Source organism: Podarcis gaigeae (genome assembly GCF_964106915.1).
Source record: "Podarcis gaigeae genome assembly, chromosome: 11".
NCBI classification, from domain to species: Eukaryota; Metazoa; Chordata; class Lepidosauria; order Squamata; family Lacertidae; genus Podarcis; species Podarcis gaigeae.
Window position 1 is genome coordinate 4,223,769 of NC_139687.1, and position 116,302 is coordinate 4,340,070.

Sequence of the window (116,302 nt, forward strand, 5' to 3'; positions counted from 1 at the left end):
CTTGGAGGATTTTAAGCAGAGGTTGGGTGGCCATCTGTCATGGATGAGATTCTCTAGATGACCCTTGGGTCCCTTCCAACTCTAAGATTCTATGGCTCTAAGTGTGCAGGTGAGTCCTGTGCTGTGTGTTTCTCGCTTCCCTTCCCCGCAATAACGTATTTCTGCTTCTGATCTTAATCTTGTTTTGCTCTCTCCACCCCGCACTATGTGCACCCTAATTTCGGGAAAGGCAGGCTGGGGCTCCCAAGTGGAATGTGCCATATCAGCCCTACAGGGCAGTGGTGTTGCTTGGGTTCACATCGACACACACGAGCCAAAAATGGGGCTGGAAAGGGTGGAGCAGAATGGGGAAATCCCCACTTACATGTGTAATGGCATGGAGCCCAGTGTTAAGCGGGGAGCCACAGAAAGAATGTGGTTGGTCAAGGAAGCCGTGAAAACCACTGCCTTACGTTAAGGATGTACTGTATGTACTGTATGAAGATACAATTTCCTTCTGTCTGTCCTCAACTTCCAAACATTCAACTTTATTGGCTGTGAGCATTTACCAATACTATTAAATTTGATACAGCCTGGATTAGAATTTGACCATCTGTGAGAACCATTTTATCTTTTTTGTCCAAAAAGCAAGATGCAAGTCAGTTTCTTTTCCCTTTACATTTCAAAATTTCCATTCTGGAAAAATACATGAACAAACCACACCCTTTGCAGCAAAAGGGAAGAACTCCAGGCAGCAGGCCTAATTTCACCCAGCATGGGTACGAGGGAATTTTCCCCAAGACACACACACCTGCCTCACACCCAACATCACACGTCTCTGGGACAGGCAGACTCAACTGCCAATGTACAATGGGGAGCCCTAAATTGTCCCCGATTGGGCACTGGCAATGGAGGCTTGCCTACTGGGGCTGGCTGCGCTACTGAGTTCCTCATCAGCTTATTTGCTGCATGACCCCAGGGGGGGGATGCATTCCCCAGGGGATGGGGTCTACAGAATGCTCCTCTAAAAACACTACCCAGAAGGCAGGAAATTGGTTGTTGCGAACCACTAACTTCAATGTACTGCATGTCTCCATGCTACACTTTATTGAATAGACTGCTATAGATTACCCTTGAGGGCAAATGCTCTTAGATTAAATCTGATAGATTTCCATCAGCTTCTTGAAGCTGTATTTCTACTGCACTTGAGCTAGTAGTCATCACTGTAAGTGGTGGTTGCAGTTTCAAGAAAAACGAATTAGTGATCACACAATACAAATCTATCACCCTATTAAGTCTACCACCAAAGAAAAAATGTATTCTGCTCTTACTTTTTAAAGGGGTTCTCTAGAAAACCATTGTGTCACATTCTAGTTTAGTTCTCTTTTAACTGCACAATTATGCATGCATGGACATACCTTGGTGGTTTTCTGTGTAAACCAATCCATTTTTATTGTGTAGAACAGATGTCCTCCAACGCAGAAAGGAAGATTTGAACCTTTGAGCTGTTACAAATATCTTCAGGATATGTTGCTCTTTATAGAGGATAAAGCATTGCACTATAAGGTAATCATTGGAATAAAGGTATTTATTCCAATATTGTATTTTTTTTAAAAAGCATTTAAGGAGAACAGTAAGCCAAAAGTACTTCAAGAGATGCAAATGTAAAGAAACGAAGATACTGGAGTACAAAAGTATGGCCAAAAATGTTGTAATTTTAACTAGCAAGGTCATATGGGGAGGTTTATACAACATTCGTTCATCAAAAACTTTAAATCCCCAAGCCATAGACAATACATGCATTTGAAGGACATTAAGAACAAGTGCAATTTATAAAACACTGCTAAGTTAAAAGTATGAGTCCCACCTGTTAAATCTACAGGTCCTGTAAGGCCAGCTTCCAAGATGGTGGTATAAAGACACCATTAACAAATCACATCATATCCTTTGGAGAATTTCTGAGGCAGCTGTATCTTTAAGCTGTCTGGCATTTTAAATCTTTCATTGTCTATTTAACTTGTATTCCTTTCCCCATTTTGCAGAACTAAGTTCAAACCAGGGGTGTTGTCTGTAGCATTGTAAAAACTGCCATCAAATGTTAAAATGATTTGCGCTTATAGCAATAATTATAGTAACAAAATGCATAATTAGAAAGACTTTTGAAAACCATCAGTCGAGGTTGAAGGAAGTCTTAGGCTGTGATAGCCCAAAATTTTGAAATGATGTTTAAAAGGATGTTACGCTGGAAAATACGTATAAAAACTAATAAAAAATTATTTATAAAATGAGTGACCAATTAGCATTAAGCAATTAACACAAGAAATTAATGGGACCACTCATACTTAAGTGGCCACTAAATGATCCAAATGTAGCAATAATTCCCTTTCAGGATAAAGAAAAACTGTAATTTCTGGATATAATGCAGCCTGATATGGCAATTCCTCACAGTCATGGGAAACCCAATGTATACATGAATTTTCTTGCCTCTCTTGGGTCACTTCAACAAATATTTTAATTGAGTCCCAGTCAGAAAGGAAACAAAATAATAAAACCCAGGTGCACACCAGAAGACACAGAGCTCTGGCTGAGGGCCAACTTGATTTGAATAAAAGTGTGTAATTTCTGAATTAGCATAAGGCTATGCAAAGAATGGAAGATACACATTTAATGCCTACTATGATGTGAGAGGTATAGGTGTATGTTGGGAGGGCTATTACTTACAATACTAGGTTATCTGAGTGTCTAAAATACAGCAGTCAGGCATATGCAACATGTTTCATAATTTGATGGTGGCACTGTGATGGAATCCCAAAGACATGAACTGGCTATATGATTAGGGTTCTTTTCTAGCTAAGGCTGGTCTTTGGTAGGCCTGTTAACATATCAAGAAAAACTGCCCTTGTTCTGGGCGCAGTACTCGGTCTAAGATTTCAGATTAAAACTGCAAAGTGGAAGGAAAGGAGGACCTTTTTCTGCCCCCCCCCCCCACTTCCAGCTACTCTCTGAAGATTGGAGAAAAGACCAGACCATGTGAAAATTGAACATGTTTTAGCTTCAGTTCATTCATTTTCAGCTTAGTATTCTAGTTATAAAAAAACTGTGCCTAGACATTCCATTGTTGTGCCCATAACCTAGGTTTAAGGTGCGATTTAGCTCCTTGCTTTCATATCTCTGTTTCTAACACTGCACACCATTAGTTAAGGAAAAATACTGTTGTAGTTGGCATGAAAAGCTATATATATATATATATTAAAAAATGTCAAGAAGAGCAACACATCATTATAATTTATTTGGGTACATTTTATTTTTTTTCATGTGTGTTAACATTTGATTTTCTATCATTTCAGGCTTTTGTGAGAAATGCAAAACCAATGGGAAAAGTCAATCATTAAGTCAAAAGTAATTTGCATCTTACAACCAAAGGCTGGGAGAGCCTAGAAGTCACTTAATATGCAACCCTTTCCCTCCCCATGTGATTTTTGTTTGCAAATCATGCAGTCAGTTCCAACTTGATATTCCCACATTTTGTTTTTTAAAAAAATGTCTGTTCCACTTTCAAACTTGGGGTTGGGGGAAAAACTATACTAATGTGATGGCATAACTAAAAACAAACAAACAATTCCTATAATCTTGGCAATCAAAGTAGTTTTGAAGAATAAAAAATGAAATGACCTTGTTCATGTATTTATCCTTCGTATATCTGGAGCGCGCCAGCCATCTTGTGAGAAAAGCAAGTTTTACATGTTGGTGTTTTTAAGCTACCCATGAACATCTCATATATTAATAAGTTTTATGTGCTAGGACACAATTCTGTTTCTTCTGCACAAGCCCCATTGAGTTGAATGGGAGCTGCACTTGCTCAGCTCCTATGATCTCTAAAAGGGATTGTGCACAACTTTATAGCTAGCAGACAGTATTCCTAATGAGCTCAAGGACACACACTTCCAAGCAGCTTCCTTTTGGTCCATTTATGATATGCCATGTTACAATGTTTTGGCAAATGTACACATCTTTTTCCTTTTGTTAGCTTTCTTCCAGCTCCCTGCTAAGAGGCACTAATGTCTGGGCTCAAAACCTGTAAGGCATAGCAGAAAACAACCAACAGTTTATGAAAGTAAAATACATCTGAGCAGTATAACTTACACGTGGGAAGAGCAGTGTCATTTCAAAAGGAAAAATAGTGGCTGTGAGGAACTGGCACATGACAATGTTGTAATGGCAATTTAAGGGAAGCTTGCCTCAGCACACCAAAGTCCTCTTCTTTCAACCAACAAGATGATCCAATGCTCTAAGCATTTGCCACAAGTCTTAACTTTTCCTAGAAGATGCTAGTGGAACATCTTTGTAATACAATGAGGAGACATAAGTAAACTTTGATTCCTTGTTATACAAGTTTTAAAACTCCCCCCACTAGATCCATAATAATAATAATAATAAAATACTGTCACCCCAAATAATATTTTAGACTCCTCCATTCTTTCCTTTCTGTAGCTTATTTATAGAAAAATGTATCAAATTAAATTGGAGTGGTGAATTTATTCCCTGTTAAAGAGAAGGAATGTTGTCATGCATTCTCGCATTTAGTGGGAAGAAAAATCTAGGACTGAGCAGAAGCCACCAAAATGAATGCACCACAACCCCCAGTGAAGACCACAAGTGCCTGGTCAACTACATAAAGATCTGGCAGATCCAACATCTGCTATAGATTTGTCACATAGCAAGTCACTACTTCAAGGTGGCTTCAGATAAGCACAGCTAGCCCAATGTGTGTCACTTCTGCATCTGGCGGACACAGCTTGTTCATCTTCTCCAAAAGGAATCTTGCGCAGCAAAGTTTCACAGTCTGACTGAGCTTTTTTGTCTAATTCAATGCTATTTGGAGATTCAGTTCCCACAAACATCCCACTTTATTTAAATATTTTGAGGAGACCACAGTACAAACTGAAAATAAAATGCTATTATAAATGATAAATAAGTGTGGGAACATACTTTAGCTTGATAGAAATGAATGGCAGTTGCATAAGCAACAGTTCCTGCTGTATTATATCCGTTGTTTTATATAAAAATTAGGACAGATTTCATAATGTTGTTAGTAAAGACTTAAGTATCATTTCCTTCCCATTCCACCCCATTTTAGTGTCTTTTCACATTCTATGCTATCATTTATAGTTCTGCAACATAGAATACTTTTTAGAGCTGTATCAGTGGTAATTTTGCTATATATTTAAAGAAAGGCACAACCTTTCAAATGTTACTCAGTTGGGTCTGACAAACTAAATTCTGGAATACGGCATATTTAGGGAAGTAGTAATGTATGCACAATAATTTTATTTGCATAATGAATTGAGGTGGCTGTTAAACCATCTCATAAGGGCCCCCATCACATACAACCATTTCTGTATCTCAACTTCTCATCATATGTACACAATGATATAGGCACACATGTGCTCACCACACATGGGAGTATATTAGTAGTATATATATGTTTGTCCCTACACTGAAGAGATGTTCATGTAGGAAGACTGGCATGTGTGAAGCAGCACAAGAGTGGAACCAAACAGTCCTCCCTGCTCACTTTGTTGCATTTGGAGATCTATGAGATCCACACTTGTGAATGGGTTCAATATACACCAAGTTGTCTCATCGCCACACACACAAAAGACAAGGCCAAGAAATTAGCAAGTTTGCCAGTCACACGTTTCTGAACAGTCAGAAGTGTGTTGAACTCACACAAAATTGGTACCATACAGATCTCAACTATATGGTGACTGTAGAGCATAACCTGGTGGTTAAAAGAAGAAAGTTTGCAAAGTCAGGAAGGTAAACTAACCTTCTTTTCATTTACCAGAATCAATGCAGCCCAGCAGCACATTTTCTTCTAAGAAAGCTACCTCAAGAGTGAAACCTTCTAAAAACTTGTATAGAAACATCAATGACTTTGTGTGTGCATGTGTGTGTTTTCAGTCCACTTCTATTCAGGCTGTGCAATTGATTTGACACAGCGCGATGCTAGTACCGCTCTGCACTATAATAATTATTTTTGTAAATAAAAATAAAAAACCCTAGTCAGAAATAAACTGACAAAAAATTACATTCTTCTCTCTTAAAAAAGTAAATAAAATAACATTATTTAAAATGTGAATTATCTATAAGACATACATTACAATTACATAGATACATATCAATACAGCACATTCAATCTGCCAAAAATTAATGATTACAAAGCCAATATGGATGCTGCCATATATATATATGTTTGTTTTTGTGTGTGTGTGTGTGTGTACAATGATTATAGCATTCATAATTGCACTATACCTACAACCATTTTTAAATTACAAGATGTTTCATTATGAGGGAACAAAAGCAGCTCAACTTTTCATTAATTTTAATGGAAAAAGTTAAGTGTGAACAGCATCTCATTAGAAATCATTGAGAAGTATCCACCAAGCACGGGTGCACTCATGCTCATCGTAAATGGGAATCTTGCACCAGCGCCACTGAAAATAATGCTTGGTAGATTGCAGCCATAGTTAAACTTTGGTACTAACTAATACACCAGTCTCACTGCCCCTCTGCCACAAATGCTGCTGCTGAGCTACAGTTTCTACTAAAGGGCTGCAACACGGCATTTTAGGAAAAAGTTAGTCAATTTCTCATATGCTCTTTCTAAACTTCATACACAATTTTGCAATCTGACAGTAATCTTATTTACACAAAGCCTAAAAAATATCTTTCAATCCATGATGTGAAAGAGATATCCATCAAGGCATACACAGTCTTATCTCTCCACCCTTTATATTGTTAAAAATAGGTATACTTACAATCCCATACATGTCCACTCAGAATAAATTGCTCTCAATGGGAAATGCGGATAGGACTGCAGCCTTCACCTTCCAATATGCCCCCCCCCCCCAGTCATTTCACATATAATAACAATTCTAAGGCCAGGTCCTATTTAGAAATCCGCAAATAAACCAATTAAGCAACCACATCAAGGATGCTGTACTTCCAATTTTGTGTTTTTCAGTTAAGAAGAAGAAGAACAACGAAATACTGTGGAATGCTATGTCACCTAGACAAGAGTAAAACTGACTTTGAATTAGCAGACCATATGTATGTAGCACCAAATAACATTTTCACTCACACTGCAGTGGTTTTTGGCATTGACAAAGGAATGCTTCCCAATGCAAACAGGGAACAGAGAAGCTGAGCTCTAGCTGCTTAAACATTTGGCTGTCATCTGGAACAGACAGATCCCCAATCAGTTAACTTGACCTTTAAAATCAGTAACTTACACTTCCATTTTTTAAAAAGCCAGATCTGGCAATGTCAAACTTGGTAGACAGTAAGAATAGGCTTGAAATGGTGAGAGAAATCGAGAAGGTCTGATTAATTAAAACAAAAACTTCCAGGCTACTGTAGTGTCCATGACATCCGTTTGGCATCTGTGATTAGGACGCAATAAAAAAAAGGGGGGGGGAAATAAATTTTGTTATGGCACATGAAAATTAAAAAAGCTATCCTATTTCCTTATTTGCTTTTGTGTCTTAGTTGTTTGTTATTGTGTTCTGCGCAGTTTGCCAGCTTTCCATGAGAAAATTAAGGTAAATTCTGTAACACTGCTACAATTCATGTTGCCACTGAACAACACTCCCGGGCCTTCAGTGCAAAGACAGTACCAAGAAGCAGATGTATTTGACATCTCTGCCAGAAATTAAATGAAAAACAAAAGAAAGTTAAGCACATCAATACTTTTGATCCTTCCAAAAACTAGTTGCTGAAAAATCAGAACAACTGATGGCTTAAATTCTAGAGACAGATTTTTGCTGACCATATCACTATAGAGGAAATGAAAGAATGAAACTTGGGTAAAAGGCCACTGTACCTCTTAAGACAAGAGGGGAGAGACACCAACTTGATTTTGTTTCAGAAACAAACAAACAAAAACCATCCAAGTCCCTATCCTTTGTGAGTGCACGATTGAGAATTTAACACACATCGAGTCACAAGGTTTTGACTAAAAAAATGAGGAAATGTGCTGTGAATGTAGTTCAGCATCTTTTGTTTTTCCTCTGCAAAGTTTAAATAAAATCATAATATTTACTATAAACCCTGTGAACATTCACAGAGTCCAGGCCAGTAATAAATTAGTATTATGCAGATCGTTTTCACAGATAATACAGTCCCTCTTGAATATCTTCCATTGCCCAAAAGGGGAATAAGGGGTGGTAGAGACTTTAGAGGCACAGTTAGACCAAGTTGTACTCCTTCAGGTTCAACTGTAGGATAGTGTCTTTGACAGCAGCAAAGACAAAGCGGATATTCTCCGTGTCTGTGGCACATGTGAAGTGGGAGTAGATAATTTTTTCGCTCTCCGGATTCAGGTCAACAAACATCTTCAGGATGAACTCCCTTGCCGCTTGTGCATCCCGCTGAGGTCCTGTTATAATAAAAACAACACCAACAGATGTTCAAATTAGAAAGTGATAAATGTTGGAAATGTAAATAGACAGTAGGAACATTCCACCGTATGTGGTGGTCTTATAGTGTTATTTAAGACTATTGGGAATTAATCCATAAAGAATTGAAAAAAATGTTTAAAAGATCCTTTCTTAAAAACCCAGAAGCTTATCTTCTAGGTATAATAATGACAGAAATCCCCCCCCAAAAAAAAACCAAGTGAGTCTACTGGTGCATGCGACCATGGCTGCACAAATTTTATTTGCACAAAAGTGGAGAACAGATGCGTTTCCAAAAAAAGAGGAGTGGCATCATAAACTGTTGGAATATGCAGAACTAGTGGGTATGACTAACAGAATAAGAAACACAGATTTTAAAAAAGAGGATTGGATGTTATATATAGAATACTTGAAAAGGTATTATAATAAGACAATCAACCTAGCAGAATGATGTAATTCAGCAGCATAAGTTATTACATGAGATAAAGAGAAGGAAAGAGAAAAATTTAGAAGAACAAGATGAAAGGATAGGTTGGGAATAGAGAGGAAAGCGTGGAAGGAGTGGAAGGGAAGTATATGAAAAGAAGTTTACTTGTCTTAGGAAGCCAGGTTCTCTCTTACCATCATACTCTGGGAAATAGTCAACTAGATGCGAGTACATTATTTTCTCTTCTAGAAGATCTTTCTTATTTAAGAACAGAATGACTGAAGAGTTCTGAAACCAGGGATATGTGATAATTGTCCTAAACAATGCTTTGCTTTCCTCCATTCGATTCTGAGAGGGAAAATACAGAATTAAATGAGAGAATAACACAATTCATACATACATGTTAACTATAATAAATGTTCCAAGGGCATAATCTGTAAATTAAACATATTGTATTAGGTAACATTCTCAAAAAAATGTAGCTCTGATTACATTACTGGACTCAATGAAGTGAAAGAGCCTTTTTGGTGGTAGCACAGTATCTGTGGAAAAACCTCCCCTATTGAAGTGCATCTTGCCTAAATTTTTTGTCAGGCTTTCAAAGGGTTAAGATTACGATGCTTTTTAAAAATGCATGTGTGTGTGTGTGTGTGAGAGAGAGAGAGAGAGAGAGAGAGAGAGAGAGATTTGTTGTAAATTGGACTTTGACAGTTTTTGGTGAAGAGCTGTATAGAAATATCTTAATAAATCAAGTTACAGATAGGTAGCCGTGTTGGTCTGCCATAGTCAAAACAAAACAAAATTCCTTCCAGTAGCACCTTATAGACCAACTAAGTTAGTTCTTGGTATGAGCTTTCGTGTGCATGCACACTTCTTCAGATACACTGAAACAGAAGTTGCCAGATCCTTCTATATAGTGAGAAGGTGGGGAGGGGTATTACTCAGAAGGGTGGTGGGAATGGGTGATTGGCAGATAGCTGTGATGAGCCTGTTGACGACTCTTAACGACTGCAATAGGTCTTACAGGAAAAAGCAAGGGGTGAGAAGGTGAAAAATGGCTTTGTCATGTATAATGAGATAAGAATCCAATGTCTTTGTTCAGACCAGGTCTCTCCATGGTTTTATGTTTGCAATTACCAAGCACAAGGGTCACACTGATCGAGAAATACTTAAAGTATAAATTTTGTATAAGTTATAAAAATATAAATAAAACATGTTCTATTTACAAACAAAACTTTTACCTAAATAGCTACCTTTTTATCAGTAGGAACGTTGGGGGGGGGGGGACACTGGAAGGAAACAAGGTCGGAAGAGGGCCATGGTTGGAAAAAGGTTGAGAAACACTGGTGAGATTATTTGTAGAAAGAAAGAAAAAAAGAAAACTCACAAATAGCTTCTGGGTGCCTTGAAAGAAAAGAAAGCACAACCGTATCTGTTGCATCCTAAAGTTTCAATAGGAAAGTGCAACTAGCACTCAGCACTGAAGCCATGAGACTATGAGAATTATTTGTCCCCTTGGATAATTTCTGAATGCATTTTCTTTTTTCTTTAACTGATGAGAGACTGATAAATCTTTTGATACGACACTAAACTGAATGGAGGTTAATCCAGATATTTATACTATAATCCAGAGGATTATAGCACCATCTAGTGTTCAATTAGCATAAATTAAACGCCACCCTTATTTTTAGCCAACTCACTCCTTGCTTTTTCTTGTAAGGAAGTCGTTAGGTCAACAGGTTTACCACACCTATCACACATTCCCACCACCCTTCTGAGTAATACCCCTCCCCACCCTCTCACTATATATAAGGGTCTGGTGACTTCTGTTTCAGTGTATCTAAAGAAGTGTGCATGCACACTAAAGCTCATACCAAGAACTAACTTAGTTGGTCTTTAAGGTGCTACTGGAAGGAATTTTGTTATTTTTTTTATTTGTTTTGTTTTGTTTCAGCCACCCTTATTTGTAATCCACTAGGTGGATACCTGCTAATCTGGTATCTGTTGCATACCAAAACTTCACTCAATACTGAAAGAAGAATTTGGGTTGGTTTACATTTACACATCAACATTTCCATACTACTGTTTTAACTTTAGCCTGTCACATTCATCACAACATAATGGTGTAAGCAAACTCATTTAAACCCAAAGTACACTACTTGTTAGCTATAGTATTTCGTTACAACTAATATCTGTCATGTGTGTATGTATCCTATATTATCCTAAAGGATAAACTGAATCCTTGAGGAAATAAAAAGAATTAAACTACTTTGTACAGTAGGCATTCACATGAATTCAGTTATTCAAACAGGTAAATTGCTCCTTGTACCTTGCATAAATATGTGAAATCTGAAATTTATGAATGAAAATGGCAAATTTTATTTGCGCGCGCGCGCACACACACAATTCTGCCCCCACAAACATGCAAACCACACAATAGTAGCATACACTTCTCAATACACTCCAATATTTCAGTTATCTTGCCTTTTCTAATCAGGATAATTTTGGATTTGAATAAGCTGTAAATCACTCAGTGAAAAATGTCTGAATCCTTTAATGAACTGAACACACCTGGTATTCTGTCCCCTAAGAATCATTCAATTGTTCACAGTATGCCAAACATAAGCCAGAAAAAACTTGTACTTTTCATTCTTTGAAATTAAGCATTTTCACTGTACATCTATATTGAACAAAAGTATAATAATAATAATAATAATAATAATAATAATAATAATTTTTTATTTATACCCCGCCCTCCCCAGCCAAGGCCGGGCTCAGAGCAGCTTACAAGCAATAATAAAGACAAGATGAATGATTACAACTTAAAAACAAAAATAAAATACAACATTAAAATAATGGAACATTAAAATATTAAAATGTAGCCTCATCGCAGGAGGAGAAGGAAAAGAAAGGAAAAAAGAGAGGGAGGGAATCAAATTGGCTCCAAGCCAAAGGCCAGGCGGAACAACTCTGTCTTACAGGCCCTGCAGAAAGAAATCAGATCCTGCAGGGCCCTGGTCTCATGAGGCAGAGCGTTCCACCAGGCCGGAGCCAGAGTTGAAAAGGCCCTGGCTCTGGTTGAAGTCAATCTAACTTCCTTAGGGCCTGGGACCACTAGGGTGTTGTTATTTATGGACCTTGAGGCTCTCCGTGGGGCATACCAGGAGAGGCGGTCCCGTAGGTACGAGGGTCCTAGGCCGTGAAGGGCTTTAAAGGTCAAAAGCAGCACCTTAAATCTGACCCTGTACTCCACCGGGAGCCAGTGCAGCTTGAAAAGCACTGGGTGAATATGCTCCCATGGCAGAGACCCCGTGAGGAGCCTCGCTGCAGCATTCTGTACCCGCTGGAGTTTCTGGGACAACTTCAAGGGCAGCCCCACATAGAGCGAATTACAGTAGTCAAGCCTGGAGATGACCGTCGCATGGATCACTGTGGCCAGGTCGGGGCGGGAAAGGTAAGGGACCAACTGCTTGATGCGGCGAAGGTGGAAAAATGTCGCCTTGGCTGTTGCTGTAACTTGCGCCTCCATGGAAAGGGAGGCGTCAAGGATTACACCCAAACTCTTAACGGAAGGCAATGGCACTAATTGGGCCCCCGCAAGAGAAGGGAGTTGGTCCCTCACCCCCATGCCATCCTGACCTAGCCATAGGACCTCTGTCTTCGAAGGATTTAGTTTCAATCGGCTCCCACGAAACCATCCAGCCACAGCTTCCAAGCATCTGGTCAGTGTGCTTGGGGCCGAGTCAGTGTGGCCAGCCACCAGCAGATACAGCTGAGTGTCATCAGCATATTGGTGACAGCCCAGCCCAAAGCTCCGGATAATCTGGGCAAGGGGGCGCATAAAGATGTTAAAAAGCATCGGGGAGAGAATTGCGCCCTGCGGCACTCCACACACCAAGGAGTGGCGCGACGACATTTCCCTCCCTAGTGCCACCCTCTGTCCCTGACCGGAGATAAAAGAGCACAACCAGTTACGGGCTATGCCCTGTATCCCCACGTCTGCAAGGCGGTGGTCCAGAAGATCATGATCGACCATGTCAAAGGCTGCTGACAAATCTAAAAGGATCAGCAGTCCTGACCCGCCTCAATCCAGTTGTCTACGGAGATCATCTGTTAGGGCAACCAGAGCCGTCTCCGTCCCAAAACCAGGACGGAAACCGGACTGAAATGCATCTAATGCCGATGTTTCCTCCAGAAACCTACCAAGCTGTTCAGCAACCGCTCTCTCAATTACCTTACCCAGGTATGGAAGATTTGAAACTGGGCGGTAGTTGGATAGGTCTAAGGGATCTAATGAAGTTTTTTTTAAGAGTGGACACACCACTGCTTCCTTCAATTCCCCTGGGAATGTCCCCGTGTCAAGGGGGATGCAATGGAAGCTGCAAAGTAAGATTTCTTAGCAGCTTTCATAGCCATCTCATAGGCTTTCATAAGCGTCCTATAAGATGTTCTTGAGGCTCCGTCACGAGTCCGTCGCCATACTCGCTCTAGCCGTCTGAGATCCCGCTTCATTTTCCGGAGCTCCTCAGTAAACCAAGGGGCCCGGTTTCGACGGGGTCGCAGAGGGCGCTTAGGCGCAATCTCATCAATGGCTGCCAAGAGCCGGTTATTCCAGTCCTCAACAAGGTCATCTAATGAGTCGCCAGGAGGAGCAGGGTTCCGCAAGGCTTGTCGGAATCTATCAGGATCCATCAGTTTTCGCGGACGAGCCCAAATAGGTTCGCCACCCGAGCCGGGGAGGAGCGGGAAGTCTATCTTGGCTTTCAGAGCGTAGTGATCAGACCATGGCACTTCCACAGCAGGGAGCATGATCACATGTATGCCAGCCCCAAAGATCAGATCCAGCGTGTGGCCTGCTTGATGAGTGGGGCCCAAAACAACCTGGGAGAGCCCTAGTGTTGCCATGGAAGTCACTAGGTCCAGAGCCTGTGAGGAGGGAGCGGCATCGGCATGGACGTTGAAGTCTCCCAAAACCAGTAAGTTTGGGAACTCCAAGACCCAGCCCACCACCACCTCCAGCAGGTCTGACAGGGTGGCTGCAGGTGTGCTGGGTGGTCGGTACACCAGCCAGACAGCCAAGCTCTCCTTGGTGCCCCACACGAGACCAACACATTCAATGCCGGAGATCGCCGGTGATGGCAGAGCTCTGAAAGAGCAATCCTCCCGGAATAACAAGGTGTGTAATCCTTGCTCTCCCTACCCTCATCCCTTGGGATGGGGCGTAAATTGGAAGGGGTTCGAGGATCACTGCATCTCGAAACCCTTCGCCGATAGAGATATCTAGCCCCACCGCCATTCCTCCCTAGCCCTTCAATTGTGGAAATCGCAGATCCCATACTAGCCTCCCCAATAGATGGGTAACATCCCCTCAATAACAAGTCATCCTTGGGCCAGGACTCATGGGTCAAAGTGGTATGGGAAAGAGGTGGAGGTCTGATAGGGTAAGTATCCCTAGAAGATAAAACCCAACCAACCGCACCCCAAGCGGGGGGAACAGTCCCATGGTGTTTCATTAACTGTCAATCCCCCTCTCCCTCCTGGGTTAATTGGAGGATTGTTGGTTCTATCTGTGGCTGTGGAAGTATTAATGAGGTATGTGTTATAAAATGTGGATCACTGGCCAACAAAGAGCCAGATTCGAATTCGGAAGATCTGTCCATCCTGTCTCGCCAGGAGTACAGTAGAGAAGGCTGATCATTCTGGTAAGTTTTTGGAACATTAGGCAAAGGTCCAGATGTAGATTTGTAGATTTGTAAAGTATGTCCCATTAAGATTTGTGGACCTTACAACTAAGGTAATAGAGAACTGAATATTTCAGCAAGAGTCACAGAGGAAATAAAAATTTGATGTGCATTATCAGGTTATGGGCAACAAGCAACCCAAAGTACTAACACAGTCTTGTGTTAGCCAGAAGGTCTTCCTTTATTAACAACTTTGAGATCCAAAGGACCAGGTGCACAGCCTGGGGCTCATTTTAGACTCACAGCTGTCCATGGAGGCACAGGTTAATTCTGTGTCCAGTGAAGCTGTCTACCAGCTCCACAAGGTACACCAGCTGAAGCCCTACCTGCTTGCAAACTGTCTCACCAGAGTAGAGTGGTGCATGCTCTGGTTATCTCCCACTTAAGATTACTTCAATGGGCTCTGTGTGGGGCTACCTTTCAAGGTGACTCGGAAACTACAACTAATCCCGAATGCAGCAACTAGACTGGTGACTGGGAACAGCCACTGGGACCATATAACACTGGTCCTAAAGGATCAATATTGGCTCCCGGTACGTTTCCGAGCAGAATTCAAAGTGTTGGTACTGACCTTTAAAGCCCTAAACGACCAGGCCCTGAAGGAGCGTCTCCACCCTCATCATTCAGCCTGGACACTGAGGTCTAGTTCCAAGGGCCTTTTGACAGGTTCTCTCAATGTGAAAAGTGAAGTTACAGCTAATCAGGCAGATGGCCTTCTTGGTAGGAAGGCTGGGTGATACCAGCTTTGCAACATCGTGGTATATCAGCAGCCAAACATCACGTTCTGGTGATATACTGTGATATTGAAAAAACAAGCTGCATTGGCCTCAGCCCGCAAGGTGCCAGGTGAAACTGCCTCAGCTCTCACCGCGAGAGCCGAGGCGGTTTCACCCCAGTGCCTCACAGACTGGGACACAGCAGCTTGTTTGCACGGCTCAACTGGGGCACGGGAGGCCTCCCTATCCCCAGCTGAGCCAGCCCTGGTGCTCCTCCCGCTCACATGCAAGCCTGGGCTGGGGGCTCCTTTAATTGCTTGGTGTGCTCCCCTCAGCTGAGCAGTTTCACAGAGCCCCAACCTTGCCGCTGGCTTACGGGAGCCAGCGCTGGGCTGAGGTATCCTTTAACTCAGGGTTTCCCAAACTTGGGTCTCCAGCTGTTTGGGGACTACAACTCCCATCATCCCTTGCTAGCAGGACCAGCGGTCAGGGATAATGGCAACTGTTGTCCAAAATCAGCTAGAGACCCAAGTTTGGGAACCTCTGCTTTAACTGCTCGGCTGAGGGGAGTGGCAACCGCTAACCCCACAGCCGAGCAGTTTAAAGATGCAGAGGGAGGAACAAGATGCATCGGTGCCTCAGCGATGCAGCTTGTTTCTCCCTCTGCGCCATATGAGGGCAGAGTGGGGTGGCAGTTTCACTCAACGGTGTATCGCTGGTAAAACTGCTGCCACTCCTGAGTCCCTCTGCTAGCAGCACCCACTAGAGCAGTGTTTTTCAACCTTTTTTGCGCAAAGGCACACTTGTTTCATGGAAAAAATCACGAGGCACACCACCATTAGAAAATGTTAAAAAATGTAACTCTGTGCCTATATTGACTATATATAAAGTAATTCTCTTGAATAGGAATCAAATAAACACAAAGAAAGTATTTTATAATTACTTTATTATGAAATAGTAAGTAAACAGAAATATGAAAAATTATAAAATACTTTATTTTTAAATCTTTCGAATTTTTCAATTTTTCCCATGGCACACCATCTCAACATCTCACGAGGCAACATCTCGCGGCACACTAGTGTGCCGCGGAACAGTGGTTGAAAAACACTGCACTAGAGGATGTCAAGATGTCCAGATATACCACTGAGAGAAGCCGACGTTGTGGTCTGCTCCTCATACCAGTCCTGGGTGATATATCACCCAGGCCTACTTGGTAGAGGCACTCACCCTGTGGAATACTCTCCCATGAGATGTCAAACAGATTAACAACTGTATGACTTTTAGAAGACATCTGATGGCAGCCCTGTATAGGTAAGCTTTTAATGTTTGGTGTTTTATTGTGTTTTTCATATTTTGATGGAATCCACCCAAAGTAGATTGTTGTTGTTAGGTAACAGATTCTTGTATTGCTGTTACTTTGCATGAACATATATATGTATTTGAAGTTGTGTTACAGAAAAAGGCCCACTGGTCCATTTGCCCAGCACAACAAGCAACAGTTTTCACAATCTCAAACACATGTTCTTCCTAGCATACAAAAGAAATAAAGCCAGACAAAACAGGTGTGAAATCATCCTTTTTTCTTTGGCCACTAAGGACTCTCAACTTATTAGTTGTTGCCCTGCTGGAAAACTATCCCATTATGAAAAGGAGATTTCCCCCCACATTGCTAGTCAAGTGTCTTCAGTTATGTCACATTTGAAGTTTGTGTTCCAGGAAATTCTTAAACTCATTTGGTTAACAGGTTCATATCTGAGCAAAATTTTAACAATACTTTAAATTGTACCTTTTGAATAGTGTGAAGAAGTAAGAGAATAAAATTTTCAAAATCGGAAATCACATGTGGCAGAGGTTTCAACAGTTTAGTTGTGCAGAAAAGCACTAATTTGTTGTCATGTAAACCAAGGGATGTGGATGTTTTCCAATTTCTCGTTCAATTCCATTTCTTTGATAGCTTTCCCATTTATATAGAAATCTCTTTGTCAGTAAAGTCCCCTACTCCTCCAGCCCTTAATATCTACTGTTCTTTAGAATGAGAAAGCGGGTGAAAACACAGGGGACTAAATAGAGAGATTTCAGAGACATAAGCTAAAGGTTTCTGTTTCCAGATTTGTATGGTTGTTTGTAACTGCCACCCACTTTTAAAAGAGGGGGGAGGCACTTCAGAACTTTGTTGCAGACATGTATAGCAGAAGTGGCGCTTCACAGAGCAATTTGCCCAACCCCCCTGTCCCCTATTAAGCATTTGGGCTGCCTGCCACCCTGTCATAATACCGGAGTTGGCACGGCCACCTATTGGCAGCCACAGAAACTGCAGCATGACAACAGCATTACATTTTTATGTATATAGGAAAAAACAGAAAAACCCATTCTGCCACACTACACTAGATACAGAGTGATACCTGGACTGGCAGTTTCAAGTGATGAAAACTAGTTATTCTATCATCAATACACTGAAATGAAATTGCTTACACTTCAAGAAACCAACAAATGCAATTCAGAAAGCAATTATTCAATTATTTCTTAATAATAGAAAAAAAGTAGAGAAAATTGAGAGGGGGATGGATAAGGCAATATAACTAAGAGGTCCTCTTTTTATAAAGTATTTAAAATAAAGTATTGAAGAAGGAACCCAGCAGAGCAACCATGTATTGTTTAATCTAATAATTTAATTATAAGATTAAAAGATCAAACAAATGCAGAGTAGGATTATACTATATCATATGCTTCCCTTAGTGGTGATAAAGGATAAAGTGTCCTCAACTTTCCTTTTGGGTTGAGATTTTCATAAAGGCTCTTGACTCAAAACTGATTCATGAGTACATGAAAATAAAGTCCACCCAGCCTTAAACAACTATGAAAAAACTGCCCTGAGACCTCTGAGTATAGGGCGGTATATAAATTCAATAAAGAAGAAGAAGAAGAAGAAGAAGAAGAAGAAGAAGAAGAAGAAGAAGAAGAAGAATCATCAAATGATTTTTTAAAAATAAAAACCCCCAACCTTTGTTGCGTTATACAGTGGACGCTTGGGTTGCGAACGTGATCCGTGCGGGAGGCACGTTTGCAACCAGTAGCGCTGCGTCTGCATATGCGCAGGTCGCGATTCGGCGCTTCTGTGCATAGTGCGACTTAGTGCTTCTGCGCATGCGCCGAAACCCTGAAGTAACCTGTTCTATGCACATTTGCATTTAAATGTGATTCAATCTTGCAGAAAGAAAAACTACATGGTAGAAAAAGGAAACACCCAGCTAAATGGGATGGTTCATTGCACAAGTTCAAAAGACATTGTGATTTGGATACAGATTTCTTCCTGCTGTCAGGAAGTTTCCCTCACTGTAGCTCTACTCAAGGAATGTGGCCCTGCTAGTGGAGACAAATGACCTAATTTTCCTCTCTAGCTCAACGCTGCGCCCCAAAAGCAGGATCCTATGTAGTAAACTACAACCATCAGAAAACAGTAATCAATACACATAAAACTACATTACCTAAAGCCCCCAAAACACAGTCCAGCAGGAAGTGATACTAACGTTTTTGGGTTCTAAATCTAATTTTGTCCCCAAAGCCCAGATAAACAGATGTGTCTTTAGCCAATGGTGAAAAGGTTGTCAATATAGAGGACTAATACACTTTCCCAGCAAAGGAGCTCCACAATCGGAGCACTTCCACCAAGTAGGCTCTGTTTTGCGTCACTGTGCCACAAGCCACAGTTCTTGATGAGACCACAAGGAGGGCCTCAAAACTTCGACTGGCAGCTATTGGCTGAGAAAGTGAGTATGATTACAAGCCCCAGAATCCCCAGGGCTACAGTATTTCCGCCACAGAAGGAGTAGTCAGGGAAGGGAGAGGCAGAAGTGTAGAAAGTGTGCACTATGTGATGAACACAGATGGGTGAAATTTTCCTAATCTGAAACGATGTGATATACATAAAATATTATTATTTTCATCATGTACATGTGATATACATAAAATATTATTATTTTCATCATGTACTTCCGTGTTACTCCTCTTGACAGTTTGATAAACAAGAGTAATCTGAGCAAAGCTTGTTATAGTATGCCGCTATAAAAGTATCAATTACATGAAATGAATAGACATTTATTTGAACAGGGCTATGCAAAGGATAAGATAGGGATCCATCCTCTTCCTTGACTGAGGGAATTGTGAACAGGGATTTCATAAAGCCATAAAACGTCAGACAAAAACAACAAAATAGACTCAACAACACCTCAAAAGCCCAATGTATTAAAATGTCTCAGCCAATTTGCAAAAGACCATGGAAGAACCATCTTGACAAACTTCTTTGAGCAGCGTCTTCCACAATAGGGGTGATACCACAGACAAGGCCCTGCTTGTAACTATCTGCATGGCCTCAGAATGCCATGGAAAAATGTCAGCACATGGGCAAATTCATATGGGAGCCTTAAATTACTTCCCAAGTAATGGTGCGTTTTTAAAATTGCTTACCTCATTGTCTGATTCCACAAGTACTTGATCATATTCACTAAGAGCTACTAGAAACATGATAGAGGTGACATTTTCAAAGCAGTGTATCCATTTTCTTCGCTCTGATCGCTGCCCCCCCACATCCACCATTCTGTAATAATAGCAAAATACATGGGTCAAAAGGTAAGATATAAAAACCATGGTATTATTTATATTACTGCAATCAATTAGAAAGGCATTAGATCCAGCCAACTATACACTGGCATTCCATCCACATTTAAATGGAAAACAGGTGTGTGTTCTATATCATGAGTAAACTACAAGAGGAGGACCAGCTTGAGGAGTTGGCCTGACGAAATTAATTCGTTCTGCGAGTTTTTTCGTCTTGCGGATTTTTCGTCTTGCGAAGCATGGATGCACCCTGGTATTAACGGTTTTAAGAAAAAGGAAACAAACTCGCAAGACGTTTCGTCTTGCGAAGCAAGCCCATAGGGAAAATCGTCTTGCGAAGCAACTCAAAAAACGAAAAACTCTTTCGTCTTGTGAGTTTTTCTTCTTCCGAGGCATTCGTCTTGCGAGGTACCACTGTAATACCCAAACCTACCTAAATAGAAGTTCAGTGAGATTATTCCATAATAAACTGAGTAAAGGTGCAGCCTTAAGAATTCTGATCATTAATGCCTCAAAGTACACCTTGAATAAAGTTATGGAAAATATCTTGTTGCATCAAATATTGACACCTGCTTTGCTTCAGCATGAGATGTCATTTAGAAGTAAAACTGGGATATAAAAGATTCTGACAACTAATGTGAATGTATAAATCTTGGAAGTTGTGTATGGAACAAAAGCCACATGTGGTCTATCTACTTCACTGCTGCATTTGTGTGTGAGTCCAAAGCTTGTGCATTCCCCGCCCCCCCCCCCCACCATTCTGGTGCAGCTGCAGGAAAGAGACTGAACTTTCTCGTCATTTTTGATTAACTAAAGTTTAGGATAACATCCAAACCCTAAACTGTGGTTAATCTTGGTTATGGTTTGTTTGGAACAAACTGGTTTAATAAACCACAATTTGAAGATGTCTTATTTTAGTAAACAATCATAGGTCTGTTCTTGCAATATGAAAGCTCAGTTTACTATTGTGTGAGAATGCAGCCTATATTTTACACTAATCTGTAACAAAATAGTATGTATAGTATGAAATACTCTTTTTTCCAAGAGAAAGCTAGCATTCAAACACATTATATAATTATATGGGGGGGGGGAATCTAAAGCAGAAAAATGAATAATGGAATAGAGCTGATGGGAAATACTGCACAGATCTGACAAATAACTTTTGTTAGCTAGACTATAATTCCTAAAGACATTTAAGAAGAAATTTAACAAAAAGTTATAATGTTTAGAATGCATAATGCACCCAAATCCGGATTTCAGCTTTTGTTGAGAGGCACTGGTGCCCCAGACATCACTGAGCAGGAGACCTATTCATTACTTTTAGTTCACGTAAAAAAGTTTCTTTACAAGTTGTTATAAACACATTATAGTTAACTGGCATTTTAAAAGATTAAAAATGAAACTTTCTGCTTGATATGGTAAACAGTCTGCTCCTTTAAAACAGATTATGGTAACATTCTGAAATCTTTTAAACATGCACAGCTAATGTCAGCATAATACGGTTGTAAAACGCATAAAATGTGGAGATTTCTGTTCACTAACAAGTTGTTATTTTTAAAGTTTGTTTTTAAAAAACTAAAGATGAGGCAGAATTTGTAGTGAGGATTTTATACCAGCAACTGGTTAGTGGATGCAATATATTTATACAAATTTGCAGGTGCAGAGGCACTACTTTTCATTTTAAAAAATGGGTGCTTGTTTGAAACTTATATTTAAATTGTACATTAAATTGTATGTATGTTGTACATACGTTAATGCAAGTAAATCTCTTCTCTACCCCACATTCTTGAACAATGTAAAATAAGAGGTGGTGAAGATTGCAGTTTGACAATAGTTTCCCTGAATGCGTATCCAAATGGAAATTGTTGTTACCATTTTTAAAAAAGGAAAGGAAAGAAATTCTTCAAAATTAATATTTTCTCACAGTTGATTATACATGCTAAAAAAAACCCCAAAATTAATGTATCAAGTAATAACAATTTTTAAAGCCTTTTTCTCTACCTGAAAATGACACTTTGCAAGTCAAATGGGTATTCAATGATTCCTGTAGTTGGAACTCGGACTCTAAGGACATCTTGTTGGGTAGGTAGATAGCCAGAATCTGCTATACGGTCCATATCATTAAGATAACTATAGACAGGAAAGAAACAACAGCAATGAAATATAGTGATACTCTAGTCCTTTTGAAGAAAGACACAGTATGAATTGAAAGGACAAATAAATTTTTGAGTGCATGTGGTAAAGTTGTAACTAAGTGTACTGGAATGTAATTAATTCTTGAATAACTGTAGAAGAAACAAGCATTTTGACACCAAGAGCTAACAATTTTGTGTATTATGGCTTTGTTAGTTTTAATCAGTTGTGGCTGAAAATCACCACGATTCCAAGAATGTTCAAAATCTCAGGGAAGGTAATTGAAAAATGGAATTAGCCTGTCATAGAAAATACCAGCTCTCACCATGTGGAGGGGTATTTGAACAAAAGATACTCCATGTGAAACAGGCATAGCAGGATTAGCCTTCCAGGGCAGTAAATCAGAATTTGGACAGGGTACTTGACTGCAATCTATGGAGAGGGAAATAATCTTGTGTTGCAATCACTCTTCTCCCTTATTACACAAAGGTTTGATCTACTACGTTTTAATAGGTGCCTAAGTAGCAGTGTATTAAGAAACAATATTCAGCCATCTTTCTTTGAAAATGATCTTAAAAACATAGAACTGAATTTAAAAGCACCATAATTACTCCCCCCCCCCCCCGGCAGATCCAGACAAAATGAAAGCCAGAAACTGATGAAAAGAATAGGATACTTCAACTATTAAATTCCCCCCAAAAGAACCGATCATAATTTACAAAACTAAAAGGACACACTAAATTACTCAGGGTAGAGGGTGAGAGTATATAGGTGTGGCATTTTCACCATATTCCTACATTAAAAAAGGTAAGCTGCCTGCCCAAGAAGAGAGTGTGTCTTAAGCCCCTTAGATGCTGCCAGTCTCTATGCCCCTTTGCCTTTTTGCATTGCAACCCCTGGGAAGCAGCCCCTCCACTTCAGAAACTCCTGATGTGACTCACTACCTTCACAGGTTCACATTCCTTTCCTGCATTTCACGTCAACCTGTCTTGACTAATTAGAATTTTTCATACAAGATCAAAGACAGGTTAGCCAGGCCTAATGAGGGACTACTGCACAATGAGGAAGAAATAACAGTATCTGACTTGCTTTGCGGGTTACATTCATGTTTCATTTCTACAGCAGAGCGCAATGCCAGGTACATACAGTGGTACCTCGGGTTACATACGCTTCAGGTTACAGACTCCACTAACCCAGAAATAGTACCTCGGGTTAAGAACTTTGCTTCAGGGTGAGAACAGAAATCGGGCAGCAGCGGCGCGGCGGCAGCAGGAGGCCCCATTAGCTAAAGTGGTGCTTCAGGTCAAGAACAGTTTCATCATAAGAATGGACCTCCGGAACGAATTAAGTATGTAACCAGAGGTACCACTGTATTTCTCATATTGGTGAGTCTACCATGAAAGGGCAGGTGTAGAACCCACCACAGAATCTGGCACCCTGAAAAATAACAGCTTACATTCTGATTTTTCACTCGTACCAAGGGGGGGGGGGGAGACAGTGGAAGATGAAAACCAAGAACCAAAGCAGTTTTTCCACTGGTCAGATGGGTTAGTGGATCCATAACCAAAAAGCTCCTCCCACCCACTCCTCTATAACAGAATTCTTGTTCTATTAAAAGCTTTGTTTTCAAACATGAGGGTACTCTGACTGACTTTTTCTTTATGAAGAAATATCTAAGGATACTGCATGTGTGGTTTTTCCTCATAGGAGGCTACTTTTTAAAGGACTTCTTGCTTTTATCATATTTATTCCCAACCTAGAGTTGCCATTTGACATGACATTTTTAAGAGTTTGTAGTTGTGATTGTGTGGTCTGAACCTTTGGTCACATGTCACTCTTATTAAAGATTGATGGGCTTTTCTTTCCACATGAATGGTGGGGTGCTGTGCTCAAATTTTGTGGCTTTGATTACAAACTCGCATGTTCCTCCAGCCAGTAAATGCAGGAGTTATGAGCATGCACACACAGAAACCTGGACGATGATTGAGCACAGGCCACACAAACGAAAACATTAAAGATCCATTCCAGATCTTTCAAAAAATATCTTTTTTATTGTGGCAAAAAAGATAATGTTTTTAAGTACATTATTTTAGAATACTAGCTGATTAATAACACTGTGTGGCAGCATGCTGAAAAAATCCCCTATTAGTCTTGTATGAAGGTGCACTTGATATGCATAAATCTGGTTTGGAATATTTGGTTTCACAGATTGTACAAACCTGGTTAATTCTTAAAAGTGGGTTTTAGAATATATGAACCTATGATAACTTCTCATCAAAACAAGGGCCGTCACATGGCAATGTGAGAGTCTCACCTTACCTAAGTATTATCAAAACTTCTATTAGGAAAGTAGCAAGGTACGTATGTATTCTGTATGTGTATATGTGTATGTGTATATGTTGTCTTAAACTGATCAATAACATATTTGTGCCTGTTTAAAGTCATTCAAGTCAGGAAAGCTCACGCAATTATTTCTGGAAAAAACACTATAAGACACCACTATCTTTTGTCTCTCTGCTGTTGTTAATCAACTGAATTATCTCAGAACAGGTGGAATCTATCCAGCTATGCTATAAGGCTGCCCAGACAAAGTGAATTCTGTCAAGAATGTAAAAAAAGATGCTAACTGCCCCACCAAATTCTGTTTCTTCCCCGTATGCAAGAAGAGATGGACTCTCCCACAGTAGTAATGTGGGCAACCATGTGGGGTGACTTGCGCTATGGGGGAGAAGTGGAGATCAGCCTATTTAAGCCCCCTCCACCCCATACTCTCCCCTCTTTTCACTGAGGCTCCCACCCTCCCACCCCTTTTGCAGTGTGGGCTCTGCTAGTCGCTTTCATTGCAGTGACTGAGTAGGAATTTTTTGGGGTGACACTAATTGACCCAATAGGGACGCGGGTGGCGCTGTGGGTAAAACCTCAGCGCCTAGGACTTGCCAATCGCATGGTCGGCGATTCGAATCCCCGCGGCGGGGTGCGCTCCCTTTGCTCGGTCCCAGCGCCTGCCAACCTAGCAGTTCGAAAGTACCCCCGGGTGCAAGTAGATAAATAGGGACCATTTACTAGCAGGAAGGTAAACGGTGTTTCCGTGTGCTGTGCCGGCTCGCCAGAGCAGCTTCGTCACGCTGGCCACGTGACCTGGAAATGTCTGCGGACAGCGCTGGCCCCCGGCCTCTTAAGTGAGATGGGCGCACAACCCTAGAGTCGGACACGACCGGCCCGTACGGGCAGGGGTACCTTTACCTTAATTGGCCCATGTCACATCTTTTTTGCCTACTTCACACTGTTGGGTGTTGTCTGTGTGACTGGAATGGTGTTTTGTTTGAATCTGGCTAATTGGCATTTGGTCCGTGTAGGTGAGTGGATTTTGGAAAATATCTGACAGAGTGGTGCTTGGGCCTGTCTGGCGCACTGGGGTGAAAAATGACCAACGGGGTCACAGTGTGCATGTCAGGTTCATATACCCAAGGACTATGCAGTGAGGGGGAAGAATATCATTAGACCTTTACGCAGGATCACAGTGTGCAGCTGGCAGCTGGATCAGGAGATGGGAAAGTTGGAATATTCCCATAAATGTACCTCACCACCCAGATCTCATTGGTTTTGGCTACTTTTGGTTGAATTATTCTGATCGCCAGATTCTATAGTTGTTATATTTTAATAAATATAACTTGCTGCCCATCTTTCTTGTCTCGAGTCTTCTTGAGTGTGTTGGCAATTTCTTATTGTCAGGCAGCCTTTGAATCTCCTTTTTGAAATTTACATTTCTTTCCCACCTCATCCAAAGGACTGTAATGTAATATTATCTAGACTCTCCATGAAATTTTTATCTGTCTGATAACTGTGACCAATATTCCTATCTCCTAAACTACACTGCAAATCCATGCTATACTAGGGTTCTGTAGATGCATCAGAAAGTGTTGTGGCCAATTGCTTGTTATACACATATTACCTTGGTAATGCACCTCAGGTCTATCTCTATGGCAACCCAGCAGAATTGCCTTAGCAGCCTGTTAATATTATTTTTATAAGATGAATTACAACTATAATTAACTTGTAAAATATGGCCTATACTAGACATATATTAAGATTTGTAAAAATGTGTGTGCGCACACATGCTTCATTTTTTCTTGGTTAAATAGTTAACTGAATGTAGCTATCAAAATATAAAAAGCCAGTGACTGAAATAGCCTTCCAGAAACGTGTGTGTGTGTGTTTGGAAGGAGGGAGGGGGAGAGGGAGAGAGAGAATATGTGCCGCACAGCTTTCAAAGGTGCCTGAATTATTCTAAGTCTAATGAGAATTTCCAGGAAAAACATTAGAGAGCATTACTGCAAGTATAAATTATGCAAACGAAGAGTGTCAGTTCTTAACCACAACAGTCAATGAGATTTCTTGTCTCAAAGTTGAAGGTCATGACTTTTGAGTAAGTCTCCTTTAGTGCTACACCCAAACATAAATTTCAGCATTCACAAAGGATTATAAATCTTATTACAGGTTTTGTAGCATGCATATTATTAGTTAGGCGGCGCTATCAGAATAAAAGTTGCCTTATAGCATTACATAGGCAAAATGCAAGGGCAAACCACCACCTAAGCAGTTTTCCAGAGAACTCCAGGGTTCCTTATAAGCCTACCCTTGTAAGCCTCCCTCCAAGATAATGTAGTACAGCTTACCCATCACAACCAAACTTCATCTGCAACATGCAGGGAAGAACAGGCTATGTTCAAGAATGCACGTCCAAGTAATAAAAGCAAGGGTGAGGCCAAACTGGCCTATTAGTCCCTGGGTGAACAGAATGTGCTAAGAGAAATACATGGGGAACCAGATGTTATTGGACTACAACTTCCATCAACCCCAGCAAGCACTGCCAATGGTCACAGACAAGGCAAGATGTAGTCCATTAGCATCTACTGTACAAGCCCATCAGTTTGCCATCCTTGTCCCGGCCCATACCTCAAGAATCCTCCGGAATGTGCTGGGATTCCACAGCTGACACAAAAGATTTCCTCACATACAAGCTGATATAAAATGGGTTCTGTGAATGTAGATAGTTAGCAACAATGGCTTTAGCTAGCAGTCTTCCATGTGCATTTTCTGTGCCCTACACTACATACGGTAAATGTTACTAAGCTCAGTTTAGCTGGAACTCTGCAAATGTACAGGGGCTGTGTGTCTCTTTTGGCTTTGACCTGAGCAATGAGCACAGCATCAATACAAGAAATCAGATGGAGGAAGTGCCATTTATGTGGTGTCCGCCCATCAAAGGAAGCACCAGTGGTTTCTACCAAAGACCTCTCCATAGTAGTTGTGATGATAGGAAGTTCTCAATCATAGCATAACATGCCTGTCAAACTGATCCACCGAAGCTCTAGCCATCTCTAACGCAAGTATCTGTTAAGGATAATGATATAATTTCCTGAAATGCGGATGTTTACTTATGCTAAATTACTGGGTACTTTTAACATGGGTTCCCCCTCCCCCTGGCAGTTGCATTCATGTTTTTGGCTGACTGAATCACACGAGAGAGGTATTTCATTCTGTTGTGACTGTTATTCCAGTAACTGCTATTTTTTAACTGTTTTCTGCGCGCGCTCTCTCTCTCTCTCTCTCTCTCTCTCTCTGTGTGTGTGTGTGTGTGTGAGGGACAATGGCTGCTAAGGGAGGATATTTTCAGGATACTGCTGAGGACAGTATTGTGTCAGCTGATATGTCAGAAGTGAAACAGACAGAGAAAGATCCCTAAACGTTAATAGGGAGAAACCTGTGCAGGAGCTCTCTGTAAGGAACAAAGAAAATACTGCTGAGGTGAAAATAAAAACCTTTCAAAATTGTAAGGCCTGAGTGAGGTAAAACTCTGGTGCACGTCTCAACACAGTTTTGTTTATAAGTCTAAGAAGACTTCAACCAACAATTCAAATGGTAACATACCCATGTTTGAACAAGCATGTGATTGTTTATGTTTATGAAAGTAAAGTAAAGCTTAACATAGAGCAGCCTCCTGAAGGACTAGAAACCAGCTCTAACAAAAGGGGTAAAGTCCGGTGGGAAAATGATATTGTGACAGATCATTATAATGTACCCAGACCCCTTTTGTTAGAGATGGTTTCCCCACTTGTTCAGGTTTCTAGTCCTTCAGGAGGCTGCTCTATATTACGCTTTCCCAAGATGTTTCAAGCCCTGCAGGAACTAGATTTCTTCAGCTTAGGCTGCTTCCTTTCTTTTCTTTCTTTCCTGTTCACCTGCGCCTAAGTAATGCTTTCTTCGGGACTTGTCAGGACCCTTGTAGGAAGTGCAAGTCGGTGGTATCCTGAAGAGGCGAGTGGATCCCTGTTCTATTTTAAAGCATATTAAGGCCCTTCTCTGTGTGCCGCCTCCGAGAGGGGTGGGGTGGTCACATGAGAGCAGGTCTTCCCATTTGTGGAATGCTTCAACCAGGGAGGCACGCTGGTGCCATCAATATCTGTTTTTAGGCACTAGTCAAAAACAATTTTATTTTTTCATTATGTTTTAATTTTCAACATGTTTAACAAATACAGTCAAAACACCTTTCTCCTTCCTCTTATTTTTGTCGACTTCCCACCCCTTTTTCCATGGAGTTGTTTCTCTGCTTTTGCTGCACCCTATTTTCTATCAAATCATAACCACAGTATTATGATCTAATTACTTCTGATGCTCATAGCTCAAGTCCTGCTATCAAGTTCATCATACTATAATCTTTCTTTAAATAATCCGAAAAAGGCATCTATTCTTCCATACAACACTCATCATTAGATTATCCTAATTTTGCTTAACGTTTTGCCAGTTCTGCATAGCCCATTATCTAACTTAACCACTGCTCTTTCGTTGGAACTTCTTCTTCCTTCCATTTCTGTGCATATAGAATCCCAGCTGCTGTTGTTACATACATAAACAACTTTAGCATGGGGGGGGGAGAGAGATTTCTACCCCATAAGCATTTCTAAAATGATTGGCAGTACAGAAGAACTGGGAAGGGGGCAGTCCTTAAGAGGAGAAAATTGAAGAGCGTCACTGGGCACGTGTACAGTGATACCTCATGTTACGTACTGTCCCCCTTACCAATGCTTTGGGTTACGAGCTCTGCTAACCCGGAAGAAGATGCCTCTTGTTGTGAACTTGGCCCTGGGATTCAAGAGGAAGTTGCATGCCAGCGGTGCAGCAGCAGCAGGAGGCGCCATTAGTGTTAAGAACGGTTCTGGGTTACAAACAGACCTCCAGAACAAATTAAGTTCGTAACCGGAGGTACCATTGTACTTCGATCTTTTCCTATTGAAGATTACAGCTTCCTTTGCTACTCTGTTCTGTATCAGAAACGACTGTAAATCTAAGTGTGTATAAAACTTTGAATAGGAAAGCCGCTAAAAATTTGCACCACACTGAGATAGTCTTTTTTAACACTCAGTAATCAGGTAGTTTAAATGGCTTTATAAAATTATACAGTTTTTACCACATTTGTCACAACAATGATGCAAGCTGATGTTATATAATTGTAAGTTAAAATAGGTACATCATTTGACTACAACACATAGCCTAGAAAATCTAATTAGGGTGTGGGAGGACATGCTCCAATCCATCATTTCTGGTCATTTTCAACACTGCAGATTCTATGTCTGCGGATTCTTCTACATCAAAGATGAGATCATTCTGATGCACAACTTTGACCACGCAGCAAAGACTGAGGGGAGAAACTGCTGTGGTTTATATTCAGCAGTTATTTAGCTGAAGCAATGCCACCTTGAGTTCCCCATACAAATAAGTGAAAACAGGGACAGAATCTTACAGTGTATTCCCATCTCTTAAAAGAAATACTGCCATTTTGGGCTCCGAAATAGGGTTCTTCTTGTCCTATTTGGGATTTTTGGGGACAAGGGAGCAGTTTCAATCTGAGCTAGGAGTAGTTTAGTTCAACCCTATGAAACTTATTCATAGACCTGCATAGGATTTTACTCTTAAATACACTAAATTATATTGTTTCCTTACTGTGATTTGTATTGCATTGTATTAGATGTATAGTTGTACCTTGGATCCCGAACACCTTGTGACTCGAACGTTTTGGATCCTGAACGCTGCAAATCCGGGAGTGTTCCAGTTTGTGAACGTTCTTTGGAAGCCAAACGTTTGACGTGGTTTCCGTGGCTTCTGATTGAGTGCAGGAAGCCAATCGGAAGCCACATCTTGATTGTTGAATGTTTGCGGAAATCGAAGCGACTTCCAAAACAGATTCCGTTCAACAACCAAGGTACGACTGTATATTGGAAACATGAGGTCAGACAAATTTTATTTTATCCCCTTCCCTCCTGCATCACTAATATATTAAGAATTTTCATCATCCATAACAACTAAAATGAACAATAGAATTATCAACTACATTTAAAATAAACACTTGAACACAATTTGAAAAACAGAAATATATGGTCTTCGGGCAGCTTAAAAGTACCAAGATCAAAAAATGCTTCTAGTAATTAAATTATTTTAAATTTAATTTTAGTCTTCACAGTTGAGTGTGTGTTTTTGTGTGTTTTAGAATTCAGTCTTTTGATTTAAATGAGATATGATGGATTATTAGTACAAGACAGGCAAAAGATAGATCTGGTAAGGAAAGGATGAGTAGGTATGGGGAAGATGTTTATGTGTGGCAGCTGGGCAAGGAAACTAATTATCAAGTAATATTATTAAAGCCAAAAGTATTCCAGAAAAGCGGGTGGCATGCCTACCTTGGCTACAACAAGGTGAAAGTTCACAAAGGATTTACTAATCACATAGTAAAGAATGCTCTATATAAGGTGTGGACCAGATATCAACAATTACTAGAACCAAAAATGCCATGGTGGCTGTTCCCGCTAGAGGCATTCACAGTTAAAAAACTAAATATGGAAAGTAATTGGGCAAACTATAGTCAATTATTAAAAGATGATCAGGGACAATTAAAGCTCAAAACATTTGAGGAGGTAAGACATCACCTCACTGTTTGGCTTCAATATCATCAATTAAATAATGTATTTAATTCAGATAAAAAATTAGGGTTCAGGAGAGAAGAATTTAAATTACAAAAAGCAATACTAAAAATAATAAGAAATTGTTGTCCAAAACTTATGACCTATAATTGGAATGGGGCTTAAAAGACAAGGAAATAAAAGAAGTTATGGTCAAATGGGCTCAAGATATCGGCCACACAGTATATACGGAACAGTGGGAAAGGCTTTGGAGGTCGGATATACGCTTCACTGCCGGTTGCACTATTAAACTGCGGGAGGCAGTGGAAGACAGGAGTGCCTGGCGTGCTCTGGTCCATGGGGTCACGAAGAGTCGGACACGACTAAACGACTAAACAACAACAACAACACTATTAAAGAGAATTTAATGAAAATGTTCTACAGGTGATATTTGACACCTTCCAAACTCACCAAGATATATAAATTTAAAAACAATTTATATTGGAAATGTAATAAAGCTGAGGGGACAATGATGCATGCATGGTGGGGCTGTGAAAAAATTAAAAATTTCTGAGGATGTATTCATGAAGAGTTAAAATTTCTATTGAAAAGAAACCAGAGGCATACCTATTAGGCATTTGGGGGGAAAGACATCCCACAGGATAAGAAAGGGCTATTTTTATATGCCACAGCCGCAGCCAGATTATTACTTGCAAAAAACTGAAAAGGAGTTATTATCCCAACAAAAGAGGAATGGATAAGTAAATTATGTGAATTTATAGAACTGGCAAAGTTAATAGTAGCCACAAGACATCAGACAAATCAGAAGTAAAGGAAGGAATAGCAATGCATTGAGGATTATATGAAAAAAACACTGCTCTAAGGTTAATATGCTGATATGCTTAGACTAAGTGTGTAAAGTACATATTCAGACGAAATAGAAAATATATATATAAGGAATAATATTCAAAAGACGCAATGACAATAAGATTAAATAACTACACAGAATGCTGAGTTGGGGGGGGAGGGAAGTCATATGGGTATACAGTGGTACCTCAGGTTAAGTACCTAATTCGTTCCAGAGGTCCATTCTTAACCTGAAACTGTTCTTAACCTGAAGCACTACTTTGGCTAATGGGGCCTCCCACTGCTGCTGCACCACTGGAGCACAATTTCTGTTCTCATCCTGAAGCAAAGTTCTTAACCTGAGGTACTATTTCTGGGTTAGTGGAGTTTGTAACCTGAAGTGTATGTAACCTGAAGCGTATGTAACCCGAGGTACCACTGAATATGTGATGGTATTGGTTTTCACTAATGTATAGTACAGATGTTTTCTTTTTCTTTTTGCTTGTCTGTTTTTGGTATGTTCATTTTTTTTGTATTTTTGTGCAATCTTTAAATAAAGAAAAGTGTTAAATGGAAAAAAATAGTACTCCAGAAAAGCATCTAATTAAAACCTGTATAAGGCAGGTATGTTTAATTATTTTTCGCTTTAAAGACCAGTGGCTAACTTTCAAGGTTTGGGGGGGGGGTGTGCCAGTGGTGGGTGTGGCCATCCCACATTCTACATGCGCACTTTCTTACTCACAGCACACAGTCCCTTCTCCTCGCCTGATCCATGCAGATCAGCTGAGATGAGGAGTTAATCACCCCCCTCTCCCTGATCTTTTTTCATATGATTTCCTGGGAAGAGCTTTGTGCTGCAGCTGTTGGAGGTAGGTATCACTGCTGTGCAGTGGCCGATATTGTCACCAACAAGACACAGGAAGCAGAAATGGTAGCAAATCATCTAATCTAGTTGTGTGTGTTTTTTCTCTTTATACTGCTGCCATAAATTTTGGGGAAGCGACAAAAAATTGTGTGTGCCTGTATCAGGCCTGCAGTTCATTACTAGTGTGTGTATCTACACACACACACACACACACACACACACACACACAGACTGTTTACAATCTCAGGATGCCAGTTTTCATCAAACTCTATGCAGTATGACAGTGGAGTACATGCACATTTATAAACTAAGTATATTATCAGTTGTGGTATACATTATCCTAAAATAAAACAAGGTATGTATCTTAATTCAGATAGAAAGGAAGTTTGAACAACTAAGATTCCCAGTGACTGGACACCTCAAATAATTCTTGAAAAACAGCTGCCCATGAGATATGTCTAAAGCATTACTATCCAAAACATATTCCCGTTTATACTTACTATTTAGTAGAATCTGACAATTGATACTCTCGCCGCCTGTCATAGCATTCTTGGATTCCAGGGTCATTCCATAAATACCTTATTGCATCTACATAAGGGTTCTCAAATGAGCACACTTTCTCTATGTCAACGTCTCGAACTAGCTGCGCATTAGCCTATAATAATAAAAACAAAATCCAATTACATTTAAGTGCATTAGACATATTGAACAAAATATATATTAGGTTACTTACGCACTTACTTACACACACACACACACACACAAGCATAATGTGTTGATAAGAACATTTGGAAATGTTGTTTCCTAGACATGTGGTCAGACTTCTTGTCTAAAATATGTGGTAAGTATGTTTTTCTTTTTTTAAAAAAAGTACTTTCTGGAAGGTAAAATGGGTAAAGGTAAAGGACCCCTGGAAATTTTAAGTGCAATCAAATTTGACTTTGGGGTGTGACACTTATCAGAAGGCAATGACAGCACTCAGGATATTGAGATGCGAGTCACAAAAGGAAGTAGAATAGAAAAAGAGAAATGATTGTTGGCTGACAATCAGAGTACCGGTAATTTGGACAGAGCAAAGGTGTGTGAACATTCTAACTTGGTGGAAGCTGGGGTGCAAGATTAAGACCTGCTAATATTAAACTGTATCTGAAAATACTTATATTCACCAATTCATTAGCAATACTACAGTAGCATATATAAAAGCTATAATAAACATATGTTAACAAATCAAAAGTTGTTAATAAATATAAAATACACTACAAAAATAGTGTTATGCTGGATATAAACCTCCAGTAGATTATTGGGAGCATGAGGGAATTGTATTATTTTATTCACTGCATATAACTGGGAAAATGTCAACGACAATTCATCTAATATAAAAGTAAAACATTTTAACTGGCAAAGATATTGGCTTTAAAATCAAGAATCCCACAGTTGGCTACTGTAAGAACAGGATGCTGGCCTATATGGACATTGGCCTGATCACACACATTCGTCTTATGTTCACCCAAGATAATATGAGGAAGCGGCTCTCTGTGCCAACCAAATGAACTTTCTCAAAATGATGTACATGACCTTCACTTGCTCGTGCATAAAGTGAATTATCCTTGACTCAATTCACTATACAGTGGTACCTCAGGTTAAGTACTTAATTTGTTCTGGAGGTCCGTTCTTAACCTGAAACTGTTCTTAATCTGAAGCACCACTTTAGCTAATGGGGCCTCTTGCTGCCGCTGGAGCACAATTTCTGTTCTCATCCTGAAGCAAAGTTCTTAATCTGAAGCACTATTTCTGGGTTAGCGGAGTCTGTAACCTGAAGTGTATGTAACCTGAAGTGTATGTAACCCGAGGTACCACTGTACTCAATACTTGCTTGTAGGGAACTGTCTGGAACTGACAACACAAACACCAACAGAAACTTATTTCGATAATGTGGAAAATCCCCTTCTTTGTTTGCTTAGCTATCAGACATTGCTAAACAAACAATTCACAGGCTCAAATTTTAATTTTCAGTTCCTGTTTGAAGTAGCCAAAGAAACAGCAGTTTCAAGCTAAGGAAGTTGTCTTTTCTTTAAGCAAGCAGACTGCATTACTGAAAAACCTTTTCAGTAAGTCCATATAGTCTACCAGGTGTTAAAATTTAGGTCAGACATGGGAAGCTGGGGGAATCAGCAGTTACTCGTGAAGTCTAATGAATGTCTACTAACATTTAACCAAAAGATTGCACAACATCTTGCAATAACAGCCAAATAGCACCATGCCATGTGCTTATATAACACTAGCTTTGTGCAACCGGCCTCCAATAGTTATATTCATTGATGCTACCTGGAACTATAAAATAAGGGGAAGTTACTGGTGCAAGAATTAAAAAGTTCGTTCCTATGTGTAGCTATTAGTTACATTAGAACCAGCTAGTACTGGTCTTCATCATTACAGCAAGAGCAATACAGTTAAAGTGGCTCACTTGTCTAGAAATACTGATGCACTATTTGGGACAAACAACTCAACCCCTTATTCAGCAATGTAATTTGAATACATGCCTAACAATATGCACACACTGGAGGAAGGAACGGCAATAAGTATGGAACTTGGGACACTGTTTTTAATCCGTTACCTTTTGCTGTTCAATCACAAGATGCACAATACAAGTTACTATGATTTTTGTATTTATTTCAACGTACAACGTACCTTTTCCTAACTGTAATTAAACTGTTTTATGGTAGAATTTGATCATTAGCCAATTAGCTACTATCATGAGTAGTTAATATCACAGCAAGCATATATTGCTGTACATTAATAATGAACATAGTCAGATAATGCACTTTCCCCTGAAAAGTACACAGACTAATTTATTGAAATATTGCCAAGGATCATTAGTGAAATCTGCAACACACAAAAAAGGTGACTGCTTAAAAGAGAAATGTCAATAAATCGACAATAAAGTATCCTTGGCAGTTGTTGTATTTTTAAAAAAGGAAAAGTTACAAACATTAAGTCCGATTGTGATGCATATAAGAAAAATGGGCAGACTATGGGCAATATCCCATTTGCAAACGGGTTGCATTCTGAGTCACTGCATGCTTGTGTGAAATTGTGTGCAACAGTAACACCTATTGAAAAAGCCTGCAAACACCCCATTCTGCTCCCCTGCCCCTTTCTGGGATGTTTTTGTAATGTTTTTAGGTCACTTCCGGGTTCGGTGCAATGTGTACATGCGTGGTTACGCCAATATTGGATGGACCTAAAACGTATGCTGCCTGTATATCCATCAGTATCTTTCCACAATATCTGCAAACAGATCTTAAAAACTGGAGACTTGTTAAAGCACTTGCTGTACTATTAAATGATATCAGCAAATGCTCAGAACAGAGGAGTATTTCTAGTAAAATCTAGCTGTTACAATTGTAGATCAAAGATCTGCAGCAGATGAAATCTGCAATTCTGTAGTTGTGAAATGAAAGACAGACTAAACATTCAAGTGAGAACAGAACAGATACAGAGCCAGCCATAGCAAGAAAATGCTGGTAAGTTCCTCACTATGGGAAGCCATGGTTTCCAGTAATTAAACATTTGACGTTATAAAAATGATGGCACATCCATTTTTGTAAGCCACAGGAATGGGAGTTAAGTCCTTTATTTTAATCAAAGGTCTCTTGTGAACATAGGAATCAGTTCATTTGTATAGTGCTGTCTTCAATGTTTGGCAGCGATTCTCCAAAGTTCCAGACGGAAGTCTTTCCTACTCATACCTGAGATGCCAAAGACTGAACCTGGGACCTTTCGCACGCAAGACACGTGCTTTCCTACTGAGCTGCTGCGCACTAGTGCCATGATGCCAGACATTAGCTAAATGCAAAAATTCCAGGACTTACAGTATTATCAGCATCTGAAGTGCAGAGTCTGTTAAGAGGGTATGGAATAAAGCTTAGAGGTGCACTAGAGCGAGGAAATATGCCAGATTGGTAATATAAAATAGTCACAATGGCCAACATAAAGCACAAAATATATTTCTGTTAACATGGGCCTATTCCAAATATATGTAACATGGGAGAGAGGAAAGGAGTGTAACCAGGGTGGATGAAAATCAATAATTTTTAAATAAAAAATATAAATAAATCAGATTTTTTAAAAAAATTAAATCAATTTTTTTAAAATTTTAAATTGGATTTTTAAAAAATTAAATGCTTTTGGAAGAAAATGCTTTCTAAAGATAGTTTTCTATTTAAGTTACATTATAGTCCAGGAAATAAAGATTTGCTTTTAATTATGTAGCATGAGGCTTTATATGCAATGTTTAAATGTTTTGGTAAATGAATTCCATTAATCCATTCACAATGTCATGCTCTTCCAGAGGTTTCTGTAAGATTATTTAGGGCAGTTTTTCTAACGAGATGATATTATCACAGGTGCTTGTTTTTGCAGTTCTCAAAAGTGTGAATTTGTGTCTGCAGAGATAACATGCCTTTTCACAGGAAAAATGTTATAAAATAAACATATAGAGTTGAGGAAAATAATTTAAACCCATTGTTCCTTTGCAAATCTATATACACAGAATCAACCCCATATCTCTTAAATGCTGAGTTCCAAGAAGTTCAATGAATAGATCGTTTGGAGTGGAATAGATCTGCACAAGTAGCCAAGTGTGAAGCAGTAAAAATGAAAGTGCAGTCTTGTGAGCAGAATACTCCACAGGGCCTGGGATCTTTGTGTAATTCAGTGGTACCCCGGGTTACAAACACTTTGGGTTACAAACTCCGCTAACCCAGAAGTAGTACCTTGGGTTGAGAACTTTGCCCCAGGATGAGAATGGAAATGACGCAGCGGCCCCATTAGCAAAAGTGTGCCTGTCAGGGAACTGCAGGCAACGAGGGAGGAAAGAAAGAATGGGAGGATACAGAGAACGATCTCCACTGCTCAGTACTGAGTCCTCCTCAGAAGACAGGGAAGAGGATAGTGAGTCTGGGGAGGAAGGGGTGCTTCCGAGAGAGGGGGATCCACGGGAAAGCGGAAGGGGCTGAGCCGTTGGCTGTGCTGGTCTCGAGGGCGAGGGAAAAGAGAAACCAGTCAGAGCAATGCGTCATGAGAGACGGATCGCTTTGTTTATTCTGCATGTAATCGCTTTGTTTATTCTGCATGTAATCTTGTCAGAAGGAAATAAAGAAAGCAATTTATGGCTGGCTGCCGGGAGTGTTTTCTCTGCTGAGTGCAGCAACGTGTGCAGCTGGCTAGCTGATAGTGCCTCAGGTTAAGAACGGTTTCGGGTTAAGAATGGACCTCCAGAACAAATTAAGTTTGTATCGCGAGGTACCACTGTAATTGTGCAAGTCAGTAATTTTTTATATAACTGTAAAAACTGCTCTGAAAATTTATTATTCCCAAAATGAAACCTTCATCTGGTTGTAAATATTCAGATTATACTAGCAAGAATGAGTCTTTCTGTAAAAAAAAAAAGATTTAAATCAAGTTTTACTGACTAGTGATTTAAATCGTGATTTAAACCAAATCCACTCTGCTTGTAACCGTGTGCTGCAGGGATGCTGAGCTCCACCCCCCCACCCCCACCCCGCCTGCTACTTCACTCCACCACAACCCATCTCCCATTTCTCTCTCAACTTGATGCGCTAACCAGAACTGAGCTCAGAGGACATTAAACTGCACCTGTTGAAAAAAGACACAGGTCTGCGGCCACCTGCTGCCTGGCCCTCTGTTGAATAGCTAAAAAGACTGGGAGCATCATAAGACTCTGGGTGCTCTGACCCCCCTTGTCCTGGGCTGGGGAGGAAGTGGATTCAAAGAGGAAAAGTTTCACCAAAGGAGTGAGAGGTAAGCGCCCAGCAGGCAGGAAAAATGAAAAGTATAAAAACATTCCCTTAGCTTAATACATATGGCAGAGAGGTTGTTGTTGTTGTTTAAGTATTCTACCATTTAAAAATCTGTACATTCCATTCCTTATAAAATAGATTAAAATTACCCTATATGTATGAAATTTAGTAAAGAAAATCTCTTTGGTGAGATACACAAGTTCTCCAACTTTTAGAAACACTGAATGGGGAAAAACAGCTGTTCAAATTTGTGACTGGGCCAGCGGTTTTTTGGGGAGGGTTCATATTAACCGGGGAGATGTTTAACTTGAAAAGCTGATATGAAAAACTGAAATGCTTTGAGCAATTCAGGTAGACCTCTGGGGCAAGCCAGTGAGAGTGTAGTGTGGTGTAGTGAGAGCCAGTGTGGTGTAGTGGTTAGGAGCGGTAGACTCGTAATCTGGTGAACTGGGTTCGCTTCCCCACTCTTCCACATGCAGCTGCTGGGTGACCTTGGGCCAGTCACACTTCTCTGAAGTCTCTCAGCCCCACTCACCTCACAGAGTGTTTGTTGTGGGGGAGGAAGAGAAAAGAGAATGCTAGCCGCTTTGAGACTCCTTAGGGGAGTGATAAAGCGGGATATCAAATCCAAACTCCTCTTCTTCTTAATTTGAAGAAAAGACATTGTGCCATTTTCATTATGTTTAAAAGCAGCGTATTTTAGAGCAGCCTGGAGATGCTTTGTACTACAGCTTCCATTAACCTCCCAAGCTGGTTGGGGCGAATAGAAGCTAAAGCCAAACCAGGTTGGGGAACAGACAACTTATCAACACAAGTAATTTGTTGTGAGTGAAAAGTCCACCATGCCCTGGGAAGTATCAGTTACTTATCCCTCATTTGGTTGTATTTAAACACTTGTTGGCTTCAAAGCCTGGCTAGCTTAAAACTGGAAATGGTGGCTAATTTTTTTGCATACACCTTTCAGTCAAGCTGTTAGCTCAGCCAGAAGTGTTAATTTAATTATTTCTTAAAACAATTACAGTTGAAAATCATAAGCTCTGTTTCTCCATTATTCTCTCCTGAGGGTGCCCACAGAAAACAAAATCCCAGACTATATATATATATCTATATATATATATATATATATCTATCGTATTTTTCGCTCTATAACACGCAACTGACCATAACACGCACATCGTTTTTAGAGGAGGAAAACAAGGCGGGGGGAAATTCTGAAGAAACAGTGGATGTATCATTTTTGTGCCTCATGCTGCGGCCACAGACATGTGATCTGATGGTGAATTTGGGGTGACCCAATGCAAAAATCCTGAGAATCCCTGTGGATCTGTGCTTTGTAACCACGTTTTTGCACCATTGTGGCCCCAGGCAACAGTGGGTGCGTGGTTTTTTTGGTGCAGGCTGTAGACATGGAAATGCTATGTGATCTGATAGTGAATTTGGGGTGACCCAATGCAAAGATCCTGAGGATCCATGTGGATCCATGCTTTGTAACCACATTTTAAGTGGGGAGGGAAGGAAAAACACAGAAGGGACAAGGAGCACGAGAGGGGTGTGCAGAGAAGCAGCTGGCTAAGAATGCAGGAGAGGGATTTAACGGGAGGGAGGAAAGAAAGGCAAAAGTTTCCCCCCACCCAGCCACGCAAGCCAGCTCTCTCTCTCTCTCTCTCTCTCTCTCTCTCTCTCTCTCTCTCTCACCTGCATGTTTTCCGGCTACCTGCGAGTCCCTAAAATGCTTCCCTGGACGCAGCAGCACCGGAGCACAGAGTGGAATTAGAAGGAAGGACGCGATCCTTTCCTTTCCCCTCTGCTTGCCTGGAGGGGATTTGCCTGCTCTTTGTTCCATTTGAGCAAACAGCAACCGAAACAGGAGAGGGTGGGCAGTAAGACCCTGAGGTAGAATGGAGGAAAGCAACAGCTTCCTCTCTCGAGCGAGGGACAGTCAGCTCCAGGGACCACACATTCGCTCAATAACACGCACAGACATTTCCCATTACTTTTTAGGAGAAAAAATCTGTGTGTTATAAAGAGAAAAGTACGGTATATATATAGGCATGAAGATAAAGGTTAAAAAAGGACAAGACACCAGGGCCAGAAAAGCCTCTGCTACAAGGCGGTGATGGTCAAGGCACTTCACAAAGCATCTGCAACCCACTTTCCCAAGCCTTGCTGTCCACAGAACACAGGACGACCAGCTCCACCTCTCACACAGCAGCTTCCTTCCACTCCAGTGCTAGAGGACAGCTTGTCCCTCAACTCCGAGCAACCATTTGTAAGCAAGTCTTGAAAAGCATGAAGCAAAAGCAGGGCAGTCCAGCACAGACACAGGCAGCCCGGTCTTATTCAGGCCAAGGCATAATGAAATCCAACGGGAGATGTTAAGTAACAGTTGCAGAAAGGCTGCTCTGTGACTGACAGCGCTGCAAGCCTGCTAAAACAGAAAGCCAACTTTCAACTCCCACCAGGCAGCCTCCCTTCTTTTGAAGTCTTACATAAGCAGAACTTGAGTATAGCACCCACATAGTCCCTTCACAGCATAAATCACAGTTCTTAGGTTTGTTGCTTAACCAGACTTGCCACTGTAGGGATAAAGGGTTCATGTCAATTAACTTTTATATCAAATTTATCATACTTTTTTTATAAAAAAAAATACATTGGGTTATAATGCATTGCCCCAGCACAGGCTTTTATTTTCTGCTGAAAACTGTTTAAAACCTTTAAAAAACAAATTAGTGTGCAGATCTTATCTATTCTAACGTTGGTTACAGTTACATAGGCATGATGGTGAGAACCTGTGACCTGCCAGATGTTGTTGAGCAACAACTCCCATCACACCTAGCCAGCATAAAGATAAGATAAAAAATACCTCATTTAAAAACTGTTTAAAATATCTAAAAACAATTAAACACAATAAACCATTTAAAGCAAACTTAAGAACAGATGTACCCAAATCAAGTATCTGGCTATGCCCAGTACAGTGGTACCTCTGGTTACGAACGTAATTTGTTCCGGAGGTCTGTTCTTAACATGAGGTGTGCTTTTGCTAATGGGGCCTCCCGCTGCCGCCGGCGTGCAACTTCTGCTCGCATCCCGGGGCAATGTTTGCTACCAGGAGCATCTACTTCCGGGATGGGTGATGGTGGCTGCCTAATGTCAGCAGGCAGGGAGTCCCAAAGCACAGGGGCTGACCAAAATTTCATTTTGCAGTTATTATTAAGTTCTAGATTAAGTTACAGTCTGTCATCTAGTTCTGTATTTTAGTAATTGAAACACTAAAGGACAGTATATACACTTGAAATTTTAGGATATAAAGGAAACTGTTTATTTAATTACAAATAGCAGTAAATTTTTGAGATTTAATTTTTTAGTGTATTAGTAAGTTTATCAAATAATAGTGGGGTTTTTTGTAAAATTGAAATCATAATAAAAATTCATTGTTGTAAAGAGTGCACTTTTTGCCAGTGTGCAATATATTCACCAGCAAATCCTTTTTGTTGTTGTTGTTTCAAGGTTCTGACAACTGAGGTGAGCATTAGACTCGATGGCGCATTAGACTTGAGTAAAGACGGTAATACATACTGTACTTGGGAGAAAGCTCAGTGGGTGTTACACTGCATAGGATCAGGTTGTTAATCTATATTGCACAAGGTTTCTACAAGGTGAAGTGGCCAATCTTTCAACTGGAATTAGCTGAAGTAGTGTTGGGACACAATTTTGCTTTGTGAGAGACAGAAAGCATAAACACACACTTGTAGAAAGCACACTCATATAAGTGCTTGACAATATTGGATTAGTGAACCACAGCCCTCAGAAAAGTGCATCAATTCTAAATGTGACAAGATTAGTAAACAGACTGAAATATATTCCATCCAATCCAAATAACTTTATCGTTCTAGTCACTGGCCATGACAAATCTAAATAAAATCCAAATCTAAAAAAAAAAAAAAAATACAAACAAAAGTGGTGTTGCGCCACAAATAATAGTCTCTATTTAGATCTCTGCGTCTTCCTTACAGTTCACTGCTATATTGTCCAGGGTGTTCTTTTTGGCTGCCAAACAGGGCAATTTTATGAGTCACTGAAGCGTTTACATCACTAAGAAGCCATAGGACCTTCTCTGCCAGGAGAGACATTTTTCCTGTACAGATGGTAAGGTGAGAAATCGCCTCCTGGGTGGGCAATATAGTAAATATATTTTCATCCTGGAGAAGAGTGACTAGTGGGGTGCCACAGGGTTCTGTCTTGGGCCCGTCTTATTCAACATCTTTATCAACAACTTGGATGATGGACTCAAGGGCATCCTGATCAAATTTGCAGATGACACCAAACTGGGAGGGGTGGCTAACACCCCAGAGGACAGGATCACACTTCAAAACGACCGTGACAGATTAGAGAACTGGGCCAAAACAAACAAGATGAATTTTAACAGGGAGAAATGTAAAGTATTGCACTTGGGCAAAAAAAATGAGAGGCACAAATACAAGATGGGTGACACCTGGCTTGAGAGCAGTACATGTGAAAAGGATCTAGGAGTCTTGGTTGACCACAAACTTGACATGAGCCAACAGTGTGACGCGGCAGCTTAAAAAGCCAATGCAATTCTGGGCTGCATCAATAGGAGTATAGCATCTAGATCAAGGGAAGTAATAGTGCCACTGTATTCTGCTCTGGTCAGACCTCACCTGGAGTACTGTGTCCAGTTCTGGGCACCACAGTTCAAGAAGGACACTAACAAACTGGAACGTGTCCAGAGGAGGGCAACCAAAATGGTCAAAGGCCTGGAAATGATGCCCTATGAGGAACGGCTAAGGGAGCTGGGCATGTTTAGCCTGGAGAAGAGGAGGTTAAGGAGTGATATGACAGCCATGTTCAAATATATAAAAGGATGTCACATAGAGGAGGGAGAAAGGTTGTTTTCTGCTGCTCCAGAGAAGCGGACACGGAGCAATGGTTCCAAACTACAAGAAAGAAGATTCCACCTAAACATTAGGAAGAACTTCCTGACAGTAAGAGCTGTTTGACAGTGGATTTTGCTGCCAAGGAGTGTGGTGGAGTCTCCTTCTTTGGAGGTCTTTAAGCAGAGGCTTGACAACCATATGTCAGGAGTGCTCTGATGGTGTTTCCTGCTTGGCAGGGGGGGGTTGGACTCGATGGCCCTTGTGGTCTCTTCCAACTCTATGATTCTATGAAATAGTGCAAGATGTATTTCACCTGCAGGTGCCCACATATACAGAGTCTTTTTAGGATGCTGGAGGGCACAGTCTGAAAACACAGCCCAGTAAAAGTGAATCTTAGCGAGCCAGAGATTTGACAGGTAACTGGCTCTAAAATGGATCATTTTTAGAAGGGAGAACCAAGCAGAGCATTTAGAGGATTTAATCGCTTGCAGATCATGTAGCAATTCTGTCCGGTGGCACCAATCACTGAGTTGGTGTTTGTCTGTGGATGTAATCTCCTCTACCTTATGGAAATAATAAGAGTTCAAGTAATGTTGGGTGTTAGATTCCACCACTGGCTGTTCTCCAATTCCACATAGTACAGGGCTGGCAAGTGCTCGCAAGGCATGGAGGACAGTATTTTCAGGTAATTAAATCTGGTGCAAATAGCTCTTGCAGTTAGATGTTGGCCATCTAGCTTCCATGCGGAACAGTACAGTTGCTGTTCCCATGTGTAGGGGAAACAGTCAAAATTGGTTTTGCACCATTTCTAATCCTCTGATAGCATTTTTATCCGTGTCCCAGATTTCAACTCCATAAAGCATTTGAGGGATCGCTTTACTGCCAAATATTTTTAGCACGGGCTCAAACTGTTTTCCACCCTTTGTGAAGTAAAACTTCACCAGAGCCCCAATCTCTCTCTGCACTCTGGTTTTCATCACCTTGATGTGCCACTTATAAGTCAATGTTTCATTAAAAAGGACGCCAAGATATTTGAAAACATGGGTTTGCTCTAAATCATGGTGCTCAAGCATCCATTTATAGTGGGGGCTACATTTTCAGAAGAAAGACCATGATTTGGAGTGGTTAACCAGGAGGTCTTCTTGTTTACAATATGAACTGAGAGCCTCCAGGAAGTTTTTAAGGCCCAGACGGGAAAGAGAAAGAAGGACTATATCGTCCGCATACAGCAAGCAGAACACTTTCCTGTTCCTAAGTACTGAAGAGGGAAAGTGAGCTTGGGCTAAACGTGGGACTATGTCATTGATGTAAAAGTTGAAAAGTGTGGGGGCTAAAATGCAGCCTTGTTTTACACCACTAGCTGACCTGAAAGATTGAGACAAGCAGTCATTTAGGCCCACTCTGACTCTCGTGTCAGTACAGCTCTAGAATCAACAGGAGGAGTCTATGTTCTTTATTGGTGAATGGAGCAAATCAGGAAGATTTGGCTTCATATTATATTCAAAGCAGGGACCATGGCTTGTTTCTTCATAACCAAGCACAATTAGCAAGCCAACAAAAAATCATGGTTTCAGGTCGGCTAGGTACTGTGGCTTCTTAGAGAGAAACAAACCACAATCCCTGGTTTGGACATAATGCAAAGCTAAGACTTCCTTTTTTATTTTATGCTGCTCATGGCACAGAAGGGCAGTAGTAGTTAGGAAACATGCACCAGAGCACTGCCTGTACTTCCTAAACCATGATTAGTCTAGGTTACTGTGATGTGCAAATAAAGCCAAAATATTGGATATGGTACAAGCTAGCATCCAATTGCACCACACCACCAGCGGTATATATAGCATCACCCAGTAGATCACAATTCATACCATAGAAGCCAACTCCTAGGGGCTGAGGTCCCTTTGTCGTCGTCCCCCCAATAAAATATTTGAGGGGGCAGCCACCCCAAGTTGATGGGCACTGCCATTCAAATGGTGTACATGCACCATGCCATGTGATCGATTATGCAGGGTGGGCATTTTATTCAAGTTGGCATCCCTGGTTCAGACTATGGGGTGTGCAGCATAGGGTTGTATCTCTCAGGCCTTATCTCATGCATAAGGGTAAGTTCTTTTGTGGGGAACTTTGTTGTAAGGATGCTTTGCACAAAAAGTGAGCAACCTGAACTTAAGCACACTGCTAACACTTCTGTTCCAAGTATCTTGCTTTGGGACTCTAGACGCAGCCAACCAACACCACATTGCATCCCAGTTCTAACTATTGGGGATTGCATGGGCAGAGCACCCAAGCAGAATAAACAAGGGAAGAGGAAACATATTCTGCATGTGTTAAGTGCCACAACTGCCTCCCATGTACTCCACTCCTCTGTTTTACGTGAATACTGTGTCTTGCTTAAAATGGATTATTGAAACACATTCCTTCCTCACAAAACCAGGAGTCTCTCCGAGACAGGGAATGCACTCACACGCAAACACAAAAACACACACATAAGCTCTCTGTTGGCAAAGGCCACGTGCTCCACTCCAACCATTGCCAAATCTGGTCAAACACTCATAAATTTGGCACTCCAGGCCTTTCCCCTGACCCCCCCCCACTGACCCAGCTCCACAGCCTCCTTGGGCTTTTGCCTGGCTGGAATGTGTTCTTGAACAGGGATAAAGGCTCCTGCCTGCATGGAGAATGTGTGCGCGTTTCTATGGTTGGAATAGAAATGGTTGCCTACTGCATACAAAGGTAAGAGTCACACCCATTGCTCTACTTTCTTATCCCTCTGGTCCTGCCTGCTATTGGAATGTGGCCTCCCGTATGTCGTCTGTGAGGGAGAACACCCTCAAACTGAAAAACGCTCCCTCTTCCCTGCCTACAGATATGTTGCTCAAATCAATACAAACCACTTTGAGGTTTTGTTTTTTAACCATCAAGCAGTGTATAAATCTCATGAAATGAATATATAAAGCCTGAAAATGAGTTCACACTTTTGGCAACTAAATGTGGCACAATTTCAAGCAGGAATATTCCTTCTTGGGCTCAAAGAGTAATCTCCTCTCCCTGATACGTTATCCTTCCTGCAATTATTGTTGGTAATTAATTTCCCCACAAAAAGTAGGTTACTGCTTATCCAATATTATTAATAGACATACTTCCATGTATTATAAAGATTCTGAGATACACAAAAGAAAGGAATCTACATCATCATGCATTTTAAAATGAAAGGGGTTTTTTTGTAATATATTTACTGCCTTTTGTAAAGATTTCTACAGGATCTTAAAAAGTATTACATTAAAAATATCATAGCTGTAATGAGTGTTTAGCTAGGTAAAGAAACCTGGCGAAGAATAAAGCCCAGAGTTTGGTGTAAGTGGAAGAAATTTAAAAGGGATCAGTGTTGCTAAATGCCAGGATGTGTTTCCGTGGACAAGGTGCTAGTCCTGGACAATTAAGAGAGCAATCCAAACCTGCAGAGGATCTGGTCATGCAGCTCTGGAGGCCACCTTCTTGCAGACTACTCTTTCTTTTCTTCTCTGTAACAAAAACTTCCAGCATAGAAAGTCTCAATCTGCAGATGTACACTCATCATGCTTAACTTAAAACTCAAGGCAACGTAGGGGGGAAAGTTGCTTCTGCAAAAGTATTGCTTCTCTTTGGCCTCCTATGGAACAATCATTGCCTGAACATTCCCTATCAGAGAACTAAAAGTGCCCAACAATCCAAATTACATGCCCCTGAAGGAGGATATTCTGTGTGGGGAAGAATTTTAGCAGCATCAACAGTAAACAAAACTGCAGTGAATGCTGTTGAAAGCGATTTCCTCACCCTCTGGTTCACCCCTTTTGAGGGTTATACACAATCCCCAATGGCACTGCTTTCAGTGGTTTAATTTCTAAATGGGGAGATGTTGAGACATAAAGGTAAAGGGACCCCTGACCATTAGGTCCAGTCGTGACTGACTCTGGGGTTGTGGTGCTCATCTCGCTTTATTGGCTGAGGGAGCTGGCATACAGCTTCCGGGTCATGTGGCCAGCATGACTAAGCCGCTTCTGGAGAACCAGAGCAGCGCACGGAAACGCCGTTTACCTTCCCGCTGGAGCGGTACCTACCGTATTTTTCGCACTATAGGACGCACTTTTTCCCCTCCAAAAATGAAGGGGTGTGTGTGTGTGTGCATCCTATGGGGCGAATGCAGGCTTTCGCTGAAGCCTGGAGAGCGAGAGGGGTCGGTGTGCACCCAAAAAACTAGGTGCGCCTTATAGGATGGTGCGTCCTATAGGGCGAAAAATACAGTATTTATCTACTTGCACTTTGACGTGCTTTTGAACTGCTAGGTTGGCAGGAGCAGGGACCGAGCAACGGGTCTAAATGCTACACCATCTGATTTGAACTCCCAGTCTGCCAATGGCAGTACATGTGTACTGATTTTGGTGAAATGGAGCCAATAAGGAATGAGTTTATATCTTGCCATGAGAACGTAGGATAGCGTTTGGCATTATAAGAAGAGGAGTTTGGATTTGATATCACTACCCTACGGAGTCTCAAAGCTTCTTTTTCTTCTGCAGAATTAATGGGTCTGAGTGTCACCAATTTTAGATATATATACCTACCTCACAACCATCCTGGGGCAAGACAAAGCGGACCAGCCTCACAAAGTGGTATGAAAGTCTATCGATTAGCTTCATGGCTGAGTGAGGATTTCTTCCAGATCCCAGGACAATAATAATAAATTTTATTATTTATACCCCACTCATCTGGCTGGGTTTCCCCAGCCACTCTGCGCGGCTCCCAACAGAATATTAGAAACACGATAAAACATCAAACATTACAAACTTCGATACACAAATTTTAGCCACTACAGCACACCATAATAAATAACATGTGCCCCCTTTGCAGGGATGACACTCAACTTTGTGAAGTGTACCACATTTGCGGCAGGGAGTAACACTTTGCATATAGCAAACAGTGAAAGCGCTCTTTCAGTAACTGAAAGTTTCAAGTTAATTCTTCCTGAAGCCATTTGAAACGTAAAGCTACTAGGACTGGAAAATGAGGGTGGTATATGAAACGTCCTAAAATTCCATTCTTAATTTCTGCATAAAGTGCTAGACACACAGCAACCAACCAAATGCTTGCATTCAGTTCCTTCCAAGTTCTGTGTGTGTTTGTGTGCAAAACAAAAATCAGATTAACATTCTGACTACACCTTTCCTGCCCTCCTGGTTGGCCTTAAGTGTGGGGAGTGGTGCAATTAACACCTGCGAGCCATGTGCTTGCAGCTCAGTGGTGAGAGCATCTGCCTTGCATGCAGGAAGATTCCAGGGTTCAATCCCCAATGGCACATCCAGGCAGGGATGGAAGAGACCCTGGAGAGCTGCTGTATGTTAGTGTAGACAATACTGAGCTGGAGGAACCACTGGTCAGCTTCATATAATCATAGACTTGTCGAGCTGGAAGGTATCCCCAGGGTCACCTAGTCCACCCTGGCACCCCCTGCAGTGCAGGAATCTCAACTAAAGCCACCATGACAGAAGGCTGACCAACCTTCCTGCTCACCGTGCTTCCTCCAGGCTAAGTTGAGATTTATAAGCAGCTGCAAGCCCACAGCCAGCCAAGGAAGCACAGCACACCTCGCCTCTCCCTCAAACTCATACAGATGCCCCCAGGGGGTTCTCTCTCCACCATAGTGGCCTAAGCCCCCAGATCCACCGCATGCTGGCCAGCCTGCCTCCTGCCCCCCAGTGGGGGAGGCAAGGCGAGAGGAAGAGGCACTGCCGAGGGTCCGGCTCAGCTCGCTTCTTGCACACGCGGCCCAAGCCTCCTGGTGCCAAGACACCAAGTCCCCCAGGCCTCCTCAGGGAAGGAGCTGCTCGGAGTGAAAGAATCCAGACCAAATCTCGAAGGGAAAGCTGGATTCCTGCTTTCCCCTCACTTCAATTTATTATTTATTTATTTGAATTTCTATACCAGCTTTCCCAAGAGGATCACAGGGTGGCCTGCAGTATAAAAACAAAAACACATAATGTGGTAACGAACAAAACTTTACTTCCCCTCCCCCTTTTGATGGACTAGCCCCTTAAGTACCTCTCTTCCGCTTTGGCAGAGTGTGAGGAGGAGCAACAGGGCAGGGGGGGGGCATGCCTGTTGCGTCCTCCGCAGCCATCCTGGCAACCCTGTACAGCATCACAAAGCGGAGCATAGACTTTGTGATGCCGATTCCTCCTTTGCCACACAATCCCCTCACATCACCAGCAGCAGCCCAGCCACCCTCCTTCTCTCCTCACCTCACTTGCCCGCCAGCTCTCTCTTTCTCTGAGCCTCCTACATCTGGCACTCTGGGCAGCGCACGCATGCTCCCTTTGTCCCTCCCCCACCCAAAAAAACAGACATTTTGGCAATTTTTAAAAATTCCCCCTAGATGGTGATTTCACCCTTGCAGTCTCGGACGTATCGGGGGGGGGGGGCACGGACTTATTGCAACCCTACATTAGGGACACCTATATAACCCACTGTCCATCTCCTAGTATTTTGAAAGAGAAATTGAAGGGGAGGGGAGAATTCATAGCTCAGTGTGAATTGGTTGTGTGGGATAATGATAAAAACAGCTATCTTAATTTATTATTGAGCTACTTAATTCCTCTGTGAGAAGCTGACTGTGCTAGTTCTGCAGACCCTGCCCTGGTACAACCATACAAGGAGGGCTTGCAGTCTGAATTTAGCCAAGTCACATAACACAACAAAGTTGACAACCTTACAAATCTGGAGGAACAACATTCTTCATGTGTGTCAACAGGAACTGGTTTTAGGTGTGTGCTCTTCACAATGTTGGAGGAATTTATACATGCATTTTTAATAATTTCAATCCACTGTGTGTGATAGTTCTTCAGCTGTTCCTTGCACTACATTCAAAGAAGGTGAGGAAAGGGGGAGGGTTCCTATTTTAAGTTCCTGCAGTCTAGGCTGTGTTGGATAACTTCATTTTAAAACACTACTTTTTTGTTTCCTTATAAAGAATAGAGCTCATCTAGATTCTAGGAGACCTTACATAAAAAGAGAACAAGGGTGTTGGGAGGTGTAGAGAAAAGGAAAGAAAAAACACTGACCCCAATTGAGCTGCACATGCAATAGCACTAACAAAACAACAGCAATAGCAGCAATCAGCTATTTGGTGGGACACACATACAGAAACATGCTTCCTAGCACATACAGGACATTGTCCTGTTCGCTTCTGCATCGTTCCTTCCTTATTTCAGATATCGTGACATATTGTTATATCACAGTGTTTAGCTGGTGATATATCACTAAAACCAGATGTCACCCAGCCCCATCTGCAACTAAGCGCAGAAAAGTGAAAATGCACTTCTATCATTCTCATTTGCAAATTCCAGCTCACTTATTTCCGTCACTGCAGCTCTAGTGTAGTTAAAGAAAAGCAGTGAAGCTGTAACCTCCCTCCTAGTGACATTACTGCATGATCCCAAAGCATATAGTTAAATCACTAAAATTAATGGTACCTATGGGGAGCTTAAAAGAGACGCGGGTGGCGCTGTGGGTTAAACCACAGAGCCTAGGACTTGCCGATCAGAAGGTCGGCAGTTCAAATCCCCGTGACGGAGTGAGCTCCCGTTGCTCGGTCCCAGCTCCTGCCAACCTAGCAGTTCGAAAGCACATCAAAGTGCAAGTAGATAAATAGGTACCACTCCGGCAGGAAGATAAACGGCATTTCTGTGCACTGCTCTGGTTCGCCAGAAGCGGCTTAGAAGCTATACGCCGGCTCCCTTGGCCAATAAAGCGAGATGAGCGCCGCAACCCCAGAGTCATCTGTGACTGGACCTAATGGTCAGGGGGGTCCCTTTACCTTTACCTTTATGGGGAGCTTGGGGTGTTAGGGGAACGTTAGTATTTCTGGTGGGGGACAGAGCATGCTCCTTCTGGGGTAGATAATCTACTTTGGTCCCCACCCTGCACTCAGTCCTAACCTGTGGATCCTAGAAGCTGTCATCATGCAACAGTGCCCACACTTTGGGAAATGGCTTTGACTGGCTGGCAGCCGCTGGCTAAATCAGGTGAGGGTAGCCAATTGGTCTCAAATGCTCAGAACCCAGCACAATCCAAAATAGAGTCCCTAAGATGGTTGGATGGCATCGTGTGTACCTCCTTCTGGCAACTCCTGCAGCCAAGCTGGTGCCAAATGTATTGCTCTGGTTTCCTTTGAACTACATCAACAAGGTAGAGGGGAGGGGGTCTTCTGGGCAGCCCAGGACCTCCATACACAATGCCCAGGATTGCGACCCTGAGAGGTCACTTTGCTACCAGTCTCCACAGCTACAGGTTGGCGCTGTGAATCTCCAGCAATTTGACTTTGAACCCAGAGGCACACTCCATTCTCTTTCAAGACAGATGGATGCCAACAAAATGGTACTGTTTTAAACTGCTTTATTTTGGCTGGACATATGCAATAGTTATCACATACAGATAAGAATAATAGGTATAAAGTATTTCCACCTGTCTCTCATTTTATAGAGGTATAAATTACTGTATCACGGAACAGGAGCTACTTACCAAACTCTCAAGTTATTTCTTGCTTAACTTGGCAAATGCCTGTTGCATGTGGATCTAAATTTATATCCCTTTACCATATATTCATATTATATTGACAGGAAAGGCCTGTGAGATCTCTTAACTTGGCTGTCCTATCTGACCTAAAAGCTAGTACAAGCCTGTCAGAAAAGCTGGAGTTTTTGACAAGCACACAAACTCTTATTGTCTCTAAAAGAGTTGATTCTGTCTGTTTTCACAGGGGCTATTGTTGTGAAGAAACTAAAGGTTATGCTTAGGTCATGCACTGTTCAAAGGTGTATTTGCTGAAAAGAGAATGTGAAATAGCATTATTTCCCTAAAGCTAATCTTCCAGAAAAAGTTGAGGAATCTTTCACTACATCTTCAAGTTAATATAGAAAAATGTGGGTTAGGAGAAAAGAACTGTTCAGCCTTTCTGCTCAAGAATGTTATTCTTATTTGTGAATTACTACAGTTACCGTATTTTTCGCTCTATAACACGCACCCAACCATAACACGCACATAGTTTTTAGAGGAAGAAAACAAGAAAAAAAAATATTCTAAACGAAACAGTGGATGTATGATTTTTGTGGTTCATACTGTGGCCACAGACATGTGATATGACAGTGAGTTTGGTGTAGCCCAATGCAAAAATCCTGAGGATCCATGTGGATCCATGCTTTGTAACCACGTTTTAAGTGGGGAGGGAAGGAAAAGCACTCAAGGGACAAGGAACACGTGTGGGGTGGGTGGAGAAGGATGCTGCTAATAATGCAGAAGAGGGGTATAAGGGGAGAAGGCTCCTCTCCTCTCCCACTTTGCTCTTTTAAAGCAAGCAGGCTCTGCCTTTCTCCCTCCTCCCTGCTCATCCCCGGCTTAGCGAGCTGAAAAACTTTGCTGCTATGTAGCAAGCTGAGTGGGGAGGAGAGAAGGACAGAGAGCCTGCTTGCTTTAAAGGAACAAACCGGACAGGAGCTGCTTACACTCATGTAAGCGGCTCCTCTCCTCTCCCGCTTTGCTCCTTTAAAGAAGCAGGCTCTCTGTCCCTCTCTCCTCCCCACTCAGCGGCTCTTCTCCGCTTTGCTGTTTCAAAGCGAGCCACGGAGGAGGGAAGGAAGGAGAACCATGCATCCTCTGCTCAAGACTGCAGCAGATCCCCCCCCCCGCCACCCATAGGCATTCCCTCCATAACACGCACACACATTTCCCCTTACTTTCTAGGAGGATAAAAATGAGTGTTATGGTGCAAAAAATACGGTATTTAGAATTCTTATTTGTGAATTACTACCATTATTTAGGGGACGTGGGTGGCGCTGTGGGTTAAACCACAGAGCCTAGGACTTGCCAATCAGAAGGTCGGCGGTTCGAATCCCCGCGACGGGGTGAGCTCCCGTTGCTCGGTCCCTGCTCCTGCCCACCTAGCAGTTCGAAAGCATGTCAAAGTGCAAGTAGATAAATAGGTACCGCTCTGGCAGGAACGTAAACGGCGTTTCTGTGCGCTGCTCTGGTTTCGCCAGAAGTGGCTTAGTCATGCTGGCCACATGACCTGGAAGCTGTATGCCGGCTCCCTTGGCCAATAAAGCAAGATGAGCGCCGCAACCCCAGAGTCGGTCACGATTGGACCTAATGGTCAGGGGTCCCTTTACCTTTACCGTTATTTAGGTTCATTTGTTTGTTTACAGCAAGATCTATTTTAACATGTAACCTGAAGAGGCAACATGTAGTTTTGTACTATCACAGATCACATATAGCTGTAGGAAATGGCCAATACCTACCTCATCTTCATTCTCTGGGCTGAAGGGGCCAAAGCTTATTGAACATGTTTTGCAAACAGAAGGTTCCAGCTCCAATCGCCAGCATCTCCAGGTAGGACTGGGAAATGAACCTGGAGAGCCACTGCCAGTCAGTGCAGACAGTCCTGAGGTAGATGGACACACCGCACTGTGAGCTAAGCTATGGATTTGCAAAGCCGCACAAATGTGTGGGCTCCCAGAGAGGAATTCACAGCCACTTCACTCTTCCCCAGTCCTTATTACTGCTGCATTGTGCTGAGCCAAGCCAAGGTTTGAACTCAAGACTCCTGGCTACTGTCTCTCTTCACTTACTACTAACTGTGTTTTAAGCTCAGTTCAGTTTACTGCAAATTAGGTTAGTATAAGGCAGCCTCCTGTGTACCTATAAACGACCCAACTGTATACATACTGTTGGAGACCGGGAGTCTGCTTTCATAAGGAAAGAACCCCGTGGCTGTAAGTCAGGCACCCTGAGGATCCTAGATGGTACAAATTTGTCTTTCATATCCAGTTTCAAAAACTGTCAGCTTGCTACAACACTTGCATTTTCACGTCTATTTCTTTTTTGGAAAAGAAATCATTTTACTTCCCTGGACAAACAAACAAAATTGTTGCAGATCAATAGTGAGACAGAACAGATGAAGATGAGAAGGAGTGATCTACCTGATTTCCAAAGGCTTAGCAATGACTACTAATCGGAAATGAAGAAAGAAGACACTCCCAATGCAAAGAGTTTACTGCAGCATCTTGCTGAGTAATAATTACATCCTATTAGACAAATTTAATAAGAAGAAAAAAAGATTTCGTATGTACAAGTAAGATCAAAGAAGCTTCACTAGATATGGCCTGTTTTCAGCATAAGACTGTTTAAATTGAATTTTATGACTTTACTATATGCAGATTTCCCCCATCCCATTTGATATCCTCTTTACACCTGACCTACAAATGTCTAAATGAGTATTCTGGAGGTTTAGTATTAGAATTAGCATGACCTACAACAATACTGCTAGGCAGCAGACTCAAGTAGAACTAGACACAATGAAGGAAATATGGGATAGGCAAGCATATATTTTCCTGACAATGTGGTCAAATTACGCTAAATCTTGTGACCACTTGCTGATTCTCCCCTGCAAATGACACTTACAAGCCCCCACAGTTTATTTTTTCTCAGCTGGGTGGAGTGGGGGGCTGAGAGGAGAGCATGTGGCCACGGGAGAAAGATTAAGTACCCCTTTAGCCAACATTCCCCTTGATGGCTCTCCTCAATGCATTTGAGTTATCCAAGTAAGCATGGTATTAGGAACATGCACTTGCAGAAAGAATACCTCATTCTGTACTCACAGGATTATCCGGATCTCCTAGTATTTTCTTAGCACGTGAACTCTCCCTACATTTAATTTTTACCTTCATACTTTACAGAATATTTGACAAATCCCATTTATGTATTATGCTGAATATGAATAAGAGGTACAACAGACAGAGGAAGCTACCTTGCACTGAGTAAGACCCAATGGCCCATCTGTCTCAGTACTGTCTACACTGACCAGCAGTTGCTCCAGTGGTCTATTCCAGCCCTACCTGGAGAGGCCGGAGATTGAACCCGGGGCCTTCTGCATGCCAAGCATGTGTTCTACCACTGAACTACAATCTTTCCCCTAAACATGAAGCAGAAGAACATGTGAAGAGTTCTGCTGGATCAGACCAACTATCTAGTCCAGTAGCCTCTTACCACACATCGTCCGGTAACCCTAGCTGGCTGAACAGATGATAAAATGGGGGCCAGCCAGCAAACATGGAGTGGCATCTCCCTAGTGCAGGCACCTGGTCAAGGAACTGTAAGGTAAAGGGACCCCTGACCATTAGGTCCAATCGTGACCGACTCTGGGGTTGCAGCACTCATCTCGCTTTAGTGGCCGAGGGAGCCGGCATACAGCTTCCGGGTCATGTGGCCAGCATGACTAAGCCACTTCTGGCAAACCAGAGCAGCGCGTGGAAACGCTGTCTACCTTTCCGCTGGAGTGGTACCTATTTATCTACTTGCACTTTGACGTGCTTTCGAACTGCTAGGTTGACAGGAGCAGGGACCGAGCAACGGGAGCTCACCCCATCGCAGGGATTCGAACCGCCGACCTTCTGATCAGCAAGTCCTAGGCTCTGTGGTTTAACCCACAGTGCCAACCAGGCCCCTCATGCAACTGTAACAGTACACAAATCAGAGGGACAAAATTATCCACAGAATTTCAACAAGAGTGATAAGCAAGGTCTCTTTTATTCTTGAAGGCAGTGCTGAAAGCCAACAACGTTCCTCCAAAATAGCAGGTTGCATGACTGACTGAGGTATATTCTAGACACACTGTTCCTTTACAAAACAAAAAAAATTCCTTCCAGTAGCACCTTAAAGACCAACTAAGTCAGTTCTTGGTATGAGCTTTCGTGTGCATGCACACTTCTTCAGATACCTTCTTCAGATGTATCTGAAGAAGTGTGCATGCACACGAAAGCTCATACCAAGAACTGACTTAGTTGGTCTTTAAGGTGCTACTGGAGGGAATTTTTTTTGTTTTGACTATGGCAGACCAACACGGCTACCTATCTGTAACTGGAACTATGGAAGGCACCACATTGAGCTGCATGAAATGGAAGTCCATCTGGTATCTGAAGAAGTGTGCATGCACACGAAAGCTCATACGAAGAACTGACTTAGTTGGTCTTTAAGGTCCTACTGGAAGGAATTTTTTTTGTTTTGACTATGGCAGACCAACACGGCTACCTATCTGTAACTGTTCCTTTACAGTTTGCGAAGAGGCAGGAATGCCCCCCACGCAACACACAGCCACACACACAACTTGATTAAAGTCATACATATCCTGTGATATGTATGGCTTACACATACTGGGTTATTTAGTCTAAATAGTATGAAACAAATTGGTTTCAGTAAAGGACCCTTATAAACACTGTTGTTTTAGCTTTATCTGTTGTCTAATGGGCAACCACCACACACATTGCTGAATCACACAGTATCATCAATGTTCAAGTAAAATAGGAAGCTCTACAGGAAGACTGCAAGAGGATGTGTGTCTAAATTTGGCTCAATACAAGGAGCAAACTAGGCTATGCATATCCTATATATTTATTTCTGGGAAGGGACAGAAGAAAACACAAATATGGCAAAGCTTTTTGCTTTCTTAAAATGACTTATTTAAGAAGCCTCTGGATGGAGGGAAACAATATTGCTTCAAGAGACAGCAATGTTGCATTTGATTATAATTTAAACCACACTGTGGACAGGACAGAAACAGTTATCACACAAGCGGAACTGTCAGCTCCTTAATTTCCAATGAGCTTCTCATTCAATAACCATTTCATTTGCCAACTAACAGGAGGCTTTTCCTTGACAAAACTAATTCCAAAGCACATGTATGAGAGTGTGTACACATGAAACTATTTTGTCAAAATCAGCTGTCAATAGACCTTTACTGGCAGTGATCTTCAATTCTTTGAAGTTTCTTTTCACTGCATGAACAAACAGAACTGATTTCTTTATTTAATAGGATACTTAATTCACATCATTGTTAGAAGTGCCTTTAATCATACCGCCATCCTGATTTCCTTGAAGTTATTTTATTTAATATATAGTGGGTGTCCTTAGTGCAACCAATAATTTTAAAGGGCACAAAATTGTGTAATTAAAAAGAGGAACATTTCATTGATTAGCTGAAACTTCTGAGAATCATTTCTTTGAGAATGGCTAGCAAAATGGGGAAGAATCTCATAGACTAGAGAGGGATGATGGCCAAGCAAGCATCCTCTATAAAACTAGCTTTGCTTCAATATCTTTTGAATTCCCCCCCCCCCCCGTCTGCACACATTTAAATACAGTAATTATATGCAAGGTAACTAACTCATGGCTTCTCTATCACAGAACATGTTCAAAGTTTGAATTATATACATGAAAATTGATTAGATTTATAGGGATATAGCTGCATACATTTTCTGAAAAGAGAGCCCATGTTTTCTTGATAAAAGGTTTAGATAGGAGGAGGCACCTGTGTGGCAGAGGACAGAGCCCTGAATATTTTAGGCATCAAAACTCCTACTGCTTCTACAAGTTACTAGTCTTCTGGCTTGCACATACTTCCATTCCCTAAATGGTAGCTTATCGAGACATATTTCCTTAAGATGTATGGACAAAAATTGTGTTTCTATTTTGTTTTCTTTGTCAAAAGACCTATTATTAAAGTAACTGCACAAGGTGGTCTGGAAACCAACTTTGCTTCTGCATAGCTATGAGCTGTCCAGGGTGCAGACTGAGAGATTAGAAAATGAGCCCTGCAGGTGTGAAAAGCTGTTAAAAGGCTTATTTAGTATTCCACAGGCTCCTGTTCCAAGTGGACCTTGAAGGAGTCTTGTATAATTTCTGCTACCGTATTTCTCCAAGTGAACATGCCTAACTTAAACCAGAAACAGAGAGTGCAGCAAAATTAATGCACCACTTGAAAAGCAGCAAAGTGAAAATACCCCGTATATAATCTTCAAGGAGCTTAGTCCAAATCTGAACTATACTTTTGTTAAAAATGGAAGAGCTAGTGATATAATTTGTTCAAAAACAATTGTCCCCTCTCCCGCTGGCAGAAGGGATCCTAAGCTCTTCCTGTCCAGAAAGGCAGTGCTGCCTATTAATTACTGGTGTCAGACAACAACTTCAGTGGGACTCCCTCCCAGGACTTATCAGCTAATCAATGCTGAGAGCAAGATCCCCTAAAGGTGTGCTTTCAGTTATTGCACTGATTGGTCTATTTAGCTAAAAACCATCCTACTTCTTCCAACTGGCATAACGTAAGGGGCACATACACCATTTTTGTGTGAAGTGCAGTGATCATGCATCACCATGATCAGGAATAGATTCACACATGGAAACCAAACTACTGCCTTTGCAGAATTCTGGCTCCATCCTGATCCATTTATGAACAAACATCTCACAAGATCATGAAGATGTCCATAAAATAAGCCATTTCCAGTCCCACGAGAAATAACACGAGTACATCGAACAAGTACTATGAGGCAACACACTGGGGACTGTGGCTGTCTGTGAGAAAGCAAAAGTAGCTGTATGCTTCATTAAGACCCAGATTTAAGCTATGCTACAGATCTTTCCCCTTTACCGTTTTCAATATCACAGCAGACTCTGTTTAGCCTCTGGTAATGAGGATTACGAAGCAGATCAGAACAGTCACATCCTTCCACTAAAAGGCATGTATCACTAAGCTCTCCCAGCATCACACCAACACCAATAGCAGTGTTCAGTTAACTCAGGGGAGGCTAATCCATGGTGCTCCAGGTGTTGGACTTTACATTCTGTCAGTCCCAACCAACATGGACAATAGTCAGGGATGCAGTCCAGCAACATTTCAAGAGCCAAAGGTTAGACACCCCTTAGTTAACTAGTCACATTCTACCTCTTTCTTCATCAGGGATAATGGACCTGTGGTTCATTCCTGACAATTTCTGATACTGGATGCATGGTGGAAAGGAGCTGGAATACAGCAACATCTGGAGAACCACAGGTTTCCTATTCCTTCCTCTACAAACACAAGCTTGATTCACACTTCACTTTAAACAAGCTTTGGATTAATCCAATGGGTGTATTCTAAGAATGACTAATGTTGGATACAACGCTATGGTTGCAATCCTAAACCTACTTACTCGAGAGAAAACCCCATGGAACACAGCATGATTTACTGCAGACGAAGCATACATAGGACTCTGCTGCAAATATGACTCATGAAAACTTTACTTTTAAAATAAAGTAGCCACAGCAACAACATACTTAGGAGTTCTACTTGTAAGCTGCAATTAATGGAAGAGTGTATTTATTATAGTAATTAAAGCTTACATTTAATTTAAGACGACACCAATACATTCCTGGTTTTATTGAAAATGTTCAATAATCCAAGCCACTGGCAGAATCTTTAAAAAGGAGCGTAGATTTTTTGAAACTGATGAGAAAAACAAAGTGGCTTACTAAAAATACCCTGCTGCTTTAAAAGCAAAAATGAAACTCTGCATGGATAGAATTTCCTGATATGAGATTCAAGCGATTAGGTAGTGCCTTTCCTGTATTTTCCAGGAGATTCAGAAACATGGATGCAGAAAGGAAATGGTTTTAAGATAACTTTGCCTCTGCTTATCCAACAGAGTAGGATGTTCAGCCAACTTTTTGCGTAAAATTTACATTTTTATATCACCTGGAACATATTTAGCAAAAGCACATTTCCTGGTGAATTCAGGTCCTGTTTTTGATTAATGTGATCACAGGAGACCCTAACAGCTTTCTTCATGGTTGTCATTCTACGGACAAAGAGTATCGGAATTCAGAACTTAAGGTGGTATCGAAAGTCTAGTTCACACATCCTCAGGTGACCTCAGAAGCAGGGTCTATGAGCAGGCTGGACAGACTGGTCATGCCTGCACCAAGGCAGCATTTGTGTGAACTGATGCCTCCATATCAGTAGTGTACACATACTTCCCACAAATTCCATAAGAGTGGTGACACTTTTTAGAGAAGCTGGTTCATACAAATTGGACATCCACATGAGCATAACATGGAAGTCTGAGACAGCCCCATATGCACCCAAGACAAAGGATTTAAACTGAGTTCCACATGGCAAATGTGTTCACTGACTCAATAGTTCCACTAAAGCCAACGATGGCAGAGCATCGTAATTCCAAGTCTCATAACCACACCCACACAGCTGTGTTCTTGCTTTTGTCCAGAAGCATCACCTCACTAGTATATATTTTTTTTAGTTTGATAGCAGGAGAACGTTATGGTTTTTTCTGATTATTTTTTACTTGCTCAAATCACACAGCCATGAAAATAGTTCAATTGTCCCTTACCTACCCCAAGACTGGTGTGTTGAATAACCAGATGTCCTCTAAAAAGGTAAAGAACCCCCGACAGTTAAGTCCAGTTGCAGACGACTCTGGGGTTGCAGTGCTCATCTTGCTCTATACGCCAAGGGAGCCGGCATTTGTCCCCAGACTGTTTTTCCGGGTCATGTGGCCAGCATGACTAAGCTGCTTCTGGCAAAATCAGAGCAGCACAAGGAAACACCATTTGCCTTCCCGCCAGAACGGTACCTATTTATCTACTTGCACTTTTTGGCATGTTTTCAAACTGCTAGGTTGGCAGGAGCTGGGACCGAGCAACAGGAGCTCACCCCATGGCAGGGATTCAAACTGCCGACCTTCTGATTGGCAAGCCCAAGAGGCTCAGTGGTTTAGACCACAGCACCACCCGCGTCCCCTACTAGATGTCCTCTAGTACAAAATAAACTGAAATATTTGAAAATACAAGTGCACAAAAAATATATATAGTGGGCTCTTAACAGTATTGACTATAATCACAAAATGTACTGATTTTTAAAGTTTTACATAATCCTTGTGAACCGTATATTAACAGACACCCGAATTTAAATGATAACCATTTAACTTCAATAAATTGATAATTGGAGAAAAACCATATGTTCTTATTGGATTTTTCTCCCACATTTCATTTTGATGTAATAAAAAACTCTATAGATACCTGAACGTGTCCTAAGGGTTGTGATACAATCATATTAATGTCAGTCACATTAATTCTTGCACAAAACTGGTTAGCAAATTCAGATCTTTCCACATGGATGAGAGAAATTAATTTCCTATCTATTATATGCACACAAAGCTCCAGTACCTTTTGACATTAGGATTCTACTACCTCTCTCAGAAAAAAAAATGCTGTGGAAGTTTTTTAAAGTATAAATATTGTGCTGTGAACCAAGAGGGGAAGGTTCATGTCTGCAAGTCAAGTGCACTATAAATAATACAAAAACACATTTCCAAGTGTAGCCTAGCACAGCTGGAGCTGACAGGAGTTGTAGTCCAACAACATCTGGGAGCCCAAGGTTAAAGAGGCTGCATAATTTCAAGGTGCATAAATACAATCAAGTCAGTTTCCCCTCCATGCATCTATTCCAATCAATTTTTATGTCCAGCTTTACATCAATCCAAGTTAAGTTATCAATGAGCACGCTCTGCACAAAAGCAGGATCCATCCATGGCTCAGGAAAGGCAGAAGAGGCAACATCATGTTCTTACATCACAACATCAAGAACGGCTGCACTTTGAGGAGCCATTTCTGTGTTTGACTATACCAGTTCAGGTAACAGTGAGCTCACAGCACTGAAAATTCTTCCATGCAAGGATATTCCTTCCACATAGAACAACAAGCAGATCAGTGAGAACTAGGCTAGAACCCTAGTCGCTAATTTGCTAGTTTTCTCTTAGGAGAGAGGAATACTTGTCATAGTTCCTTCTTGTAATGTTAAGTAGGTTTATCACCTGTTACAGAGAGAAACAGGTCTGGTAAAACACATCCAGAGTAGTCATCTCTACCTATACTGGATATCAGCTGTAGATACCTTTCTACCACCTTCTGTGACAAAGTGGAGAAATACCAGTGCTTAGTTTTCTGATGTGCTGTGTTTAAAAATGGCACTCTTTTCCCTCTCCAGAAATGGCTAAAGCAGATCCACAAAGTCAAAGCCATCTGATGTGATTTCAGAAGTAAAGCTGGAAAAAGTTCTGATCCATATTTAAACTGACAGCTTACCTTATTATGTTCATAGCTGTATGGGATTCTGAGTGTATCCATAGCTCTGATCATAGACTGCATTGCTGTGAATATATTCTGATACACAAGCTTTGTGAAGCCCCTTTTGTCCTCATCAGAGTATCCAGAACCATGGATGATTCTCATCTGTTTGATAAATGTGCTCTTGCCACTTTCTCCTGTACCTGAAAAATAATCAAATACAGATGCATCATTAGACTACAGTATCTGAAGAAAATGCAGCAGTCGCACAACTTCATTTGTCCAGTTAAAGCAAACTTTATTCCCTATCACAGTAGTACCTTGGGTTACATATGCTTCAGGTTACAGACGCTACAGGTTACAGACTCCGCTAACCCAGAAATAGTACCTCGGGTTAAGAACTTTGCTTCAGGATGAGAAGAGAAATCGTGCTCCGGCGGCGCAGTGGCAGCAGGAGGCCCCATTAGCTAAAGTGGTGCTTCAGGTTAAGAACAGTTTCAGGTTAAGAACGGACCTCCGGAACGAATTAAGTTCTTAACCCGAGGTACCACTGTGCAACCGTTTTGGGTTCATGTATTAATTCAACTCTAACACTGTTGTTGTTGTTATTGTTATTCCTCAATCACTGCTTGAAAATGCATAGACACAACAAACTTATGATTAAACACTTTTACACACAATGTAAGAACTAGTTCTACAAATACATTTCCTTGCCATTGGGCAACATTACCATCCATCAATATTCAAGCAATTAGCTACATCAGCTAGGTAGTATTATGACACAGTACTTATGAAACCCAGTTTCATATTCAAAATCATTAAAAATATATATTTTATTCATTATCCTCTCCTAGCAATTTTCAAACTTCTCAAAATTGGTTTTGAAGTTTTGCTAAATTGAAATTCCTGAATTATTTAGAAAATAAGGTCACTTATGAAGCTTTGCATTTCCTCCACCACAAACACACACATTGTATGTGGCACAGTACTCCCCCGAAAGCTGAGAAAAGATGCAAAGTGTCTATTTTATAAAATACTGGACAACTTCAAGAATTAGGAAGGATGAGACACTTGAACTTCCAGATCCTGACACCATCCTGGGGTTTTCAAAGAAGTGCAACAATTTTTTTAAAAAATCATTATCAAACATTTGCTTTAAAAAGAAACAGCAGAACATCATACAATCCCAACACAAAAAACAAAAACAAAAAAATCAGCAGCTAAAAAAATAAATTGAATATCTTATTGAATAAATAAGTCTTAAGATTTATACCACTCAGCCCAGTGAACAGACTGAGAAGGTTCTTTCCTCAGTAGCCGTCAGCCTATTTCAGATAGAAGTGGAAGCCAAAGAAGGGCCTCTGGTGCAGAGCTTAGCATATGGGAAATTTCATGTGGAAGTTACTGGTTAAATCTTACCTCCTGTATAGTTTTTAACAACATGACACTTAGCACTATAAGAATACGTGTTAACTGAACCCTGGGTTGCCAGATGCTGTTGGAATACAACTCCCATCATTTCCAGCCTGTTTCACCAATGGTCAGGGATGATGGGAATTGTAGTCCAATAACTGTTGGGGATCCAAGGTTGAGGAACAGTGGAGTATAATATATTTGAGTTTCCATGTATGGAATAATAGCCAAAATGCGAGGGGGGGGGTGGGAGGAGAAAGCATGCACAAAAATGTGTACATACAAACTTGCAAGGCAGATTTAAAAGAATTGCATTTTTAAAAAATTGGCAGGAACCCCTGAATGTGACTGAATTTGGAACTCTTCAAATACTTCCTCTGACTCTCTAAAAGCTGTACGGTATGTACACCAGAAAATGGCAGCTCGGCTGCACGGGTCTCCACAGTAATTGATGGGCTTCACTCCAAATAAGTGGTGGCATCCTGTTCCCTCCTCTGAACTGCACTTATTTCTGGAATTAATATTTTATCATCTTCCCCCCATCTACTGGTATAAGTCCTGCTCCTTTGGAGATGACAGTTCCTGGAAGAAGGTGATGACAATCCTTTCTGCATCTTCCTCTCCAGGGGTAATATGAACTTCCAAATATTGACTCAACAGGAAGGCCCCTTTCCTTCCTTTGCCTAACTGTTCCTTTTGATATCCACCCCCTTGCTGCACAAAGGAATCACTCTGGCTACTTCCTGTTAAGGTTATATAAGCAGAGCATCTTTTATAAAGAGAATTTTCCTTTTCTTAATTAATAGCATCATATTCTGAATATCCATTGGAGTCACTTCTGGGTGTCTCTCCCCCCAATACCAGTAGGGCAAGAGGAAAGACCAGTAACCTGCATCTTTGTGACTTCTTTCTTGGTGCTCCTTTATGTTTACTAGCTTCTGTTTTACCCAAGTATATAGAAAGCATATTCTTATTTTGGGGTGCACCCTTTTGATTTCCAAACCCCAAGTTTGCAATTAGAAGGAATGATCAGTGACCTAAAACAAAGGTCATGAGCTTCACATTCAGCAACCTCCCCCTAACACTCTGTTATGCAGAGCTCTGAAATTCTTCTGTTTCTAAAATAATTAGCAGTACAGAAGAACTGGGAAGAAGGGCGGTCTTTCAGAGGAGAAAATTGAAGAGTGTTACTAGGCACATGTACAGTGAAACCTCGTGTTACGTACCGCCCTCCTTACAAATGCTTCGGGTTATGCGCTCCACTAACCCGGAAGTAGATGCCCCTTGTTGTGAACTTTGCCCCGGGATGCGAGAGGAAGTTGTGCTCCCGTGGCGCAGAAGCAGCCGGAGGCGCCATTAGAGAAAGCGCGCCTCATATTACAAGCGGTTTCCGGTTACGAACGGACCTCCGGAACAGATTAAGTATGTAACACGAGGTACCACTGTAATGAGTTATATGGCTCTCTGTTATATGTCCTGTAACTCACCAAGACATTACAGCCAAATCTGTTACCTGTTAAGACACCTATGAGCGAGCCACTTGAGGAATAAATATCAATTTTTGAAAAATGTACAGTCATACCTCGGGTTGAAGTAGCTTCGGGTTGAGCATTTTTGGGTTGTGCTCCGCGGTGTCTTGGAAGTAACGGAGCGTGTTACTTCCAGGTTTCGCTGCTCGCGCATGCACAGATGCTCAAAATGATGTCACGCCCATGTGCGGAAGCGGTGAATCACGACCAGCACATGCGCAGGCGCGGGTTGCGTTCGCTTCAGGATGCAAACGGGGCTCCGGAACGGATCCCGTTCGCATCCAGAGGTACCACTGTAGCCGATATAACCCAAAAGTATACACTAAATTCCTATTTATAATGTCCCTGCAATTCGTGCAATAAAAACAGAAAAGGAGATCTGTGCTTCACTTTGGGGAGGGGAAGAGAAGAGGCAGCACTCATTTCTAAATAGCTTTCGGTACAATATATTTTTATTGTGAGATCAGTCTCTTCTGAAAGTGTCTCTATTTATGAGCAAAGTGGGGCCTATAAGAGCTATAACCTCAAAAGAAACAGATTTCCTAAGAGTTCACTTGGCTATTTTTCCAATACTTAATAAAACATAGAAGCAGGTGCATCAAAAATAATAAGTAAGCATAGGTTTAAAAACAGAGAGCATGAATCACAACTTGTGGTCAATTGCAGCAGCGATTCTAAACTAACTTCAAGAAGGAATTTAAAGAAGTGAGCAGTTTTCTACAATATGTTTAGAATTCTGCATATAGAATATACAGTGTGTGCATCAGACATACGTGGAAATCCTTATAAAATACACATGAATGGATTTTTTGGTACTTCCTTGTTCATGTCTACTTGAAGTGTAAATATGCAAAGTTTAAATACAAGTCTGTCTAATATTTGATGTATTATATATGTATCTTGCACTCTGGCATTTACCTAAATACACAAATATTTTCTAAGAAATGGCTCTGAGGTTTCAAATGGCTTGAAATTCGCATTTGTGAACACATCTGCTCGTGCTAGGCTTAGTCAGTATGCCAATATGCCATGTATGTATCATTGTTTAAAAAAATATTTGGATGCATAGAGACAAACATATCATTATACTTCTACACCTGATGTGTGATACAATCCTATTTGACATTTGCAGGATGATACAGATGACTAGAGCTGGGGGATATCTGGTTTTCAACATCACGATATTACACCAGCTAAAGATCACGATATCTCGATATATCACGATATATATCTGCGGCGGTGGAAGACCTTGCTGGCCTCCCAACAGCAACAAAGAATCCCGTCGTATCTCCCCAAGGCGAAGGAGGATACAGCGGGTCTTGCCGCACCTGCCCAGGTGGCAGAGGGTGTGCAGCACTTCCCCCAGAAGCAGAAGCCCTTGCTGCGTCTCCCCACAGTGGCGGAGAGTGTGGTGCCCCACTTCACTGCAGCTGCAGAGAGCCTTGCAGCGCCTCCCTGTGGCAGAAGGGGTCCTGTCATACCACAGCGGAAGAGAGCCTAGCCACACTTCCCCACAGCAGCAGAAGGCATTGCCGTGGCTTCCCGTGGCAGCGGAGGATGTGCCATGCTTCCCCGCAGCTGCAGAGCATGCACCACACTTTCCCGCGGCAGCAGAGGGTCCCGCCGCATTTCCTCGCAGCAGCAGAGAGCCTTGACACACCTCCCCATGGGTGTGCACCATGCTTCCCCGTAGCAGCAGAGGACTTTGTTGTGCCCCCCCCCCCAGTGATGGAGGATCACAATGCACATCCCTGCAGCGGTGAAGGGTGTGTTGCGCTTCCCCACAGCAGCAGAGGGCCTTGACAAGGCTCCCTGTGGCGGTGGACGGCCTTAAAATGTAAGGAAGAAGTATAATTAATAAAAATATTAAATAATCTTTCGTATAATATATTGAATATATTTTCAACTAATTTAAGAGTAGTTTAAGTGATTTACTAGTCAGTTTGCATCTGCTCCCCCACTCAGAGGTCTAAGTGGAATCTGTGCATGCAGAAGCCCCACTGAGTTCAACTAAACTAACTTCTACTTTCCTGGGAGTAAGCCTCATGGAATTCAGTAGGGCTTGCTTGCAAGTAGACATGCATTTATCTGCACTGCTTACTGAAAAACACCCTCCCCATCATTCTCATAGTACCCAACCTCCCAATAAGACAGCCAGCTAAATCTTCTCCCCTCTATTCCCACCCACCACAGAAGCCTCCCCCAAAGCCCTCATCCCACCAATCTCTCCTTTTTTATCAGAGGGAGGGTAAGCTAGCAAAAAAATAGTATCCTTTAATTATTTTTTTTTAAACTCTTCCTTTTTAATATGGAGGAAAGCTATTTAGGGGGAACCAACAACATAAACACCAACAGAAAATACAAATAAAAACTCTTTCCCCTCTTTTTTTGACAGTGGGGATGAGTGTGAGGGGTTTTTTTTATTACATTCTTTGCTGCTGGGTCTCTGATTGTCTATTGTTAGCAAGCTCTGCATAATTAGCTGACCTGTAAGTGGACAGATAGGGGTGAAGCTGAAACAGTTTGCTGGTTTGTGTGAGGGCTTACCTACTTTTCTTATTGGTTAGGAGGAAGGAGGGAGAGACAGTGCCTGCATATTACCTGTAAAGTATCCGTTCAGCTGAGCTGCCCCCAGGAAGCTGTTACGTCTCCACCTTTTGTTCACTGGCATATTGCCTCGTGGAAGCACTTATCACGATGTTATTTCAATACCAGTATTCAACAATATGGTGATTTATTGCACAGCCCCACAGATGACCAAGCAACTGTAGTAAAAGTAAGTCCTGGATAATAATTTTTTCACATTTCCTTCCCTTCATTATGCATTTCTTTTCTTCCTTCCTTTCAAATATGGTCATGTGCCAACTTTTTTTAAAAAAACAACCCCGGGTGGCAATCTCATTTCTGATCTATTCTTCTTTACTCCTAATTTCAAGGTGGAGTTTTATTCTTGCTGATGGTATTAAAGTTTCACTATTTTTGAGGTGCTGCCATTTTAACAATAGATTCTTGTGATTTCATGGAAACAGCCGTTGCACACAGGCAACCCTATTGTTCCAGATATGCATTAAAATACATATAAATCAGGGGCATATTAATAGTCATAAAGAGACACCTGGAATACAGCATATGCTTTGGAATGCCCATATTGTTTTGATCTCGGACATTTCAAGGTTTCTTGGATAATCCCTGGTCCAAAGACACTGGCGGAGGAAGGGGGTGTGGGAGGAGTGGTCCGCCCCAAGTTCCCCCAGGGCTGCACAGCGAGGGGGGGCGCCATGCTGAACGGCTCTTCCTTTCCCCCCTCCCTCACCTTCCCTCTCCATTGGTGGCAGAGGGTGTGCCCGTGCCACCCCCTGAACCCGCTCAGGCCCTGGAGCTGCAAGTAGCCGCTTCTCTCTTGGCTGCAACTGCACTCTGCAACTCTTAAGTACCGTATTTTTTGCTCTATAAGACTCACTTTTTCCCTCCTGAAAAGTAAGGGGAAATGTGTGTGCATCTTATGGAGCGAATGCAGGCTGCGCAGCTATCCCAGAAGCCAGAACAGCAGGAGGGATTGCTGCTTTCGCTGCACAGCGATCCCTCTTGCTGTTCTGGCTTCTGGGATTCAAAATATTTTTTTTCTTCTTTTTCTCCTCCAAAAACTAGGTGCGTCTTGTGGTCTGGCGTGTCTTATAGAGCGAAAAATACGGTACCTACACTCCTGTATTCACTTTCCTCCCTCTCTCTGCCCCCTCCCACCTTTCCACATCTCCCTGCTTAACTCTGGCCTTGCTTTAAATCCTTCCTCAACCTGGAAAGACACCTTTGGGGAGAGGTTTTTCCTTTCTCAAAGAATTATAGTATTGAAGAGTGGGAAGGGACCCTGATGAGGATAATCTAGTTCAACCCCCTACAATGCAGGAATATGCAGCTGTCCCATCCTTTTTACATTTGTTCTCAGCCCTAGTTTGCCCCCCCCCATGTAAATTTACACACACCCCCACACACGGTTGCCTCTGATGCTAGTCCTATTCAGAGCACTCACCAAAATGAATTAAAAATCCAAGCATTAATTTCAAAGGGTCTGCAGTAAGTAGGATTTACTTGGATGTAGCCTGTTATAACCAAAGTATCTTAGCCAAAGTTATACACAACCATTCCTCATAAGGCTTGCTTTTCATATCCTTGATCATCTTTGTTGCCCTCTTTTGCACGCATTCCAGCTTGTCAACACCCTTCTTAAATTGTGGTGCCCAGAACGGGACACAATACCCCAGGTGTGGTCTGACCAAGGCAGAATAGAGTGGTACTTGATCTAGAAACTAGATTTCTGTTGTTGCAGCCTGGAATAGCATTAGCTTTTTTTTTTTTGCTGTAGCATCACATTGTTGACTCATGTTGTGGTCTACTAAGCCTCTTAGATCCTTTGAATCATGTATTGCTGGTAAGCCAAGTGTCCCCCATCTTATATTGGTGCAACTGGTTCTTCCTGCCTAAGCATAGAACCTTTCAGGCTAAAAGGGACTGGTGGGACTTAGAAGAACACAAAGAAAAATCTCTTCTAATGCAGTTTGGGGATGTTTTAAACGTGGAATTTTGTGAAGTACTTACCTAGACTTGGGAAGGTTTAAAATGGCAGCCCTCATGTGACCATACCACCCATAGGCGCCAACTCCCTATAGCTGAGGACACCTCAGCCCGCCCCCAAAAATTGGGATGGGGCTAAGCCCCCCCCAACTTTGAGGAGCTAGGCCTTCCCACACCTGCGACGAGTCCCACTGGGCTTTCCCACGCCTACAGCGGGCCACAAGAATGCCCGATAGAGCTTGTAGGTGCGGGGGAGGGGGCACCTATGACACCACCTAAATCCACCGTACTTGAGCAGTATTATAGGTGTCCACAGAAACAGCATGCAAGTATGAGAGATTATATTCTCCCTTATTGCTCCTGCTTTGCACTATTTTGGGGTTCTCTTGCCTGACAGGAATAGGTGCTTGAGCTCTGTTTGTGTTTGAAGCAAGAGGAACAAATAACATGATGGGGCATTAAGTAAAGCAAAGAAGAGGTGACAGGAACTGAGTTCCTTCCCACCCTTTGGGAAGCGGGGGTGGGTGGGGAGGGAAGGACAGTTGGAGCAGAGGGGAGGACCATGGCAAGCCGACCATGGCAAGACTCCTGGGTGAGAAAGAGTGAGAGTGACTCAGTGACTGCCCCAGGCGGCAAAAGCCCTAGCTACGCTTCTGTCCAAAGATCATCAGAAATTAGTTTCTAGCAGGCTGCGGCTCATATACTTAAAAGATGAATGATAGATAAATGAGTTGTTGATTAACTTATTCACTCGTTCAAGTTCATAATTAGGAATACAAAGTACGAACTGTGCATTACAAATGCAAAACTGGATAAAATTATGCAGCAAACCATCGACCTGAATATGACATGTCAGGTGACATATGCCACAACTTTCTTTAAAGTCAATGTTTTGTTTCATTTATGTATAGGGTTAGAGCCAAATTTATTCATGCTAAGACAAGCCCTACTGATTTCAATTGGTCTAAACATAGCCATAACTTATGACCTATCCATTTCCTCCCCCAAAACCACCACCACCTCCATCTCCACCTCCTCCTCCTGCTTCGAAGTAAAAGTTGGTCAAAATATAATTACAACAATGAAGAAGAGGAAAGCACATTTGTTGATGGCACTGATGTAAGCAAGACCTTCTATTTCAGTAGGGCTACTCAAAGCATGACTATTCTGGATCCAACCTGGGTCTGAGACACAAAAAGCAATAGAGGAGTCCTTATTTATTTAAAACATTTTCATACCTCCCTAAATTTTTAAACAGACTAAAACCAAGATCTATTAAAATGCTTGGGTAAATCTGAAAGTTTTCGCCTAAGCCTTAGCAATGTTGGCACCAAAAGAATCTCTTTAGGGAGGGCATTCCATAACTAGATGCCACTCCTGAGAAGGTCCCCTCCTTTGTAGATGATCTTAGTAGGTCTGATGGAAGTAGCAGATGGAAAGGGACCGCAACAGATTATCTTGAACTAGTAGAGTTAAGCTCTAACAGTTCTTATTGGAAAGCAATTTATAATGCAACTTAACGTAAGTAGGACAATGCATATGACTGGCTTCAAATAAAGTACAGTACCAGCAAAATAGAAGTTGACATACATTAATTGTGGGGAATGGGTGTACCTGAACATGCAATATGTCTGGCAATGAGCACTGCCTGGACAGGAGACACCGAGGACCTATGGAGGTTTCTCAGAATACCTTGGAAGTTTGCTACAAATATATAGCAGCTAGGAATCTTTACGCTTAGAAATGGAAAGATGAAGAAGTTCCTACTAAAGAACAATGGATAAGCAAAGTAATGGACTATGTTGAATCAGCAAAGCTAACGGCTTTAGTAAGATTGTCTTACTAAAAGGAAGCCCCTTTCAGACTATTTGAAGAAATATTACAACATGAAGAATCCGCGAACAGGTTGATTTATGAGCAACGGAAATAATTGGAGACTAATGTGCTCTGATTATGATAAAAAGAAGAGAGAAGATAGGATGCAGCAAAGAGGGGGTAAGGATAACATAACGGAAAATGGGTTGGGAAGTCAAAAATAGAAAATAAATTTCTTTTTAGAATGTATTGGAATTTTATGTGTAATTTTATGGGGGAATTTAATAAAAGTATTTTTTTAAAAGGACGTTTGCTGCAAATATACTAACCAACTAAATTAAAGAGTTTCACACCTTTGAAGAATGCCTCAGTGTTTCCGTCTTAGTGTAAACAATGTTATTAAATACCCATCTCTGCATTAAGAAACAAAATGTGAGGCCTTGCATTCCTAACACTAATAGTGAAAGCCATACAAATGAACACAGAGTTTGGACTCAAGCCACTAAACAAGGTATAAAATCAGTCCCAACCAAAGATAGAGGCCAATGTAAGTTAATTTTGCATTAAATAGTGGAACTATTTATTGTTTGGGGGGGCACTTAAAACTGTCACATAAAACTGAACAGGATGCAGATCTTCTGCAGATTGGTTTGACATTCTCAGTCAGACCAGCAGAAGCCTATTAAAATATATAACAGAGAAGCTCAAATCCACTTTGCTGGTGTGTATGAACTGGGAGGAATGTCATCAGAAAAAAATTCCAAAAGCAATGCAAATTATCCTAATTTAACTATCCTTCCAACCAAATAAAATTGGCCTAATGCCCTAGTTCCTCACAACCAAAAAAGGAGGGGCTTAAATCACATAAAACAGTCCAATTCAAAATTTTATAGAAAACCTACTGCTTGTGGCCCACCAGCGTGTTTCAAATCAGTAAAAAAGGAGCATATGCTAAAACTTTCTTCCTTCAGTTAAAGCACAACTAATCACTGCGGTGTGATCCTGAGCATGCAGTGCTGGATCAGACCAACTTGCACTATTCTTTGCAAGACTCCAGTAACTGACCAGAAAGGAAACTTAGCATCATGAAAGGCAAGAACAAGAATCTTTCCTATGAAGATTTAATATAATCCCCAGGCTCTGTGTAAAGAAACTTCAGGTAATCACCAAATGTCATTCCTATTCCCTTGGGAAGGTTCAATTTAATACTTGGTGGGACACTGAAATTGCACAACATATCACTGTCACAGGTTCTTTCATAAGGCTCAGCTTACCTTCAGTAATAACTTTATTCCCCAAAGTGTGTCTTTTTCCACAATTCAGTTTCCATTTAGTTTGTATGATTTGAAGCAATTACTGAGGAACTACATCCACAGCAATGCAATTTTAGAAAAAACTTCAGCGTTGTTCTTACATTTAAGCTTTTTCTTGTTCTCAGGACCTGCTTCCCCAGAAGGCCTCACATTTTCCCATCACCTCTCCAAGCTTTACAATACTATCTCTAATGTGATATTCTTGTAAAAAAAAAAAAAACCTAAACCATTAAGTTACCTGTTCAGGTGACCCAGGTTTACCTCTGACCCTTTGGGTGCTATTCAGCTAAGCTTTTACTCAAACAACTCACTGAGATAAATTAACCTGAGTTACTAATGTTCATTAATTTCAATGGGTTTACTTTGAGTAAAAGTTAGTTACATACCACCCTATGAAATCATAGATCCAAAATGTTACCATTAACATTCTACTGATTAATAAACAAACAAGGTGCAGTTGTGTCTTGAGCTCTAGATACTGCAGAGCAAAAACTTCCCTGCAAACCTCTGTCAGGCAACATTTACACAAAGAATGTAAAACTTTTCATGGCTATGAAAAGACATAAAATGAGAGAAGGCTCCATTTTTAATACGTTTCCTATTCAAAACAAGAGCACACAGTTGAACAGAGCTGGGATATTTGTCAGGACTTGACCCTCAAATGGTGAGCTGAGTAATAAGGATTAGTCCTGGATGTTACTTACTTTATATTTATTTATTACATTTATATCCTACCCTTCCTCCTAAAGAACCCAAGTTACACACACATATTCTGCCCCAAACATGTGGTCAGAAGGAAACTGAAGAGGCTACTTATACTACTGAAGGAAGTCTCCTTCAAGCAATACTCCTGGACCTGATACAAACTTTTTGCCGATATGAGCAACTGTAAGACCTTGTTGTTGTTGGCTGGAGTGTCTTGGTCCTCAACATTGCAGGAGCTGCATCTGATAGCACTGCAAGGATACTGCAATGTTAGGTGAACAACCCAACTTGCAAGCTTGATTTCATACATTCTACGCTAGTGGTTCCGAATGAGGGGTCCGTGGACATTTGGGCGTCCACAACCCCCTCCCTTGCCTCCCCCAACTAAATTTTTGCTTTTTCATGGTAGTATCACAAATTTTATAGCTTGTTTTAGCGCTGCACGATTTTTCAATATATTGGCCAAAATCAGTTTTGAAATCAGACCGCGATAACGATTTTGAGCCGGTAACACGCAGCAATGTATCATTCCTCACGCAAGGGAGAGCAGGGCAGGCAATTTCAAGGCACCACCAATATTGCACAATGATCTCGGCCAATAACGCTGCTGATCTGAGCTGCCCTTCCTCATGCTAAAGCTGGTTGCAGCTACTTAAGAGATGCACATGAGACAAACCAAAGAAGGTATAGAGAGTACTAAACACATCTCAGTCGCTTCTTTTTCTCCCAAAGATTCCAGGGGGCTAAAACCTTTGATAGCATCAGTGTGGATACGTGCTGCATATCTTCGTACCTACTGATTCATGTATCCATCACTGCAGATAAGGTACAAAAGTTATCTCAGTACACAGGCTACCAAAATATCCTAGATGCTTCTCCCATCAATATGCAATTCCAGACAGAGTCCTGGAGTCCTGGTAATGTCAAACCTGACACTAGCTGCTTCGTTGTTGTTTTTAAAAAACCTACTACATTAAAATACAGAGAGAACATCCAAGTTATACAGATTACACCTTAGATGTTCAGAACAAAAGCATGATATGCCTAATGTTAGGAATTGTTGCCATGTGAGCAAATACGTAGCTGGTAATAAGGGCCTCCTCTGCAATAATTTTTAATTGTTATTGGGCATCCAATAACATCCTGATTTTAAAGGCTAGCTGGTACTACTACAAAGAGGACTTGAACAACAACAAAAAAGAACCCTGCCACTGCTTGTTTGATTCAGGAAGAAATGCTAAAAGTTCAGAAAGAGTATACCGTATATATTTGTAATACAGCAGTATATACATAAGTGTATTACTAAATAATAAATGCTGGACTTGCTGCAAAGCCAGAAAGCAGCTGGAAGATATTCTAGTTGCACATTTTTATTTTACGGGAACAATTATTTGGGGATGCAAAGCAACCCTTATCTTAATAAGCTCCCATTAACTATATATAATGGGAACATAAGAAACATAAGAGGACATAAGAAACAGGAAGTAGGGAAGTAAGCCGGAAGTAGTTGATTGCTGATTCATTCATTCATTTATATATTTTTTTAAATATATATATAGAGAGAGAAGGGGAGAACAGATAGCTGACCATTCCACCCAGGGTGACCTCTGCTACAAAGCAGATGTCTCTTACAGAGGCAATATTAGATTGGTGGTGGGTTGACTGGACATTTCGTAGCCCCATAAAAAGTGTTGAAGCCACATGCTACAAATTACATATTGTAATTTTCATTTTTTTTAAAGGAAGTATTTCATTGGGTGTTCATTTTCATCCACTCATAGGGGAAGTACAATAAAAACACAACTGCACTTCTTTTCTTATTCAAATAATTTCTTTTCTTTCTTCTGTAAATCATCATCTTGATTCTCCAAACAGGAAAAAGAGATGGGAAGGAAGCTGTTTTCTTCCGTACTGACAAACATTGAAAACTGTGCACTGATTTACTCTGTTGTCTCTTGTTTATATTTCTGAAGATTACATTACATTACAATTCTGAATATACCCTTCCAAGAACAAAATGTGCAAATAAACTGCTCTTTCATCTCGCTTTCCCCCTTGATCACACCTGCTGCCTCTTTCTGCTCCTAGAATGCCAACTGCTGCTTTTTACTGGCTAAGAATGGCAAGGTAGATAAATACACTGAACATGCATGCTTACTGAGCAGGGAAAGCACAAACGGTAATGCAAGTGCAGAATTCAAAATAGCCCCCTCTCGGCCTTGAAACCTCCAGTCCCTGTGAGCAGCAGGTGAGTAACTAAGCTAGTTGTCAGAGATCTCATACATTTCCACCCACTCTGTCCTGCTGTGGAAACAGAATGGTGGCAAAGAGCAATGATAGAACGAAGAGTAAGAAAGGCATTAGAATATCTTGGGACTTGTAGCGATACAAAGGGCTTAGGGGCAGTCTCATGCCAGCTACTCAGCTGGCAAGATTTCCCCTTGGAGCCTCTCTCTGGTTCATTTGTCTGCTCTCCTCGAGATCAGAGTGGTCCAGCACAGAGCAGCAGCACTTGGAGTGGCAGGAGCAGACCAGTAGCAGCACCAGATCAGACTCATCCCGATGATGACAAATTCCCAGTTTCTCAGCCCTGGGGCATCAGTCTGATGCCTCCTACTGTCTGTCTGCTCTTGACTGGCTTTCTGTTTTGCCATGGATTTTCCTGGATGGACTCTGGCTATAGTAAACCAAACCAAAGGACAGTGGGTTGGGGCGGGTAGACGACTTAGCATTTGAGTGACGTTGGTCAATTAAATCACAGAGTCTTGGTATCCCCGTTTGTAAAATGGACAGATGTTTTCAGGATGCTTAATTCCTTGATCTGTAATCTGTTCACTTTCTTGAATCATCTGTCCTGCATGCAAGTTATTTTCTGCTATGTGAGCTTGTAGCCAATTTCTAGTTTGGAACATGGTGTGATCTGTGATGGCTCGACTGTCATGTATAAGCAGCATTAGCTAATGACAGACAGGGGACTAGTAAGCATATGTAATAGCTGTGCAATTTTGATACAGAGGTTTTTTTTTATAGAATGAATGGCTTTAATAAAGACTAAAAAGAAAATCTCAATTTGAAAAACAAAAGGAAGAAATCTAGTGAGAAATATTGCCTCCAGTGTTAAGTTTCAACCTGGGAACAAGCTTTGTGAGTGCACATTGAAGCCCCTTTTGTCCCTCTCTTTGTTGCATGAGCAATCAAATTGAAGCCCTCAAATTCAGAATTCACGAACATGGCACCCATGGGCACAAATCTGCCTGCAGTGGCCTTCCCTGATGCTCAAAAGGGTCACCTGCCTGCCCTTGAAACTAGGTTGTCCTGTGTGTTATGCCCATGGCAGTTTTTCCAGTTTGCAAGTGTATCCAAGGGCCCCAAAAGTTTGCCAACCGCTGTTCAAATTAACCAAAGTTCACCATTTTGTGGGAACAAGGAAACCATGGTTACCAGTTTCAGAACAGGCTAGGATATTTTTTAAAGCAGAGTTTGGGTGACCATCTGTCCTGGATGCTTCAGCTGAGATTCCTGCATTGTACAGGGTTGGACTAGATTACCACTGGAGTACCTTCAAACTCTATGATTCTATTACAGTCATACCTTGGATCCCAAGTGCCTTGTGAGTCAAACGTTTTTCAGCTTCCGAATATATATATATATATTTCAGCTTGCATATATATATATATAAATTTCTTAGTTTACAAAAATATGTGCATTTTTCAAGTTGTGTTTTCAACAGATCAGTTTCATTTGTTGTGAGATATTAGTGTTGCGCATGCATATATATATATATATATATATATATATATATATATATATTTGAAGCACAGCACTTACTGTAACAACTTCGTGCAGTGTTTGTCCACAGTTTTCTGAGTCATGTGGCAAGCATGACTAAGCCGCTACTGGCACAACGGGACACTGTGACGAGTGCCAGAGTGCATGTTAACACTGTTTACCTTCTTGCTGCAGTGGTGCCTATTTATCCACTTGTACTGGTATACTTTCGAACTGCTAGGTTGGCAGAAGCTGGGACAGAGCAACGGGAGCTCACCCTATCGTGTGGATTCAAACTGCCAACCTTCCGATCGGAAAGCCCAAGAGGCTCAGTGGTTTTAGACCACAGCGGCACCCACTCTGCCTTCTCAGTGAGTAACCCCAAAATATGCAAAATCCTCAAACCACCCACTTCTTCAGCAGAGGTTCTGGACTGTATCATTTCCAAGACATTCTATCCACAGCACTGAACTACACCAAGGTATCTGGCTGGACCCCATTACGTATTCCTCCCCCCACCCAATTTTTTTTTTTAACCCAGGAGCTTTATGTTTCCCACCAAACTTACCTGGGACAGGTGAACATGCCTGCTATTTTATGGATCCCCCTTTAAATATAGCTTTTGTTTTGACCATCTTCCACAGAGGCCAATTGTAACATGGAGGGAATCCACAATTTCACATTTGAATTTAAGAACTCTAAGGTGCATGTTATCTAGACCTGGTGACTGGTTAATTTCTAATTTAATAATCAGTCTTAGAACCATTTTTCTGGTCGTCTCTATTTGTCTTAGTTCCTCAGATATCCTCCGAGAAAAAATGGTTCTTATTTAGTATCAGTCTGACATCTTCTATAGTGAAGGTTGATGCAAATAAGTCATTCAACTTCTCTTTAATCTCTCTGTTCTCCTTCACGATACAATCCTAAACCTACTTACCCATTGAACCCAAGGCATGCATAGGATTGTACTGTCAATAATGTCCTATCTGTGTCATAAATGGTCCAGCCATTTCCTTCTCTAGATTCCTGCTTCTGATGCAAGAGATAAAGCATTGCTGATAACTTTGTGCTATGACAGAATGCTGAAACCTGTTGTTATTTTTAACAATCCTCCTACAGAATGAAATACTGTGAAATCAGTGTGTTTAGATTTGTCTTAAGTAGACACAGATGAAATTATAGCAGTTAAGAAAAATATGAACTGTGTGAAACAAGTGGATACAGATAGCATTTTCATTTTCTTTCTTTTATTAGATCTCAGGGTATGACCAATGAAATGATTTTGTGGACAAAGTACCAACTTTTGCACAATTATTTTATGCAATCCACCATAATTCACCACAGAATGTGGTTTCTGTCAAAATTATTTATTTAAAACATTTTTAACTTTCTTCGGAGTCCAAGGCCATCAATAAATAAGAATTAATATCGTACAAAAATAAAAATGCAAAACTACCATAAAAAGTTGACACAGCCAAATAAAAACTTTACTTGAAGCGGCCCCTAAAACCAATTCAATTAAAGCAGTTTTTATCAGAACATAATACATTTAAAGGCACAAAAGACTTCCTAAAAAGGAATGTTTTCACTAAGCAGAGAAAGGCAAGTGAGGAGGGCAAGGAGGGCCTCCTTTGAGAGGAAGCTACAAAGCCAAGATGCGGCCACTGAGATGGCCTCTATGTCTTTAGAAAAGGAGTTCAAGGAGGACAAATTCCCAATGGATATTAGCCATAATTCGTAACTGGAACTTTCTTGTACAGAACCTTTTGGCTATGAACAGCAGGTGCTCTTTCATATCACTGACCCAGGAGATTACCTTACCACACATGTGCCCACTCAGCCGCTTTGATCAACAGAATTAGCACTACTACAGGTGCCACATAATACCCATTTGTAAGAACTTGGTTGTTTAGTCTAGCAGTGCCTAATCTTTGGAACTCCCTGCCTTTTGAGATCAAGCTGGCACCTTCACTATACTTTTTTGGCATTTGCTAAATACATTCCTGGTTAGATAAGCCTACCCAGATGCTTAGAAAGTTGTGGTATTTTTTACCTGTTTTTACAAAAAAATTCCTTCCAGTAGCACCTTAAAGACCAACTAAGTCAGTTCTTGGTATGAGCTTTCGTGTGCATGCACACTTCTTCGTATCTGAAGAAGTGTGCATGCACACGAAAGCTCATACCAAGAACTGACTTAGTTGGTCTTTAAGGTGCTACTGGAAGGAATTTTTTTGTTTTGACTATGGCAGACCAACACGGCTACCTATCTGTAACTTTACCTGTTTTTGTATTTTAACTTTTGTATGTTTTAAAGTAAAGCTGTATTTTTTCCTTAAATTTGCTGTTTGTTTTTTGGAAACCAATCTGAGGGGTTTTTTTTACTATCAAGTAGTGCATTAATTTCATGAAATAAGTATGAATCTATGTGGGAAAATAGCAGTCTCATGAAGGCAAGCAATTGAGTTGATTTTTATATACTGTAAACAGAAACAGAATATAACAGCAGTGATCTTTGTGCCATAATAGTGGGACCAAATGGTCTCAGGACAATTTGTTAGCACCTTCACACTAGTCTCAATTGCTGGAAAATCCCCAACAGCTTAAACCTAGCATGCTCATGCCAACTATAGTGTAGCGGTGGTGGTGTTTGTTTGAAAAGTAGCAACGAAGTGAATAAAGACCACAGACGCTGCTTGACTGCCAAGTATCCACTTTGGAAGTCCACACATGGAGCCAAGACTGCCATTACGTATATGAATAAGCAGCAGAGGTTATTTGCCCAACTGCTTTACCAATATTCTAGCTAAATACTAGATGCCATAATTTATGGAGTTCAACCTCAAAAGCAGTTTCTTTTCAAAGAAATGTCAGAGTACCAGGAAACATTCCAAGAATACAGTATGATGTGGCTGCTGTCACTCCTTTAGGTTTGCTATTTTAAAATTATGAAGTTATATTGCAAGTATGTTAGAAAAAGAAAACTGTCCCAACAGATTAAAGCAGATTAAAAAGCTTCGACTGAGTATGCAAAACAAGGTCTACATGAAGCCCAACTAAAAAGCCCAAAGAATATGCAAATTGCTCAGCACAATGACTCCACACATTAACATATAACACTTATTTTTCAAAACAACAATGATGTTTATTTCTTTATCAGTTACAAGTGGGATATCCACTATGCTCTATCTTGTATGATAGAGATCTAGCCTTCAGCCTGCTTTTGTAACTTCAAGGATGGATTACTGCAGTGCATTAACCTGAAGACAATTCAAAGATTGCGGCTGGTGCAGACAGAATGCCGCTGTTCCATGTTAAACTGTTAGTGAAAGTATACTCAACCAGCACTAGAGAAACTGCACGGGCAAATCAAGGCCAAAGCAAGTGTTGAATTTTATTTTTAAAACACTTAAGGGCCTGCCTTCTGAGGAGATCACCTCTCCTTTTACAATCCACTCACTACTGCCGGTGAAGATTAGCAGATAATGAGGAGCAGGTCCTTTTCCACAACAACCTCAAGGCTGTGGAATGGGTTGCTGGAGGAGGCTTGCCAATGTACTTAGGAAGCAGTGCAGATCTTATCCAGGGAAACGTCTGGAGTCCGAGCTGCTAAGTAATCAAACAGTGCTTCTTGCTAACAGGCACCGGATTTTATTGCTACAGGCGGTAATAAAAATACACATGTTTATGATTGTTATGTATGCCATCTAGTCCAGTAGAGAAAGATGTGGTATCTGCAAAATAACTCTATATTTTATCATATATAAATACTTGGCTGGAATTATTTTTGAGGTATTATATTGAAATAGTTTCATTTACTTGGAAGCATGTGCTAGTGAAAAATTGGGGTTTATTTCCAAGTAGATATGCATAGAATTGGGTGTTAGATTCAGAGTATTATTTTTTTTGTACTATTTCTAAACTGCTCTGTTGATTGATAGTGCAACCAGGAAGTGGCACCCAGTTCCACTGTTGATGCGTAATCCAGAACTTCGGTTCAGTAAAGGGACACTCAGCCCTTGAAACATGAGGAAGGAAACTTTTATTGCTTCATAAATATGAAAAAGGCAGTCTGACACCCTTTTTATTCCAGATACCACAGAAACAAGAAAATGAGCAAATACAGTTAGAAATCTGAGCTATTGAAAGAGAACTTCTAATTCAAAATCAGGGGGGGGGGGGGCACTTAAAAAAATTCCAAAGGGTGTCAGAGTTAAAGTTGGGGGTAATTTTCAATTATAAGATATTCAAAATGAAGAGAAAAATGTTAACATGTGCAGCAAATGTATTTGACAAAAAATAAAAGAATGTCTAACTATCAGGAGGATGCTTCAAAACTTAACAGAAGACCATTAAGAGTATGGGTAGGCAAACTAAGGCCCGGGAGACGGATCCGGCCCAATCGCCTTCTAAATCCAGCACGTGGGTGGTCTGGGAATCAGTGTGTTTTTACATGAGTAGAATGTGTCCTTTTATTTAAAATGCATCTCTGGGTTATTTGTGGGGTTATTTGTGGGGCACAGGAATTCATTCATCCCCCCCCCAAAAAAAATATAGTCCAGACACCCCACAAAAAATATAGTCCAGCCCCCCCCCCCCAAGGTCTGAGGGACAGTGGACTGGCCCCCTGCTGAAAAAGTTTGCTGACCCTTGATAAGAGAAACCACATAAAGTTCTTGAAATAAGTTGAGTACAGACATCTCTAGAGCACCAGAGAAAATAAATAAATATCTTGTATGTTGGACTGCTTTATGGTCCTGATCAAGTGAACTTATTAAGATGGCTCACAGAAAACAAAAGATTCCACACAAGTATCAAGTCTAAGGGCAGCTTCAGACATTCAGGCAGTGCAGCCATCTCAATATTCAAATGTCTTGCACTTCCGGTCTGTGGCAAAAGGAACATGAACATGTAAGACTTGTCAGCTTTGGTTAAGCACATTAGTGTGAGAGCTTGTCCGTGTAGCAACATCAAAAGTCTCTCTAATGAGAAACAAACTGATCTATCATTTTTTCCTAAAGCATTCCTGGACAATACTCTGGAAAATATTCTTTGACATCCTAACATACTTAATATGGTACTGGGTGCAAATTTGTGTCACCTGTTTCTTCAGGGCTGAAGGACTAATTTAAATTGGAAGACAATGACATCCTTTTTCCCCTTTTCTTTTCTTCTACAAGCCAGGGACTTGGAATTTTTCCAAGGTTGCTTTTCGCACTCTCCCCGGTGCCAGTTCCTGGCAAATTGTATACAAGGTGACTAAGATTAGGAAAGCATCCATGGGATTACACTGAATGAAGTCAAGGCCAGCCCACCCATGAGGTGAGGTGAGTGTCTTTGCAACCAGTGGGAAAATGACACTGGTATCAACACCAATTTTCAGCAAGATCTTGAGAGATCTGAGAGTACAAGAGCTCTTGCAAGATTTTGGTAAAATCTCACTAGAAATCAGCGCCACTCAGTGTTAGAAACTGAGATATATAAGCTATGCCCCAAATGGCTCCTTAAACCAAGGTTACAGCTGCCAAAACAGAGTGTCTAGTACCCATTATGGGGTAAGAGGGCCCTAAAGTCTTATTTTTCAAATGGTGGGCTGACTCACCTCCAGATGGTAGAAATGTCAGGAGCCATCTTGGCACCCAGGCATCTTCTCTTGGTTGCAAATTTTGAACACTGGTGCCAATGCCCGCACCACATTTATGGAGTTGCAGCAGAGAAGGGTGGTGCTTCCCAGGTAAAGGTAAAAGGCAAAGACGCCTGGCCAGTTAGGTCCAGTCGAATTTGACTATGGGGTATGTCAAGGAACACTGTGATGAGTGCCAGAATACATGGAAACACCATTTACCTTCCCACCACAGTGGTACCTATTTTTGTACTTGCGGTGGTTTGCTTTCGAACTGCTAGGTTGGCAGGAACTGGAACAAAGCAATGGGAGCTCACCCCGCTACACAGATTCGAAGTGCAGTTCTTACAATCAGGAAGCGCGAGAGGATCAGTGGTTTAGACCACAGCACCACCCGCATCCCAGCACTTACAACATGCCGTCCCTGACTGAAGTGTAAATGGTGAAGTTGACTCACACCACTGAAGGAAATTAATTTGGAAATTAATTTGTTCTACTTGGGTGTCAGGATCCAATTTTGTATGTGATGTATACTGATCAAAATATTGTTTTCATTTTGTGATGACATTGTTGGAAACAAGGGTAATCTGATCTAAGTAAATCTTAGGTGGCAACTAGGCCACCCATCTTACTCCAGTCTTGCAATCAGCAGTTCCACTCATCTTCCTGTACCACATCTGGCAACCGTGCAGCAGGTGCTGGTGTAACAGGGCTTACCTATTATGTTGCCAATGCCCTGGACACAGCTGTTGGCCACTTTTTGATGACCCACAGAAGCAAGTCTGTAAATATCCACTTAACTATTTTGAACTATATCCCTCCTAATCTTAGAGCTGGTGCTTACAAATATACTGTTTGTGGTATTGTATTTTACTCCTTCTGTGTCCATGGCAACTGTCAACTTGTGGTGACTCATTTGCTACGAACAAAAGCTGAAACTTTGCAGGCTATCTCTCAGTCCGCAGAAGCTTGTGTCAGAGTACATTTCAGTTTCTACTTGCAGAATGTAAGATAGATAACTTGCTCAGCAGGAACAGACAACCAAAATGGGTTTTCAAAGGAAGGGAGGGGAGCAGCTGCAACAACTGCATATTACACAGACTGACACTTGGGGTTTTTTTAAACAAAATCAGAGTGCTTAAGAGCCTGTTAAAGTAACCTTCTGAATCTACCTGTTAAGTTTCTAACCTGACTTTTATGTACAACTGATCTACGTATCTATACAGTTCCTCCTGTGACTGTCCTGCTTCAGAACAATGCAGGTGTCACAAACCTGAATCTCCTGCACATCAATTTTTTTCTGAAACTGGCCTGTGGTAATAGTACTTTTTGTCTCAACCACTTGGTTGTGTGATTCCCCAAATCAATGGCTTATATCCAGGGCACTATTGCAATTATAAGAAGTGTTCATGGTGAGTTCTGGCACCTCTTTTTCTAGACAAATACCACTGCTTGTTTTCAAACTAGGACTAAGTCTCATGTTCCGTTAGCACAATGATTGATGCTTGGTGCAAGGGAACTTCAATCCCTTTCCCGCCCTCACACTCCCCCAGCAATCTGTTCCAGGGGCTCTCCCAACCCTCCAGAGCAGACTTGGGGATTCTGCAACAGGTCGAGGGGCAAGTTCCATTACACAAGCATTCCATTGTGCTAATGGAACAAGGGTATTTGGTACTGCTAAATGCAATCCCTCTACTACTAAGTTAACACTGATCTCACACAGAACACACACAACTCCTACAGCAAAGGGGCAGGACACAGCTACATCCCATGTTAACATTCACAGGATAAATATTGTGCTGCTGCATGTCAAACTTGTCAGGGACTAATTTTAGCAAAATTATAATTCTGCTTTATAAGCCTGGCATTCAATAATACAATACATATGTCAGCCATTTTATTGTTATGCTTCTATATTTTGTTTTGTTTGTACAAAGTATACTGGCCATTGACCATAATAAAGAGATTGATGTAATCCTCTTCATATTTACTCAGAAGTTGCACAGTGTGCATATGATTACAACCTTAATATAAAAAATGCAAATACGGAAATTGGATCAGAACAGATCAACTACTTTACTTGCTGGAAAATTATTATTCTTCTTAACCCCTACCTAGTTTTGCAAGGCTGCTTCAACAGTCACTCTCCCTCAATTTCCTAGTCACAAGAACCCAAATGAATATGGATAGATACTACAGCTTTTATGTCCCATGATCTCATACACAAGATCAATCACTGTTTGTGATTTCTTGACTCAAAAAAAATTACCACACTGGATTTCAGTGGAAGGGGAAACCACTGCTACACAGGAATTTGAGCTCTCTGCTTTTGAAGTCTGCAAAATTGAACTTCCATGATTGTTAGCCAAATAAATTACTATGGGCACCACATTAAAAAGTTATGCTGCCTCATTAGATGTTCAAAACCACTGAAAAATCTTGTTGTATCCGAGATGCATAAATTTAGGCTGGGTTGAGTAGCCAGTCATTCTTTCCAGTATCCTGTGGGGTTGTCTGCACTCTATACCTTTACAGAACATTATTTCCCTCAAAGCATTTGCTTACCCCTCAGAGTTACAATTCCAAGCATCTCTTAACAAACTATAGTGCCCAGAATTCTTTGAGGAAAAGGAGGTGTCTCGAATGTGCTTTAAAGCAATAGTATATACAGCATCTCAGCTTTCTTGCTTCTTATTGAACAGAGGCAAAGTCCATTTCTGTAGTATGTATTGCCAAGTGAGGGAATTATTCAAGGCCAGGGAGTAATGGAAAGCACTTCTCTGAACCAAGATATTGATTCCACATTACTGTACAATACACATATTGGCGCCATTTTGAAAGAGGCACTCTTTGGCTTCTTGTGTTGGTAGCAGTTTTTTGTTTTTGTTTTTAAGCCTACTCCTGTAGCTGAGTACACAGAAGGTTTTCAATGCTTGTCACGAATGCTAAATTTCTGCCCAACACTAACAGTCATTATTTGTGGACTCCTGACTAACAGAACTATTTCTAGTTAATAGATATGATAAACAGAGGTCGAATGCAAATCAACAAGGCAAGCAAACCAAACAAATAAAGATACATGAATGAAACCTGAAAGGCAGAAACCAAAGCCCAATAATTCATTTATAAAACTTGAGTCACTGTAAAAAGGTAAAGGTAAAGGTACCCCTGCCCATACGGGCCAGTCTTGACAGACTCTGGGGTTGTGCGCCCATCTCACTTAAGAGGCCAGGGGCCAGCGCTGTCCGGAGACACTTCCGGGTCACGTGGCCAGCATGACATCGCTGCTCTGGCGAGCCAGAACTGCACACGGAAACGCCGTTTACCTTCCCGCTGGTAAGCGGTCCCTATTTATCTACTTGCACCCGGAGGTGCTTTCGAACTGCTAGGTTGGCAGGCGCTGGGACCGAGCAGCGGGAGCGCACCCCGCCGCAGGGATTCGAACCGCCGACCTTTCGATCGGCAAGTCCTAGGCGCTGAGGCTTTAACCCACAGCGCCACCTGCGTCCCCCTGAGTCACTGTATCTACCCCTAAATGGGAAAAGTAGCATACAACACAAAACAATATATTAACTTCAAAGGAGAGGTTAAAGAAATATATTTCAAAGTTTCCCCATTTGTTCCCACATCTCATAAAGACACTGCAAAAGCCAAACATTACCGCAGATCTCTCTAAAACAAAAACACAATATTTTGCCCATCATGTGGAACTTCTAAAAGATCTTTACCAAAAGAATTTGTTTTCTGACTCAGCTGTAATGAAATCCACTAGATTTCCAATTACAACAAAACAATTATCTGAATAATGCCAGGTTCTTGAATATTCCATTATCAGCATCGCCAGAAGATCTCCATTTCCACTACTTGACTTTATCATCTCTGCATTAGCACCACTTCCAGTTCTCATGAAACAATTCCACTGAAAACAGCTTTTCATTTTTCAACAAACAAACCTAAATCTAAGGCTGCACATGGAAGTCTCTGCCAAAGGGAAATGTGGTTGAGTTAAAAGGAGTTGCATATTTGGGGCATTTTTCAACCCCCACCCCAAGCTTGAGAGGTTAGAACAAAAACAAATCAAGGTATTATGGCATCCTTCCAACTTTTTGTGCTCAAATTCATTTTGGCCTTGTAAGTCAGTAGTCACCCTAAGGAAACCTTTTGTTTGACTTCCTGGCTGACACCCGTTTACCCAGAAATGTGGGAATAGCTTTAAGTGTTCTATTCTTCTATTCTCACAGAATAAAAAAGAAAATTGTTGCCGAGATTGCAAACTGGAGGCCTTCAGAGGTTCCCTATCCCCATGACAGAAATACCAACAAAGTAGATGGGGGAAAAGAGGAAAGAGCAGTTCCTAACTCACGTGCATATTTCTCACCCAGTGTGCAGGCTATAGTCAGATAACCCCTGCCCCCAGTCTGCCCCCTTTGCTGATTAGGCAAAATATACACACTATTTCTTTATGCAATACCACAGTAAAATAGCTTGCTTCACACTATGCTACTGGCAAGCAGCTCAGACATACTGCAAAGCATGAGAGGATGACCCATAGCCTACTAATGTACCCTATAGAGCATTCTGATGCTGTACTATATTTATTTGAAATTTAAGATTGTTGAGTGCACAGAAAAATGCCTGCCTTTTTACAATGCAACTTAAAACAGACGCTGAAGTACAGAATATCAGTGAAACAGCATTCAGGTAAAATCATCAAAGGGTACAAGCTTCAAAACCATTCAAACTGAAGCCTCATTTCTGTTCAAACTAACTAAAGATGTAGGGCTTAGCTGAGGAGGGGGTGAGCGATGTACTCCTTGGAGGAAAAGGTGGTATAGAAGTGCAATAAATGAGCTCTTCTGCTTTCCTGCTTAAGAAAGCTAGAGGGGAAACCCATGTGGAGATGTCAGTCACCAAGCTGTCACCCAGAGATCTCCACATGGTTGCAACTGGACCTGCACCAGTCACAAAACGCACCTGGCACCTGTAATTTCTAGCATGACTTACCTATATATCTGAGTTTCTAACACTGTGCGCTATGCTTATAGACAACAATGCATACACACAAATCATAACTGTTTCATTTTTCATGTCCCAATGAAATATGAAGGGTAGGAAGGATAAGGGCAGGTAGTAGAGGCAGGTATGTGGCAGTGCACTGCAGAAATAACCTTTCCCCTGTGCTAGGAGTGTTGTCCTTTTGTCCCCTACCAACAGATGAGTTTTCATTTCTGCCACTTTTCAGGCAGACCTCAGAAAGCAGTTTGTTCCCTAGCTCCCTCCATAGCTACGAGGTCTAGAAAATTCTCTTCGAGATGAAAGCCTGGCCATACTGAATCGTGTACCAGGTTAAATTCCACCAAGGGAGACAGGAGAGAGCATAAGAGCCTGTAGATCAGGCCACTGGCCCATATAGCGCAGCATCCTGTTCTCACAGTGGCCAACCAGATAGATGCCTATGGGAAGTCCTCAAGAAGATCCCAAGAACCATGAACTCACTCACGTTCTCTTATAATGGCAATGGTGCCCACCTGAGAGGTGCCGGAAAAGAGTTCCTGTGAGTTCCAGCTGAAAAAAAGCCCTGCATATTCCAAAAGGTGTTTTTAAGGCGCCAAAGAATTGCCTCTTTAAAAAGGAAGATGGGTGTAAGATGGAACCAGATAGAGGGCCTTCTCGGCGGTAGCACCCTCCCTGCGGAACGCCCTCCTGTCAGATGTCAAGGAGATAAAGAATGACACAACTTTTAGAAGACATCTGAAGGCAGCCCTGTATCGGGAAGTTTTTAACATTTGGTGTTTTCTTATGTTTTTATATTCTGCTGGAAGCCGCCCAGAATGGCTGCGGCAACCCAGTCAGATGGGCAGGGTACAAATAAATTGTTGTTGTTGTTGTTGTTGTTGCTGCTGCTGTTGTTGTTGTTGTCATCATCATCATCATCAACTGCCCACAACAGTTTAAGAGTCCACTCATGTTTTACCACTGTGATTAGCACACAGAAGTAATATACTATTTTCAATGCATGTTGTCATATTTTACTACATCAATCAGCAATTTAGTCACACTCAATTTATTACTCTTACTACTATTATTTACATATGTATACTTGAGTATACATGCTGCAAAAAAACATGGGAATTTAGTATCAAATGCAGAGAACCATGAAGGTATGGGTGTATTTATTTATTACATTTATATCCCAAAATTCCTCCCAAAGGAGCCCAGAGAGACAGTGAGCAGCTATCCCATAAAACGGTTTACTAAACCTGCAAAGACTAACCTCCAAACTACTGACTTTTCCCAATATTAAGCATGTAATTGCCTGAAAACCTAAGCTTTATGTGATTTAAATTTAATGTTCAGTGGATATTTGCCATTCACTTTTTTCACGATTAAAGCACCTTAATGTAATACTTAAATAGCTCCTGCCTTTAATAGAAAATTATACATACTATGTTTATAGCAAGAATACCAAGGTGATAGAGTGTAGAATATAAAAAATAAAATCTTTGTTATGTTAAAAGTATTTGTTTAAAGTGTACTCTTTTTCAAAATAAAACTGAGCAGCATGATAAAATTCTTATTAAGATGAAATAAATCTCAGTGGAAAATATTAGGTGATGCTTGCTCACCGCCATGGCATCGAAGTATATAGTTTATGCCGCTTTTTTATGTCTGTTTGTTCTTTTAAATCAGAACTCTGTTAGTCTGAATATAACAGGGATTTCTCTCTCTCTGGTTCAGAGTCCTAAAGCCTAATAGTCAGGAGTGAAGTACGGCCCTGAAAGCAGATTCTGAGCAAGAAACAAAATCTTACTTGTATCTTGGGAATCTCTGGTTGTTTTAAGTGACAGTAGCTTTCTAACGTTTATTTCAGAAAAAAGAGCATCTGTATACAACATTCCCAATACAAACACCCCACAGACACCATTTTAAGACACTTAGTGAGGCCTGACACACATATTGCTTGAAAGTTCAGAGCTCACAGAAATTTTATGATCACAGAAAAATTGCACCATGGCCAATGCCCCTACTCCAACAAACAGCAAGTTCCCCCCAATTCATAAATTACCATCATAGGAGGAGAAAGGGGGGCTTTTCTTATCCTTAATTTAATTTCTGCTGCTTCATGTTCTGTTCACATTCCCTAACGTGCCTTTTAACTTCACAACAATTCCTTCACCACAACTTTTAATGTGAAAAGTTCCTATTTTCTTTCGTCTGGTGATGAGGTCACCAGATGGGTCACCAGATGGATGGATTAATACTGCTGTGATAACATTGCTTTCATTCATTCATATAAACCATGTCTGCAGTGTTCAAATTAGCCAGGCGCCATGAGCATTTTGCACCTGGTTATTGACCATTTGCAACCAAGTGAAGATGCCTGGGTGCCAGGATGGCTCCGGACATTTCTACCATCTGGAGTCGCATGCCCGGGGATCACTGGATCTGGACTCTTTTCACACACTAGAAACACATCCTGCAAAATTCTATCAGTTATATTTTATCTGCACAATTGGAATGAATTTCAGGAACCAAAATGCTTTTTCTGCGCAGCCTGAGCAACAGCACTCACCATTAAGAAAGAGAGGTAGAAACAGGTCAATATATATATGTAGACTGTCCAGGGATTAAATGTATTTTCTTCTTAATTTAATTTCTGCTGCTTCATGTTCCTTAAATTCTCAAGCTCAATGTTGTCATCTGAACTAGCCTGATTTTTAACTGATAATCACAGTCAGCCCACCATTTGGAAAATAAGACTTTAGAGCCCTCTTACCCCAAAATGGCAACTAGACATTCTGTTTTGGCAGCTGTAACCTTGGTTTAAGGAGCCATTTGGGGGCTAGCATATATCTTGGTTTCTAGCACTGCATGTCTGTTCCCAACAGTCAGCAAGAAGGGAAAGTTGTGAGGAAAAGAGATGAGAGCACTACCCATGAAGGATTTCACAATTGCTACACAATATTAGGGTATTAAGTTGTGGAGATATAATGGCAGTTTTTTGTGCAGAAACCCGAAATGAAAGGAGTTATTTCCAAATCTATTCTATTCCCACATATAAACTGCTATACAATTTGGCAGGTCCCAGTTAGTCACCCCAAATGATTTTATACTTCTAAAGTGTGCCACTATTTTCTGTATACAGTGGTACCTCTGGTTGTTTAAGGAAATATGGGAGTAAATGTAGACAATAACAATTACAGAATTGTGTTTGACCATCAGTATGCACTAAAAGGCTCTGAATATCATCCTTTTAGATCAGGTAAGAGAGAACCATTACAAGATGATGTTTCAGTACATTCTAGCACTTGACAGAAGCATTACACGTTGGAAATATACACATATTAAGGCTGACGTTTTGTTGGAATTCTCTTCTCTTCTAGTCACTGATTTGACTTAGTTACAGTCATACCTCGGGTTAAAGTAGCTTTGGAATGAATATTTTTTGGTTGTGCTCTGTGGTGACACAGAAGTAACGGAGCACGTTACTTCTGGGTTTTGCCGCTCACACATGCGCAGACGCTCAAAATGACGCCACGCGCATGCACAGAAGTGGCGAAACGCGACCTGCGCAGTTGCGTCTTATGTTTACTTCAGGATGTGAACGGGGCTCCGGAATGGATCCCATTTGTATCCAGAGGTACCACTGTATTTGGATAAAATAATTTAGACGGTTTACAACAAACTTTGAACCCAATAACAGCAGCATATACCATATTTTTCCGTGTATTAGACAAGGTTTTTTGACTCAAAAATCATGTCAAAAAACTGGGGTTGTCCAATACACTGATAGTGGCATGGGGGGGGGGGGGGACAAGCGGTGCACCCGCCAGCCAGCCAGTTGGCAGGAGAGCAACTTCCCCCAATGCCGCTGCATGTGGGAAATGATCTAGGGAGTTTTCCTTCCCACAGCTACGTGAGGAGAGAAGCTCAACTTTGGGCCATCTCCCCTCATTTTCTTAAAATTGAGTTCCCAAAGATAGTGGGTTCTTATACATGGGGGGGCGTCTTAAAGACAGAAAAATACAGTAAATTAGCTACCAAGAAATGGTGGGATACACTAGCCCTTTGTAAAGAGAATAGCTGGTTCTGCTTGAATTAGAGGACCACATTCCCTTCTATTTTGTGATAACCCCTTTGTTATTATTTTTGAATGGTTATGTCATTATTTGTCTAGAATTTGGGTGGGGGTGGGGCTGAGGTTTATGCATTCATTATGAGGTCTCTTACCCTTTTCCCTATAATTTGAGAAGATATGGAGACTGGAATAAAAGTTTTTGAATGACAGTATCTGAGAGACTATGAGAAACAGATCCCTTTTATTATTTTCATGAAGGCAAATTACAATTTGAATATAACATGCACAAGACTTGCTATACGATATGAAAAACTGTACAACATTTAATATTTGCAGAATGATAATCCAGAGAGAAATGTCATTGCAGTGAAAATTGAGCCTGTCAACATCTAATGTTAGTCATTTGATGCTTAAAAGAAAGAGCTCAGTTTTGTGATTTTTCCTTGCCTAGCCATCAGAAAGCAATTTTTACTTCTTGCAAATCACCAAGCAAATGGCTATTATGTAGAATTTGCAACCTTATAACAACAAACTCAGATGGTTTGCAATACACACACCACACCTAGGATATTGGTGGTCTTTCATCCAGGGTCTTGCATCCATACTAGCTTCACCACCAGGTGCTCCCAGACCATTGTTCTGAGGTGCCTGATCTCCAAGACATAATTCCTTAAACATCCAATCACTTTCTGAAATATGAAGTGCTTCATTTCAAATCATCTTTCCATAACGTATTGCAAAATCTGTCTATTATAGATTACTGAAACACATTACATGTGTGGCTGCATCTGCAGAGTTTGGAAACGTCAGCTGGTATAGAATTCACTGCTGGGACAAGACACTTTGAGCATATAATGCCTATCCCGGCCCAATTGCACTGGCTGCCAATTAGTTTCCGGTTTTGATTTATAAAGCCTTAAATGACTCTGGACCACAATACTTCAAGGACCACCTCTACCCACATGAACCAACCCCAAACCTATGATCACCATCTGCCAGGGACTAATAGGGCTCTGAAGTGTGTGTGGAGTTAACAAGGAGCTGCGAGAGTGGCTCAGAAGTGAGGGTCGGCAATTTATGGGGTTTGGTGCCACCTGCAAAGCCAGGGCAGGAGTAGGAGGAAGGATCAGGGCAGTCCGAGATGGAGGGTGGCACAAGGGTGTAGCCAAGGGGCAGCAGGGAGGGGCAACTACCCCTCCCAATCAATAAAAATACATAGCAAACTGAGGTTCTGCCCCCCCCCCCCCAAAAGTCCTGGCTGTGCCCATGGGGCGGTATACAGGATGTGGCGGTGGAGAAAGAGTGTGCTATGTGCCAGCTAGATGGTGGAGATGTCAGCTGCCATCCTGGCACCCAAGCATCTTCACTTGCACGCAAGGAGGTGATAGTTAGGTGCAAAATGTGCCTACTAAGTTCCAGCACTGCTCCTTTGCGAAAGGACAGGAACACAAGAATGGGCCTTTTCCGCAGTGGCTCCTCACTTGTGGAATGCTCTCCCCAGGAAGGCTTTCCTGACACCTTTGTTACATACCTTGAGGTGCCAGGCAAAAGGATTCCTCTTGTCCCAGGACTTCTATGGCATTTTAAACTGTGAAAGGGGTGTTAGAATGTTGTTATTGTTTATTACTATGGCAAGAATTGTTTGTGTGTCAGATTGTAAACCGCCCTGTGATCCTCAGATGAAGGGAATCATAGAAATTTAAAAAATAAACCGTAACAGAAAATATTAAAGCATTTAAAGATATACCACTGATATAGATATATTTTTAAAAAGATGGAACTGGCAATAAAACAGCTATACAAGCCAAAGGTTTCTGACGAAATGCAGTAAACAAAAGACATCACTGTATTTTGAGATAAGTCTTCAATATCAAACACATTTACTTGGAGCTGGAGGTAAGCCCAGTGTGTTCATTCCCAGGTATGAATGCTTCTGATCAGTCTGACACCTCAATCCTAAAAAGATTTACTTATATGTAAGCAGTGGCGTAGCGTGGGGGTGCAGGGGGGGCCGGCCGCACTGGGCGCAACATCGGGGGGGGGGCGCCACTAATCTAGTGGAAGATACTCGAGTGCTAAAATCCACAGGTTAGGGGGCGCAAATTACTTGCCTTGCCCCAGGTGCTGACAACCCACGCTACGCCACTGAATGTAAGTAAGTCTCATTGTTTCTGAATGGCAAATTCAGTTGTATCAAAATATTACTGAAAGTTTGCAGGTGCTGCAAAAATCAATCCAGCAAGAAAAAGTTATTTCTCACCTCTTTGATGGCTTATTGTCTTAACTTTCACGGAAAGGGCAATCAATCTCAGAGAGGTCCATTTGTCTTTGAATGAATGCATTGCACAATGCTAAATCTACTTGCTAGTCATAGATAAACATCATAGTCATAGATTTCAACTACATTTGTGAAACCACCAGTTTGCTAACAATGGTCTAAATATACTAAGCCCTGCAGTAGATCAATTCATTTCAGGAAAGCTTGTTCAGAGAGTGTAGTGCTTAGCAGGAGCATCTGTTAGTTAGACATGAGTAAGAAAGAGGAAAACTAATGTTTTCAAAGAATTATGCAGTATATTCTCACTGTAGGACATCTATTTTTTCATATATATTTTCCCCCTTACACTGGGAAAACCATGCAAGTTTTCAGATAAGCCATACTACTACTACAACCTCCCATTTTAAACTAGCACAGCACTGCTATATAGATAATGTGGGAACCAAAAAATCCTAATGTTCACCAACACTGAAATACAAACAACAGTATTTATATATTGAACCCCCTATTATCATTAACTGTGTAAGCAAATTGTTACAAAGATCTGATCGTGCTTTCTATCACAAAGAGCAAATACATGGGTTAATTTATTTGCATATGTAAACCACGTTTGTAGCGTCCTAGATCTCAAAATCCACACTTTTCAAAATCTACATTTCCTCCAGTTTCAGGTCATGCCTAACTTCATCTAGGATTGCAGTCTTGATAATGCATGAAATGGGAAATAAACATATCCCTAAGGCAGACTATATGATATGTAAGTCAAATATAGCAACAATGTGCTATAAATGTTTCACTCAGTCTCATTACAACAGCACACCCACCCCCATTATTTTCTAATCCACCTCCCATGAAGCACTGAATAATAACCCAATTACATGGAGGTCAAAAAGTAAGGGTCCTTTTCTTTTCAGAACTATGTTCTTCTCCACATTCACTACCACACAACAGAAATTAGATAAGAACAAAATGGATACGTGTACATGGCTATGCAATCACTGACGATAAAGTTTATTGTTTTCCTAACCTAATTGCAAATCAATTTTACTGAATCTTGAAACAAGCTGTATCCTAGATTCGGTTGCTCCTTCTATGCATAAAGCAGAGAAGGGCTTCAATAAAGAAATAATCCATTCATGCTTTTCACACATGGTAGCCAGTTTTATAACACCACGCCTTCTCAACTAACAGCGCTGCTGCAGTCCCACAAAACCTGAACAGTCCAGATTTTCACAGTCATGAAGCAGGACAGATATTGTGTGAATAGTTTCATTTACACTGCCCTGGAATCTTCTGACCAAGAGGGCTGTGACAAGAGGGTGCAAGCCCTCTCCATACCTGCCAGAAGAGGACAACTTGCAAGGCAAAGGCTGTTCAGAAATGTTTTAAATCAAGCATCCCCGTTCAAACGTTGCCTCCTAAATCATTCTAATTCATCTCGCTTTAAGCGCATTTGGTGTCAAGCCAGCAGCTCCACAGGGAAAGCCAGCCATTCACAGGCACACCAGGTGTGGGTGGGTGCAGAGCCAGGCAATTAAAGGCAACCCACCATCCGAGCGCGGCCCCCTTTCCTTAAGAGCAAAAGGCAAAACCAGGGGGCAGGCAGGGAGAGAGGAGTCGCTCCACGTCCCCAGGCGGAGGGCGCTCCCCCCAATGCAGATGTTAAGCCCCGTCAACCTCCATCCTGGAAGGCAACTCCTCCGCGCACCTCCTCCTTTTCCTTCAGCTTTGTTGACAGTTCTTTCCCTCGCCGCCCCCCCCCCCAAACACGCATTTGCCATCCATCTCAGTCGCCGTCTCTCTCCCGCTCCCCCCCCCCATTCTTCCTCCACCCGCCCCCCCCCCCGGCTTCCCTTTCGCCCACTCCACACGAAGCCCCCCCCCCCCGAGGTAGCCATACGCCCCGCTACACGCGTCTGATTTGCACAGGGAGAGAGGGACAGACGTGCATGTGGAAGGTGGCAAAGGGGCGCCGCTCGCCTTTCCTCCATGATCAACGCCCCCCCTATAAGCATCATCGATGGACGCTCGCAAAGCGCCCGTTGGGAAAGGGAAGGAGGAAGGGGGAGGGAACCTCTCCCCCCCCCCGCACACACCTTCCCCACCACCAGGATCTGATTTCCTACAGCGGCAGCAGCAGCGGGCTGCTTTGCCACACAACGGTACAGAACAATAAATCCAAATATATGCGGCAGCAGCAGCAGCGACCCCCCCCCCCCTCGCGGCGCGCTCCCGCGCCTCCGACACACACCCCAAAGTGGGGGGCATTTCCTCTCTGGCTCCGCGCAGATCGCCGATCTGCAGGCAGAGACGCCGCCATCCGCCGCTGTGTGGGAGGAAAAGGCAATGGAGGAGGCGGGGGGGGGCATGGGGGCAGCAGCCGCCCCGCGATGGGGCGAAGGGCGCCGCGGGCCAGACTTACCCAGCAGCAGCAGCTTGAGCTCCCGGCGGGCGTCCCGCTTGTCCCGCTTGAGCTGCCTCTCGATCTCGTCGTTGATCCGGCGCGCTTCCTTGGCTTCCTCGCTCAGGCAGCACGCCATGATGGACTCCAGAGTCATTCTTCCCAACTGGTTGAGGCGCAGCCCCCGCCCCCACCCCCAAAACACGCGCCGCGCCCCCCGCCACACAAAGCCACCCACGCAGGGAGGAAGCCCAGCTGCCGATCCCCAGCTGCGAGCCCCCCGCCGCCGCCGCCGCCGCGCCTCACTCCCGGGATGAGCAGAGCCAGGCGAGCCCAGCCGCTAACACGCGGAGACGCGCGCTCACACGCAGCCACCACGCGCCCCCCGCCTCTCACAGCCTTCCTCGCCGCCGCCGCCGCCGCCCCCCGACGCCGCCTCCGGGCACACGCGCGGCTCCCCACTCCGCCTCCTCCGCCTCCTCGCCCGATCATGCACCAAACAGGGCGAACATCCAGCCGGGGAGGCGGCGGCAGCAGCAAGAGAAAGGGAAAGACCGTCGCGGGGAAGAGCAGCGCCTCTTTGTCCCCTCTAAGCTGCCTCACCCCGACGTGCCCTTCCCGCCCGCGGCTGGCCAAGCGAAGCGCCCCCCACACATGGGCAGCGCCCACCGCGCCCTCCCTCGCCCCCGCCTGCGCCCAGGAGCCGCCGAGGTTGGCCGCGCGGGGCGGGGTCGGCAAGGGCCGGAACCCGCGGGAGCCTCCGGGGGCTCCGAAGCTCCTCGCAGCGAGGCTCCCTCCCCGCTCCCTGCGCGGCCCAGGACGGCTTTGGCCGCTGGTCGGGCCGGGGAGGAGCGGCTCTTCCTTTCTCGGGGCCGCCTTCCCCTTACTGTAAGAAAAGGGGGGTGAGGGACGGAGGGAGGGCAAGAGGGCCGCCCGCCCGCCCGAGGTGTGTCGCCAGCCGGACTCGGGCGGCTCGGCTCCCCGGGCGTGGCGAGGCAGAAATATGGCGGACCTTTTCTCTCGCTCGCTGCTCTGCGCGCACCACGCTCCCCTCCGCCCCGAAATGAAATCCCAGGAAAGTAATAAAAAATACCCTTCGGATCCACTGCGCTGCCTTTCTACTGCAACGCAGCAGCAATAACCGAGGGAGGAACGAGCCCTTTCCCCGCCGCACCCGCTACTTAAATGGCCGCGAGGAACACGGGCTGCTTTTATGGGTCCTCGAGGGCAGGGCTGCTATTGTTGTTCATGGGCTCCCCAGCACCGCCGCCGCCAGCTCCGCCAGATGACATTTTATGGCGAGCCTCTTATTTTTAGAAGGATCAACGACACTGCTGGGGCAAAGCGGGGCCGTGAGAGGCTGAGATGAAGAGGGCGACCTCGCTGTCGAAGAAATGTTATGTCTGGTTTTGGGGCTTGTGCCTGAGGCTTAGCCCCAGCTCCCAGATACCCAACAGGAATTAAGATACTTCTGTTGCTGGGACTAAGTAAATAGCATATTTTATCATATGGATAAAATAGCATATTTTATCATATGGATAAAATAGCATATTTTATCATATGGATAAAATAGCATATTTTATCATATGGATAAAATAGCATATTTTATCAGGGCAGGAATGGGGCTTATTTTGTGTGCATCACTCCACTTGCCAAATGGCAGAGCTAACCCAGACAATTTGAGTGTGTGCCATTTCCCCCCATTAGGGCCGCCTGTCAGGGCTTCAGATTACTGTCAGGGAGTTAGGGTTGCCAAGTGCACAGTTGGGATAGGTGCTTACCTGCTCTCTTTTACCACCAGCTGCCTCTGGACTTGAGCCCAAAGAAATCAAAGGCGTTGGGCAGAGACTGGACTGCTTGTTTGCCAAAAGACCATCCTTTGAGAACAGGGTTGCAGCCCGGCCTGCTACAGCTTGATCTGTTTTCACAACATGGAGAATAAATGTACAGCAAAAGGCAGAGTTACTGGTTGAAGGGCTGGCAACCCTATGTGAGAAAACAATTGATGATATTGCTATTATCCAATGCACATTCACACATAATTCCTGAGGATTTCATTGAGGCTTATACCTAAGTAAAAAAGTACAGAAAACCAGTCGGGGGGGGGGGGGCAGGGAGAGGTTCCTACCACTTGGAAATTAGCAGTGCCATTAATAAACAACAACATAGTGGTTGGCTGAAATATGTAACTTGAGCAATGTGACACTAGTTCTCATGGAGTAGCCAAATGTGCTTGGCATTATAGACAAATATATAACGGTTATGCCTGGGTGTTGCAGAGACCAATGTCCCAAATATTTAAAGAACCATACCTATTATTTTTGTTGGCTTGTTTATTCTCATATATATCAGTCTGGGCATCTCTAAGGCAATAGTAAGATGAGAAATAAACTCATTCATTTATATTGTTTTTTCCATGTCCTGTACATTCCTGGCAACATTTACCATAAATATAACATTAGGGTTCCAGCCTTTGACCCTTCAACAGCAGTTTAATGTGCAGATATTATGAGGTGATAGTTTTATCTTCATGCTGTGAAATGCCTCACACACTGATCTCTATAGCTGCTATTCAAAACAGAAGAACAAACAACGGCTTCTACTTCCTCTGGTCAGTTGGCAACCCTAGCCATAGTTAAGCTTGGTCCCCAAAATGAAGTAATATCTACAACTAGCTCTCTGGAATAAGTACAAGAACAAAGTGTTTCCCTATGAATGCAACACCCATTGTGAACGTGTATGTGATCTTTCCCTTCTCAAAACCCACCTTTTACCCTAAATCCTCATCAGAATTCATTGCATTGCCCACGTTCTTCCCTTCCCCTCTCATTTTTGTCATTGTCTATTTTAGAAGGTAAGTTCCATGTCTTTGTAACTTAGCCTCTATGTACACTAATGGTTCTGTATAAATCGTCATCATCATCAATATAATAATTTACTTTAAAAACAGCTCTTTTGTGTGATTCACATGACTGTATAATGATGGCAACTATCCTGTAAGAGCTTGTTAAGAAACAACCTCACCATTTCTGCCAAGACTGACTCTTTAAGGTCAGCTTGGGACTTCATGGCCTCCATGACAACCATGGAGATATCTCCAATAATAACTAGCCATATACGTGAAAAAAGCCACATGCTGGATTTGTTTTTTTCCACTCCCCTAGAAGTGCTGGAAGACACTCTCTTTGGACTGAATTTCATACCATTAATCTGCAGTATGAATAAACTAGTCTCCCTTTGGGCAAGCTACCTATGGGAGACTACTTTATAGTGAAGAATAATGTTGCCTGATATTTTATATTGCTATCTTTCCTAAATCCTCTGTACATCATATGATCATAGAATTGTAGAGTTGGAAGGGATCCCAAGGATCATCTAGTCCAATCCTCTGCAGTGCAGAAATCTCAACTAGAGCACACATGACAGATGGCCATCCAACCTCTGCTTAAAGGCTTCCAAGGAAGGAAAGTCCACTACTTCTTGCGGGAGTCTGATCAACTGTCAAACAGCTCTTACTATCAGAAAGTTTTTTTCTGATATTTAGTCAGAATCTCCTTTCTTGTAACTTGAATCCATTGGTTCAGGTCCTACCCTCCAGAGCAGGAGAAAACAAGCTTTCTCCATCCTCAATCTGCCAGCCCTTAATATATTTGAAGATGGGTATCATATCTCTACTCAGTCTCCTCATTTCCAGACTAACCATACTCAGCTCTGTCAACTCCTCATAGGCTTGCTTTCCAGACGCTTCATCATCTTGGTTACCATCCTCTGCACCCATTCCAGTTTGTCAACATCCTTCTTAAATTGTGGCGCCCAGAATGGGACACATTATCCCAAGTGTGGTCTGACCAAGGCAGAATAGAGGCTCACCTTGGCACCAGGACCACTGGGTATTAGCGAAGCCAGTCCCTGACAGGCTGGCCAGTCCCTGACAGGCTGTAAGTTGGACCGTCTCCAACTATGAATGTGCCAGTAATGTGTACCGTTGAGTACAGCCAGAAAACAAGCACTTACTAAAACCCTCAGATCCTTTTCACATGTACTACTGGCAAACCAGATGTTCCCCATCGTATATTTGTGCACCTGGTTCTTCCTGACTAAGAACAGAACCTTACATTTGTCCCTATTGAAATTCATTTTGCTAGTTAGGGCCCAGTTCTCCAATCTTTTAAGGTCATATTGAATCCTGATTCTGTCTTCAGTGGCGTTGGTGTCATCTGCAGATTTGATGAACATCCCCTCAATACCTTCATCCAAGTTGTTTATAAAGATGATGAAGAATAATAGGCCCAAGAGAGAATCCTGTGGCACCACACTTTCCAGCTTTTGCCAGGATAACGAGGAACCGTTAATGAGAACTCTTCAGGTTAGGTCAGTCAATGAGCTACAAATTCACCTGACAGTTATCTTGCCCAGTCCACATTTTACCAGCTTCTTTACAAGAATATCATTCTGCAGCAATTGTAAAGAGAGTGGGGTTGGATTCAAATGAGTTGTTAATTAACCCACATATATGATGATAACCTTATCACTGGGCCTCCTAACTGTATTGGGCCACTATGTTTTCAGTTTTACAATTTTCTAGGCAGTTAGGGTTTATAATTGTGTTTCCCTTATGATTTGTTTTAAAACACATTACAGTGGTACCTCGGGTTACATATGCTTCAGGTTACAGACTCCGCTAGCCCAGAAATAGTACCTCGGGTTAAGAACATTGCTTCAGGATGAGAATAGAAATTGTGCGGCGGCGGCAGCGGGAGGCCCCATTAGCTAAAGTGGTGCTTCAGGTTAAGAAGTTTCAGGTTAAGAACGGACCTCCGGAACGAATTAAGTACGTAACCAGAGGTACCACAGTAGCCTTTTCTCATCTAGCATATTTTGTCATACCAAAATCTGCTAAATAAACACAACATAATAGACAGTGTTATTTCCTTGTCTTAGACTCTAAATGACTGCCATTTCATGAGAGCTTATTCTAAACATACTTTACAAGTTAACACTTCTCACTAACACTTTCATGTTATCCAGACTAAATTGCATTCACATTCTGTTTTTGATTGTCAGATAGCTATCCGTATCAAATTCAGTATGGAGACATTAACGTCCTCTTGATGTCATGTCTACTTTACTATTTTCTGAACCTATTGGAGTCAGCAGCAATGGTGCCCATGAGCCATGAGCGCAGATAGAGGCTTTCCCTGTCACCAACAGGATCACCTTCCTTACTGAAAATGGCAATACTTTCTGACAAGTATCTACTGATATCAAAGGCTGACCTTCAGTGCAGCAGGATAAAGAGACCTCCTTTAGGTAGCACCATGAGGGAGGGGTGAAGGGAGGCATTCAGTTTTGAATGGCACTGTATGATTTTCAAAGTATTGGTCCTAAAAGAGGGGGCACCATTTGAGCTTTGCTTCTGACTGAAAAAAATGTCTACTTGCCATATTTTTCCGTGTATATGACACCCCCATGTATATGGGGACTATTTTTGGGGACTCCAAATTAAGAAAACACCCCTCAGCACTACCTGTGTATAAGATGAGCCCCAATTTTAAACCTAATTTTTTGGTAAAAAAAAACTAGTCTTATACACTGAAAAATACAGTATATTGACCACCCCAGACTTGAAGGGCTGTGTGAAGGACAGCTAAGCTAGCCTGGAGTCTGGTGATACAGTGCATTAGAATTCCACCAGAGGGCTGGAGCCTCTCTCTGATTGGCTACCAGGACAGCTAACAAGAGTGGGGTGGAGTCAGCACTTTGCGGCGGGGGGGGGGGGGCGGAAATAAAAGGAGCCGTTTCTGGGAGAGTGTTCTCCCTCTTACTGCAGTTCCATACACACACACACATGCTCTGTATATTCCAATTCAACTTAATCATTTTTTCGTCTACTTTAAATGTATTCCCTTATAAAACTATAGGCTGTTACAATAATCTTGCCAATGTTTACAGTTCCTTTGTAAATATTAAATAAACCGTTTCCATTCTTTTATCAAAAGTTTGTTTTCTTGATTTCTTATTTTTCTGGTGTTGTTGTTGTTTAGTCGTTTAGTCGTGTCCGACTCTTCGTGACCCCATGGACCAGAGAACGCCAGGCACCTCTGTCCTCCACTGCCTCCCGCAGTTTGGTCAAACTCATGCTGGTAACCTCGAAAACATTATCCAACCATCTCGTCCTCTGCCGTCCCCTTCTCCTTGTGCCCTCCATCTTTCCCAACATCAGGGTCTTCTCCAGGGAGTCTTCTCTTCTCATGAGGTGGCCAAAGTACTGGAGCCTCAGCTTCACGATCTGTCCTTCCAGTGAGCACTCAGGGCTGATTTCCTTCAGAATGGAGAGGTTGGATCTTCTTGCAGTCCATGGGACTCTCAAGAGTCTCCTCCAGCACCATAATTCAAAAGCATCAATTCTTCGGCGATCAGCCTTCTTTATGGTCCAGCTCTCACTTCCATACATCACTACTGGGAAAACCATAGCTTTAACTATACGAACCTTTGTTGGCAAGGTGATGTCTCTACTTCTCAAGATGCTGTCTAGGCCTGTCATTGCCCTTCTCCCAAGAAGCAGGCGTCTTTTAATTTCGTGGCTGCTTTCACCATCTGCAGTGATCATTGAGCCCAAGAAAGTAAAATCTCTCACTACCTCCATTTCTTCCCCTTCTATTTGCCAGGAGGTGATGGGACCAGTGGCCATGATCTTCGTTTTTTTGATGTTGAGCTTCAGACCATATTTTGCGCTCTCCTCTTTCACCCTCATTAAAAGGTTCTTTAATTCTTCCTCACTTTCTGCCATCAAGGTTGTGTCATCTGCATATCTGAGGTTGTTGATATTTCTTCCGGCAATCTTAATTCCGGCTAGGGATTCATCCAGCCCAGCCTTTCGCATGATGAATTCTGCATATAAGTTAAATAAGCAGGGAGACAAAATACAGCCTTGTCGTACTCCTTTCCCAATTTTGAACCAATCAGTTGTTCCATATCCAGTTCTAACTGTAGCTTCTTGTCCCACATAGAGATTTCTCAGGAGACAGATGAGGTGATCTGGCACTCCCATTTCTTTAAGAACTTGCCATAGTTTGCCGTGGTCGACACAGTCAAAGGCTTTTGCATAGTCAATGAAGCAGAAGTAGATGTCTTTCTGGAACTCTCTAGCTTTCTCCATAATCCAGCGCATGTTTGCAATTTGGTCTCTGGTTCCTCTGCCTCTTCTAAATCCAGCTTGCACTTCTGGGAGTTCTCGGTCCACATACTGCTTGAGCCTTCCTTGTAGAATTTTAAGCATAACTTTGCTAGCGTGTGAAATGAGTGCAATTGTGCGGTAGTTGGAGCATTCTTTGGCACTGCCCTTCTTTGGGATTGGGATGTAGACTGATCTTCTCCAATCTTCTGGCCACTGCTGAGTTTTCCAAACTTGCTGGCATATTGAGTGTAGCACCTTAACAGCATCATCTTTTAAAATTTTAAATAGTTCAGCTGGAATACCATCACTTCCACTGGCCTTGTTATTTGCAGTGCTTTCTAAGGCCCATTTGACTTCACTCTCCAGGATGTCTGGCTCAAGGTCAGCAACCACACTACCTGGGGTGTATGGGACATCCATATCTTTCTGGTATAATTCCTCTGTGTATTCTTGCCACCTCTTCTTGATGTCTTCTGCTTCTGTTAGGTCCTTTCCACTTTTGTCCTTTATTATGGAAATCTTTGTACGAAATGTTCCTTTCATATCTCCAATTTTCTTGAACAGATCTCTGGTTCTTCCCATTCTATTGCTTTCCTCTATTCCTTTGCATTGCTCGTTTAAGAAGGTCTTCTTGTCTCTCCTTGCTATTCTTTGGAAATCTGCATTCAATTTCCTGTATCTTTCACTATCTCCCTCGCATTTTGCTTGCCTTCTCTCCCCCGCTATTTGTAAGGCCTCATTGGACAGCCACTTTGCTTTCTTGCATTTCCTTTTCATTGGGATGGTTTTCGTTGCTGCCTCCTGTATAATGTTACGAGCCTCCATCCATAGTTCTTCAGGCATTCTGTCCACCAAATCTAAATCCTTAAACCTGTTCCTCACTTCCACTGTGTATTCATAAGGGATTTGACTTAGATTGTATCTTACCGGCCCAGTGGTTTTTCCTACTTTCTTCAGTTTAAGCTTGAATTTTGCTATAAGAAGCTGATGATCTGAGCCACAGTCAGCTCCAGGTCTTGTTTTTGCTGACTGTATCGAGCTTCTCCATCTTTGGCTGCAGAGAATATAATCAATCTGATTTCGATGCTGCCCATCTGGTGATGTCCATGTGTAGAGTCGTCTCTTGTGTTGTTGGAAAAGCGTGTTTGTGATGACCAGCTTGTTCTCTTGACAGAACTCTATTAGCCTTTGCCCTGCTTCGTTTTGATCTCCAAGGCCAAACTTGCCAGTTGTTCCTTTTATCTCTTGACTCCCTACTTTAGCATTCCAATCCCCTATAATGAGAAGAACATCCTTCTTTGGTGTCACTTCTATAAGGTCTTGTAAGTCTTCATAGAATTGGTCAATTTCAGTTTCTTCAGCACAAGTAGTTGGTGCATAAACTTGGATTACTGTGATGATAAAAGGTCTGCCTTGGATTCGTATCGAGATCATTCTATCATTTTTGAGATTGCATCCCAGTACAGCTTTCGCCACTCTTTTGTTGACTATGAGGGCCACTCCATTTCTTTTACGGGTTTCTTGCCCACAGTAGTAGATATGATGGTCATCCGAACTGAATTCACCCATTCCCGTCCATTTTAGTTCACTGATGCCCAGGATGTCAATATTTATTCTTGCCATCTCATTTTTGACCACCTCCAACTTACCCAGGTTCATGGTTCTTACATTCCAGGTTCCTATGCAATATTTTTCTTTACAGCATTGGACTTTCCTTTCGCTTCCAGGCATATCCGCAACTGAGCGTCCTTTCGGCTTTGGCCCAGCCGCTTCATCAGCTCTGGATCTACTTGTACTTGCCCTCCGCTCTTCCCCAGTAGCATGTTGGACGCCTTCCGACCTGAGGGGCTCATCTTCCAGCGTCATATCTTTTATATGCCTGTTGTCTTTGTCCATGGAGTTTTCTTGGCAGGGATACTGGAGTGGCTTGCCGGTTCCTCCTCCAGGTGGATCACGTTTGGTCAAAACTCTCCACTATGACCTGTTCATCTTGGGTGCCCTGCTCGGCATAGTTCATAGCTTCTCTGAGTTCTTCAAGCCCCTTCGCCACGGCAAGGCAGTGATCCATGAAGGGATTTTTCATGAAGGGATCCATGAAGGGATTTTTCTGGTAAGTTTCACCAAATCTGCATACTCCACAAGTTTTTGTATCCATTCTTCTTTTGCTGGGACTTCTTTCCATTTTTGGGCAAATAAAATTCTTGCTGCTGTAGTCACATACTGTACATGAGTAAATTTCTATACAGTTTGGGTAGTTCTGTCCTAAGCAAAGCTTCTGTAGTTAAAGAAAAAAAATCCTTTTCCAATTCATTATATATCATTTCTTTCCTCAGTAAGCTTTAACCTTACTGCAAGACCTCCACGTATGATAAAAAGAACCTTCTTTCTCTTTACATTTCCAACATTTATTTGATTTTGATTTATACCTTTTTGCTAATTTACTCACTGTTAAATACCATCAATACAACATTTTCTTACATTTTTCTCTTAGACCATAGCATGCTGTGAATTTTATATCCACAATCCACGATTCCACAATCGTTCCCATACTTCCATATCTATATTATAACCAGTATCTATTGCCCTATGAAACAAATCAACCTGATCTTTGTCCATCCATTGCACTAGTCTCATAGCCAGAGGCTCATCTGGGGTGGGGATTGATAAAGTCATGACTCATGACTAGATGAACATGTTGTCCCGCATCTGGACTTGATTTCCCTATTTCTCCTACTTCCTGGAATAGGCCTCATAAGCGCATGGTTCAGACTGAGCTAGCGGGGAAGGGGCAGCAGCATGGAAGAGTTGGAGCGGGTGTCTCCAAGCAAGTAGCATCTCAGTAGCATCCCTGAGTGATCAGCACAATCGTATCACTCAGCTCTAGGTTGGTTCTCTGGTCTTATGGTTCTTTATCCTTAAACTGGACTTGGATCAGAGCGCCCTTCAAATAGAGGGCTGACACCTGCAAAGTAGGACACATGGCCACCCTGTAATATAGCCAACAAGTTATTTTTCATTTTTAAGACTTCCATCCAGGCAGGCAAGAGCCATGATCAGAGTTCAAGGACACATTCCAACCAGGTAATGACTCAAGGTAGATGTAAAGCAAGTCTGGTGAGGGGTGTGGCTAATGAGAGGGTGCACCCTGAGGGTGAGTCCCATGAGACAGATATCGTCTCAGAAGACCACATTTGGTTCCTCACCTCTGTGCTAGAGTACTTGTTTTTCATTATCTGGGGTTAGTATCCATGATCAGAGAGATCAATTGGCATGTTATGATGCAAAGTACCGTGCTTCTGGTTATTTTATTGCATCAGCAGACTATCAAGAAGCAATTTTCTGATTCCTTTTTTAACACATATCTTCTGATTAAGGCTGCTTTCCAAATCCAGTTATTGTGAAGTTACACTGTATTCAGTGTGATCTCGTTTCTGCATCCATGCAGTTAGAACTGGGGTGTGAAAATTTTATTGGCTCTTAATAGGGAGCCCATATGATATAACCCACTCATTTATCTCAGCCTATAGAAGAGCAGGGTGACTGTTTGCCTTTGAACAGATTATCTCTTAAAATGTGGTTTCAATTTTTTTTTCTAATCATTTGAGTGTTCTATCAATTGAGCCCTAAAACTTTATTGATGTCTACATTCCTTTGGTGTTCTCCTTTGTTGTCCATCAGCTGAACCAATGATACCTGCCATTCTTATGAAGCACACTTTACCTGTAATCCTTCCACTGTTAGGTATTAAAAACTATTAGGTTTTAAATATTTGTGGGGATACCTAAATTGGGACTTTGCATGGAAATGTCACATACCTTGCATTTCATGGTTTCTTGGCATCACTGGTAAACTTCAACCCTCCTGACCCATGTGTGTATTTGTGTGTATATACGGAAGATACTACTTTATGCATCAGATGGTCTTTAGTTTCTACATAAGCAGTGGCATCTTTCATTCTCCATAGTGTTGTCTAGTATTCCAGTATGCTCTCTTATTATAGTTCAAACTTGCATATAATTTGTAACTAACACACATTACCTAATGTAATTCCATTAAGTCTAGCCCTATTATAGTGAGTAATCCAAAATCCATTTCCAACCCAAAAGCAAGCCAGGTACTGAACCCTGTGTGCTTATCACTGATGAGCTTAAATATGCATAGAAATATATAAAAATAAAATAAAATAAATTGTCCAGTAGCACCTTAGAGACCAACTAAGTTTGTTCTTGGTATGAGCTTTCGTGTGCATGCACACTTCTTCAGATACACTGAAACAGAAGTCACCAGACCTTTATATATAGTGAGAGGGTGGGGTATTACTTTTACAGTTATTCTTCTTCATTGCCCTTTTTGTTATTAACTTTTAATTCATGATGAAGTAAGTTTATGTAAGAGCTAACTATGTATATTTAGAAGTAACTTCTATTGAATTAAATGGGGTTTGCTCTCAGGTAAGTGGATTTAGGATTGCAGTCAAAATCTTTAAGTAGGTTGATGCATAGTGTGAAAGCACAGCAGTTTCCATGTGAAGACATGGGATTGAACTAGGTAATTCTTAGGGAAATTTCAGTTGTGTTGCACTATGTTTATGTGACTATTTTTTAAAAACAGTAATTTTATTCTTGTGCATGAATGACATGGGATAAGAAAGGTTGTGCCCAGAGTCAGGACACAGACTTCAAATCATGCAATGCACTAAAAACCCAGATGTGTAGTTAAGTGCTTTAGTAAGGATGGATTCCTGCAAAAGCCTCAGAGAATCTCATTAAGGTGCACACAATGGTGTCTCACATTTTTCTGCTAAAAGCAGATCTTTGGAGTCTGTCAGAAGCTACTTTAAAAGCTCCCTTGAGTTTAGGATTTGTTAGACCGTCTGTGATGGCACACCCTGCTTTTGGAAGGAGGGAATAACGAAGACCACAGAATGCATGGAGCTTGTCCACTGATTGCAGTCTAAGAACTGATTCACATCTTCATTAAACCAACAGATTTAGGGTGCAGTCTTAAACACACTAACTAAAGAATAAGCTCCATTGAATATAATGGGATTTGCTCCCGAATAATCATACATTAGGAGTGAACTGCTAGGAGCACTGCAAATTGTTTCAATGGATGTAAAAGTAATTGGGTATCTTCATGTTGTCTCTGTATAGAGGGTTTTAGAGGATAGGACATAGAGGATCCAAGAGGAAGAGGAATGGCCCTGTGTCATTTGAGGTTTGCAAATGGGATGTGGCAGTTTGGAGCTTGGGTAAGCTCTCTGTCCCCCCAGAAATCTGCATCAAAAATTACTGATGGCAACATCAGGTGATGCTGGTTACAGAAAATGCCAGAAGTCATATCATCCACATTATTCCATTAGGTAAAGGTAAAGGACCCCTGGACGGTTGAGTCCAGTCAAAGGTGACTATGGGGTGCGCTGCGCATCTCGCTTCAGGCCGAGGGAGCTGGTGTTTGTCCAAAGAAAGCTTTCCAGGTCATGTGGCCAGCATGACTAAACTGCTACTGGTGCAATGGGACACCGTGACGAGTGCCAGAGCACACATAAATGCCATTTACCATCCCACCACAGTGATACCTATTTATCTACTTGTACTGGTATGCTTAGTGCTAGGTTGGCAGCCCAAGATGATCAGGGGTCTGGAAACCAAGCCTTACAAGGAACACTTGAAGGAGCTGGTATGTTTAGCCTTGAAAAGAGGAGATTAAGAGGAGATATGATAGCCTCCTTCCAATATCTTAAGGGCTGTCACATGGAAGAAGGAACAAGCATGTTTTCTCCTGCTTTGGAGGGTAGGACTCGATTCAATGGCTTCCAGCTCCAAGAAAGGAGATGCTGACAAAACATCAGAAAGAAGTTTCTGACAGTAAGAGCTGTTTGACAGTGGAACAGACTCCCACAAGAGATGGTGGACTCTCCTTCTTTGGAAGTTGTTAAGCAGAGGTTAACAAGGTGGGTGGTGCTGTGGGTTAAACCACAGAGCCTAGGGCTTGCCGATCGGAAGGTCGCGGTTCAAATCCCCATGACGGGGTGAGCTCCCATTGCTCGGTCCCTGCTCCCGCCAACCTAGCAGTTTGAAAGCACGTCAAAGTGCTAGTAGATAAATAGGTACCGCTCTGGCGGGAAGGTAAACAGCGTTTCCGTGTACTGCTCTGGTTCGCCAGAAGCGGCTTAGACATGCTGGCCACATGACTCGGAAGCTGTATGCCGGCTCCCTTGACCAATAAAGTGAGATGAGCCCCGCAACCCCAGAATCGGTCACGACTGGACCTAATGGTCAGGGGTCCCTTTACCTTTAAGGAGAGGTTGGATGGCCATCTGTCATGGATGCTTTAGCTGAGATTCCTGCATTGCAGAGGGTTGTTCTAGTTGACCCTTGGAATCACTTCAGACTCTAAGATGCTATTATTCTATTAACTGATTTTCAAACTTCAATTTATTTTAGTGGGACTAAGCATTATTGGATGTGGAAGTGTGCTCAAGATCTTTCAAAGTCTATTCTTGAGACAACACATAGGAGTAGTTATTTATTTATTTTAAATTGACACAGGATGATAAAATGCAGCTTTCTTCTGAGTATATCTCAATGGGCTTAGTGACCGGAGATCAGAAGCTGAACTTGATGATACTGGATGAGAACTGTCTTTCTAAAGCCAGCAGAATAGAACAAGCTGAAAAGCTTTGCCCTTCCCATGTAATTGGAACTGTCATGATAATGATTGTTTTAGTCACCACTTGACATGGAATGTAGCTGATGCTGACTGAAGAACAAATTCTACTGCCTCTGTTCTTTAAATTAATTCTATTCTCATGTTCAGTAATTTTAATTGGTTAATTACAAAAATATGGACTCCCCTCTGCCTTCTCCTGGTTCCTAAAAGAGTTTAGAGCTTCACTGTATGGATATATATAGTTTGTGCATGCAGATGTGTATACATACAGATGTATGTGTTTGTGTAAAACTGTTTAAATAGTAAGGTTGCAGGAAAATGTTCTGTTAATGGACTTGTGCTTATCTTGAAACTTTCCCAATGGAAAACATGTTGGGATTATTCATTTCACCTTTCAGATCAGCTGGATTTGAAAGTCTTCTTGTTTTGTCAGACTAATGCCCTGCAAAAATGAGCTTATTGGGCTTGGCAGATCTGTGTAACAGAAACTCTCTTATCCCTAAACATCAGTTATCGTACCTGCAGCACTTGCTTTCAAACAGTAGTCTGAGCAGGGATGTCACTAGGTATTTAAAAGATTCAGGGCACAAACACATGGCTGTGACACAAATTTGTATAACATTGGCACATGCTAATTTCTATGTATAGATGCTTCAGGGAAATTAAGGTGGTGGGTGGCTGGACTGTCACCAGCACTGTGCTTTGCAACATTCACAACACCCTATAAGCCACACGTGGAGGACCTTCAGTCTGTGAGCCAATCTTGGACCACCAGGTGGTTGAGGTTGGCCCAAGAGTCCATTTCCCCCAAAACATGCCCATCCACCCATCAGCTGGTGTCACTTGTGAGGTCCTCTGATAGGTGCAAGAGTGAGGTTAAATCCTGCATTGGCTTTGTGTGCCTGTTTCCATTGGGAAACAGAGGCATGCTGCCAAACTGAGCATACAAACCCCCTCCTAAACCAAGAAGGAGTTTGGATTATGAACCTCTGCTGAAATTGAGGCTTTCCTCATTTAGCAGAGGTTTCCATGCAAACCTGCACGGGATCCCTTGCTAAAGCAATGGGAGAAAACCCTCCCATTTAGCAGGCTCTCTGAATCAGGAAAGGGTGTGCACCAGAATTTCCTGCGGAAATGAAAGGTTGTTCATCATCATTTTGGCAGAGGATCCATGGAAATCCCTTGCTAAAATGAGGGCAGAAACCCTCACTTTTTGCAAAGTGGCAAAATTGATGTACATTAACCTATACTGCAGCCACAGTAAAGTCAGAAGTTTCTAGTCACACACACACACACACACACACACACACACACACACAGACACACACCCCTCATTCCAGGCAAGGAATGGACTTGCTTTAGAGTATGCAGAGCCCCGGGGGGGGGTTGACCCTTTAGTTCTCTTTTCCCTCCTATAAAAACTATGCAGATTTTATATATATATTATAAAAACAGTTGCAGATTTTTTATATATACAGTAGTACCTCAGGTTACATACGTTTCAAGTTACAGACTCTGCTAACCCAGAAATAGTGCTTCAGGTTAAGAACTTTGCTTCAGGATGAGAACAGAAATCGTGCTCCGGCGGTGCGGCAGCAGCAGGAGGCCCCATTAGCTAAAGTGGTGCTTCGGGTTAAGAACAGTTTCAGGTTAAGAACGGACCTCCAGAACAAATTAAGTACTTAACCCGAGGTACCACTGTATAATGAAGGGAATGTTTCCTTTAGTTGCTAAAATATCTTACATAGATTTTAATTAGGTTGGCTCTGTTGTTTTAAATTATAAATTGTATTAAGAAGTTAACATACAATAATGAAAATCAGATAAATGTACAGTGTAAAATATTGTCTAAACAAATAAGATAAAATAAATATTGGAGACATGATTAATTTCAGCACATATAACAATTCATAAGCAAATGGTACAATTAAGGATATAAAAGCTTAGACACATTTTATAAGCTTTTATAGTCTTAATTGTCTTAGTCTGAGAAAACTAATATTTTCAACTTTCTCTTCCAGGAAGGATAAACAAAAGAAATTATGATTGGGATAATACCATGACAGAGAAGGTGCAAAACTTTTTTAAAAAATAAAGAAAAATATGTGTGTGTGTGTGTGTCTTTGTTTTTAATAATTGGAGCCATATCCAAATACTTCCTTGAAATGAGACCCATTAAAATCAATAGATTTACTAAGTCCTTTGATTCAGTAGGTCTACTCTGAATACAACTCATGTTGGATCTAACCCTTGGGTTTATTATGGGGTGGGGAACCTCTAGTCCACAAATCAAGAGCAGACCACCGGATTCTGCTTTAGGTTATTCCCCTCACCGGCTGCACCCCCTACATGGAAATGTGCCCCCTGTGCTGAAAAAGGTCCCCAGCAACAGTTTTATAATATGCCCCTCCCTAATATCAGTACAGATGAAGGTTGGTCTCCAAATATTTTTAGCAATAAACAAGCACACAAGTAAGTCACTGCTGAGGTGTACCCACAGTTGTGAGGCCTGGGGAAATGTGGATGATAATGATGCATCTCCAGCTGTTGCCATTGGCTACAGACTACCTGTGACGTCACAAAAGTACATGGCAGCTGAGTGGATATAAAGGTGGGCCTTTTCCTCTTCCCCAACAGAACACAGCAAGCAACAGTTGTTATATTCAGTCTTCTTCTACCTGGAGGAGGTGAACAGGCAGATGGACAGAGATGATCATCTGGCTGTAGGATGCTATGGAGCAATAATAAGGCAAGTTCACTTGCAGTGTGGAATTGTGACTTGAAGGCAGCTGATAGGTGTTGTGTATTGAGTCAAAGGATTTTATATCTGTATTATTATTGTCTGTATTGCATTAGGGTAAAGTAACTGCCTTTTGGTTCCAGAGGGTACAGCTACTATTGGTTCATTTAAGCTGCTGTATTTGGATCCTCTGTCTTATTGGTTTCCTCCAAAAGGCAGGACTGTGATTGCCTGAGATTGTTCCCTCCAAAATGTATCCTTTCTAGCTTGTTCCCTGTCCCTATAAATGTAGCTCTCCCCTCCTCAAGTCTCAGTCTTGTTTGCTTTAATAAAGAAGTGTTACTAGAGAACTGTCTCCAGCATATTATGTCAAGAGAGCTGAAATCACAAACCCCACGTCACAACAATATCCATGGTCCAAGCTAGTGGTGAATGTCCAGTGGTGGACCTAGCAGAAGCTGGCAGATGTTGGTAGGTGGAAGCCAATACAGTTCCCATTTGGATGTTGTGAGGCTGGAACAGGGCAATGATGTTTGTTGATGTGAACTGGTTGAAATTCACCTTCAGAAGCTGATCGACAGAAGCCTGTGGATATTTGTGGGTCGAAGCCAGGACACTTCCATGAATGAACAAAGAGCAAAAGGTGAGTGAATGTGTCTTCTTTGTGAATATTGGCTGGCGTATGCTTCTGTCTGTGGATAGTTTTCGAAAGTGGGCAAGGTGAAGGGTGGAAGTTGGGAGGCTGAAGTAGATTAAGCTGTTACAGACTAACTAACATTTACGGACTAACTGATACTCTGACTCTGAGGCAGACAGCAGCACAACAGAACATACCTGCTGCTGTTAAGACTCACAAGACTGTTAATAACTGAACCAACTGAAATAACTTCCAGAGAGTGTATGACATCACAGGTTTCTACAGCCCTTTCAAACATTAACCCTTTACATATGCATTTTGGATGCTAACATTCCCACGATTGTAGTTTAAGGAAACATTTCAGGCAGGCAAAAGTATTCAAGGAGGGCATAGAGCAAGGCTGACGAGGGATTTGATCTGAGGAGAGGCCTAAGGACTACATTTGGCTTCCAGGCTGGAAGTCCCCCACCCTCATGTGTTTTTAAATCAATCAATCAATCCAAGTGGATTAACTGTGTCCTCACTTTAACTTCAGTGACTTCTGAAGAAAGTTCACTAAGATTTGCCTTTAATCAGTCCATGGTGTTGAATTAGCCAGAGCAAAAGTGGCCTCACTAATGCTTATCATTAGAGACTGATGGAACTTGGCCCATTATTATTATTATTATTTATTTTTAAAGCTGAACAAGCATGAAAGGCAAACAGTAGGATGTTATGAATGTGAAGCACTAACACAATTCAGGGAGTTCATGTTCAGGATAGACCATGGTTTAGAAATAATGAGGCATATAATATTTAACACCTTGATTCTTTAATTGACAAGTGTCGGTATGTTTGCCAAACCTGCATAAAGCTGAAAACTGGTAAGTGAGATTTGCAATTACAATGATGTATGTTTTAGTTAAGTATTTTTATTGTTTTACTTGATCTTAGGCGGCAGCTGCCTCCCCTGTCCCCTCTTGGCTATGCCCAGGAGTTGCACTAGAAAGATGACGCTTGGGGTCACTTCCGGTTCTATGGTTCTATGATTGAAGTTGAATCCTGAAAACACAGAAGTATTGTTTTGGGGGGACAGGGGGGTGGGAAGGTGTGGGGTCCTGAATGGGGTAACTGCCCCTGAAGGACCAGGTGTGCAGCCTGGGAGTCATGGGTTAATTCTGTGTCCAGGGCAGCTGCTTATCAGCTCCATCTGGTACACAGGCTGAGACCCCACCTGCCCATAGACTGTCTCGCCAGAGTCGTACATGCTCTGATTATCTCCTGCTTGGACTACTGCAATGCGTTCCATGTGGGGCTGCCTTTGAAGGTGACTCAGAAACTACAACTAATCCAGAACGCGGCAGCTAGACTGGCGACTGGGAGCAGCCGCCGAGACTACATAACACTGGTCCTAAAATACCTACATTGGCTCCCAGTACATTTCCAAGCACAAATCAAAGTGTTGCTGCTGACCTTTAAAGACCTAAACAGCCTTGGTCCTGTATACCTAAAGGAGCATCTGCATCCCCATCGGCCAATATAACAACTGGGAGCCCAGACACTGAGATCTAGTTCCGAAGGCGTTCTAGTGGTTCCCACACTGTGAGAAGTGAAGCTAGAGGGAACCAGGCAGAGGGCCTTCTAGGTAGTGGCACCCACCCTGTGGAATGCCCTCCCATCAAATGTCAAGACAATGAGTAATTATATAACATTTAGGAAACATCTGAAGGCAGTCCTGTATAGGGAAGCGTTTTAAGGTTTTTCTATGTTTTTATATATGCTGGAAGCCACCCAGAGTGGCTGGGGCAACTTGAGTCACATGGGGGGGTTACAGATTAATAATATTAATATTAATACAGTAATAATATTTTTCTGCTTCAACAATGTTTTATTATGTTCCCATCATCTTATATAATGATAATTTGTATAAATCATAAAAATTATAAATAAAACATGTTCTATTTACAAAACAAAACATTTAAGTAGCTACCTTTCTACTGGTAGGATGGGTTGCATGTGTGCACAGGAAGGAAACAAGGTTGGAAAACACTGGTTTAGACTAGAGCACCACCCACTCCCTTCTAACTGGCTGTGTGTGCTTTGTAGTATGTCTTGAGAGCCTGGTTTTCAGTGTGGAAGTGGCAGCCATGGATGCTGGCAACAGTCAGGCTGCATCAGGAGCTGAAT

At 41.9% G+C, this 116,302-nt stretch overlaps 1 protein-coding gene across 3 annotated transcripts; it reads right to left on the reverse strand.

Moving 5' to 3' along the window:
- Positions 1-3,258: 3,258 nt before the first annotated feature.
- LOC310826785 (guanine nucleotide-binding protein G(q) subunit alpha) lies at positions 3,259-98,140 on the reverse strand. Of its 3 annotated transcripts, none has more exons than XM_083702118.1 (7): positions 98,004-98,140; positions 62,439-62,623; positions 33,235-33,389; positions 21,938-22,066; positions 19,787-19,916; positions 9,060-9,213; positions 3,259-8,419 (listed from the first exon to the last, which is right to left on the reverse strand). In XM_083702118.1, exons 2-7 carry the CDS (start codon positions 62,583-62,585, stop codon positions 8,229-8,231), a joined length of 906 nt encoding a protein of 301 aa, XP_083558244.1. In that variant the 5' UTR covers positions 62,586-62,623; positions 98,004-98,140; the 3' UTR covers positions 3,259-8,228. The 3 variants fall into 3 exon arrangements, with proteins under 3 accessions (XP_083558244.1, XP_083558242.1, XP_083558243.1); XM_083702116.1 differs by lacking the exon at positions 98,004-98,140 and adding an exon at positions 96,932-97,528; XM_083702117.1 differs by lacking the exon at positions 98,004-98,140 and adding an exon at positions 94,492-94,588.
- Positions 98,141-116,302: the final 18,162 nt, after the last annotated feature.

Excerpts from the sequence above, each read along its gene's own strand:
- LOC310826785 (XM_083702116.1), bottom strand. The coding sequence starts at position 97,067 with ATGACTCTGGAGTCCATCATGGCGTGCTGCCTGAGCGAGGAAGCCAAG. Across the intron at positions 19,917-21,937 it reads TTGCAAAGTGTCATTTTCAG|AATGGTGGATGTGGGGGGGC; the intron begins GTAGAGAAAAAG and ends CTATTATTACAG. Across the intron at positions 8,420-9,059 it reads CTATTTCCCAGAGTATGATG|GACCTCAGCGGGATGCACAA; the intron begins GTAAGAGAGAAC and ends TTATTATAACAG.